This window comes from Melanostigma gelatinosum (genome assembly GCF_949748355.1).
Source record: "Melanostigma gelatinosum genome assembly, chromosome: 23".
Classification (NCBI taxonomy): domain Eukaryota; kingdom Metazoa; phylum Chordata; class Actinopteri; order Perciformes; family Zoarcidae; genus Melanostigma; species Melanostigma gelatinosum.
The window spans coordinates 8168536-8312714 of NC_136656.1; the positions used below are offsets into that span (position 1 = coordinate 8168536).

Consider the following 144179-nt stretch of genomic DNA (forward strand, 5'->3'; position numbering starts at 1 on the left):
CGTGTTGCTGATCATTCCAATCATTTCAGCAGAAATGTAAACCACACATTTGCTGTACATATGGAAGCAAAGGACACTTTGTCCCTCAACCGTTGCCCTCTCAACTCAAACACAGAAAACCTGCAACTGATTGAAGCAGCAGATCGAGTTACAGGTAGTTTACTTCTGAATCCTGTTTCCATGTGCAAGTGTGTGCACTCCAACCAACCTTCTGCACCCTTGCCCCCCACCCCACCCCACCCTGACAAATGTGGAACATGACCCTTTCTGAGAGGCCGACCTGCACACTGAATATAACCGTGGCATAGGCCGAAGGGAGAGAGGTGCGTTTCCAATAAAGACTCTTTGAGTGTGTGTGAAAGAGCACGTATGCATGCGCCGTATCCATGTGAAATTCAATTCTGTATGTCTTTGTGTCTGTGTGTTAACATAGGTCTGCGTGATCACACGTGTTTATTTGTTCATATACGACTGCTTTTAGGCCTGTGTGTGTGTTTGTATGCGTGTGCAAGGGTTCAATAACCATGTGTGCAGCAGGGGGGCTCTGGAGTGTCTCAGCACACAAGGCGCCAAGGACATGGCTTGACAGGTGTGTGTGGAGGACCTAGTGGTCTGCAGAGCAGCAGCACAATGTGCCCATTCAGGCCTGGGAGGAGACAACCGAGATATCGCAGGACCCCTGTGAGGACGGGGGGGGCGGTCAGCTGGGTGCATGTCAACCTTTTTCACTGGGACTACAAAGAAAGACATAACTATAACTGCATGAACACAGTAATGGGCTGTGTGACCCCATGTTGGGTAGCTGTCCACTGGTATGTGACGGATTTAGGTTGTCGACAATCTTTTCTCGAGACGGATTCTGCTGAGATAACTTTGACTACTGAGGCTAAAAATTGGGTTTAATGCGGAAAACGCAGTTCTTAAATCGGTGAATAGCTGAGAATAGCACAGCGGTGACATTATAGAGGCCAAGAGTAAAAACACTTGAAAGAAAAAATGATGAAAGAGTTACATAGTAGACTCTACAATACAGCACAGTCGTTTTTTTAATGAATGTGCCAAATATGTCAAAAAGGAAACAAGCCATGCAATAAAGATATATCTGCCCTTTTCCAAAAACTCAGAAAACCAATTGCCATCATCAGTTATTTTGCAAAAATTAAAAAGTTCAACAAATTTGGTGTTCATTCCCCATTTACAAGGATGAACGAAGTGTCCATTCAAGTGGTAATATTTTGTATTATCTCTAAAATGAATAAATGGCGAGGAGAAAAAAAAGGCAATTTGAGTCATTTAAGTACGGAAGCATGCATGCCCACAGACAATGAATTGTGGTTTAAAATCCAGTCCAATGCACACAGACAAGTACACACACCTACACACACACTCAAGTTTCAGACCATAAGAACTCACACGGCAAATCACTGCGATACACAAGCTAATGGCAGGATGTTACAGAAATGGCCATTGTCTGGAAGAATTGCATGGCTGTGTGGTCCATACGTCCTTAACGCACATCTGACAAGAGCTTTTAAAAAACACACACAATGCCACCGGCACTGCTATCCATGCAGAAAATTGGACAGCCATCCTTCAGCTCAGACATAAATCTGTGGGGTAGCAAACCGTACCGGCGAGCAATATAGTACAGAACGAGTCTCTGGCTGAAACCAAAAAAAGTAATTGAATCGAGGATGAAAGGGTGGGATGAGAGTTGAAGGAAAACATGTCGTATGAATTTGATGCTCTGTGAGAGAAGGCTTTCAGGAAAAATGCGGCAAGGAAGGACAAAGTATGCTCAGAGGAATAAGTGACGAATTAAGAAAAAAAAGAAAATGCTGAAAAATGGGAAATAATCTGAAAAAGTCTAAAAGTTGTGTGCTCTGTGAGGATGCCCTTGATAGAATCCCAACCCCATTCACACCTTTTTCTGTGAGAATTCCTCCTCTACATCCAGTTCCACAACATCCGCAAGATAACCTTAACCTACACACGTTGTCGGCATATACTACACACCAGAGGTCTCCGCAGCAGCGGCCTCTTAGTCCCGAGGCTATCTGCCCACTAAATCACATTTGTAGAGTCATATTAAACATGTAGCCCTGAGGAGACTAAGAGCTCGGCAAAGAATGATAGGCATCTTTCTATCACTGAAAGCCTTCGCCGCATTATTCCATGCTCGTGGCTGCTGACGTGATAGCATAGGGCGACCGGCCGCTTTAATGTTACACGGTGGCGGTGAGAAAACGTGTTCCAATTCTTCTCGGGGCACAGCGAGAGATAAGGGCCGTTCTCATCGGGTCTCACAAAATGTGACTGAACTGAACGGAGGGGGAAGAGAAACAGAAGCCAGAAGCAAATCCCACCTCCAACATCAGACTGTCGCCAAAAATGTCAAATTCAGTCATGTTAACAGGGAACTGCTAGACAAGGAGAAAGGTGGGGGTGAGGGTGGAAGAAGAATCCAGAGACAATCAGAATGGTGAGCAGGAGTGTGCCGTGGTTACCGATGCTCTGTGCTCAGCTGAAAGGGGAATTGCACACACTGATGGAAACCCGGATCTTTGAAGCAGCGAGCACAACAAGAGCAGAGTCATCACCCCACAACTGTCTAATTAATCCCAGTATATAGAGGATTGATGTCCATCGAGATGATTGTGCAGATAAAACGAGTTACGTCAACGCCAGTTCAGTGCAACTAAAAGAACTATTGTTCCCTCTGTGTAGCAAGGTGGAGTTCAATTGGCATGTTGGTTTTGTTCTTCTAGGAATCAGGTCGGGGGAGTCATATTTCAGTTTTTAACTGGGCATAATTCATTCTAGCCATCCAGTGGAGGTAATAGTATAGCGGGGCACCCAAGTCTCACAAACTATATATGGTGGCAGTCAGTATATTCTCTGGTTTCTGTTACTCGGGTCACGTATAGGTCGGTGCTGAGATTTTAGATGAGATTCGGACGTCATGAGATTGGTTCAGCATATTTTGCATGACATTAAAATTGTATGTGGGTAATGGGTACCAAAACAAACTGCCGGTGCATGGTAACAGACACAAGGAGACAGATGGCTGCCGGAGTGGGGTTCCTTATGCATGACGAATTGTCGCATCTGCTGGTGCGACTGTGCAAAAAACAAAAAAGCCAGGGGAAGTTTTCAAGAAAGCAGGAGGAAGCGTCAGCTGAAAACAAGCAATCAAAAAGCCAGGCTGTCGTCCATTTCCAGAAGTCACTGATCTTTTGTGTAGTCCAGAGTCATGTGCAGTGGCAGAGATGGGCAGGAATCCTGCAGGGACCTCAGGGCAATCAAGGTGGCAGTCACTCTCCCAACACCCAGGTGAGGTGACATTCTGCCAAATAAAGGCTGAAGATTACTGGAAACAGCACCCTGAAATGGGCAGAACACCTTCGGGGAAAGCTATAGAGAGAACTCAAAAGATATAGCCACGAGCTTTGCCACATTGTGTTATCCAAATTACAAAAATCCACACCAACCGTTGGCAAAAAGTTTGTCAGATGGCAAAACAGATCATAGAAACCATCCGACCTCTATCAAGGTGAAGTGCTTGTGTGGCCTCTTTCCAGACCTGCCTTAGTTCCTTTACTGTTCCTAATCAGATGAGAAGGATGGTTTGATGTACATGCTTTCATTGTATTAAAAAGAAAAGAGAAAAAAGGGGGCCATGCATGGAGTCCCCCATATTTGCCTGCAGTGCAGCGATAGAGAAGGTTACATATCTCTCTCTCTCTCTCTCTCTCTCTCTCTCTGAGTGTACAGATACAGAGAAAAATCGATGCACAAAAAGCACTTCATTCCTGCTCACTTTCATCCTTTATTGCCAGTATAATTAAAAGTGGCTTCGAACGGACTTTCCAATCCAAAATCTCCCCGTCAGCTGGAGATTGGCCTGCTCAAAGTCATGGGGGCTAAAATTGAGGGGGAAAAGGACTGTTATGACATCACATATATATGCAGCACTAATTTTGATTGTATGGAAGGTCGGGTTATTGACTTCTCTTTGGATTTTGATATTTCAGGGAGTCATATTTAATTGTTGTACCATCCTAATGTCATCCCCCCCCACATCAAACACTGGGAAAGTGTGACGGCAGCAATTGGCACAGGAACCAAAGTTTCTGAAGCCTCTTTTATACAAGTTGTTGGTCCCATTTATTGCCCATTTTTACCAAAGCATTACGAAGAGTATGAATCATTTGTACACACTCTTTCCAAACACAGCAGCGTCCTACATTGATAACACCAGCTGAGAGATAGAAATTAGCAAATTACCTGTGTCATGGCTGCATCCAAGCCACTGGACCAATTATTTCTGCTCTGCTGCAATTTTAAAGGCCTCTCCAGCTGTGTTTGACACAAAGCTGGCTTAGGGAGGCTTACTAGTGACCAAAAACATAAACAATATTACAGGAGCCTAACCTCTCACAGTGCTCATGAGTGACAACAGAACTTCTGCTTTTGGGTTGGAGCCGCCAAAAGCAGTGGGATGTGTTTCTACTGATTTCGACACCTCTTTTGGGAGAGACTGAACTGATAAGAAAAAAGAGAAACAAAGCAATCTTTGTCGTCTATACCAATCAATACAAGGCTGTTCATTAGTTGAGACTGTATGGCACACAGAATTAACAGAAAAAGGACAGATCAATGAGTCAAGAAAGAGGAACCACAGAGGCAGAGGCGTAATGAAACGGGATTACAGATGGCTGCTTAACTGCAGCATTCCACTGATGACTTCCGAGGCAATAACCACACATACCTTATTAATCATTGTGGGCAGAAATTCCATAAAGGGTGGACCGAAGATGACCCGAGAGAGCTCATTGTCTGGTGGCATGCTGTGGGTTCATATTTTCCACGTGGAACGAGCATGCTACTGTGTTCCCCATGTCAGCCTGACTTTTAGCTACATTTATTATGTATGAGAGAGTAAAGGGGCTCCATGAGATTATAAAAGCTTAACATTTGGATGAGATTAATCTCGCTATCAATCTTTGCACGCATACAGTAGTGAACCAATTATAATGTGGCAGTCGATGAACAAATAACACTGCGAATGTATGTTCCGAGCTGCTTGAGAATCTTAAAAACACATCATATGGAAGCAGAATTATTCATGCGCCATCCACCATAAGAGCATTTATATTATGTTAAGTGCCCGAGCAAGGTGCAGGCTCACTGTGGACAACAGGATGGGAGGGTGGACGAGCTGACATCTCAACTCCCACTGTCTGTCGTTCTGGCTTCCCAATGATGTATGGATGTTATATGGCACGCCTCTCCCAGCATAACCAGTCAATACTACCACGCTGAGGAATTCTATAGCGAGACCGTGACCCTTGTTATGGAATGACAAAAATCCATCAGCTCAATCCTTGAAGGCCTTGAACCACGGTGACGTCCCTGCGCAGGCAGACGGGAGGAAAAGGACCCCCGTTTCCAGCTCCTCGCCTGGGGGTGGGGGTGGGCACTGTTCCTGCCTGCACACCAGCGCAGTTATCTGCTGCTTATTATTTGGCTGAATGAGCTGCAGCGGGGCTCACGGGGCTCGCTTCTGACATAATGATTGATTACAGTCTTGTGGCTCCCCTCTAAGAAGTCCCACAGTTGCCACCATTGTGCCGTGGCGTCTCAGCATCACAGGCAAGACCAATGTACGAGCGGACGGCGAGGAGTGGGGGGTAGCTGGTCTTTTCCAGTGACAGCGTAACTGCTACCCAGTCCTCCAGCTGTCACGACTGATGGGGGTCATCAACCTACTTGTCATCAGGTGCCTAGTTAACAACTGCTTTTCTAACTAACAAGCTTAAATGGGAACATTTCCAAAGCCAAATTGCTAGAAATGTGACAAAATAACAATCCATTAGGAATTGTAGGTGTCACATGAACCATACATGATGCACAGCCTTATGAAGACACCATCCAGCCTCACCTGTGAATGTGGAATACAGATGCATGCAGGTGTGACAGCGGTATGAAAACAACACAGAACAGACTCTGTCAAAAGCAAAACGTTTCCAAACATGAAAAGTCATCCTGTCAGCACTTTTCAAACGCCAGCTTTCAGGCAGTCAATTAGGTTCAAGGTGAGACAAAAATGTGTTGTCATATAAACGGTTTTGCTCCACTGGGGCGGTGCATCAATTCAGTCATCTTCATTCCAGAGGTGACAAAGGGCTGGCAGGGGGAAGTTTATATTTGCGTGTGGATACACATTTCCGCTGTCATTATACCAACCAGAGATGAGGCGGGATAGAAGGCGTACAAAGCGCACTGATTTAGAATGCTCATAAAGACGGGAACAAACAAGGGACTGAGTCCTGAGGAGGCCGACGGCCTTGCCAGATCCAACCCCCCCCCCCCCCCACTCCCACACTACCACACTCCTAAATCCAATCCTATCGATTAGGAAAATCTATTTGGTCTAAGTCACAAGCACAGAGGGAGACGCAGAAATGCTGCAATACATTCTGGAGTCACAAGTGGAATCAGCCTCTGATTCAACCTGGTTTACTGCACGGCAAATATGCCTTCTCTTAATTAAGAAAAAGAGTAAATGACCTCAGGCAATAGAAACAAATCCTTCATTGTGGAACTACCCACCTGTAGGAAAATATTTGAAATTTCCGCCTGCAAAAAATGCTTCTATCCTTTAAATTGTGTTAAGTATGAATGGGGAAATGGTATTTTTATCTAAAAAGGTTCAGCGGGATATTGTAATCAACATTTCTGCGAGGCATTTGCGCTTTGTGTTCCATTACGAGCTCATTTGAAAGGGAAGGCTGAAAGTATGGCAGAATGAAGAAATACTGCAATGGATTTTTTATCCAAACATAACAGCAGCACGATCAAACTTGATGTTTTTTATCAGTCTGTCCGTATGTTTCCAAGATGTCAAGCTACTGAGGGGCATAGATGGATTATCGGGGGGGGGGGGGGCAAATTGACTAGAAAGATGTAACAGGACTACTAAAAGACGCTGAAACGACAACAATGAGTCAAAAAACACCATAAAGAGACAAATTAACCACGAAATGACACAATTTTTTGTCTCTTTCGGTGAGGGGGGTCATGGATCTTCGTACCATGCAGGAAGGGTGGGCGGGGGGGGCCTTCATGTCTGTGCCCAGGGGCCCCATTGTCTTTTAACCCGAAAATGCTGAGGAGCTACAGTTCTTTATGGAATCTAAGTTATCCAGCAAATCATTTTCACAGAACTGTTTTAGAGACATCCAGGAATAAATATTCATTATCTATACCTCATTTTGATTACTTTAACTGGCATTATCCGATTATAATGAGTCTCTTTTGTACTGCTTTACTATAAGTTGAAGGTAAAATTTTCTATAACTAGTGTAAGACTGTGGGTGCTTAGCTCATATGCGCAAATCTGCACCAGATATTTGCAGATACAGCATCATGTAAACAAGGAAGCTTCATTTCTCTTCGCCGGCCAATTAGTGGTCAGATCAGGAGGTCCCAATGGTTTAGAGAGGACGTAAATACTAACCGTCATTTCCATTCATTTGTATGCGGCTGCAGGTGCACTACCTTATTATGTATTCAAGCCCAAACCTGCCTCCCAAACAGGCCATAAATTAACGTCTTTTAGAGCTTCGGTCTCAGAGGAAGCATTGCGTCTTTGTTTGAATCCTCTTGACTGGTCCAAAGTTCACGAGGAAAAACAACCACCCAGAACAACGGGAAAGCAATCAATTGTGTTGCAAAAAAACTTAGCGTCATACTGTAAAATGCACAAAGACAAATGTATCAGATTTTACAGCGTAGTAAAGGGGTTGATGTACTGCGACTCAGTCAGGCTTTGTCAGTTTGATAGCTTTTGGGCACCTTTTAACACCACCAACAGGGTCGTAAGAGTGGCTTGGATTGCTTTAAATGCCAAGTTGACATTTTTGGGTCCATATCTGCACTCCAGCAGATAATGTATCCTTTTTCACTGGTAGACATTCATTCGCCTAGGGCCAGTTTAACCTTAGTGAGGCTACGGTTAACAACCCTATACAACGAACTTCTCTCTTTGCTTAGAATGTCAAGCTGATTTCATCAAGTGAGGGGGGCAACTCATTCAGTCACTGTCCTCATCACTGGTCAGACATGCTGCAGTAGGCCTCATCTTGTAAGAATCACTGCTGCGATACAAAGATGGCATCTCCATCTCCATTCATAAAATGCACAGCTGCACAAGCTAGTTAATGCTTTGCGCTCACGTCCCCTTGGCATGGAGACTTTGTCGAGTGTCAACATGCGCCTGCTAAGTGTTTTGACCCCCCTGGGGACAACTTAACTACGTGTCAAATTAAGGGTGGAGGGGTCGCTTGTAGATAGCAAAACCTGTCGTCTAAAGCGTGAGCTTTTTTTTTTAAGCACACTGTCACTGGTTGATGGTAATGTCGACACTTGAGCTTGACAATGTACCAGCCTTGCAGGCCTTCAGTAAAACTGAATTCATAGATAAAAATGACGTGCGAGGGGGGCTTCAAAACACAGATGGCGGCTGAGTGTGTTCTGTGAAAGTAACCCCAAATGACTTTACCAAAGATCTCATCTCCTACCTCGACTTGTGTGTTGTGTGTACCGTTTTCTTTTGACTTTTACGTCTGAAATGCTACCAAACATTGGGGTTCACTCTTCAAAGAGCGATACAGAATCAAGAAACTATTTGTCCGTTCTCTCCATCAAGCACCAGCGGAGGTCTCCATCTAAACTGTAACCTCCACTTCCTGCAGGGGGTTGTGAAAGCTTGTGTCAAAAACCTTTGTGTCCGAGCTCTTTATGAGACGGGACAGCTGGAAGTGTTGAGAGGTGTGGACCTCGAGGACCTTTCCTCCGCCGTGTGTTTTCTTTTCTTATTTTCAGCTTTTGCCTTTCTTCTTTTGTGACATTCCTGCCAGAGATAGGGTCCCATGAGAGCAACCTGTCTCCCTCCGAACAGCACGATAACTCTGGTCTTTTGGACCTTAGAAAAACCAAAGGGCCTCACTGTAGCAGTGGGTGAGATCTGGCTCACAGGAATGTTAATACAGTACAGAAGGTACCTTATATATTTTTGCCACAGGACTAAGCATTATGTTTAAAAACACATCAAATGTATACATAAATTCGAGAAAGAACATATAAACTAAGTTTTTAATCACCTGTCTATGGGGTTACACTGGAGATGTAACCGGAGTTCTTACTTATTTCAGTGCTAATCCTCTGGTTGACAAGAAAGACAACAGGAACTTAGCTTTGGTCTCTTCGCCGTTCTTGAGGAGTTGAAGGAGAAATTCGCCAACCAATGAACTGTACACACACTGGACTCCTACGTTCACAGCTATAATATTACTGCTGACTTCATACTCACTGTCACACACAGCGTGCTCTCTCTCTCGACCGGACACTCACTAATGTTACGCCAAGGCTTGCAATACGGCAGAAACCCTGACAGATTATGCCAGGCCAACAGTCAGCCGACAACCTCACAGCTAAACCAATTGATGCGGTGGAGGCTAAAGTGGCTGCATGTGTTGCAACATTGTGGCTGTTAACTCTCCCGGGCGACTGTGGGTACTCCCTGTTTTGACGGATTTAACCTCTTCTGTGCATCAATTTATGGTCGCAGGGTGACAAAAAGTTAACGTCGCTTTGCTGTAGTGGTATCGGGTGCGGTTGTATTGGTGTCGTGCTGCGAGTGAGAGTATGAGTACATGAGTACACTGCATCGGGGCCCAATACCGATACTGGTATCGGTGCATCCCTAATTTAAAAATAACAGGGGGAAAAATCGTCATCTGCCTTCTAAAAATAACCTCCACTCTGGGTAACAATTAATTAAAAAGGAACATGTAACTGTTAGAAAATCCTGATTATTAAGGCCACCCATGGCCGTCAGCATCATGCTCGAGCACCCGAGCATCGGCCGAAACAGTGACTATCATATTTAGAATAATGTTAGCATCTTTATTTGGACCATTGGCTCCATGATACCAACTATCAGTGTTGTTGTACTCCAGATCGGTCTTTACTGGGTCTTTTCTTAGTCTCAGACAAAAAGGACTCCAGTCAAGATCAACTGTCACGAAATTGTCTGTACATTGTTATATGTATTTGATAAAATCGTTACTGTGATGGGATGTAAAACCGTCCTGCTTAAAATGCAACCAATAACTTGATTCATTTGAATTGTTTGTTACTGTTTACAGCTGTCACTCATAACTCCCTAAACCAGTTCAAAAAAGTGTTGAAGTGTTGACCCACAGTGTGAACAAGGATGGATTCTGACCTGCAAGTCTGCCAAACACAGGCATGACATCACGCCATCAAAGAAGTCGAGGGCTGTAACTACGGATAATTTTACTGACATCCATTAACAGTGGCGGCTGGTGGAAAATGTTCTAGGTAGGGCCATCTTATCAACATCCCAGTATGATTTCATGCAAAAAAAATGTAAGTATCAAACACGCATTATTACTTGGCAGTTAAATATTTAACATGTATTCCAACACGAAAACAATCAGTAAATAACACTTATATAATATAACATGTTCATTTATTGAGATGCCCCTATGGACCTTGTTATAGGAGGTAAAGATCAGGAGAAGTAAACATGAAGTGTAATTATGAACACTGATGTTAAATTAAGCTATGATGAGTTTTCACTGTTAATTTAACATCTCTATTACATGTTGATGCCTCCATGACCAAGTTAAGCAGATGAGACTGAGGACAGCTATGTAGAAGAAAAGATGTTCACTTTGTCTAATATGTAGCTTGACAGAGTTCTCATGTGTGTCCTGGTGTTCTCATGTTTCCTTACCTCCTCATCCCTCACTCCCGTAACTGTCCGTGCTGGATCCGTCCCCGTTGTTTTAAAAAGCTAAATACGTTATTAACATGACGTCATCCAGCTAGCCAAACCTGTCTGGTGTACAGCTAGTACAGAAGCTTTGCATGTACTGCTTCCCTTTCCCGCGAGTCTGCTGTCTGATTGTGAGGTCAGGCTGATCTGATATCAGCTCTTTGGCTGCAGAATCTCCTCAAAGTTCTCCTCTCAAACGGGTCTTGGAGGAGGAGTGCTCGCGCTGGCGCGGGCGCCTGTAGAGACTTCTCCTGACGAGAACGCGCAGCGAGGGGGGCCTGATCGTTCTGGCCCAAGCTGAATCTATTTGAGGGCGCTGATTGGCTAAATTGTATGTCACTCATTTATATCTTGAATCAGCAATTGGCTAAACTGCTTCATAGACCCGTCTCTTTTGGGCCAAAACGATCAGGCCCCCCAAGCTGCGCGTTCTCAGAGTGTCGTGCACACAGGCGGAGAGGACGAGCAGGAAAAGCATATATTTTGCGCAGATATCATATTTTACACACATTACTGGGTACATTCCATAGTTCAAAAACACAAATATTGACAATTTGTATAATTTATTATTATATATATATATATATATTTTGTGTGGCTCATGGTGGGGCCATGCCCCATGGCCCTCTATTGACCAGCCGCCACTGTCCATTAAACATCAGGAAAAAAAAAGAAAAATTCCAAGGAGACATTCAAATGTCTCGTCTGATCAATATTCCAAAACCCAAAGATATCCAGCTTACATTTCAGAGGCTGGGAGCTGTTCAGGGATTTTCAAAATACTTGCCGGGTCATTTTCTATTGAATGGACAAATCGATTAACCAAATAATCTTCTCCACTAAAGAAAAAACATGCCATTGCACTGGCTTCAATTGAAGTGAATGGGAGAAGGAGTGACCCCACATTACGGTAGGTAAAACCATGGAGACCATCAACTTTGATTGTCGCAAATTGATCACAATTCCAGCAAAAGTGTAATTCCTAACTACAAAAACAAGGGTTTGAGTGTAAAGCTTCTGTGGTCCGTACCTCTGCCGACTCTTTCTGACTTTGATAAATAAAAACACCAATGAATAATCTCCCTCATTGCTGCTGACGTCCATCGGAATATGAAAAGTAAATCTCATCCAATCCAGTCTTGAAACCCGAGATTGATTGAAATATGAACATCTGAAATGATGTGCAGGATGACATTGAGCATCATATTCAATCTACAGTGGAACACCAGATCACTACAGACAGAGCAGTTCGATGGACATGAAGGTATTCATTCCCTCAGCAATTCTTCTATCCTGCTCTTCAGACCAGGGTCGATTCGTATTTTGGCATGGTAGAACAGTGAAGGTCTCACTAAAAGGAAATTCAGCGTCTTTACAAGGCGACGAGTTTAAAGCAACGTTTAATTAATTTAAAAATAAAAGGATCCAATTCATCACATCTACCTTTAATTTGTAGCACAAAGGATGTTGACAACAGATAGGAAATGTGTGTGTGTGACAGAATGTTGTTTCAAACGCTAATCTTTGAAGAATGCTTTTTTTTAAATTGACACACCAGTAAAAGCCCTCGCCGCACACAATATGAGCCACGAAGCTGCACTTCACATCAAGCTAACCTAATGAAGAAATTGAAGAGTCCATGTCTCTCTCACACAAAGAAAAAGGCAAAAATCAAATCACATAAATGGAAAACTCTCTTATAAGGCCTCTAATAATTCATCGTCAGGTGTTTTTTGAAGGTTAAAGGCTCTAACCATTTCTGTGAATGAAAAGAATATACATTTTCAGTTGTAATAAGCGTTTAGAGAAACATCTAACAGCATTGCCTGACATATGAAATATAGTGGAAACACTCAAATACATTGGATCAGTGTGTATCCTGCCAGTTTCCATTTTCAGCACCCCGCTATCTCAATGCGTTCCTTCATACCCGAGATAACCAATTCAATCAATACGTAGCACAGTGTCTCATATTCAGACCACTATCTCTTTACAATGGACTGCAACATAACCACAGCTTCGAGTAAGGCAAGGGAACGATTATTCTATTTTCATACAGCGCCGTCCCGTCAGGCATCACACCAGATGCTAAGTTCATCTGCCGTTATATTAAATAGAACCGAGATTGTATTCCACAAGGAGCAGCATTCAGCCGAATCAAAACGGACGAGACACGCGGAAAACAAAGTGTGCAGGTTGACATCACCGTTCAGTCAGAAAGCATGAAATGTCCCCTTGAGTTTCCCCTGGTGAAAGGAAGTCAAGATTTTTAGTGTTGGTATGGAGGAAACCGTGTGTGTGTGTGTGTGTGTCTGTCATCTGCTTGAGGGGGGGCACTTCTACCAATGCAGATTATATGACAGATGGTGCTGCTGTCCAGGACATAATGAATGTAATTGTCAAAATGAGGATACAACCAGCAATAATGTCAATGATATTCTGAAATATAGGAGGGAAATACATTCAGGCAGTTCGTCACCCATCTGAATCACAAGAAGCCAAACCCTGGTCGGAAAAAAACAGACAGATCCCCTTCCAAGTCAACAGGATTATTCAGGATGAAATTCAACAATTGAACCATTTTCCAAAACATTGATTTGGGAAATGAAAAGGTATGATATTGCAGCGATGACAAAACGTGCGATCTGATTCCAAGTGATGGGCTTTTCCACTTTGATTCTGATGTTGAAAGACAGCACGCTGTCCTTACATCAAAGCAGCCTGCACTTCTATCAGACACGGGGCAGCATCCGCTCACTCTTCCCTCTTTTCACAACGCATATTAAAGAATATTTATTGTGCAGTATTACAAAAAAATTGGAATACTTTTGAAAGGTGTATATATATATATATATATATGTGGAAATTCTACATAGTCTGTATCTACATTCCAATATCTTGCCTTTTTCACCTATATATGAAAATTGCAAATGCTCACACCACCGCATACATCCTCACACCTCAGTACATTTTGAACAAACAAGAACACAGGCCTGCATTTGGTGGTCTCTTGATTTTGTGAAAGACATACACTGTATGCTTCAGTCAGCTCCCGTCTTCGCCTCAGCCCATTCACATACGGGCTACACATTTCATTTAAAGTGCAACAACAACAACAACAAAAAAAGGAGACGCTGCTCAAATTCAACAGTATGACTTTATAATGCATAAACTTCATTCATGGGTATGCATCCAAAATGGAACTTCTTTGCAAAGCCATTGTCAGATCAGAGCACATTGTTTTTAAGCACCATGTGAGCGGTTGCAAAGGACCTTTACTCAACAATTCACCGGATACATTCGATCTTAATCCCACCGTCGAACAGAACGGATTAATTAGTCCAACAGGAAATAGAATTTTTCATATTGGCTATCAATATGTTGGCGCCTTTGATCGGCGCCGATTACACCTGAACGCATCGACAGCCCCAGTTAAAGTAATTAAGAGTGGAGTGCATGCCAAGGCTGACATTACTGAGCTCATCAACACTGCTGCAGGGGTTCATTAGCATCGCCCACAGCTGAATCTGCAGATAATTACATGTGCGCACAAAACATGCACATGCATTTTGTCGCGGAAAGTCACACACTTACCGCGGATTTAGAAATGAATGGTGAAAAGGAGGGATAGCTCACGTCCTTCCATGCAAAGCGTTAGCGGGCATTGCTCTCGCAGCTGTCTTTAAGGCGTTGGGTACCGTCCTTACGCACTGTTTGTGAGGACCGGACTTGATGAAAGGGGGTCGAGGAGAGAGAACAACGAATCCAAATAGTTGCCTCCAGTCGCTCCGTTCAATATCCTCGTAAAGCCGCCTTGGTTAAGTCTGCCTTTGAGTCGTGGTGATGTCGCGGGGGAAACAGCAGCGTCCTCGTGTTGTATCCACGGTACTGTCCCTTACATCCCTTTATGGCACAAGGCGTCCTTCTGTGCGGGGGGCTACATCACGTCCCATGAAGCTGAACGGTGGAACGCCATCAGCCTTCACGCACACAAAACACACGCATAAAGAGTACCCAGAGGAATTTGAGAGGGTGTCCGGGGGGGGGGGGGTAGTTTGAGAAAAGCTCCGCAAAGGGAAAAATAGTCTAAGTTGTTTGGTTCCAAAACCTGAGCTCTGAGACTATGACAAACCAATTGTGCGCACTGGCTGCCAGTGATTCTGTGTGGAGACGGAGGGTTTGGAGAGCCAGTGAAAGGTGAGAGGAAAAACTCGGATGTGGATTGCCGCTCTCCCCGTATACTCGGGCTCCACCTAGCAGCAAACACTGGATAGCATGCTCCAAACCAAAGCCTTACCTACAGTCTATCTCTTGCCTGCGGCTGGCAAGGAGAGCTAAGTTACATTACATTCCGTCTGTGCGCCTGTGGTTGCAATATTTATGCCAAATATACTGCCTCTCTCTCTCAAAAGATTCGATGCCTCTTGAAAATGCAACCAGAATAAGAACCAACAGTTCAATAAAGGACGGGTAGACTGCTTGATGACTAAACATGCTAAAATGCCACACATGTTTTTTGGTGGGACAAGTTTATCATTTCATAAACTGCATTCTGTGGGTAATGCGTTTGCCTGCATGTATGTGCCAGTATTTAGTTTCTACAATATGTCCTCAAAGAAGAGTTCATGGTCCTTTTTCTTGCCGTTATTCAAGTTGAAAGTTGAAGCTCCGTCTTCTTATTCTGCCACCACTAGAATTCCAGCTGTTCATTCTAAAGTACATGTAAAAAAAAAAAAATATGAAATATGTAAGAAATGAAAAACAAAAACATGTTTCCGATGACCTTTGAACACTGCACATCTCCAGCTGGAGGCAGACAGCATTCAAACCTCTCAATCATCCGATCGTCAATTAATCACTTTCATAATCCTAATTACAATCAAACAACAACAAGTAATCATGCAATCACTCACCCAGTGCTCCACTAATGAGCCCATGCGAACACAGACCTGGTAAAGCACATTGTTTGCACTTGTTTCCTGTCTCAGGAAAACCTTGAACCTCTGAACGTCCTGATGAAAAATAACTGGCTGCCTGCGTTTGAAGAGATTCAGCGCTATCTCTCCCTGGCAGTGCTTTTCCATGCCCCCCCCCCCCCCCCCCCCCGATGCAAATGGATTCTCCAGGTAGAGCACTGACCAAAGCTGGCTGCCATTACACTTGCATAAACCAGGTAGCTTCAAAGGCAAACCTCAATATACAGCTGCCATCTCAAATATACAAGAACTACAAACAAACCGACTCCACATCAGCAGTATGACTGGTGGTGATGCCAACAGACTCGTGAGACACCAGTGAGATTGGGATCGGTTCCTTTTTGTCTTCTGAATAACACACTCCTCGTGACAACACCCTGAAAAGGTTTGAGCGTCCTCCATCAAAATGGAAAAGCATTTCAAAAACATGGAAATGAGGGCAAGTTAGACCCTAATAGATCTTGTTTTACTGCAGAAGAAAAGACGGCAGTAGTCCCTGAACTGCATGAGTATAGCGGCTTCCTTTTTTTTAAATGGAAAAGGAAATTAATAAAGAATAAATGGTATTATTATTCAATACTTGTCAGTAAAACAAAGAAAAACCTCTGATCAGACAACAGTTTAATGGCAATGGATATCTTACTGTGAGAAATAAAAATAAAATAAATAAAATGTGTCCATTAGCAGCAATAAAAACACATTTTTCTATTATTACCATCTACCATCTCCCATCTAGCATTAACAGTAAGTGGATCCTCAGAGATAACATTACTGCTGTCAGATAATGAGCTTTCAATTCAAACAAAGCATCCTTCCAGGACTTAAAAAAAGATGTATTCAATTGCATCTGCCTCCTCTAAACTGCAACATTTGAATGGGTTCAATTGTAGAGGTGAAGTGTTTAACCTAAATCAAATTCAACACCCACACAACACGTTCATTATGATGCAAACGTGATGAAAACGACGCCTACTCGCGGAACAGAGCAACACAATGTTGCACCATGGGCAGATTTACACCTTTAAATCTGCCACGTTTTTTATGAAGAGATAATCACACGACTGCTTGCACAACGTCTTTCCTACTTTGGGTCACAGTTCTCATCAGCAGCTCTTTTTTTTTTTTGTGAAATGTACTCAACTTTATCAGCACCGATCGGCCCGAGAGGCAAAGTTCGCAACTAGCTAGAGAACATGCAGTGTAGAATTTGTATCTCAGTAAAATCAGTCTGTATAATAGCAGCATGCTGCAACGGTCGTGAGAGCAGTTCAGACAACAAGCAGTTTCTGAGCCAAGTCATTTGCATAAACAACAAACTCATCTCAATGTCTATTTCCTTGTAAACACTTCAGTTCTTGGAAATATGTAAAATTCTGTGCGTAACATGCTAATGCTACATTTCCAGCTGCCAACAATGGATTTACTAAACACAGAGAGTTAAGCACCTGAGACACAGTCATAATTGAACGCCATAAAGTGATGCACATGCACCATAAAACCCCTGTACAGCGACTCACCATGCGGTTGTAAGAAACTCCTGCCAAATATAAAGCTGTTGAGGAAAATCCCTTTGTTGAGGAAAGGGATACATCTAGTTGGCTGCATTTCCAGAACTAAAGAAGTAACAATAAATCGATGTACTCAACTTCCCGGACAAAGATCCAGACTTGATAATTCAATTCATAATTTTGCACAGATCGGGGACCGTGCCTTGTTCTTATTTCTTTCAACAGTTGGTCAAACAGAGAAATTGCTTCATGGGCCAGTAGAAAGAGGAAGAATGAACACAGCCACCTCAGCATACACGTACATGTGAGAACATTTTTGACTTTGTTATGGTGAAAACAAATGAGTATTTCAACCAATATTTTTGGTACAACATCTCCTGACATCTTGCACAATTAAACTTAATTTCGGAGATGTTTCTTAAGGTGTTAAAATAGTTGACTTCAGTGCGTGCACGCACATGACACCCCACAGTCAGTGGGCACGACGTGCCTGCCTACATCCAACATTACATCAGCTGCGATGAACTTCACCGAGCAACACCTACGGATCTTTCTGGCCTTAATTCTTCAACAAGGGAATATTCCATTTTACAGCAAAAAAAGCTTGAATTGAATTCAATTCAATAAGGGACGAGATACAGCAAAAAAACATTTACATTTTTTATGAAGTTGATTTTAGAATCAGTTACTGATTACGTCTTACTAAAATGGCTCAAAACAAGAAGATGGTCGAGCCGGCGCGAGTCGGTTAACGCAGTGCATTCCAACGTGCTGGTCGTGATTGACGTGTGTGGGAGTGGACGTATTCGCCTCTTTTTGGATCAAGGTAAAAGTTTCTCGTTTAAATCGCATTCATATGATGACTAAGACATATTGGAGGCAGCCCTAATAGAATTTGTTTTTATAATTTAATCAGTGACAACAATTTCCCTTTCGATTAGTTTGTGTCCTAATGAATAGCGCGATAATGATTTTGACACAAACTTAAAAAAGAAAAAGAGTATTCAACGTGGTGAAATTAAAAGCTGGATCGATAACTCCCTCTCCTCGAGCTAGAGCGTCTGCTGCGAGTGTGTGTGTGGGAGAGCTGGGCCAGATACACACACCTACTGTCATGGAGGCAAAGGTCGTGTGTGTGTGTGTGTGTGTGCGTCTCCTTGTGTGCGTGGAACACAGGAAAGAAAATACTAATTTCTGCTGGGTGTGTTCATTATTTAACTTTCTTTAAACTTGAAAAATCGCTGCAGCAAAAAAACAAAAAAAAAACAGCACATATACAGAGACACCACACAAGGCACAACACTGGAGCTTTGTGCTAAAAAGGGTCTTCCTTCGACCCACATTGCAGTGGTTCAGAACAGTCTGCTCGTTGCGCTCAGTTTTTTTTTTTGCACAACATGGAAAATGTACAAACTTGTTCAAAAGTTTATTTCTAAAAGTTCAGTTCATTCATGTTATTTAAAGGTGGAGATATGTTTGGGAGAGTAGAGATCAAACATGCAGCTATTCAAACAGACACAAAGAAGGATACGTGTCCTTTCTACTTCTCCGGTTTGAGAGTTCTCATGGGTGGGATGGATTTCCACAGAGTTCGCTTTGAAATTAGATCACTGGAAAGCTGAAAAGATGGCGGCGTTTCTGAGATTTTGACATGTTATCCAGATTGGTTTTGGCCCGAGACAAAGACGACCACACATTCGACTATTTTCAATCATCAGTAAACTCTAGACGGATTTAAGATACATTCATTCCCTTTAGAGAGCCTGGAGTCCAGAGAAGGAACTACCATCAAATATGGGGATGCAAAAATTGGTCAATTCAGTTCATGAGACTCATGTTTTCGGCAATTGCTCAGACTGTAATTATGAAAAGGACTTTATCCAACTTTTGAAGGCTACAGATAGTTAAATGAAATGATCAATATAACTCTCAGGTTACTTAAGGAGGAGGAAGTGGGAGGCAATTCGCTTCACGACCGGAGGCAGAGGAACCCGCTAACCCGGTTCTCTACAAAGTTGAAATATATGCCTACCAGCTCCTCGAAAGCTCACTAATTAACACAGTGTGTCTCATCTGTATGGAGACAAAAATATGAAAATGTCAGTCCAGTGCCGAACAGTGAGGGTGCCAGGAAACAGCACAGACATGAGAGTATTGAGCGGATGGAAACAGTAACATTAGTCAATGTTAAATGAAATCAATAAATTAGATACGTGTTAATTAATTTGCTTATTTTTTAACCTTAGAGAGAGCCATACTAGCGGTTTCTCCCGGCTTCCAGCCTTTTATAAGCGTTAGCTAAGCTAGATTAATTGTATTTAAGCTCCAGCTAACATATTCAACAACCATACACAGTGGAATCAATTTATTTTCATAAACTCTCGGGGTAAAACTGAATAATGAGTGCATTTCCTAGAATGCTGGAGGACTTCAACTACAACTTAACTCGAGCTTCAGTGTGTTTTGTTAGCTCGCTAATGTCAGCTGCCACTGTACAAAGCTAAGCCTCTTCTACACAATTACATGCATGTGTTAGCAACTTGAATTTATGAAGTTATGGGCAACTTTCTGTGCTTCTGCAGTAATTACAGCCACAGAAGCCAGCTGTTTCAAGGTCTAAAAAATGGACTGGAAGCGAATATTACCTTGCCAGAACTACACATCAGACCAATTTAGCAATTAGCGTCAGCACACTCGAGCTTTCGGGGGGTAAAACGGCCGGATGTTTTCCTCAGGAGAACAGAATATTGGACTTACATTTTCGGTGACCAGAAATATGACTCCAAAACAAATGCTGATGTTGCTCCGCGTCTGCTGGATGTGTGCCGAGAAAAACACATTACATTGCCAAAGGGCCTTTTTCACAGCAGATATTTTGACACGTCATTGCAGGAAAGGCACAGGTGTTACGATTAACATGAACGACGGCTCTGTTCCATTCAGGTGTTCCATTGAGAGTGGCAGTGAGCCAACACGCGCAATACCAGGGCCCTGGAATCAACGCAGCTAAATTGAATTGAGCCATTAATAATTCCATGATTTACACCTGTGCTTTCTCTGCTGTGACAAGTCAAGCTGTGTTCTGTGAAAAAAGGGCTACTTAGACCCACAGACTGTCCTGAATTTCAACACGCTGGTTTTTAGAGCCCCATGACGATATTACCAGTCTGCACGTCTCAAGTGTGATCTCAAAATATTAAATGATGAGAATATATATTAGGATACTAATATACGAGCACTGTACGCCAAAACCACCAGACACAGGAAAAGCTCCTTTCCGCTGGCTGTCACTCTCATGAATAATTAATCAGACAAACTGCACCTCCATATTACCACTGTTCTGCACGAATATCCCAAATATATTGTCATTGCTCTTATGTTCATATGTATTATTCGATATATATTTTACATAGGAGTCAAATGTTAAATGTTTATGCTTAGTTTCTCAGTTCTACTTTGTTGTCTTTCATGTCCTTGTTTTATATGTTCTTATTTATTTGTATATTCTGTATGCATACACATACATGGCCAATAAAGCTGATTCTGATACTCTATTAAACATACCAACAAGTAAAGCTATTTTAATTCACATTCTTTGTTCGGTGTCTCCTATATGTTGTGACTTGGCAAATAAATCTACAAATCGAGAGCATGTACACAATAGACAGTTTCCGTCTTGTCAAGAAGTAAATATAAAGGGTTTCAACATGCTGTAGTGTCCTTAAACTTTCATCGTTCCAGTATAGTTGTCCTATGCCCCATTTCCCATCGCGAACAGCCACAGATCACATCAAGGTCTCCAATCGCATGAAGAAAATGGGATGAGAGAAGAGGCTAAATCTGTCTCTTATCTTTCTCAAAGTGTCTCACATCAGGATGACTCCTTTCGGCTAATTAGAAGATAACGCCGTGCTGTTTCATTGTTAAATGTTAGATCCAGGTGTGCTCACTGCTGAACGTTGACGAGAGGACGACCAACTGTTGACGTTATCAGTTGTCATAAAATAAAAAGTAAAATATATGTATAATAAAAAGTGTCTCTCTTTATCGGGTACACCAATGAGCAAGACACGTTTAATGCACATCATCACTTTCACACAGTTGGCTTTAAATTTCATTACGACTAAAAGCAGGAGTAGTTCTGAAACATGTACTGTGTGTATATACCGCAGGGAACTCACCAGACACTCAGATCTCCGTTCAAATATTCAGAAATGTATCTGTTTCTTGGTACAACTGTATGACATTTACTTTGAAATATTTACTAATTAGTACAGTAAAAATGTCTGATTTTCAGTCTGTGTGGAGTCCAGAATACATATACATCAGTCATTGTATGGACATATTTTCATAGCACCTTAAACATTTCAGAAATTAGCTGTTTGTACTTCATAATATATCTTAATTGGTACAGTTAACATATTTGATTTGTGTTTGGATGTGGTCAGAAATGTCCTGAACACATATATATCAGTAAGTCAGATATTATTAATTTCATTATCTTCCCAGCAACCCTCAAATGAAAGAATAAAGACACAATTTAGTTCACAATTTTCCCTTCATGTTTTATACCTAATGTTAATATAATTCATTTAATCTTATTTCCACAAATGCAATTTGTATACGCTTCGTTGACATCCTATTTTGAAAACCGGATGTTGTTTCACGTTAATCTTTCCGCTAACTTTGCAAAGTCCTTCGCTCGCTCCCGAACTGTGCCGTTTGAATGCGTTTACCGTGAATTTCAGCATATAGGCGCACTCAAATTTAAGTGTCTGCTGACTTGACCGCAGTGTTTATACACAAATGATGAGCATGAACACAACACAAGTAGCCGACATGTGTCTCACCACCTCAGGCGCACAGACATTGATTGAACAGCTGACTGTTACATGGTGCAGGTGCTGTGAGTTCGGTGTGTCCGTACAGCCCTAAAGTCAACTGGCTGGCTAAATAACAATAACAATACATTTTATTTATTTAAAAGGCACTCAAAGACACTTTACATGGTAAACACAGAAACACTAAAAGCATTTATAATAAGAACAAAATCTATGATTGCTTAGGTCTGGTTCCATTTACCATGTGACAAAATCATGTGGAACTCCTGAAAGTTGCTTCCTGCTTGTCGATATTTTTTTCCACCTCTTTTGAATTTGTATCGCCTAATCGCCATCATTATATAATCATTTTAAATTGTCCTAAACTAAGGACCCGTCTTTGTTCGGCCGATAAAAAGAAATGTGGGAAACAGGTTTACACATCCTTCTTGTTTTAATTTGCAGCTCGCTGAACATATATTTTGTTGCAGACGGATAGAAAAGTCTTTGAGGAAACAGAATGCATCTTCAAAAAACAGCAGTAAGTGTAATTAAATGACCTGCGGCGTTTTGCCAAAGTCTGGCTTTGCAATTTATCTTTGACAAAAACAGATGCTATAGATATGCGAGTCGAATGTAATCATCAATGCAGTTCTAAATGTCTTTATAATAGATCCAAGAGAGGCACAACAACTGCCTTATTATGCAGATGAACAAAAATATGATATTTTCTTCCTCAGCAATGACAACACTTACATTTAAAAAATGAGTTGACATTTCATTCATCAGATTTTTTTTTTTCCAACCTTTGCAAACGCTGTTATTATTTATCCTCACTGCTGCTGCTCACCTCACCCTGTTGTGACTCAGTGTGCAATTAATAAGCAATTGGCTTCGTGGGACATTCAGCGCTTCAGGGCCCTAATTGTGACTGTCAGATATATACGGAGGTCAGGTGACTGCTTCTAAAAGCTCTTTCAAGTGCATGATACAGGTTGTCATTTTTCTTCTTGTGATGTTACAGAAACTTGAAAAGAAGATGGAGGCAAAAAGAAACGGCTCATAATAAGCTACCATGACAGGTTAACAATCAACGACCTAGCAAGCAATCGCACGCATTGACACCAATTGACCCCAATCACAATTACTCACAACACACTTCTATTCAGTCTGAAATGCATTTATGAGACAATTTTTCTTTTTTTTTCTCCCCCCACTTGCTTTCACTCATCAATGAAGCATTGTGTGCTGTCGCGTTGAGGAGAGGATACCTTTTTCCATTGTATGTTGGGCTCTTTCATTTGAACATTTGTGGAAAAAACAAGGCAAACAAATATTCTAGGAGGCTTTCCATGTGCTATCCAGGACCTTTGTCCCGCAAACCCAGCTCTCATACTCGTACTATATATCGGAGAGTTCAGCTCTGCATTATGGCCAAACACCAGAGGAAACTGAAGGTTACCACTTCAGCAGTTATCGCAAAATGTGGACAATGGATTTTATTTTCATGTCCGAATGGGCATGAAATGGGCCGCAGCGAAAAACAATTTCTATTTTATATTTATAGAGCATTCTCTCTCTCTCTCTCTCTCGCCCTATTGTATGAAAAATACTAATCATAACATCTTTTGGGATGTTACACTTCCAAAGGCTATTTGAATGCGGATGGTAGTCATGGACGACATCTCACAGTGGCCGCCACATATCAGGTAAATTGGTGTATTCTCTGACACAAAATACACCAATTGACCTATTCGGCTTCCGCTTTAACTCGGCTGAATTGGTCCATTTAAAAAGGTTAATGAAATGAACAAATGAAATGAAAACCTCCACCTAAGAATGAGCAGATTTGCATCCAGTTACCACAGATCTGGTGTCACTAAGCGGTCTCAAACAATGCCTATTGCTGAGGGCTCGTGATAGGCAGGCATAAAAATACAAACCGCTGAGGCTGCCTATAGCACCGAGCGGAGATCTTTTTTCTTCCTCTCTTTCTTGTTCCAATCTCTTGTCTCTTTTACCGTTTGGCTGAGTCAGACCTCCCACACAAAAGTGGCTTGTTGTCAAAGTAAGAGGGGAGTTTTAGGGTGGATAAGAGGGAGGTAGAAGTAAAGATAGAAATGGTGAAGGGATTTAGTCAGTGTCAGCTCTCTGAAAGCAGCTTGAATCCCTTTCTCCCTTGTTGGAATGACTTCTTACACAGTGGCCTGCCTTGCTCCCCTCTGGGCGTCTTGATCCATGAAAGCTGAAAGTTATTCAGGGTCACATCGGGCAGATCAACAGCTCGGTGGCATCGACCTGACCAACCAATACCTGCGACACAGACCTTCTCTTTTGCTTTACAGTGATGGGAACAACAATGCAAATATAATCAGAGCTTTGCTATTTTGGTGCTATTGGATCTGAGTCATGTCTTAACAGGCAACAGCCTCTATCCCAGTGGGCATTTGATACATTTCATTTCGAGAAACATCTCATATCAAATTTGATAAACATGGCGCATTGCCGCCTGAAATGGAGAGCATAATCCTGTAAACAGGACACAGGCAGATAGTTCTGGTTCTATCAGGATGCTGTGTCCTTTTCCAAGGTGCTTCCTGGGCCTAAAAATACTCTCCGTTCCTCTTGGAATCAAAATCACACCACATATTGCTTATTGCACTTGAATGCGGTATCTTACTTGTACAGTATTACAGTGTTTGGTGTGTGGTCTATAGATAAACTAAATATGTAAATGAGTATGTGATCGGAATGCACCACACGAAGCTTGCCCGACCCATGGGCCTGATTCACCAAAAGATGGTGTTAATCAGACGCTGATTGAATCTGAATCACAACACCAGTTTGTGTCAATTCTGCCAAGAATGGATACCCTGCAGCAATGTTTGTAATCGGCCAACAGTGACGAATTCAGGTCTGCTTTCTTACTTATTTGCCCTTCATGACTCCAGTATGTCTAAAAAGAATGAAAGCTGTATTATTCTTCCTTTATAATCGGGCTATATTTAAGATACAGACTATAATATTTTGCTCAAGGGTGTATAAACAGTGCACTACTCCATCCGTGACACTTATGGGCTACTCAGGCCAAGTGTCCTCAAATGCTATCTTTTCAAGGACTTAATTCAGTTTCCTTTGACAAAACAGCAAAGGTTTTGTCATTTTGTCTTACAAACCTACGTGTTAAAAAGTTATCCTTGAAGGTTAACTTTAATGAAATGGTCGGTTTTATCAGCTTGAAACCGCTGCATGAGCGCAGGGGCTGAGCGGCGGACGCAAAGCCAACCGGTGGGGCATGCACACGTGCACTCACGTTCACTAACGAACACGCACGGCCAGTTTGCTGCTATATCAATGCTCTAAATATTGCACAGAGTACCTTTTAAGTGCACACTGCTGACGACAATATTTCATCTAGGGCCCCTGGGTGCCTTGGGCCGTGGGGAAGTAAGCCATTTGGTAAACCAGCAGTCTTGGTGATGTACAAGTTAGATGTTCATATGTTTTATTACTGCTCGTGCTTAAACTGAGCTGTGCACTTTAAAAGACACTGATGTGCATTCGGTAGAAAGCAGAGATGGAGAGACTGTGAGAAATGGAGATAGACCTCACAACACACCGTGATATTTACTATCCTTCAGGAACTACATATGGAAAATAATCTGCCCTGAATATTAATTCAATTTGATCACAAACATCCAATATCCACGTCAGTTAAAAAATTCCACTTTGGGACAAGCATTGACGAATGAATCCTGGCCTTGTTCAGCACTGGAGCTGGCAAACAGGCCCAACGTCTCAGGCTCGTGGGCCACCAGCAAGCGGCGCTTCTGTCCCAGCTCAACGCTCTCTGTGCTCCGCTATCGCGGAAAATGTCCATAGAGGATCGAGTTACACTACGCCCCATCTTTAAGCCCCAGTCAGCGGCAGTGCGCCGTTAGCCGCAGGACAGCAGAGGATAGGATACCGGCGGCCGCGACGGGAAACGCTCCACACTCATGTAAGTGGTTCTTTTCTGACATGTTTCGCGCGATGAAATGTGATTGAAGATTTTTTTTTTGTTCTTTTTAAATACAACAACTTCGGCAAGAGTCGTTTTGCAAAAAGCTACAATGTCGCTAATGAGAGGGGGAATATTCTGAGACGCCTGTTGTCGCGGTGGTTTGCTAAAACAAGAAAGACGGGATTAAAATAGCTTTCAGTGTTTCTTTTCAAGATGGAACCATATCCCGCCCCTGTAAGTAACCACCGTGGGAGTTGTTTTTGCAAACCCAATAACCAGCAATACTGTGCAACTTCTTCACCGTCTCCCTCTCGGAAGCCTGTTGCTTTGCTCCCTGGAGGAGATGAGGAGGAGGAGGAGGAGGAGGAGTTGAGAAAAGCGGATTGTCCCGAACGCTTTTGCGACTTTATTCAAAAATACCAGCAATACCTGACTGTATTTACACATACTATCTATCGAAGCAAGCGCTTTATTAAGATGAATACATGTTAAATGAGTATACGTTCTCGGCCGACGTTTCCTATTGTTTTGGAGAAGAGCTGCACGATAACGTGACAACGCCGTTATTGGCTATTTGTGTCCACGGCGAAGCTCACGCGTGACTTCACCAACGACTATTTTCGGAGGATAAATGCCACCGTCAAGCTCCCGTTGTTGTTATTTTGGTTGAAGTCCACCGTGTAACAGGAGCGAATTAGTTCCGTAGGCCTTCTGTGAATCATTACAAGCAACTGGATATGTGCAACCTAAAGAGTGAATCACTCCTGTTAAGAATATGAACCATATACCTCCAATACATTTGAAAGGACAATGTGTTAGAGGTCCCTGAAAGCAACACCTGTAATTATTAAAGCCATATTACTGTAATAGCATCAGAAAACATATAAACCCACTTACATAGACAGACCGCTAAAGCCCAAGACCACAATTGAAGCATTAACCTGAATTATTCAAAACTGAGTTTATTTTGGACACCAGTACATCCTATTAATTCATAGTTGTTGGATAAATAACATACACAGTGGCCACAAACCAGCGCTGTGGTGATCCTGTTGTACTGTAGCTATTCTATATATGGCTTTTAATTGTCTTACCAATCTCCTTTAATCGCGTAATGTCTCACAGAGTCATGTCATGCTTGTAACAAAGCCACTACTCGTCGAGTGTGACGTTCCTAAGATGGGAGTTGATGGCCATGACAAAAACACCTTCACACGTTGCCATTTGTCTTCAAAGGTGCGATGCTTCACTGATTCTTCTCTGATTCAAGCATGTGACAAATGGCAACATGTTTATGTGTATCGTCTACTGAACTGTCGCACAGTGTATAAATCAGATGTATGACGTTACGGCGGGTCATGAAAGAATGAGGACCTTCAATATATCTTGTATATATTTTGAGCCTAATAGCACAAAAGATAAAAGTCCATATAAACTTTGATTGTCGGAAGAAAATAAATCTAAATCGTAATCGTTGCTGCACTGCTATCATGCACGTAGGGTCTTAAAAGACTGCTGACTTGTCGTGCATACTACTACTGCCAAAGTGCACTGAATGAATGTAAATTACAAATTGATGATCCACCAATAATAAGAGCATTCGTCAAATATACGGAAACGAACAACCTGCAGTAGATGTGTGCTTACACAGACAGGCTACACCATTGCGCTGTGGACTGAGTAAATAGCCTACAGTTCTTCAGCACAATGGGTTACTCTGTGATGTTATGATGAAGCATTTTTTAAGAGATAAATATGGCCCTGATGGAATGGAAATAAATCCATTTTCTCTTTCATGTCGACTTTTTCGAGTAGAGGTGTCTAAGAGGCTGGTTCAGAGGAGAATGAGCGCTCCGGCTCTTACTTCTTGTTTGGATCAAGTGTGTTGTGGAAGACACTTTGAGAGAGCGCGTTAGAGCTTTGAATGCATTGATTACTGTCGGTCTGAAATAATAATTCCAACAAATATCCCCAAAAAGGTTTCTAAAGTGCATTATCCATGCGAAAACAAAGTGTTGTTCTTTGCAGGCCTTGAAAAAGGGGTACGTTTGAAATTGCTGTTGATGGGGAGAAACCGCGTTCAACTGGAGTTCAAAAAATGATAGAAACAATGGGTAAGTAATCACTTTTTTTATACCAAATGCTCAACTTATTTACGATTCATCGCAACCATAATAAACAAGACAAACGGGAAATATTGCCTCCACACACCAACTGTGCCTTTTTAAATTTGAATCTTAATTTCTTAGACAAGTGGTTTTTCTTGGAGAAGCGTTTCGTTTTGTCAATCGGGTGTCCGTCTTTGCTGGCTCGGCATCCGTGTTTTGGCTTCTGCTGTGAGTTTCTCTCAACCAGAGTTAAGAGGCACTGGATTCAGTTCAAGGCGTGGGGGGACCGCCAATGCTGCCATATCGGATTATGTTGCCACATACTTGATTGTTTGTTTGTCCCCATAGAGCTGCAAGTGTCCCAACTGTCAAACATGGAGCCAAACTGGTGCTTGCCAGCTTCTTTTGTTTAAAGCTGCAATCAGTGGTCACTCTCAAGACTGGCATGTTGACCATATACTTACTGTATGTCCAACCAAAAGAGTACGGATGACTGTGCCGTCACATAGGGCTGGGCAATAATTCAACATGATAATGATCATGATATTTTGAATTATGTCATCTAAATTGATAATAATAAGCACACACTAACTCAAATTTCTCAGAAAGTCTGATAAAATTCACTCCAATACACTTGTTTCCGTAATCTGATTACTATGTATTTGTCTGCATGCATATAAACACTCAGTGTATAGCTGGAAATATTATTTTTTTCTCTATAATTTCACTCAAAACAGTTATGTTCATGATGTACTCTTCATTATGCGAACTGAGGTGGGGGCAATGACAATGATACAGGACAAGTGGAGAGCAGAAGAAGAAGAAAACTCGCTGAGACCCCAGTGTTATTGGCTTGTTTACATCCTTCGTTCGAACAACAAAGCTTCTAGGTGCAAAAAGTGCTTTGGACCTTGTGCCCTATAAGATGTTAGTCACCGTTGGTGGGCTTCGGAAATTGCTTTATTTTTGTCCAGATGACGTTGGGCCGGCCCGTCCACACTAACAAGCCACTCTGGAGTTGCTCCATTGTGGGGCTTATGCTGGGTCCAGCAAGCAATCGGTGGAGGGGTCTGGTTCTTTCTTCTTTTACTGCCGATACCCATTCAATGCTCCTGTGAAACCCACCATTGACCCTCAAGGCAAAAAAAAAAGGAAACATTTCCATGCTGAAGACATACGTGATGCTATGCGATTTCTTCCTTCCACCTTGCTTATTTACATGTCATTGTAAACATAAAGACATATCTTAAAAGGTATAGGAATATGGTTTATCTTATTCTAAACAAATGAAATTTAAATGAATACATGTGCCTATGTCCAAACACCCCTCGCCGTCTCACTATCTCTGCCCATGAACTGATAAAGCCTCTGTCCTCATCACCTCTATCTCCACCACGCCTGCTTCTCCCCGCCGCGTCCACTCCTTCGATCCGGCCGGTGCCGTCACTGAAATAATGCGACGGCTTGCAGATACACAGCGTGCCTTGCAGGCGGTGGAGCGTCTCCAGGCCAAGCTGAAGGAGCGGGGGGAGGTGCCCACCGAGGAGAAGCTCAGCCTGCTCAAATCAGTGCTCCAGAGCCCCCTCTTCCACCAGATCCTGGCCTTGCAGAAGTCTGTCCAGCATCTCAGAGACCAGGTAAACTGAAAACGATGTCACGGTATGCACTTTGTGTCCAGCCATTCATAATAATGCAATAAGCACGACCACAGGTCTATTTCATCTGTTACAAGTTTTAACAAACAATGCCGTATTCATTGTTTTAAGCCTCACCGGGCCTTCGAGACTGTGAACACGTTCAATTAGAATGACAATGCTGCATACAAATGAGTGATGCCGGGTTCCCAGGGTTCCAAGGCCCCGTGGAAGGTTACAAGGTTATGATCATTTAGAGTTCTGCGTCGTCAGTATACGAGTATAAACGGCCAAAATGCCAGATGGCAGCGTCATACTTTGTTAGCACAGAAGAGTAACATAAACAGAAGTGGTCATGTTTAATGAGGAATAAGAGCTTGTCCATCTATTTTTTATTATCATGATGTTGGATGAGCTGGGGCTGAGGCAGGGGTAATATAAAGTGACAGGCATAGCTCTTGTGTTAGTGTCGACAAGTGCTGGAGTCTTGCGCACAATGTAAACAAACTTAAACCGTCGCATTACCTGTAGTATATGTAATATTTCCTACGCCCTCCACAGTTGCCAGTGCCTTTATCTCGTCCCGTTCCCTGGGTGACCTCACTGATTCCGTTTTTAAATCCCCCCCCCCCATCCCCAATAGTGTTGCTGCTGTGGCCAAATTGCTGTCAGGGTTCACACGAGCCAGAAATAATATGGGTGCACGAGCAGAGATACTTGGTCTAAGCCAGGAACTCTTTTTTCAAGCTGATTCTCTCCATGGAGAATAGCACATTTGAGTGGAGGGAAAGAGCTCTTAAGTCACAGTGGAAAGGGGCCAGGGTAAGCGTTTCAGAAATACAGACGAAAATATTCCAGCTATGCAGTGGGAGGCAGGGATGCTCGAGCTTTTTTTTTTTTTACCCCTTGTGGAATTTAGATTATAAAGGCCGTACTGGCATTTTCGTGTGTGCTGGTGATTCAGCTTATTTCAAAAGAGGTGCATTCCGCCTACTGTATGTGCGCGCGTGTGTGAGTCTGTGTTTGCTGATGCATGCGTTTGTTTCACTAAGCAACATTTATCAAGCAGCCATTCATCACAAATTCCCCTCAGATTTTGAAATGGACCGATTCCATGTTGTAAAAAAACGATAAAGAGACACATGTCAGAATCTGCAACAAGCCGGCGTTATGTTTTTATAGAGCTTCCAAACCCAACTGCACTTGTTTGTCCCCTTTAAGCAGAACCAATTTGGAGAGAGGGTGTGTTTTGTTGTGAGACAAGAGCCACACACACACACACACACTCTGTCCGTCTTCTGGCTCTGCTAGTTAGGCCTTGCACAGCCCATGTCGCTATGGCGACCAGGCCCCGCTCTCCAATGAGAAAGAGGCCACTGTATGAAGTGGGGCAGAAACAATTTCTCAAATGTGCAAGAACCAAACTGGAACTTTAATCCTCTTAGCCAGGCCCCAGCTAACAAAGCTCGCGCATGAGGACAGCAGCAACTTAGCAGCATGCTATGCTGCGTTAGCTCGACCCACAGGGTTGCGTTTGCAGTCGCAGCACTGATGTGTCCTGTCCAATGCAGTTTGGACAGGACAGGGACTGCAGGGACTGTCTTTAAAGGAGGCATAACTTACAGTACACGCTCCCCAAGCTGAAAGTTGTGCAGTCAACGTCCCAAAATGCAAATGCAGAAGGACAGCTTTAGCTCGGCGATGCCATATGCCAAATGGAGTGTTTATGAAATGATTGCTGTGTGCTATATCCGTCCTTTTAAATCCAGTTCAGATGGCCACGAACATTATGCCCTTTGGCTCATGCAATTGGAAAAACCCGGTTTTATGTAGTTGTCTCGTTCATGTCATTCATCTGTCATACAAGTAAAGTCATTGCAGTAATTAAAAGCAAAGCCTAGTAAGGCATCCAGATGGCCAGCGATGCTCCCCCCCCCCCCACCATGATAGAAATATTGTATTTGGAGCCTACTAGTCATTGTTGGAACATCAGCTAAGAGCCATTATACCCTGAAGGATTAGGCTGCCATAGATCCAGCGAATCATTGTGGGATAACAAACTATCCGTCATCCCAGTGGTTTAGACACCCGGACTTCAGCGTTTTGGTGTCTCAAATTAAACTTGCTGAATGTTTACGTCCACAGGAGGAATACATCATGATGATATTTGGTGGACTTTTAATTGTCTTTGGCTGGCAGCCAGTAATTGCCGCTCTCTGCAGGTGCATTTTTGCTGAAATTCAACAGACAACATCACATTTATATTTAGTTATTTAGTAGAAAATGCATATTAGAACAATAAGTCAGTGACACATCTGCAATTTTCTTTTTCCAGGAGAGTGTCCCAGTATCGAGTGGGAGTGACCTCAGCGATCATGATGCAGCAGTCAAACCCAACGGCGGCCATGTTGCCATCTCAGACGTATCAGCTTCTACACTCATCAATGGCAAGGCCTCGTGTGAAGAATTCGAACAGCTTATTAACGACATGGCGCAGGTATGGACGACTGTAAAGCCAAAGCAATCGTTGTGCAGTTCATTTTAACACACACACAAAAGTCAGCACCTCATCTGTAAGCAGGTCGATTTTCATGATTAGCTCTTTCTTCACTCAAACCAAATATCCGAAGACAGTCAAAGAGGAGTACAGGCTGCACACTGCGTTCTTTTCTCTTGAGGCACTTCAAATAGACTTCTAAAGGCAGCTTTGATGCTTCAGTGAATCAGCACAGAGCAAAATTGTATGGATACTGTATGTGTATATATATACGTATGTGTGTGTGTGTGTGTGTGTGTGTACGACCCAGGGGCGCTGCGTGACTCAAGTGGACCTACAAAAGCCAGAATCAGGAGGTCTGGGCTTCAGCGTGGTGGGCCTAAAGAGCGAGACCCGAGGAGAGCTCGGCATCTTCATCCAGGAAATTCAACCAGGAAGTGTGGCTGACTGGTACGTGAGACCCAACATTCCATTCTTCAAAGATTAAAATCGTATCCTGACAAAGTCAACATTCCAGAAAATGTTTCAGCATTTTTGGCCATTTGTTGAAGAATTAAGGATTTGAGACGTCGGGGACTGATACAGATGTTCTGGAATATTTCAAATTGGCCTATTTTACTAGAAATGAAAATTAAGTTTTTACAACTTTTTTTAAATTATTTTGTGCGAAGTGTGTGGCTTTGAGATGTTTTCTTCAAATTGAAACCTTTCATTACATTAATGTTACTCAAATAAGAACATAATATAAAATAATTAGATATCAGAGGCTTTGGCACCATTTAGCGTACCATACCCCTCTCTCTCTCCCTCACTGCGACACTCCATGCTACCCCCCCCCCCCCCCACAGTGATGGGAAGCTCAAAGAAGCTGACCAGATCCTCGCCATCAACGGCCAGCTCCTGGACCAGAGAGTGACCCACCAGCAGGCTATAGGAATCCTGCAGAGTGCGCCAGAGAGGGTGCAGCTCGCTGTGGCTAGAGGACCAATACCTCAGCTGGTCAGTCCTGCGGTGTCCCGCACGCCCTCGGCTGCCAGTACACTGTCAGCCAGCTCCAGTGCGGTAAAGATACACTCTCACACTCATGTAGAAAAACTTGTATTTGCACGCCCCCAACTTTTTTCGCTTTATTGATTCTTGTCTTTTGCTCCACCTAGTGGCAGCACGTGGAAACGATTGAGCTGGTCAACGATGGCACTGGACTCGGCTTCGGTATTGTGGGAGGAAGGACCACTGGGGTTATTGTGAAAACCATCCTTCCTGGAGGCATAGCTGATCAGGTGATTGCATGAATGCCTCCCGACTTTCTTTGGGAATTTGCTTTCAGAGTGTTGCGCCTTGTTAATAGTTGTTTATACAGTGTTTTCCATAAAATGGCTTTTTTTTGTTGTATTTTATGACACTTTCAATGTTCCAGAGAGATGGCTCTTGTCAGTTAGGTATAATGAGAATTGCAAGCAAGCACATAATTAACTGTCACTCTTTGTCTTTTGTTTGGTAGCGATAGTGTCATTATGGGTTCTATTGAAGACTAAGTCAGAAAACATACTTTTTTTTCGACTGCAGGATGGCCGCCTGCGCAGTGGGGACCACATCCTGAGGATCGGAGACACTGACCTGCACGGCATGGGCAGCGAACAGGTGGCCCAGGTCCTCAGGCAGTGTGGTGACAGGGTGAAGCTGGTGGTTACCAGGGGTCCTGTGGACGAGAGCCCCTCTGTCTCTGCCGTCATGCCCGCGGTGCTCCCCACTGTCAACGAACAGGTAAGAACCAAAAAAGACAGCAGAAAATCCATTCAAATTCTGACAATGTGGAAAATGTGTCACGTTGAAATTGGTTGAAATATTTGGAGTATCAGTATAGCAAGCGGTCAGAAAGCAGTTTCTCTGTAACAAATAGCCAAGATGATGATTCAGAGCTTCAGTTCAGGTCTGTCATCTCCAGTTCTATCCGTTCCGACCACGACGGCCCTGAATGAATGGAATTGAAGAAATAGCAGGTTGCCTGTGACTCACACTCACCGCAGAGCAGATGTCACTTTACTTTTTTTCAAAAGCAGCAATTTCATGGCTACTCAGTGCTCAACCCGATTTAAACATGAATAAAATGTAGTGACTCACTACAGGACTGACATCATACCCTTTGTATTGCACATATTAGCTGTGATTTTATGATTATATGAGAACAGGTTCAGAGCGCTGGAAAAAAAAGGTATTTTGCGGCCCACGTGGTGCAGTCGGATGCCGTGATTTGCTTTTCTGCTGTTGTCAAATATATCATCCTTTACTTTCATTTTTCACAGGGCTATGAGGAAGAGGAGGACGAAGCATTTGATGTGAGTCTTACCAAGAACACCCAGGGACTGGGGATCACTATTGCTGGCTATGTTGGAGATAGAAATGCAGGTGAGAAATGGCGGCCTTCCCCTTTTCAGAGTAGATGACCGTTTCAATTACAGTGTCATATTGAAGCTTAATTGCTTCCGCGCTTCACTAAATGCTCGTATAAGTTGCAATGATGAATTCATTCTCGCCTATAATCACTGGATCAAGCGTGGAATATGAAAGCGGTTGCTGGTTGTGATGAACCCGGTATCAGCATCCAGGTCTACAGAGCGTTTGTTTAACAGCCGATTGTTTTGAGTGAATCGCAGACTTCATATTTTCACTTTTATAAAATGTAGCAAGAAGCTACAACACAATGGGACCACAGACAGCCTGTTATTAAAGCTGTGATATTTATTGAATCAAATTGACGATTGAATGGCCTTGCATTATTAAAAGTCTTTGTTTTTCCAAGGTTAGCTCAAGTGCACTGGGTTCATCACATCATCTTTTGACGAGTTGTGTACTGTGATATTTAAAGATGCTCACTAGCCCTGACTTTGAACATCAAATGAAACATCTGTTTGCTTTTTCTCCCTGGCTCTTAATGTCATGATTCATGGTTATGGTCTTCCATCTCTTTAATTTGTTCTGTTCTTGGTCTGACTCCTCAGAGCCCTCTGGCATTTTTGTTAAGAGCATAACAAAAGACAGTGCCGTAGATCAAGATGGCCGTATTCATGTTGGAGACCAGATAATAGCTGTAAGTATCAATTCTGCTCTTTGTAGCTCTTGCAGTCTGTTTGCTGTTGCATGAGGCAACAAATGCAGTGAATGTTTAATATAATCTATTATAGTAATCACATTTAATCAATGGAGGGGAATTCTGAGATGACTAATTCACAATTAACTGATTCATAAAAGTGTTTTTTTCCCCCTGTGACTGAATATAAGACTTGAATTAGCACACTGAGCAATTCAGTTTTTCATTTCATTACTTCAGGACATTAACAACGAAGTGTAATTTCTTGCATCATTTGAAACACGAGTTTGATGTTGCCCTTTGTTTTCTAAAGTTCTCACAGACTCTTGTTTGCAGTGGTGTATTGGTGTTCATGTGTGCCTGATTGAGTTCTGTTCTTAAGCGTAAACGTTAATGTGCTTTGGGAACTTAAGAACGGAATAAAACACCTAATTGACTGACAGTTTTTACCCGTCTTAAATGATCAAAATAAATTAAGTTAATGGCTAAAGTAGATGGGAATAGTCATGTGCAGCACTCTGTTTCTACCCCTGCTGGTATTTATAATCACTTTGATTTATGTTGTTTCAGTTCCACTTCCATCAAACAAGAATATAAATGTCGATTCACACTCACAATGTCAGCACAAGCTGTTCAGGCTCCTGTTTAATCCATGGGCTCACAAATGATCGACCCCTGCAGGTGGATTGCGTAAACATCCAGGGATACACCAATCAGCAGGCAGTGGAAGTGCTCAGACACACAGGCCAGACAGTCCACCTTAAGCTGATCCGGCGGGGCTTCAGGCCTGAGGAGATCCCCCCTAATGTGGCCCCCGTTGTCACCGTCCCGCTCCCTTCCACCATCATCCCCACCACCACTGTCGTCATGATGGAGCTGGAGCTGGAGAGGAAGAACGCCGAGGAGGCTGCTCAAGGTAGGAAGGATGAAGTGAGAGAAATTTAATGAGGACAGACGAAAAACCCCATTCCCAGTTGCTCATCACCCTGTCAAAAAGAAGTTGTCATTTGATATGCAAATGTGTCTCAGACAGGTGGTTTTATGATGCAGTAACGAGTGACTCCAAATGGAAATTTCCATCACTTTTATCAATATAGTTGAAATACAGAAACAGAATATTTTCCTGCCGCATATAAAACCACACTGACTTGAGTTGCACTGAAAGGGAGTCCAAATTGATGTCAACATTGTGATTTATTATAGAACCAGAAAAGTGGCCTTCTACTGAATATGCAGCAGGTGTCTTCATTCTTTGACAGAAGTATATATTTATTAATATTTTTGATTGAATATTTGACACTGAACTGATTACGTTTTGCCTGTTAGAGGACTCCTCTTAATAATAGCAATATAATGAGTATGCCCACATCATTGGCCATCTTCCCTTCCTAAGAAAGTGAAATGCACTCATTAGTAATTATCACTGACAAAGGCTGAGAGGACAAAACTGTTCTCTCAGACATGTCAACACATAATCAAACAATTCCTGTCAGATCCTACCCGTCTCATTCGCTATTATACTGCACAGGCTGAACTGACCCAACAACCACATTTCTAAAGAAAGAACACAAAGCTTTCCATCATGTTTCGACCCTGAACTATATCCAATAATAAATCAGCATGTGATGCCCAACGTTTGACAGGGTATCCACACAGCTAAGACATTGACAATTGAGTTACAACTGAGGTCTGCATGTGTGTGCTAGTATCTATCATGTACTTCTTTTTTTAAATGGCTTTTTTTCCCCTCGCATTTCTTTACGATGTTGCCATTAAACAAGACAGACAAGAGAGTAAACATAAAGATTCTCATCCCCAGTCCTGACAGGACCTCCAGGCCACTACAGAAGCAGGAAAAGCAACTTGCATGAGTTGTGCCAATAGTGATAGATGGAGCTTGAAAGTGATTTGATCTGGCAACAGGAAGTTCAAGCCCAAAAAACCTGCAGAAGTACTAGCAGCCAGAAGCCGACAAGACCGAGAGGGTCAGGATTGTCTTGGCTGCTGTGAAACCAGCACTTTTGAGTATTACAGATAATAAAAAGGACATCAGTGCATATATGATGCTATGTCCCTGGAGCTCCCTTGTTATAAACACAGAATAGTTTGGTGAGTAAGAACATATTTGAGCTAATTTACTGGGCATGGTATCACAAGTTTGATGAAACTTGGGATGGGTCATTTAAATGGTTGGGATTAACGAAATAAATGAATGACACTTAAATTATTGTCAACTCAGTGTTAAGGTTGTTGAGCTCCTTCTTGCGTACCATGAGCTAGCATTCGTTTTTATGTTCGCACTTAAACGGTGCCGGTGAACGGTGTAAACCGTGGCTTTCTCGGGCGCATGGGTAGTCATTTCATGGGCGCCCACTTTGGTGCCCTGTGGAACTCCAAAGACATAAACCGTGGCAATGAGTTCTAAAAAAACAACGTACCAGGGTCATGAAACAGATGTTTGAAGTACTGGAACGTTTAGAGTCAGCCATTATGGATAACATCAGCAAGAGCACGTAACCCTTCTTCAGACCAATAAGGAAATGAGTTAGGTGGGTGATCGTCATTACAAAAAGAGTCGGAGATGCTCAAACTATTTTGGAAGAATAAAGTAGTATCAAATATAAAGACAGTATTTCAAATATGCTTTTTGGGTGTGTGTGTGTTGTTAGTGGAAAGTAGACGTTTTTTTTTTCAAGTGGCTGTCTCTACTGTCATGTGTCTGTGTCGCTTGCCCACTTCCGTCTGTCTCACTATTCATTGTGTGTTTACAGTCGCCGCAGATGAAAAGCCGCCGCAGACAAAGAGTGAAGGATCTGATGTCAGCCCAGCCGCGGATCAGCTTCCAGAAGACAAACATGGTAGGGGCTCGGAGGCAGGGATTCTTCTTTAAGTACGCCAGCAGAGATACTGGGCACACATCCGACAGATAAGGGTTACGGTCGTCAGGAACACACTGACTAGCAAAACACACGGTGAGGTAATCCCGAGATGAAAAGTTTTTGTTTCAGAAGGTCTGATCTTGAAGTCAACATCAGTACTTTGCAAATTGTTTGAAATGTATTTCGCTTTGCTGGCTGTTGAATTGCTTATGGCAAACTTGCCTTTGATGTTGTTTTCTGTATTCATACTTTTGTCTTGTTATCCAAGGGATGGAGCGAACACCCTTTGACGAGGAGGATCTAATGATGAAGTGGCAAGAAATTCTGGGTCCAAGTAATGAAGTTGTAGTAAGTTTCTTTTCTCTCATCCATCAAATATGAACTTGGTTTCAGGGCATTTGCTTCATAATGGTAAACAGCTCAAAACTGGCATCTTAAAAAGAAGCATGACCTTAGTCGGCAAACAAAATGAATTGAGTCATTAATACAATTTGTTTCACATGCTGGCTGAAATGTGATTCCTTGTTTCCATGACAGGTGGCACAGGTGGAGAAGTTTAGCGAGAACAGTGGGCTGGGCATCAGTCTAGAAGCCAACAGTGGGCATCATTACATCCGCTCCGTTCTACCTGAGGGACCCGTTGGTCGCTGTGGCAAGCTGTTCAGTGGAGATGAACTGCTTGAGGTGTGCAGCCCCCGAAATGAAAGAGAGCATTTCATTGTCAACAGTGTAGACCTTTTCATATTGCATTTGCCATTTTTTTTGCCATGAACACGTGTACGTTACTTTGATATAATACAAATACACATACCTGAGCTAAAAGGTGGCCATTGCTACAAACCATTGCTACTGAACCAAGTTTTGAATGAAGCTAATATTAGCCTCTCTTTTGTAGGTCAATGGTTTATCCCTGATCGGTGAAACCCACAAGGAAGTAGTCAGAATCTTGAAGGAGCTTCCACTTTGCGTAAATATGACATGCTGTAGGCCCGCCCCTCACCTGCAGACTGACATGGATGCTGTCCAACCAGAATCAGAGACTTTGTCAACAACATCAAAATTAAAGGTACTGCGTTTGCACTGCTGAACTAGAGCAAATTTACGCCTATGTATTATTTTTTTAAATGCACATTTTTTAAATTTCATCATGCATCATTACATAGAATTTGTCAAGTATTGTTAAGAAAGAAACGTTGAGCAAGTGACTGAATGAGCTCATGGCTATGATCATGCGGGGTATTGCAGCAGATGATGCTTATCAGTAGGTACGGAAACTCCCTGCGTCCTCCCGAAATGCAGTAATGTGAAATCATGAAAAATGTTTCCCCGCCTCTGCATATTAACAAGGGAATATGATTGAGGAGCAATACTCCTGCAGTCCTCCGTTATAACCCATCAACTGTTATTAGCTTAGCCGATGTGTCAATCGCTCCATCGGCTTTCCATATTGTCAACGATGATGGATAAAGACGTAACAATACACAGGGGAGGCTGAAAGTTTATTAAGACCAATTCTAGTGAAACCTCAGCAGCAGCAGCAGCAGCCAGCAACATTTGCTGGAGATATGAGACATCAAAAGCGGCTTCCCTTTGGGGACGGGGTTTTCATCTTTCCAGCTTTATCTGTGATAATGTACTACTAAGGCCCTGGCATCCCAAAGATGTTTCCCTTTTATCTGCTGCCAGTAACCTGAGCCAGAGACACAACTAGAGGGTAGCGGTCTGTGGGGTTGGGAGTTAAAGTGACGACGGCATGCTGTTACAAAAGAGATTTGGGGATTTTGCTCTGCAGAAACAAATAGACCAGAGCAGCGGACCGGTTGCTGAAGACTCAGAGGTGAATGTAGCGGCAGCGGCGCGGGATAATGTGACAGCGGAGACGATAGGATCTTCTTTGGCCATGTGGGAATTGGAGATCCAGAACATCGAGCTTGAAAAGGGAGAAGGGGGATTGGGATTCAGCATTCTGGACTACCAGGTGGGAAATCTTCCTGGGATTTATAGTTGTAACACCAACGTATTGGCACTTTTATAGATGTTGTGTTTGTCACGATTTTACAACAAAGTATTTGGACGTGTATATATGCTGTTGTATTTATTCCCATCATAAACATATGGAGCAGTACATTCTGTCTCAAGGAAAGCGATGCGTAACGTTTAAATGCATCCTCTTATGACATTTTTTAATATTTTGGAGTATTGTTTTTTTTTTCATCCATATTTAAATGCTTCTTCTGACAGTCATGCAAGTATCTCCACAGAAAGAAAGAACATACTGTATTATGTTTTATATTACCTTACTTATTTCGGCCTTTGTATTCCTTGTGGAAGTTATATCACAAAACAAATAAATTAAATTCCCTGTAATAAAGGCTACGATAGTTTACCTTTTGACATCTTGTTCTTTTTACCGGGACTTGCCATAGGACCCACTGGACCCCGCCAAGACGGTGATCGTGATTCGCTCTCTGGTTCCCAGCGGTGTGGCCGAACAGGATGGCAGACTGTTGCCAGGAGACCGACTCATGTATGTTAACACCACCAACCTAGAGAACGCCAACCTGGAGGACGCTGTCCAGGCCCTGAAGGGAGCCAACCTCGGCAAGGTCCAGATAGGAGTTGCCAAGCCGCTGCCTGTAAGCATTAAACATAGTATTTTGTATTTGTATGCCTATCTGTTGGGGTTACTTCAAGTTTTATACATATTGCGTTTTTGTCGTTTTGGTAAAGTCGGGGATTCTTCACCGTGTGGATGCGAGGATGTGAGTCAGGTTGTCTCGATATCATGTGACTCACGATCTAGTCGTGAGGGTTCAGCTTACGAGGGCATGAATTTTTCATCCAGGCAAAAAAGAGTGGAGGTTGGCTGCACGGTGTAGCATTCCACCCGCTGCTCATTCGGAGGAGGCGACCAGCCTGAAATGCTCTGCACCCTTTGTTTCATATGTTATGTTATTGAATTTTCCAAGAGCACATACCCTCTTGTACACTTTAACACACTCGGGCATCTGTCAAAATACGGGGTCGGTCCAACGGCATTGTTCATCGCTCCAGGCCCCTGTACTCTCGCTCTCTTTATGTACTATAAAACTGCATTTTTCCAGCTGTAGAGCTACATTTCTCCTGTATTGAGTCTGCGGTTGGAATACACAGTGAGACATCTGGGCTGCCAAGGTTAGCTTGAATAAGAGCTGTAGGAAGCTTATATGTGGAATAATCCAACTCTCCTGCCAGGATGTGGAATGTACCTCTGAGGGGTGTTTTGGGGTATTGCCTCTCAAAATTGAGTCTGACAGTGTGCATTCTTGGTTTTCTTATATCTACCCAGGCTGCATGCTTTACAAAATCAATATCAGGCACTAACAGTAAATTAAACACACTTTCTTTTAAGAAGTAATTCAAAGAGAGTCACGAATTATTATGCCGTTATGAGCTATTTCTCTGTTTGAACACTTGTGCACCAAGATCAATATTAAACTCCAGAATAAGTGTCTACAAATCTGAGTAACGTCCAACATCTAACACCATTTTCATTTCATACTCATTGATTTGTACTTGATTTGGTCACGAAAACAAATAAAATCAAAAATCGAATTACAATGAAGCTTGGAGACACTGAAAGAATTTCTCCACTTTCCTAGGGAATATGTGGATATTCCCACTCTCCACACCCATATGGTGAGCAGGGAATTACTTCATCATCCACCATCCATTCATTTGACTTCATAAATATTTGGGTTGAAGAAGGAGAGGAAGAAGGACTGACTGAGGGCATCGTTTACCGAGCAGAGCCTGCATTGGTTCGTTAGCTTTTGGGAAAACATGTGATATTTGCTTCTTCTGCCTAATTTTACCAAGAGAGGTCCTGTTTGTTTGTAGTCATGCATGGAGTTATCTTATATCAGCATTATCCTGACAAATAGATGAAGGGATTAATTAAGGGATACATGTTGTATTTTGTAGCTGGAGAAGTTGTCTGTGCTTAGATAGTCCACCAAATTGATCAATATTTAAGGCCCGTCGAGTGTCCCCGTTGGTTACGCGACTTCCGTTCGTTATCACAGATCGACACCTGCGAAGCGGACCTGTCTGACGAAAAGGCGTTAGAGCTTACTTACTCTGGGACAGAGGACGACACTTTCCAGGCATCCATGATTGCCCTTCATGGTAGCAGCTGCAGCGCAGACCTGGATTACCTGCACTCGTCCACGCCCAAGGTAAGCAGCGCAGGAAATCCACAGCTGAAACCGAAAGCACAGCTAGCGAGAGTCAAAATGCCAGGAGAAGTGCTCATTTTCTCTTTGGTAAGACAGAAACAACATTATTTGTTGTTATATGGGGGTTGTAGCCGTGGCTGCTTTTGTTGTTCTGGCTGCCCAAGAGCAGCAGCGACTCCCCAAATGGATATGAAAGCATTAAGGAGAATAAACAAAGAAGAGCAAGGGGCACACAAACTGTTTTCCAAACAAAGTCACAGCTGACCTTATTTGTTGGGCCTTCCGAAGACATTTCGACTATAATAGGGCAGCATAGAGGGACAGACATGGGCCAGGACAACGTGGGGCATTTTATAGTGCTGGGGGATTTCACAAAACCGGTTTAAAATGTCCCCGTTGTATGAGGTCAGACAGCTCAGTCTTCTTGTGAAGATGAACCGTTTCTTCCCCTAAAGCTCGAGAGAGAGAGAGGCAACTGGTCTGTTGATACATTTTAGAGGAATGACAGTGACAGTAAACGGTGGGACCAGCTTTTTATTCAGACTTGCTTGACAGTGTCTCAGGTGATATTTTCTGAGGAATGTGAATGATTTCTTCTTTCAGGTCCACACCTATAAAGGTCAACTGTTTGTTAAAGATCAAATGAGTGAGTCCACCAAGACACTGTCATTAAACCAGTGATGGCGATAGATTACAGCTGTGCTACTTGGAACTACTTTGAAGAGAGTCAGCCATGTGCTCGTGCATTGGTTGTTCTGTTCAAGGCTGTAGAAACATACATCTGAAGTCTACTAAAAGGCACTCTCGTGTCATTTCTCCCTATAAGACTGTGCCCTTTTGAAACAACCAATTAGATACATTTCCCAGACCAAACCAGACCAATAATATAATTCCACACTATGAAATATTTAAATTTTTAAAGAAATTTGTAAAAAAAAAAGTCATGGATTTAATGGCATCTTAAGCTTTATCTGGGTATGCCTTGAGTGTGAAAGTGAAAGTTTAATGTTTGCATAGACACTATACTATAATACAGTGGTTCCTAACTTAAACATACACGAATAAAACTCTTGCCTGTAAATGTCTTTTCTATTTTCATAATTGCTGTACAGGAATAGCTGAATACCTTTAGTTGTGACAGACCAGTTCACCCCAGATCTATAGCACCACCTTATTAAAATCCTATTTCTTGTTCTACTCTACTTTTCTCCTGTCTGCTTTATTAAGCCCCACTTGTACTGCGTATTTGCATATTTTACCTTTTTCTTTTCTAAAGATTTATACGTCTCTTCTGGCTCCCAAAGGGAAGTGGTGGCTGAGATTCATCACGACTCAATCTGGTTCTAATATAGTCTTAAATGCTGTTCCAATAAAACTACATTTTGGTGCACGGCAAGCTGAAGACCACCAGTAATTCCCTCTGCTCTCTATTGGCCACTGATGGCTTTTCTACGGCTCATTACAAGGAGGGCGGGATGGCGAATGAGCAAGATGAATTCCCCCTGTTGGGCAATTGTCTAACTATCACAGCGGAACGTTCATTCAGCTGCTCTGCTTTGTTTTACCCTAGCTGACAGCTCGCCTGGACTTGTTGGATGAGCGTCCCTGCTTTGCAGCGCCGGACGACACACAAGCGTTCTCCCCGGAGAAGTCGGCCTCTTTCGCTCCGCCGAGCCCGAGAGGTCATAACCCGACTTTTAACGCCATATTGAGCAGTTCTGATCAGTTCCTGGCACAGCACTCGACCCAAGAAGAACCAGCGGAGAGCTCAAACTCATACGGCCCGTTTGCTGAAATAGGGACAAGATCGTCTGTCCCTGATGAACCCGTGGAGTCTCTTCACTATCAGAAGGAGCCAACCATGTCTTTTGAAGATTTCGGAGACATAAAGCTCTTGATGAAGGTAAAATAATCGTCTCATAACAAACTATAGATCTGGAGGAGTTCATGTATAATAAGCTTGTAGGGAATAATAAGATGAGCATTTCTTTGAAATATCATTTCTCTCTCCCAGTCAGACGTGAGGCTCCTTTCAAACATTAGACACGCAAACTGCTCAGCTTGTTTGTTTGCAGCTCATTCCCACAGCCAATCAGCTGCCACCTACCTTTTCCTCTAGAGACCCCCCCCCCCCCCCCCCCCTGCTTTGTTTGGAATCCGGCCTAACATTTTAATTTACTTTCATGAATAACCGTGTTGAATTATCACTCTCAAGGGCGAGGAGACCGGTGTGAAAGAATCAGCAGAAGCCGGTGACAAGGAAGCACTGACCTCGGGGAGCAATTTTGAAAGGACGATCACAGTTGTCATGGGCAACTCCAGCCTAGGTTTGTGCTCATTTTCTTCACATTCTTTTGATTTGTTCTATGATGTATTTTTCCCACCTCATCCTTCACAGAAGTGTAAATGAGTTTGCTGGTCTTGAAAGGCTCATTTGGCCTTTACTTTTGCCTCTTATTTTTTTGAATGCCAGATTTGAAGCAAAATAACAAAAACGATTTTTTTTTTTTCCAGCCTGAAAGGGTAATTTCATTGCTATCCAGTGTATTTCCATTTCAAAAACCTACCCATGGGGCTGCTACCGGCTCAGAGAATACGAAGTTTATTAAGGTGTTATGAAGACACCGTCTCATTTTGCTTTTTAGTATTACGGTTTCTACTTCATGCTGAATTCAAAATGTCCACGTAATACTTTTGGGTTTTGTATTTCGAATCTTTTTACTGTGTGGAACCAAATTCCACTCCTAAATAAAACACATGATGTTATTTCTTATGATATTTTCAAAAGAATCCCTTTACACCGTGCAAGGGAGTTCGAAGGTTTGAGATAGTCTCAGACTAGTGCCACACTCTGAAGTCACTCCACTGAGAATAAATCATATTCGTGAATATTATGACTGTTTCTAGGATCATTTGGTGAGATAAGAGGAAGATTTCATGTTTCTGAATTGATAACAATATTGTGAATCAGATTAATTTTAAGTACGGGGACCTTTTTTTTAATCTATAATAACAATTAGTCCTGAGATGTCTATTGGTGGCATTGTGGTTTTAACAGAGCTCATTTATCAGCGATTGTCCTTCAATGTTAAATCTTTAAACTCTTTATCATAATTATAATCCAAATCCAAATGTATTAAGTGTGTAACCCGTTTCTTATAACATACCTCAAAGGGATGACCGTGAGCGCCATGAAAGACGGTTTGGGAATGCTGATCCGCAGTATAATCCACGGTGGATCCATTAGCCGTGACGGGCGCCTGGGTGCCGGTGATCTCATCCTGGCCATCAACGGAGAGCCCACAGCCAGCATGACCAACGCTCAGGCTCGCGCCATGCTTAGACGACACTCTCTCATTGGACCAGACCTGGGGTGAGAGACTATGATTAGAAAGCAGTGGGCCACACATGTTCACACACATCCCGTATTATTGAAAGGAAGTAGATGATTGTCGATAAAACTGTGATTTAAATGATTTAAAGACCATTACCTTTTTAGTTTGATTGTCACTGACCCCTAAATTCTGCTGTCATTGTTTTCTGATTCACAGTACACTGCACAAAGCATTCCTCTTCACAATGCAGTTGTTTAACACCCTTGCTACAGGGATACAATATTGTTGTACCAGTTTGTATTAGCAATTAGAAATCTGAGAAAGAAAAAAACAAATCGTACTTAGTATTCTGTGCCAACTTTTAGTGCCTGCGTTTTAAATTTTCTGCACTGCCAACATAATTCGGTTGGTCGTGAACGAGCAAGGTCTTGTGAAATTGGTCTTTTGAAAAATGAATGCTTGTGAGATATTTAGTGTTTGTATAGCTCTAGAAACTGGTAGAGCTGCCCAGTATTTTTCCCAAACAGGTATACCTCAAGGTCCAACCTCAATTACATCAGTGTTGCTGAAAGGGGACATGAAATACTTACCTTTCAGTGCTTGTGCACATACATCTGGGCATCTGGATTGCCTACCAACCCACAAACTGTGAAATAAGACAAAAACCAACAGTTTTATTGTCGGCTGCCTCGATCAGAAAACATATAATTCAAAAAAACTATTATGTTTTGGCTCCCCTTCCTGTGGTAATTGCAGGCTCATTTGAATATCTCCACCAACGGCTTGAGAAATACGTTTGCAAGCCACTCGGGGCAGCCTGGGCTTAAAGAGACAGGCACTAGCACGAAGTGTTTCAGACATAGGGTGAATACAGGGAGATTCAGATGAACAGTATGACAACATTAAAGCATGTAAACATGTTCTAGTAGAAACCCAAAATACAAGTATGAACCTGATGATGTCCCCTTTAATTGCAAGCCTTTCAAACAACACATGATGTAATTAAAGCAGATGATATTGTAGTTGAATGTGCACACAGCAAAGGTCAGATTTTGCATTAAGTTTCCACAAGAAAATTGGGATGTGTTGTTTCACAAGTTCTGCGTGCTGAACTGAACTTGACGGTTTGTTCGCCCCGGTGCATAAAAGCCAACTCTTCACATTCTAGATCTGCTTGTGCACCTGAGGACGATCTGTGCCCGTTTTATGTGTGAGTATTTTTTTTTCTCGGCAAGAAGCTGCCATCTCCGGTTTCCTTCCTCTCATCGTCTCCATCTGCCGACAGGCTTCATTGCAGTCTGTTAAAGAGCTTTATCCAGACGCAGAATTGGACAGTCGGCTGTGTGTCAAAACAATGAGAACAGCAAAGTGTAATTGATGAAGATGTGGTTCTGAATGTCATTCCGATTGGCTGATTCACATTTTGATTATGCTGACCACTATTAACCAACATTGACTCAAAATCACACATATATGTAAAACACATTTAGTCAAAATAATATCTGGATAAATCTTGATCGACTGCACCACTTACCGACTCAACTTGCTGCATAACATAGCAAAATCATTTTTTATATCTGTGACTAACATGTTCAGTCATCACCTGGATGTTTTCTCTCTTAACACTTAACACTCTTTAACTCACTGCTTTTCGATTCACCGTTGGCATTTAAGCTCCGCCGCTGTCTCTCGCTGCGTGCTGTGACGCCGTCTCTAAAGTGACTCATCACATTTCATTATTTCACTGGGATTGGTTTTCCTCTCTGTCTGCATGCCATCATGTTAGAAAGATCTGCCAGCTTCACTTTAGATGTGTTTAAACGTGCCCTTCAGAATAAACTTCACTCTGAATTGTTTGGAAATGGGACTTTAAATGGGAGTCAGATCTTGTCAGCTCTCTTTTGGTTAATTTCTTAACACAAATTAGTAATCTGCCCATGAATCCATGATGGATATGCCTTTCTGATTTGATACATGTTCATTACACAGAAGGTGATAGAAGACTTGATTTGCTCAGACATTTATGAAGGTAAACATCTGCTTTGAAGTAAGTTTCTGAATGTAAATAAGCAGATTTTAAATAAGCTCTTTTGTTCAGTGAAAGAGGGGGAGTTTGAGTGCTTTAATACCGGTTTACACTTGAATGCCAGCTCTTCTCTGTTTTAGGTCAAATTACCACAATGCTTTAGTGAACAGAGGCATAATTGCCACTAAGGAAGGTGATGGAAAGTCGTTTTCTTTAAGAAATGTTCAACTCATTTGTGTGTATGTGTGTGTGTGTGTGTGTGTGTGTGTGTGTGTGTGTGTGTGTGTGTTCAGCATTACATATGTTCCAGCAGAGTATCTGGAGGAGTACAAGGCCAGCCGAGAGCCGGCTAAAGAGGATCTCTTCTGTGAAACGGCTCCAGTCCCAGGAGCAGATCCAAAGTATGTCCTCATGTTGGACCTCAGTAACTTGTGTTCTGCGATTACACTTTGAAACAGGTCACCTCTAGAATGTGCCCTGTTGAGGTTCCTCGTGAACAAACCACTTATGTTTCCATTCAGTGACCAAAGCACATTGGGCTCCAAACAGTGTGTACGCACAAACAACGTGCATACCAACATTTGACACACAAATCCAGGATCATCAATATTTTCCGACCTGAATTTGTTTGTACTCTGTTTGTATCCGAGCGTTATTTCCTTTTTTCCAAAAACAATGCAAAGACGGTGCAATGTTTTCATGCATGTTTGCTCGCTAAGCTAATTGCTACACAGCACTACTGCTGTTTTGGTCCCTCAAGCTTTCTTTCGAATTTTTACCAAACTTTTTCCTTCCATTTTTGTCGGCCTAGAGACATTCCGAGCCTCCCTGAACGGGAAGATGGCGAGGGAGAGGAGAGTGCCGCTTATAGCAACTGGAACCAACCTAGGAAGTGAGTACCCACTCTATTTACGCATCTCATCTAATTTTGTGAATATGCCGAAGACAGACATGTTTTGCAGAGCTTTATATGAAAGAACGATTGCTCGAGTTTGAAGCATTGACACACAAAAATAAACTAAAAATCTTATTTTCTGTCCAGCATACAAGAAAAAGTTCACGGCAGAGTTTTGAAGAGCAAAAATGTTTAAAAATTCTAGCCTGCGTACCTTCCTCAGAGTGGAGCTCTTCCGAGCGCCAGGCAAGTCCTTGGGTATCAGTATTGTCGGGGGCAGAGGGATGGGCAGCCGGCTGAGCAATGGAGAGGTGATGCGGGGCATTTTTATCAAGCACATCCTGGAGGACAGTCCTGCTGGACAGAACGGGACCCTGAAGACCGGAGACAGAATCGTAGAGGTAAAGGAAAATTTCAGTCAATGAATCAGAAAGCTTTCCTTTCGGACAAATTACTTCCCATGGTATTTGAGTGATGTGCAGTCATTTGAGAGAACCAAAAAACCTTGAGGAGGGTTTGAAATCCTGGAAAAAAAAAACTCATATTGTTCCCTAAAATTTGTGTCAGGTGGATGGAGCAGATCTAAGAGATGCTAGTCACGAGGAGGCAGTGGAGGCCATACGCAGGGCAGGCAACCCTGTGTCCTTCTTGGTCCAGAGTATTATCCACAGGCCCAGGGTAAGTCTCGATAATAGCGTCAACACCAATCGACAGTCAATAATCTAAAGGTCGCAATTTCCTTTTCCATCTGCACGTATTCCGCAAAGCCCATTTAGGGCACTTTCAAAAACCACAATGTAAAAAGACACAACCCCTGTAGTTCCCGTTTTGCGTTTGATTGTTAAATGCCATCTTTTATATATGTTCTCTGTGTGACATATTCAATATATTAGCAAGTTTTGGTCTCTAATTGCGACACTCATTGAAAGCATATCAACATCGTTTGCTGTTTGAAAGTGCCCTCAGGCTTTTAAAGCGTGACTAAGTAGTTTCCCGCTGGGTCTCTAATTGGTTTGTCTCCAGTGTCAGATCTCTCACCGTCAATCACTTGCATTGTCATCGATGAGATATTCCCACTTGCTTTCCTAAACATTCTGGTCAGTCATTAAAGCCTTGTAGCAACTCACAATGTAATGTAGCACACGGAGAGGAAAGACATGAAGAGGGGGAAGAAGTCATGTTAAAAAGGAGAATCAGACTCAACGGTGGGGACTCGAAAAATATCTTGAAGCAGATATTGTCAATATTCTTTCTACTAACAACAACAACAACAGGCAGCTGTACGCTAAATGTCCAGCACCAAACAGCAGACAAAGTTAGCAACGAGCTGGTAACAACAGTATTTAACTATTAACTAAGCAGCCAGATATTTCCCCCAGGAGCTAAAAGGAGAGCGAATATTGGATTATTTTGTCGGAATTTTAGCAATAATTCTATAAAGCTCACACATTTACATGATAACACAGCAGGTTTTGTTACCTTTGGACAGGGCAAAGCTAACGTTAGCTGTATTTCCAGTCTTTGTGATAAGCTAAGCTAACCGTCTGCCGGCTAGCTTAGCTTATTTAGGATACATGAGAATGGAATTGAATCTAATATGCAGCAAGAAAACAAAAGAGCGTATCGCCTTATGTTCACTGTTCAAACTTCATTTTTTAACGACAGTGACGACATTATGAGTTTACCTCAAACCTGCATCGATATGATCCTCCGCACTGCTTTCTCAGCCCTGGTCAATATACAACCGAGCCGTAGAGAAACACACCACCTCTTTCACATGCATGCCACATCGCACATGTCAGGTAATCTGTCTCCCTCAGCTCTATCCATCACAGTTAATCTTTGTTGCATTATCTCTCCTGCCTCCGCTTTCGTTCCATCCCTCCTCAAACTGTTCGCAGAGTCTTTCTTTTTAACTGCATCTTTGACTTTGATACACACGTACTGTGTGTATTGACGGCAATGAAGACAAAGTAGAATTGGCGGTTCCTTCTGGGAGGAAAAAAAAAAGAACCGCGGGAGACGCAGACATCCTATTTAGTTTTCCATCACCGAGTTACTAAACTATAACAATGACACGGCCCACAATTTAGTTTTTCATCAAAAGGCTGAGCAAATGTTGAAATCTTGTCACGGCAATAACACGTTTTTTTTTTTTTTTAGAAAACCTCTGTGCTGAAAGCGTGTAATGTTGACATTCAATACACTTTCAGACTAGATTCTTAACGCAACCTCACCATGGGGGTCATTGAACTTGCATCTCTATATTTTATAAAGGAACTCATCAAGTAAACAATAGAAAAAGCAAATCAGGAAATCATTTGTACCCGTGTCAAAATGTGCTCGAGACTGTTTCAACCCGACAAATATAGGAAGAAGACATCTTTTCAATTGACTATAAAGTCACCGACATTGAGTTGCAGCTCCACTAAAATGCACAATGATGGCCTGGACAGTTTAAAAATATATATTATTTTGATTGGACGATACCTCTAAAGCGCTGTAGGCAGGTCAGTGATGCCGTTTTTTAAAATGCAGCCACTGGGGTCCACCAAGAGAGTGTAATAGCACATCCATGCTGTCTCCCTTTAAGTTTCAAATCCTTCTCTTGTAAGCAGTGAATAATCTCAACGTAGCCTGGAGGAATCTTTGAAACATTTTCAGATTTTTTTTTGATGTGGAGGAATGGCTGTCCTCAAGGAAGCCGCTTGCTTTAATGGTTACTCATTTAAATAAAACCCGAGGTGCCTCTGTCCTCCAACCCCCCCCCCCCCCCCCCTCTTTTTTTTCCTCCCGAGTGGCCTCCGATTCAATTTTGTCACAAAGGCTCAGCCGTCATATGAAATATTCGTCATGTTGTCAGCTTGTTGGTCCTGTGTGTTGCTCTTAGAGGCCGCCGCTGCCCTTTCTGCAGCTAAATAGCCACCGCGGGTCAAGCCTTTGCTGCACTAATCAAACCTACTTAGCGCCTGCCCTCCCTCAGGTTAGAAAGCTTCCCCATGTCTACGTCTGCCTGCTTGTGTATGTTTGAGTATATCTTTCACTTGACTTGTACTGCTTTTGACTTGTTAAAATGGTGTTAACAATGAGCTGCATGACATGAGAGAAGAAACATGTGTTTGTGTGGAGTCTAGGGTTAAAACATTAAAAGGAATTCAGTTTCAGTCTGCATGCAGGTTTACCACCCCGGGGCATTTCATTCATTGTCATGATAGCCATAAGTTGGAACACATTTCATGTTAATTGCTCCAAATGCCAAACCTTTTATTTTCCTTTATGGTAAACCATATGGAAGCCCTGAGAGGCAAGTGAGAAAACTATTTCTGGGGATCTGAAGTCTGATCGAAATAGCTTGCTCTCCTGTGTTTATGTCTTAAGAACAGGTGAACAAAAGGCCTGTTTTATTTCTCCATGCACTCTAAACACAAGAAAACAGGAATGCTGTTAGTCCTATTGACATGGGATGGTGGTGCACTTCAGCCTCTACAGCGCAAAGAAAATTGAATGCCTGTCAAGACATTTATTTCCACCATTTTAACTGAAACGAAAAACAACAAAAAATTGGGAACTCAAAAAGACGATCCTGGCAAAACCCCTTTTTTCTCCTATTCTTAATGACTATAAACACGGGAGTAAACTATTTAGAATCACTTGGATCACTTGTTTTTTCTTACTTGCATTTCTGTATAAACCTGTGCTGCCAGACATAACAATTACTATCCTAAACTTTATGTGTGTGTGTGTGTGTGTGTGTGTGTGTGTATTCCTATTTTGAATCGATACCTTTCCCTCATCTGTTAGCGTATGTTGCCTTATGTCGACCTCTCCTCCTGGTGCTTTGCTGCGTCCTTCTCTTGCATCAAACACAAAGTGAAATCCCAGTCGAAGCTTTTACTGTTCGTGAATCTTATTTTTCTCCTGTACCCAGCTTTTCAAGGTCCAATTCTTTCGTCAATTATCCCTCAAGCATTCTCCCGAGTGTCTCACTGCCGGTGTAAAGAAGACAACTTGATAAGACAGTGTAATGTGAAGAACTGTAAACTGCAATATCGTTGTTTTTTAAATGCCAGACTTTTTTGGCGAAGTCCTTGAAACTCAATCATTGCAGAGAAATGTTCACGCTTGGACAGTCATGTGGAGTTGCATAAGCTCTTTCACTCAACGCATCAATATGTTGGCCTGGTTGTGTGTGTGCTTGTACGAGCGATTACGGTTTTGCCAAGACTTTTTTTTTTCCTTTTCGTTTCGAAATAAGTTCATGTTTTTCTTCAGTAATATAATTTCTAAACAGATGGTTTTTCGTGATACAGCATATGGTCCAGATTTTATTCATTCAGAACACTTTTGACTTTGTATGAACTCATTAATATTGATGAGATTTAAACACGATTCTGTGTCCTCCGCTGTACGGCGTTATGAATATGCTCTCCATCATACCTGACCCAAATGAATTTGCTTATCGTGAGCGATGTAGAGATTTACCTTCGTGTCTGTCTTATACGCCGCAGTCATCGGTAACAGACTCCAGTGAGGAGAGAGCAGCGAAGACGAGGGACAACAAGGACAAGGTTGGTGTTTTCAATTACCCTCCACTGACAACTTGAATCAGTGTTTTGTATTTGTCCTTGTTCCACTTGTCAACTTTGGGAAAAGTGTTGCTCACCACACTCGGAATCAGGTTTGATCACATCAACGGCACTTGGCGTTCAACTTTTCACCAAGAACTCAATATGTCTGTCCTACGTCTGTCAATAGATGTCGGTATCTGTCAGAAACGTGCTGTCTTCTAAAGTTGATGCCCTTTGTCTCTTCTCCGTAGGAGGGTTACAGTCACAGTAGACTTTTCCTCCGCCTCTCCCCATCTAACCCTTTCACTCCTACCCCGTTTAAGGTTTGTGGGTCTCCGTGTTGTGCTTTCCACTTTCCCTTTCTGTGTATGCTCGTGCAGATATGTCGATTCTGACACGCTGTACCCGCATACACTCCTACATGTCCTAACATCTCTCGCCGTCTGATGTCCTTTGTGCATTCTTTTGTGAAATCAGAACCTTTTTGTCTTTTGCATTTTATTACTTCTTTATAAAAGACAACAGAATTGACACTCACCTCAATAAAAAGACAAAGCTTTTTTTTTAGCTTGACACTTGTTTGACCACAGATTTTATGTTCAAACAACAAGTGATCAAGTCTGATTTGTTGTTCTCGTTTTTCAGGTAAGTGAACATATGATTGGTGAATATTTGATTTTTAGTACCGTACTAATTTGATGATAAGTAATTACATCAGTAATAATTAAGTCATTAAATGTCGCATTTTTGACTTAGTAAGCACAATTATACGATAAATAAAGCTATTTTCCAATTAACCAAATTCTGATTTGAGCCTCTGGCATCTATTTGGAACCATATCCCATCATTCATTTTCAGCCTAAAGCTAATATCCTGCTGAGAGCGATGAAGCTGTTTCTGTAAACCAAGCAAATGACTTCTATTGATTCCATCACCGGGCGCTCATGTCGCCTTCCTATTTCTGTAAACCTCAGATCAAGCTGATTCAAACTTAAAGAACAAAGACACAACCTTCTTCTCTCTCTTTGCCGTTCACGAATAAACCGCTTTTCAACTGCACCTGTGGCGCGACAGCCTGTGAAGCGTGACGCGGCGAAGGCATCTCCCAGCAGCCCCGTCCTCTTCCTGCCAGTGGTGCCCCGTGTGGGAGAGAATGATACAGACACGCTGACAGAGATTCCTGGCAGACCTGCTGAGGCAGAGGAGGAGAATGAGGAGGAGGAGGTGGAGGACGAGTTTGGATACAATTGGAGTGAGTTCAGTTTCTGTTTTCTCGGGGTTAAATTATATATTCAGTTTGGAACAACAGTGAAAACATTTATTGTGTTACATTTTTGTCATTGGTCTATTTAATTTCACACTGGTCTCTTATAAGTAAATCCTGCTTTGCATGGCTTCTTGGTGGGAATGTGACTTGTGAGGAAGGTGTGGGTATATATATATATATATATATATACTGTATATGTATACTCCTGGAAGTTCTACCGAAATAGTATCCATTAATGTAGACCGAAAGCATTTAAATATACAGTACTTACGTTATGCATGCGTTATCGCCTAGCTGCCACTAGAGGTCCTCCAAGGTACATTGTGTTTCTCGCCTGCTCGTGAATTCATCCAGAGTCTGCAATAAAAACAGCACAGACTCGCTCGCTTGAGGTGGTCGTACCTCAGCAAAACCTGAAGGACTCATTAGCATCTTGCAGCCACTCGAATGTCAACTGTAGGATGAAGTCTCCGCTTCAAGGAGAACGGGTCACACAGTCGGTCCCATTCAACTCAGGCAGCCAGCACAAAGGACAGACTTCCAGCCTCTGAACACCTGGGACTGTGGCGAATGAGTGTGCGTGAAAGTGTGCTCCCATCCTGCGGGGATAAGATTGATGAGGTTGGGCCCGGGGAGGTGAGTTGTGGAGATTAGTACAGGACTGATGGTCCAACAGTGGCAGGGAGCCCGGAACAACAGGATCCCATTGGTCTGAACAGGGGCTATCTAACACACCAGAGACAGGGGAGAGAAAGAAGGGGGGACTGGAGTGAGAAATGGAGGGATAACAATGCAGACAAGATTGAGACAAAGAGATAGAAACTCAGCAGTCTGACATTTAAAACTTTCACCATTCACATTTTGTGCCGTTGCACAAAACCCAATCTCCCCCAATCCAAACACATGGCCCTCTTTCTGAGCAACAAGACAGAAACTGATGTGGAAGTTCAGGCTCGAAACAATTCTGGCGCTTTTCAGCAGCGTTGTCAGCTCACATCTGTCTTGCTAAGACTTCACCCACCTCTTTCAGAGAACATAATCCAGCGCTACGGCAGCCTCCCGGGTGCCCTACACACCATCGAGCTGGAGAAAGGCAAGACGGGCCTGGGCCTCAGCCTGGCGGGGAACAGGGACCGCTCTCGCATGAGCGTGTTCGTGGTGGGAATCGACCCCAGCGGGGCGGCCGGCAGGGACGGACGTATGGCAGTTGGTGACGAGCTGCTGGAGGTAAGAAGTGTATTGATTGCGGTTCTCAACTCAAGTGGGTGTGTCAACAAAGTTTGCAGGACATGTGACCCTCTTTAAGATATATAATCTATAACATACATACATTTCTGATGTAGTGCTTTGTATCACACATTTGCTCTTGGAGAACAAGTGTCTATAATTCTGTTTTTGTATCCTGTCAGATCAATGGGCAAGTCCTTTATGGCCACAGTCACCAGAATGCGTCCTCCATAATCAAAAGCTCTCCATCCCAAGTCAAAATCATCTTTGTCAGGTATTCAAACCCACTTTCTTCCTATTAAAGCCTCTATGAATACACTTCCATGGCAACAGCAACTACATGTCATTGTCAGACAGCTTGTGATGAAAACTGAGCTGAAAATATTCAAGTCTATTGTAATTTTATTCAAAATTCAATAGAGGGAGCTATTGTAACTCGACAGACGGATGCAACTGAAGGTGGAGAACAGAGTGTTCCTCATGCACATGTCAAAAAAGAAGAAGCGTATATATTTGCTTCAACCGTGTTTTCCTCCAGTAATTCATGAAACGTTATTACAGTACATATGTCAAATTTATATATATAAATGTTTGAAAGCCTTAAATCAAGGTGACATTTATATATGAAAGCAATGATTTACTCCCTGCTTTGATAGCTTCTGGAACAACGAAAAATTAATTCAGAAAAAGTATTGTATGTGTTCCTGTTGAAATAAAACAGTGAATGCTCATTTATTGTACACTAACTGCAAAAACAGCACATTATAAAGATTAGTATGGCAGTATTGCAGCTGACACAACAGCACAGAGTCAGCCACATTTGACCCTTGACCCTTGAAGAGTCCTCTCCCAAAATCAGTCGACTTAACCTTCTACTTAAGCTCACATCCCTTTCCTGACCCCTGGAAACAGACACTGTGATCGGCCCACGTAAATCACGGCTCCGCTGTCACAAAGCCGAGGAGCCGCGATTTACGCGAGTTTATGACTCTTTGGAACAGGAACGCGGAGGCGCTGAACCAGATGGCTGTGGGACCCGTGAGAGAACCCGAGGGAGACACAGTGGAGCCCCACACTGAGGTAACACTGCACTCACTCACACACACACACACGCACAAAACACCGCAAAGGACAAAGATTATGGAGATGTTAGGGAGTGAAGTTCCATCTGCGTAACATGCAATGAAAGTCTCACACAAACCATTATAATTGCTTTTGCTCTACCCTTTGTGGAATTTACTTTTTGCGCCAGAGTTGTTTTCATGTATGTTTGCCCCTAAAAGTCTCTTTGTGTGGTCCTGGAGTTCCCATTCTCCCAAGCCTCTGTGTAACTCCCGGGACAATCAAAAGCCACACACTCAGTACTGTACTCCCACCAGCCAGCAGACACAAACACCACTCTATCAACTACTGCCTGTCTCCTCACAGCTAGAAGCGACTGCTGCTAATGGTGATGCCGATACTTCTAAATATGTGCATCACGGCATAAAGCTGAAGGTGAGATACACTGGACCCCCCGTGTACACATCACACACACACACACACACACACACACACAAAAAACACACACACCCACACACACACACACGGCAACCCTGGTCTTTTGAAAAACCAAAATAAAGACAATAATAGAGAGGAAGCAATGCGATAATGAGGGAGGATGTACACAAAAAAGGTCAATGGGGTGTGACAAAGAAAGAGGGGGGGGGGGGAGCATACAGGAGCAGCCAAGTCTGACAAGCTGCCAGCCAAGAGCAAAGATTGTCAAATAAAAGGGTGAAAATAAAAAACAACACATGAATGGGAGAAGAGCTGTTCCAATAGGACATAAAAGTTCAGTTCACCCAAAAAAATAGAAAGGGGAAGATCATTTGACCCCTTGTGGTGTCTACTTACTCCTCATGCGGATCTTTTTACAGTTTTATTTGCCACGCACCACCAATAACAAGTGTCACCGGGGATATCGCAAAAATCATACCTGAAAACATCTGCCCGAAGTGGTAATTTGGAAAACGTGTTTTGTTGTGATCCCAGTTAACCGGCCCTTTAAAAAGAAACCTCCCAGGTCACAACCCTGCTCCTCCGATCTACTTCACAACTTAGTGTTTTGCTCGGGATCCCATGGAGTACTTTTTTGAATTATGCAAACCGTGAATGAACAAGAACACCTGACCTGAAAGTGTGTTTTCGGGGGCCGGATTTAGTTGGTAACGTTGGTATTGTCAGTGGTAAGAGAAGTAATCAAAATCTTTGATGGGAGCCCCAGTTTGGGACTGTCCATATATGGTATGTCAGGCGACAGGGAGTGACTCAGCAGCATCTGGGCAGCTCATTGATGCGAACACACAAAAAGGCCCCGCTGGGAACATGCGATTAGAAGTGTGAAGGATGTAAGGGGAAGCTGTGACTAATTCTCTTTCTGGAGATAATTGTCATCAGTCATGCTTGTTTTGGTTAGCTTGGTGCAGCTCTATTATGTAACACACGCTACAGCCATGTGTCAGTCTGCATGCTGTGTTCATATGTACCGTACTAAATGCTGTATGTTAAAGAATCCCTTTTTACGCACGACTGTTTTTCCCCCAATAGGAGGACGGCGGAATCGGCGTCACATTTGTGGAGGGAAAAACCGACAGTGAAGTTGAGATTCAGAGTATATGTGAAGTGAAAGGAGACGCAGGCAAAGTATGTCGTACATACTGCAGCTAACGGTGAGTCGGTACATTGTACAGTTTATTTCGAATCAAAACTGTGATCTGCTTCATACAGGAGGGCTGCGTAAAACCAGGGGACAAAGTCTTCGCTGTGAATGGTGAATCAGTGCCAGGCTACACTTTGGAAAAGGTAGTGTGGCTGGAGATAAACTGTAATCATCATGTTGTAGTTCCTGTAAAGGCGAGCATTCTACAAATCTGTTGTGTCCGTAAGAATTACCTAAAACAACAACAGTCATGATGTACAGATCAAGCCTGATTAGTAATTCCACTGTGTTTTCAGTCAATTATCTACTGAGAAAAGCCAAAGGTCCAGTGAAGCTAACCTTCTATATGCGACCCTCTCTTCCGTCTCCTTCCTCCAGTCAACCTGCCAGGACACGGATAGCTCGGATGAGGTCATTGCCAGCCAACCCAGCATGCCTAGCGTCACCACGAGTACCCCGAGTCAACCGCAGGCGGAAGCAGTCGCGAGTGAGTCCGCATTAAGACGTTTGACTTCTTACTCGAGAAGGTAAACAATGGATCAATCGGCTTACTATGTGCTTCCTCCGTTGTAGGTCAGAGTCGCTCCTCCACCCCTTCCACTCTGGCCTGTGACCCGACGACCTGTCCCATCATCCCCGGCTGCGAGACCACCATCGACATCTCCAAGGGCTGCACGGGCCTGGGCCTAAGCATTGTGGGAGGCTGCGACACCCTGCTGGTAGGTGACAAAAAATATGAAAGACAGGTAATGTTAATGTTATTTGAAGGTATATCACTTCACCAAAAACATTCCTTGAGTTAAGTATGACTTCATTTTTTACATTTGATTCAACAACACAAAAAGGTGAATGATATATTTGCACTTTTTAACTATCCTTTTGAAATATACTGTGAATTTGTAAAAACTTTACGTGACTGTACTTTTGAGTGACCACCCACCACGCCACCCACTTAGAATCTTTGGTGGCGGTATAACCCAGATTCAAAATAGCCACGGCGGCTCAGGAATGCAGGAAATTATGTTGTCACAGCCTTCCTCCTCGTCCTCCTCCTGCCGTCCTCTCCTCAACCCATCTATTCTGTCTGCTCAGTCAGGCTTGGGGGGGGGGGGGGGGGGGGGAAGCAGCTCTTTGTCTGGCCTCGGCCACAGCAGACAATATCCAGCCCTGGAATGTAACCTCTGAACCCCAAATGACACACACACTGGAACGCAGAGAAAACACACTCGGAGTCAGGAACATACACATTCAGAATGACAATTCTAAATAATGACCTCTCTCTCTACCCACATGGTCTTCATATAATTACTTTCCCCATTATTTGCTGTCCTGTGTGCCTTCGCATTTCCCCCAAATAAATCATGACTGCTCTCACTTTGCCTCCAACTGTTTCTGTTCACCGTCTTCTCCTATTCTGTACTCATTTGCTCCCTTTTTTTCTCCCCTCTCACTCCAGGGGGCCATCATTATCCATGAAGTTTATGAAGAGGGAGCCGCCTCAAAAGATGGCAGGCTCTGGGCAGGAGACCAGATCCTGGAGGTGCTGTGCCGTATAATGAGCATCACACATGACCTAGATTTTAAAAAAAAAGAAGCTTGAACACATTTCAATAACTTGAGACGCGGTGGCCTGAGGGTCTGTAACATGAAAGCTAGGGTTCCCAAGTACAGTCAAGGATCAAATAATGTGATACGTTTGTTGATATACATCTCAAATATATACGAAAGCTGCAACAGAAAGGATCAAGCTAAACTATTTATTGTTTGTGAGACAAGTACTGAAGAATAAATTGATTCTGAGTAAAGACTCGGGGGGGGAATACCAGCTGGTATGAGTGTATGTATTACATGGAGAGACCAGCTAAGTGTCCCAGCTCAACTTGGATTTGCCCTCCATTTCACCTCGTGCTTTGTCACAGAGGGAGGGCAGGGGTGGAGCTCAGGAGTTTTGTTATGGCAGCTCGATGAGTCGACCTTTATTGAAAAGCACACATGCATGCACACGCACACACGTAGACACACACTTGATTGATTTAATTGCCCTCTGATATTCATCTCTGCCCTCAAGCCAAGCTGTTGTGTTTAGAAAACAGGGTCAGAGAGGAAAAGAGTGGTTTCCCAGTCCTCAGCAATGCCATTTGCTGCTGTGGGAAAAAAGAAAATAGTTTGCAAATGGGGTATTTCCCCCCCCCCCCCTTTAATGTGGTCAAATAAGATGGACATAAATCCTTAAACTGAACACTCAAGATTTTCCCAGACTTCTGTGGGAAGGCTGCTTCCCTTAAATCCAATCCAAGTGTTGTAACGCTGTCGTATTATGATCCAGCGTTCCGATAGCTCAGCAGTTTGGGTGGCTAAAGCAGAAATGGAACCACAGCAGTTTAAGGAAAATTCTGTTTTAGCATTCAATTGGGCTGTTAGTACTTTTTTATAGCCCTCTGCTGCCTTCGCATTATATCAGGAATAGAAGAAAAGGCCGTTGCTGTAAATATGAGCAATAGTTTCTGTTGCCCTTATAAAAAGAGGCCAATGGTTGCTACAATACCGTCCTCCCTTTTCTCTCGTCACAGGTGAACGGCATCGACCTGCGTGACGCCACTCACGACGAAGCCATCAACGTGCTGCGGCAGACCCCGCAGAGAGTCCGGCTGGCGGTCTACAGGGACGAGGCCCAGTACAAGGAGGAAGACCTGTGGGACTCGTTCACTGTGGAGCTCCACAAGAGGCCTGGCCAGGGCTTGGGCCTGAGCATTGTGGGAAGGAGGTGAGAGAGACGTATTATTAGATATAGCACCAAACTACTGACAGTACTAGAATGCTGGTCATTTTGATATGATATTGCATTTGGCTCGTCTCTTGAATCAAAGTCGGAACAGCCAGACGACAACTCTAAATAGTATATATGTATAGAATGGTATTGGTGATATAATGAACATACTTAGCTAGTAATCTGAGAGTGAACATAGTTTGATATTAACTGTGCAAACCTTCTTTTTTAATGCAGATCACGGGATCAGAGGTAATTGCTGTCACTGTTTAGAAAGTGTGTAGTGTAGAGACAGATCTTGTACACACACACACAAACACAGCAGGATTTTTAGATCTACCAATACGTGATGAACCATGATGTTTTTAAATCCTATTTCATGGTTGAAAAACAGATATATGCCTGGCTGGATTGCTGACATGTTAAATAAACATCACAGAAATGTGTCAGCAGAATAAGTGTGTGTTTTCCCTGCATCACTTCAAACTTTAAATACCTCTTATGATCCCTCTGATGAGGACAGGCAAAGCTTCTTATTAGCCCCGGGATCAGTTTCAGTGGCTGTAGTGGGGATCATGACACCGAACTCCACTGAGGCTTCTATTCTCGCAGTAGCATTCACGGATTAAAGCACATGAGGGAAAAGGCCTGCTGGTCCACATGCTGACGGTTCTTTACCGACAGGTGTGTGGAGTGTGGTGATAGATCTCACCTCTGGGAAAACCCTGAGGAATGGCTTACACAGACCACACATGCATATGCACTGCTGGTTACGTGTGTGTGTGTGTGTACTGCTGGTTTTATTCTGGATTTGTCAAAGTGCAGGGTAAAAAGGGGGTCACGGGTTGGACAGCAGTAGTTGTAAATCTTCGCCAATGATGGTTTTGCTACACAAGGGGAAAAACAACTAAAACGCTCAACAGGATGGAAAAGGCAACAACGTGAAAAACCCTCAGCTAAAATGGAAAAGTGCAAGCTAGCAGTTAGTGGTGAGGACTTGTGACAGCCAACAGTCTCTGGCACTCAGGATTAAACGATCAGGCCGCCTTGCTTCACAGCTTCTCGGCGTTTGTTAGTTTTACCCACGTGGAGATTTGCACTTTAGATATGCAAAGTCAACAGTAGCGATGTGCTTTTGGGAGCGGAAAAAAAATGACACGCTATTTTATCTTCCCTGCAGTTAACTTCGTGTCCCAGAGGTCAGTGCTCAGAGCAAGCAAATATGTTGTGACGATGTTCGTCTTTGGCTTCAGACTAACAAGAACACACTATATTTTCCTGAGACAAAACCAAACTGGTTTGTCAAAGGCTTTGCAGCTTAGATTCGGGTAACGTATCACTGCGAAGCAGGATTCTTAGAACTACCAATGCACGTATAAGAAACGTTAAAAAACGACGCTTTGTCATTAAATAATATGCGATAGCTTCTCACTTTTTGTGCCCGACTGCAACGTGTCCACAGTAAGCATTATGCAGGATTCAAGATGGAAAACTAATTTATCGAGGTCACAGTTGGGGGGTGAACACACTCTTTGCTGTTAAATATTCCATCTCACCAGCAATCTGCTCCTTCCCAAGGAGCATAAGCCACATTTGTGCAAAGGTCCATAGGAAAAAAAATGTGCTGGATCAATAGTGTATGATCCATTACATGCTCAAAGAGAGTCAGCAGTGCGATACAGTTGCGGTCAACTGGAAGAGAAAAACACGACTCTTACAGCACATGTTCTCTCACTGTCATGTCTGCCTTTCAACCTTTCCTCCCAGGAATGACACAGGAGTGTTTGTGTCCGATATTGTGAAAGGAGGTTTGGTGGACACCGACGGCCGCCTGATGCAGGGCGACCAGATCATCTCCGTCAACGGTGAGGATGTCAGGTCGACCACCCAGGAGGCCGTAGCTGCACTACTCAAGGTACACCCCGTCGCACTGGCCCTCAGAGGGAAGCATACTCAGTGAATGACAACCACCTGCTTTAACACTGCGTTGGATAACTGTCGTCAAAATACTGTGCCTTGTGTTATAGTGCTGTGTGGGGCCTATAAACCTGGATGTCGGGAGGTTCAAGGCAGGCCCCTTCCACTCAGAAAGAAGGCTGTCTCAAAGCAGTCAGGTACTGTATTTGCACTGCTTTCAAGGACAATATTTGATTTGTTGAACAGAAATGGCTCAGACAAAACAAAAGAAGCAACAGCGCTGAACATCTGTGTTTCAGATGAGTGAAACAGGCAGCACCAAGGTGGCCTCTCTGTCATGTTCTGACTCTGGGAACCTTCCCGGTGACCATGACAAACTGAGTCGGAGTCCGGATTGTAAGTCTCCTCAAAAGGTCCTATTAATTATGTAAATGTATGTAAAGGCCTCCTCACATGTTTGCTTTTCCTCACAGCTCCAGAGCATCAGGACACCAGAACAGTCGAGTTCATTAAAGGTCCCAGTGATTCTCTGGGTATCAGCATAGCGGGGGGCGTGGGCAGCCCCCTGGGTGATATCCCCATCTTTATCGCCATGATGAACCCCGTCGGCCTGGCTGCTCAGACACAGAAGCTCAAGGTACGCCATTTGCGCCTCCCTCTCGGTAACCTTTATCCGGCTTCCAGCGGAACACAAAACGAAAGAATTTGCATGCCAGTCATTGTCGTGTGGGATTTCATGTGAATCTTAATGACGTAGAGCGATCTCATTCCCACTCACTTTACTCAGTCTGTGACTCCTAAAGGTCAAGAGCTACAGACCTTTGCGGTGAACGTCGCAGTTAAATGACAGAGGAACTGACAATTGCAGCTCTGTGTGACACAGACCGGAGGAGGATAATAAATCTCCCACTCCTGCATTCGGATCATGAAGCCTACAGAAGGGCTCATTGAAATGAATGGGGGGGGGGGGGGGATATTGAATAGTATATTCACGCTGCTTTATCCTCTCAGCCAGAATGAGAGACGAGAACGCGACATAATGAAATTACTCAGCCGAACACAAGAGTAGTTTTGCTTTTGTGTGGCGTGGTGAATTCAATTTTCAAATAGCATTCGACTTTTGTGAAGTCACAGCACTCATTTACACTTTTTAAAATGGCACTTCTGTGCTGATACACATGCATTCTGGATTTAGGGAACAAGGGAAACATTTGAATTTCCTTTTATTTCAGAAAAAAGGTCACCGAGCCAACGTTTGTTCGATTTTCATTGTTGTTATCATTGTTTCCAACCCCAAACACTGACGTTCCTGCTTCACCGTTCAATGTGCAAAGCTGTTTTTCTCCCACGTGTCCTTCTAAATTGGACTGAACTCTCACTTTTCCAGATTGGGGACCGCATTGTCAGTATCTGTGGAACCTCTGCTGAAGGCATGACCCACTCACAGGCTGTCACTCTGCTCAAGAACGCCACGGGCACAATACAGCTGCAGGTGTCAAAGCACACACACACACACACACACACACACACACACACACTTCTCTGTTGTAATGAGATAAACCTGCAGACACAGTTAGATAACCTGTAGGTGAGCATGTCATTTATTCCTCACTATATCTGTGTTCAAGTTCTCACCTGAAAAGAACAGTCGAAGGCTACCAGCGGAGGACTTTGAAGTACCATAAAACTCGTCTCCCTCATCCAGCACTACCACCATGCTATCAGTCTTAGTGTCGCAAGTCTACCATTCCATAAAAGTGTGTGTGTGTTTGTTTGCACCTGTAGGTGGTAGCGGGCGGTGACACCACTGTGACGGGTCCCTCTCAGGAGCAGGCAGCTGGAGGTCTCACGCCCAGCTGCATCTTCCAGGATGACCCCGGGTATGAACTGTTTATTACACACAAAGAACATTTTACTGTGTTGTAACATCCGTCTTACCACTATAATGTCAGTCAGTCTAAGTAACAGCATTCAAATTATTGTTTGTTTCCCCTTTCTTTTTGCTGAAGGGAATGTAGTCAGTATATTCCCTAACTGTCTCCGTCTTTCCATCAGCCCACCTCAGTATAAGACCATCAATCTGGAAAGAGGACCAGACGGACTGGGTTTCAGTATAGTCGGAGGGTACGGCAGCCCCCATGGAGACTTGCCGATCTATGTTAAAACTGTTTTTGGAAAGGTACGTCGCACAAATATCTGTTTTATATTTAGCAAGATTGACAAATTGTGTGTTATTAATAAGCAAAAAACTCAACTCGCATGCGTGTGCGCTTAGGGGGCAGCAGCGGAGGACGGCCGCCTGAAGCGAGGCGACCAAATAATGGCCGTGAACGGGCAGACTCTGGAGGGCGTCACTCATGAAGAAGCCGTTGGCATCCTGAAAAGGACCAAAGGAACCGTCACGCTCACTGTGCTATCATAGACACACATATGCAATAACCCATAAACACACACACACACACACTATCCTCACAACTGTTTTTACACTTCTTGTCAAACCCAATGTTAATCTACATCTATAGAGAATGAAACTTACTCAAACTGGCAAATATTTCACGACTGGCAGATTCTGCTAAAATCACCAGATGTTCATCAACGTACACTGAAATAGGAACAACATCTTCTGATAATCATGAAGGAGCTTAATGTAGCTTTGAACACTGTGAGCTACGTAAGCCTACAGCCAGGAGACTTATGTACAGCATGTCTCATAATACAATTGCTTTTATCACTGAAACAGTCACCCAAAATAGTATGAAAGTTAGATGCATGAAATCATAAATAGTTTGCCATACAGTGGTTTGATTCATTGTATGAATCTCAAAGAGGTTGTAAATAGTATAGTAATTACAGTCCAACTCCGTAGCTCTGGATTGAAGTATTCACTGAACATTAGTGGCTCAAGTATTTTGCTGTTTCCTGTATAGAAATGAATGGCTTGTGAGATCATTATTTTACAACAGAGAGTAGACTAGAGCAGAATCTGAATAGAGGAGAGGCCAATTTTCATCTACTTATAAGGGTCACCTCCCACTAAATTTAGAGCATGAAACAGCATGAAAAAGCCCATGAGGTAATTAACAGATAAGCAGAATTTAGCTAATGGCTGTATTAGCTGATAACAGCATTATTTGTCTTTTGCATTGCACTGCTGTTGGCAACTCATCGTGCTGATTTCCCTGAAAGGCCGACGCTGCTGTAACTGGTGTTAATCAACTTGTTTTAGAAAAAGTAGCCAATAGAGCATTTTTAGGTGCTCATGGCTCGAAGTCTGGATGTTGTAAATACACAGAAAGATGTGAAATCCTTAAAACTAAGAAGCGTGGTTTGAGTGCACATTTGACAAGATGAGGAATTGTGCTACTGAAATATAGTGCTGCTAAAGCCGATATATAAGGTATTATCTCAGTATTTAGATTTTTTTTTAAAGTATTAATTAATGTTCCCTTCATGAAAGTGCAAAGAAAATGCTATCTAGGCTTAAGTGGACGTGTTTAATTCGTCAAATGACGATATAATGGACCTGAGCTCATTTTGACCTTTTTGTTCACCCAAAACAAAGTCATCTGGTGTGTAGCTCCTGAAGTCAGTTGGCTTGTGTGGTCTAGTTTATGAGAAGGTTGTCTGTTCTCTGTCTTATCACCTTATGTTATGTGTCTCTAGCACCGTCAATGTGACAGTGTCGAATATTATTCACACTGAATTAAATAAAAGTGACCTTTGGAGTCAATCAATGTGTTCCACTTTTTCACCCTTACACAACTAAATCCACAAAGAAAAACAAGCTGTTAAATCTCAGCAGAGTGACGACAAACTTAAATCGGAAAAAACAAACTTCTTAAATAAATAATAGTTGCGCATCGTGAAACGCAGGGCAACTTTTCGAGCGCACCAGCTGTTACTCAATCAACTGCTCCTTACCGAATGCTTTGGGTTATTGTACAGCATACATGTGGACTTGCTTGAATAGACTTTGTGTTGTCACTTCAGACTTAATAAAGCCTGGCTGGAGAGAGTTCCCCATTAAAATATGGCATCCCATTTGTCTGTACACTGCCAAGCACAGCTGCTTCATAGCCAGCCTGCCAGGTGGTTTTTTGTCCTATGCATGAAGTCCTTGTCTTAAGTCGGTTTACAGCAAACATGGGGGCCACCAATTAATCACACAGGGTCACAGAAGACCTTTGAAGCCCTGTGTCTAATGAGGTCTGTGGTTTGTTCAGATTCAGTGGGCTCTTTAAAAGTCAAAATACACATGCTCAACAGTTGGGTGACTCCTTCACCCCGAGGTCAATGCTCGACACAGCTACCTGCAGCTGCTGCTAGCTAAACCACAAGCCAGCTACCGCCTGCACTCAACAGCTGAGCTCTCCTCTAACACCTGTTGTTTTAATGGCCCCTGTGGCTTTTGAGGTTACCCGGCCTCCCTCCAGGTTCAGGAGACACTGGTTGGTTTACACACAAGTCTGCACAAGCCTTTTAGATGTGAGATCGGATGTTGCCGCTGCGTCATGCTCGGCTTGAATGTGGGCGGACGGTGTTAAGTTCCACGTCAATGGCGCCAAAGCTAAATCTCTTTGAAAGACTGCATTATCAAGATGTCAATCAGGCCTCTATGTACATTTTCATGGGATTTTACCACGAACAAGACTTCTTTGTTGATCTTATAAACGAAAGTTATAACAAAGACACTTTTTTTCCCTCTCCGGCTCCATGCAAAATGCCGACTCCACAACTAAAGCGTCTGACCCCGCAGCTTTAGTTGCAGCCTGTGAGATAAGTTTGTCGCTGCCCGTTCAAACATTTTAAAAGTCATACTCATACATCATGATTCATGCTAGCTCCACACTGGGCTATATAGAGGTTACGCAAGCAGAAACCTAGTTGATGATTGGGCCATGGTGACTCAGCAAACATGCCAAATGGGACGCCATCAAGCCGGTTAAAAGGGCTTTTGCTTGAGTCTTAAACTGACACGAATGGACCTGACAGAAAAATTCCCGAAGTGACTGTAGTTTTGATCCCGTCGCGTTATGACTTGACAATAATTGTAACAATGCTAGCAGCATTGCCTCGGGATGGCAATGTCTGTCAGTTGGTCAACCGCTTTGGTCTAGACTTAAATATCTCAACCACTATCGGATGGATTGCTGTGTATCTCGTACAGCTATTCATGATCAACGGCGCGTGAAGAACTCTGACGTTTTGTCCAACTAAAACTGCAAACATTGTAAACATCTACATGCTAGCCTCACCACTGTGAGCTCGTTGCCATACTTGCATGAACATTTAGCTGTGCCTCTAAGCACATGCTCACAGAGCCACCAGCATGGCTGTAGATTTTACTCTCGTCAGTCTCAGAGGAAAGTTGACACATGACGGTATGAGGAAAGTGAGCATTTTGTTGAATTTGTTTTTCCAACTAAGTGTTCAAATCTTTTTGCCATCCCTCAAACCTGCCCTGACAAGAACACATGCAACTTTGAGCACACATGCTTGGTTAAACAACAACATTCACCTCCTGACTACCCGATCCGCCTTGTGGACTCTTCAAAGTCACGGAAAAGAGTCAGGCCATAATCAGACATCTCCTTTACACGGTGAGAGACTTTTTGTCTTGGAGACCGGGAGGTCTTTAAAGGGTCACCTTTCCGAGCCTGCCCTTGCATAAACAAACAAGCAAACATAATTAAATTTCCACTGTGGCATTGGCGGAAAATTGCTGCTTGATGAACACACTAAGACAACACTTTCCCTTCACCAGCTTTGAAGGAAAGACGTACACGGTAAAAAAAAAAAAAAGGTTTCTGAGGCAATCATTTGACCTTGTCACTCTGTTGCCTCAAGTCTTTACTTAATTCGCTGTCAAATAGATGAGCACATGACAGGCGCACACAGTCCTCTGCATTGTTTGAGTCAGCATCTACGAGTTGCTCTTTCACAGTCCCTCCTCTCAAGACAGAGGTGTAACTGCTTGACTAATTGGGTGGAGATTGTTGGCGGCGACAGCTGAACATTTCTGTCTTCAATAGATGTATTGAAAAACGGCTTGTTTTTATAAGACTAGTATGACAACAACCTCATGGACGCAGTCATGTGTGACTAAACTTTACTGGAGTAGGATTTATGATAACCACGCACAATGTGTGTAAACATGAAGGGAAATGGTTCCTCGGACTGATAAACAAGACTTACAACTCACACTAAGTATGACGAATTGTTGAAAAAAACAAAACTTTTGCATGTCAAATTGTATCCAGCCCTGCTTGTATTCATTTCTTTACTCTCGTTTGACATATCTCACTCTGGTGTCTTGTTTCCAAAACAAACAAAAATATAGATATAACTCCTTCATTTCGACGCTGACAATTCTGTTTTCTGAGTAAACAGCCCAGATACAAACAGAAACACACACTTCCCTTCTTCTCCATATCTTAAACTTATGCCAGAGTCATTACTTTGCAAGCAGGTCGCTGAATGTTATCAGGATTTACATTGTCCCCCATCACGAGGACAGCGACAGCTCAGCACACACTCCTGTGTTCTTGTTGAAATCGAGCTGGGAGTTAACCAAAGATGACATCATGCCAGATCGGATTTCCGCCTCACCTTCGGCGTGTTTGCACAACGTTGACTGTGAGGGCTGAGGCTGGTGTTTGCACAGACAACAGAGCACATGTTCGATGAGGGAACGCCAAACACTGACATTAAATGTTTGGTGTTTAGCCCCTTAACTGCAGTTATTACATGTTAGCAATTCAAACAGTCTCCTCCGCTCAGACTCTTGACATCACGGCACACGAGACAGTTTTAAATGACCCATCTCAGTAAACTACACTGTCTCTGATAACAGGAAGAGGCCTCACCATAAGGCCACCGCTCGTCTTAAACACACCTCAGGCCGATGTGTTTCCCTTCGTATGTTTGCATTTCTGTTACAGCTTCAAATGACATCGCCGCGGCTGAGGCCTGATAAGGCAGAGTGTGTAATCATCCGTTTATGAGCTGTGGGTAAAGTAATGCGGTGACACATCCCTTTGAAATGTTGGCAGAACCCGGGGTGGAAGAATCACCTTTGTTTGCGCATGAGAGCTGCACATGTCTGACCTTGTGGAAGGAGGCAGGGCTGTGGAACCAGCTTTCATGGACAGAAAACCTGCATAGAGCAAGGACAGCATGAAATCAAACGATGCAGGCCAAGTCTGGTTCCGTCATCTCAATACAAATACCTCGTTTAACTGAACATTTTATGAGAACATAGTCCGTAACTCTCGTCTGTAATCTAACAAGAATGTGAACTTGCGCTCATTTGAGCGCCTTGCCCGCTAACTTTTGCAATGCGGCTGGACAAAGGTTCCAGTCAGGGCTAAAAGGTGGATGTGGCCTTAGTTTAGCATATTAGCATGCTTACATATTAGCATTCAGCCATGAACATCAGTCCCAAAATACAGTGTGAATCCATCAAACAGATGTTGAAAGATTTCACTTGAGAAGTGAATGTTGGAGCGGTTTGTGGTGCGACATGCAAAGTCAGGGGATCACTTCGGTTATTCGGATTCATCCTCTGGATACATATATGAAAGCTGTGCCACTAGTGGGGCTAAAAAAACACAGTACTGTAACGTAACCAAAGGTTTTGCAAACACTGCAATGTGCTTGTTCCACATGTCGTAGTGGTCTGTGTTATTGACTGCCATCTCTCATTGCTGGTGTAAAAACAAAGCCATCCGATTGATTTTTAAGCTTGGATGGAGAAATGAGCCAGTGATGAAAGCCCATTTACGCCTCTGGCCCTCGCTGTTATTTGAGCCCATTTTCGGTCTTCGCTCAGCAAACCGGCCTGCGCTATTAAATTGAAGCAAGTGCCAAATGAAATGCCGTGTCATGAATAACCTTTTTCTAAGAGTGGTACTTGCTCAGGCTTCGACTTGGATGTCTAACTTTTGATTCACGCCGAGCTCCCCTTTTTTTTATTCTGAGGATGACATTTTTAGAGCCTGTTATCAATCCTACATTTACGACCCAGGCTTTAACCCCTATTTAAGACTGGGCTACAATTGTTGTGAATTGTAATGTGTGGTGTTGGAGCGGGAGACATACTTCATCTGGAGCTTTAAAATGACAAGCCTGTTGTCCCAGAGAGCTTTCTGCAGTCTTTGATCTGGCATCTTATCAAGTCGCTACTTGCATCACACAACCATTATCTCACCTTAACCTAGAATTGTTGTTATTCTGTAACAAAGGCTTGATGAAGTCTTAAAATTCCACCTAAAATTACACCCATGAACAGTAAAAGACGGTCTGTACCAAACAGTCACGTTCCCACAGTTGAAGGGAGCCCTGAACGTGCTTATTTTAAAGTTGTGACATTTCATTTAAAAGACGATTAGTTGTGGAGCTCAATGAAGGTCTATATTCCAAAGGTGACTTTAAGCAATGTTTTCCTGTTTTAAAAATCGAACAGCAGCTATAAATGAACCTGTTCTGTGGCCACTGCTGTGTCAGTACTTAAGGTGCTGCACTTTAAATCCAGCTACCCTGCTCCCTCTGCTTGCTTTATGAAGACCTCCAGTCTAAACGAGACCACAACATGCTGAACGCCTCAGCAGTGCTTTAAAACCATGTTTACATGCCCCTGACCAGGTAACGTGGTCCACGTCTGTTTGTGCTGTTAAAGTGTTTGCACATCTGGAGATCCCAGATGCCTGATAGTTCTGTTGGCTTTTTACTTCCCGAGTGGATTCCAGGCTTTAAAACAGGTGTAACCATGTCCTCTAGTCATTCTAAAATCAGGCAAGGAGGGAACAGAAACTTGTTTCCCCTGCAAGCGCTTTTTATCTGCAGTACTCTGCGGCCATCACGTCAATGCAAATTGAAAAAGACGAAAAAGAAGCACCCGTGGGTGACTCTTAGACTGGATTCAATTGATGGCGATCTGAAACGCATCTGGTTGACTGTCACATTAGTAATCAAGGAAGAAATGCAACTGGGTGACAATGTTGCCTGTTGTCAAAAGACGAAGCAACACATGCCTGAGTCTGGCTTATTCTGCAAATGCACCTCAGGGGAATCAATTCATGCAGAGTCGGGAGGGGCAATGGTTGGAATTTTAAAACACCTATCACACCTACACAAAGCCAAACACAAGATCAAACGCAACGCATATTGTGCTTATACAGGATCATACACGTACAGCTATTTTGCAATGTCGAAATTGTCTAAATATAAAAGATAATCCTTTCAGCAACAATGCATACCACTTCTGCTTATTATGAAGCACTCTGTGTTTGATTAAGAGCAAATCCACTCAGCGTATGCCTGAGAGAATGTCAAAAGCAAAAGAGATCACACAAGTGTCAGCAGCCAACACAGGAATCCATCACATGGAAGCTGTGGGGTATTTAAGGCAAAACTTTCCATCAAACTTGCACGGACATGTTTGCGAGGAGCCAAACTGATTGATGCGCTCCCGATATGTTGCTGTGTTCATTTAGTTTCCTACGGGCAAATTTAAAAACCACAGAGGCGTCAGCGTCCATTATCGTGGATGACAAAATCGGATGAATATCGCTTAATTGCTACCTTGCTCGGAGAATATACTTAATGACTTGTCGGACAAACAGACACCGACAAACATCGGTTTGTCGATAAGCAGCCAACAGATGTGGCTGCAGGGCCTCACTGGCACATTACATCATTAGCGGACACTCGCACATGACTTGACAGGTTTCATTTCCCCGGGTCTGAACGGCACACATTTCTTGAAAATGTACACCCTGTTGTGTCTGCATTGTCACGGGTATGCTTTTATTTTCTATCCTTTACAAGAACAGTGTACCAGTTTCAACAGAACGCATCGTGTTCTGAAGAAAAGTGGAACAAGATGAACGAGGTCCCATCCATAGAGTAACCAGCCTGCATGTAAAGGAATGAGCATTTAGTCATGTGAACAGAATCTGTAAAGCTAATTTTCAAGTAAATGCAAACGCCCTTTATATTTCAAACCATTAAATTCCAATTAGCATTCAAAACATGCCTTTCATTCAGCTGCTTTGACTGTCGTTAGAAATTTGCAGCAAGTTGACAAATGCACGTAATTAACTAAATGTGAGAAATGTTTTGTTCTCCAAGTTAAGCTCGTTTAGCAAAGAAACGCTTCAGTGCAACGACAAAATATCAGATGTATAAAACTTGAAGACAAACATATCGTGCTTCAAAATGTGATAGTCTGTAGACATAACAAAAGAGACCTTGCAGCCCTGCATCTGATCTCTCATTGTGTGAAGTGGGCTGTAGTGGAATCCCTGCTATGTTGCATTGCCTGCCGAGATCCAGAAATTCCCCGTGAATTCCATTTACATAGACTTCATAATAAGAGTCGTGTCATATATTTATTTTCTCAAGCTAATTTAGCGATATAATGACGCGTCCAATGCCTTGTAAGCTTTTAAGAACAATCCAGAAAGGAACATACAGCTGCATTGCACGGCTTGCTAAATGATGAAATCAGCTTTTATTTTGTAGAATTGTAGCTTGAGCGTGCAGGTTCATTCTTGACCTGTGGCAACATACATCTGTGATAGAACATTCCAAAGTTCACTAGCTGGCTTTTCGAGGGATTTCGACCGTACCGCTGTCCTTACTTTGATTCCAAGTGGGAACCTTTGTTGTCATTCCCCTGTTTTACCCATGTTTCCAGTCTATCAGCTGCCAAAATGCCACAAACAAACCTAATAAATGAATACAAAAAAGGAGGGAGTACCCAACATTCAGTGACAAAACTCCCCACCTTTGAACAGTTGTTACAATCTACCCCCTGTATATGTGGACCTAAGTAGTACAGAAACTGAAACGCTAGTAAGTTAACCTAAAGTTAAGAATATTTGATCACAGAAAAATTGAGCCGTTTGTAATTGGAAGTCAAATTTCCCATTTGTTTCTCTTTGTTGTCATCAGTAATTATTTGCCGGATCTCTGTAAGTTGATAATCCAGAAAAAAAACATCGAACTTTTTCCATTTCAGTGTAAATAGATGAGGAAATGTCCCTGAAAGCCATTAAGACAATTCACAACTGAAAGAGTTGAGTTTCAAAGGCCAGGAAATGTACCATGCACTTCCAGCACTTTTACCCGATCATTTGTCTTCATTAGTCTCAAATACAACCTCCTCACCTATGTGGTCGCAGCACTCAGAGAAGCTGCATGTGTGTGTGAGAGTGTGTGTGTGTGTGAGAGTGTGTGTGGGGGGGGACATCAAGCCATCTAACTACATGAGCAGACGAGCCGTCAGTGAGTGCTGCCCCAGTGATTCAAATGATGATCTGTGCAGAGGCAATCATTAACTGCCAGCGGCCCGAATACTATCGGGTCAGTTTGCAGTCTGCAGTCATACAGTGTGCTTTAACACTGCTGTCCCCATGGCTGGCCTGCGCTGTGCTACTGACCCTGCATCTGAGGGTCTTTCTCAAACGCAAAAGCACATCATAAAAATATCTTTATCACGGGAGACAGTAGATGAACGATGTCACTGTATTACACTGCTGTAGCCCCTCCCAGACAGCAGCGAGTCCTATCAGTAACAGCCTGCTAAGAGGCTTTACACCCCCCCCCCCAGCACAAAGAGCTGTCTGTTTGGCCAAAGAGGCATCCCAGGAGTCAGCCGAGACAGGTGGCTATCCCCACAGGGTATGTATGTGGGGGCTGGAGTAATCAGAGACAAGTCAAGACAAAAGCGTGGTGCTTTTTCAGCGTGTGGGTTTCCTACTGTTGAATGTTTGGGTTAAATGTTTGGTGGACAGCAACACCACAGCAAAGAAAGACAAATATGTAAAGTGGTTTTTTTTTTTGCCCATCTCAAGTGTCTACAACCTGCAGCCTGCACACATGAAAACAAAAGCATGACGTCGTTCTGAACGCTTTCGATTAAGGACTGTTCAAGAACAATTTGTGGGGTGGGGTTTGCGGTTTTTTTTTGTGCATTCCCCTGCAAAATGTAGCCAGCTAACAGCTAACAGAACCGCACACACAGCTGGCTGCATTGGTGTCGCTCAGCTGCTGCTCCTTAGGCCAGAGACAGTTATTCCGTGTCTTTTATTGATTTTTTCTGAGTCAAGAGGATGGTCCAAATAAATAATAACACAGAGAGGCCATGCTTTAAAAAATAAATCCAACATAAGGTTCTGCCCACTCCCCACCCTGATTCTTCCACAAAGTCCTGAACATAAAGAAACGTGTTTATGAACATTTCCAAATCAATGCTTTGATTGATTGTCAAATATGGATTTGTTGAAGAGATTGTAAATTAAATATCATATGGTTGACAAACGCGAGGAAACTCTTTCCAACTGTTCCGCCACATCTACACCCCGACTCGAAATCTACTTTTCTTTTGCATGCTAGCTTTTAAGGTAGATGGGGCCTGACGGTAATCCAAACCCTCCAAAAACACTTCCGCGGTGGAGACCATACAAACCCTGCTCAAGCAGTACAGGTTTTCATTGAAGCTCTGGGTTTGAATGAGGAGGCTTTAAGAGGGTGCCAAGGAAACCTCGCCAGTTTTGCTTCCCGATCCCTGCAGATCTTTGGCGGTCCCTTACCTCTCAAACCAAAGCACTTGTGCGAGATCTTTCCGGGTCCTGTTACACTAGTTGTGAGATGCAGAGGAGGGTATTAGTCGCAAGGTTTTGAGGTTTGAACTTGGATGGCCCTGGGAATCAGTGCTACCAGGAAGAAAAAAAAGAGGATTTTACTTGGGGTCAACGTCAGAACTGAACGGTGAATCCCAATTTGTGCCACATTTTTCCACATCAGGGACGACGGGACTGACAAGAATGGCTTTGTCAGCGCGGAGTCAAACTGTCTTTGCTGAAACAGATATCATGGTGATCAGAAGAGTGAGAATGAGCAGAAATCGTAAACACAAATAGCACAAATAGCAACCAAAATCCAGAGCAAAGCTAAGAATGGGTCTTGATAAGCCACAAAAGGATTATAAAACAATAGTGGGTGCGAAAAAAAATGGCAAAACCCTTTTTCAAGGATATTACAAAATAGATTTCCGAAGAGGACATCAGACAACAGCACTGCCTACTACAACACTGTCATGAGATGACCATGGGAGTGGGAGGGGGAGTGCACTATTTGTTCTTTCCCAAGAGGATCACATCTCTTTCCCAGGAAGGATGACAGTTTATGAGAGGGTGCAGACAGACAGAGCGATTGGGGAAAATGGAACCCCACAGTGACAAGACAGCTGTGACACGATTGTGTACAGTAGTGAAGATAGAAGAGCAAAATTGAAAGAAAGAAAGGCAGAAAAGAACAGACTGAAGGCAAGACTTGAAGCGCTTGCGGCAACAGATGCAGAATTACTTTGGCGTAAACACAACAAACGTGATCGATGGACAGCTGCTTTTGTCCCCCTACTGGCATTCTTTCACTTAAAATCGATTGTAATGCCTTTATGTTGCTGGGAGGCTTTCCTCGCGCACATGCCGTTAAAACCAGCGTGGAAATAATCAATGTGAGACTATTTCAAAGGGCTGTTTGTGTGCGTTTTTGATTGCATGCCTGTCTTGTTCCATAACTCATCAAACACAACACTAACCCACAGACAAAAAGTGCAGCACAGCTGAAATAATCACATACACTGTAGCTTCCGTAAAGCCTCAAAGCAACCATGATAACATGTATTTCTTTTTCATGACTCACAACTTGGCTATCAAAGAGCGAAGCAGAAGTTCAAAAGCTGTGGCCGGGTCGGGTCAGTGGCTTCTGTAGAAGTCCCTTTGATTCCTAATATAGTCATGGAAAGGCTTCCTGGCCCGGATAGAAAGAGAAGGGAGTGAAAAAAGGGGGGATCAAACGGGATAGAGCTTTGTTTTGTTCTCTCCTCTCTGTCCGTTGAAGGTTCCTGGCTGATGTAGGCTGCTGTTTAACCTCAGCCAGCTCAACAGGCACGGCCCGCGGTGGTGGTGTGGTTGGGGGGGGGGGGGGGGGGGGGGGGGAGAAAGGCACCCAATGCAGATAGCCATCGCACACAGCCAGGGAGGGAGAGGGTTAAAAGCTACTTTTATGATTGGTCCGACTGTACATGAATCATCATCAGTTTTACAGATTCACTCCGGTGCCCTTTACCTGCACTGTTCAGCTCATGCAAAATGTGATATCTTAAAACTCTGCCGGCTGGAAGGAGAAATCCACTGAAGGAGAAATCCACTGATCTTCAGCACACAGGTTACACTGTGACGAATGATGACTAATTGGCCAATCCTTAGTTCATAGCAAAAATGGGAGCACATCATAACAGGCGGTAAATATTAGCGGTGGTCACATTGCATAACTGGTTCCACCAGTTTGTGCTTTCAATAGAAAATAATTTCACAACCAGCCACTGCTTGCGGCTGCATCACAGCATTATTAATTCATTGTATGATGAATAAAGTATGAATTATGATGAATTAATCGTTTTTAATGATTCAAGGCCAACTTGTTTTGTCCTTCTTTCTGATGTCAGCATTGGGTTGTTCGAGATATTTGTAAATCAGTGACTTTTTGTGTCCTAAATTCTGAGGGTTCGCTTCTTTCAAACTTGTGACTCATTCAGCATCGCAGATTCAAAAGCAATCAACTACCGCATACAAACAGGAAGTCATGACTGCTCAAAAGAACAGTTTTAGGAATGTAGGTATGACTTTGATTTTACATACATCTACATGTGTTTCAGAGTTAATTAGTTCGTTCGATAGTGTTTATTCAGTTTAGGATAACGAGGTATATCAAACTATGGTAACCTAACCAACTGTATTTGGTGATTTAGCGTAATGTCATTGCCATGTTGTTTTCCCTTGGCAGTCACTGGCTGGAAATGTTTTGCGTGTACTAATCTTAGTAAACACTTCATTTATAACTCAATTAAGTTTGAAGCTGCTGCAGCTTTCTGAGAGACTATGTTCTCACATCGCACAGTGTAGCATCATCCCAAACAACATAAAGTAGCCAATAATGTCGAGTAAATCCTCAGGGGTTATGAATTAAAACGCAGCGCTGGAATATAAACAAATAAAAGGTTCACTGAGTACAACAATTAAGAATCCACGAGAGGAAAAATGTCCCAGAAAAGAAGTCTCGTGGGGTGATTTGTCATCTTTATAGCTGGAACTACATCTGATAAATCATCAAGAACTCTTTGTGTATATGTTGATTAAAAATAACCCCCCCGAGTTATGAATGGAATGCAGTCCGACCAGCTTGTTCCCAGGCTTGCCACTTTCTATATTTGGGTTGCTCAGATGTTTTCTGCGTCATGTTTACAGAAGGTTTCTAAATCTCAGCCGGGCTAATTTATGAGAGCAGAGTGAATGTTTAATATTTGCACTGACGTTAACAGCGTTGCCTCTCTTCTTCTGCTGCTGCTGCTGCTGTTGGGAAACGGTGGCTCCCAGGAGTTGAACAAGGCTCCCGAGACGGAGCTTGGCAGAAGGCCAGCTGAGAGCTCCGTCAAGACTCTTTCCCCCCCAAAAAGGGACGTTTCCCTAACGTATAGGGTAGATATATATGTCTGCCACTGATGTAATAATCTAATCAGAATGGGGTATGCGCTTGGTTTGAAGTTGACGCTATCACCGCGTCAGCAGTGCGGAAAATCTCATGTGAAGCACAACATTGGGGGCTGTGGCTAACCTTGACATTCATTAAGCATTTTGCCCAAGACGAAACAAGATATTCACGCTATGCGACGGGCCTTATTAAGTTTTCCACGGCTTCATAAATCTCCCGACGTGGAGCTCCTCGTGTCTGGGAATGTAATAAGGCCGACATAGTGGATCTAAATGTGCTACATCCATTTACAGGCATTAGCATGTCAGGATAGCATGCAGGGCCATCGCAAATATTCCTTCTTAAGGCAACCTTGTTATACACAAGACGAGCACTCTCTTTCATACAGCTGTGCTGTTTATATAGAGCTGTTGGAACACCAACAGAGCCGTGAACCAAACCAGAGGCCCAAAGAAAAGGAAAGCTCCTGAAACCAGAATAAAGTAACTTGACAATTGTGAATATTTACTTGTTATCTGTGGCTTCCTGTCTGCGGGGTCGCCTGCGTCTCTGGTTCTTTTCATCCCCCCCCCCCCCCTCCCCTCCCCTCCCGCCCAAAACCAACTCCAGTAACCCATATCCTGTATCCTCATTTGGTAGCATGGTGACAGTCTCCCAGATACCAGGCGGTATTGGTTTCCCTTCATCTTGTGGCACAGGCTCAACCCGTGTCTCATTTGTTAATGGATCCCTGCTGGAAGCTGCCGTCTCGACTGTGCTCAAGCAAAGTAACGGAGGACGAACTAAGAGAATGAAAAAAAAAAAAAATCAGTATTTTTGCTCTGGGTTGCCAAACTCAGGGCACTGCAGCTGATTTCACCTTTGTTTGCTTTCCACAAAGCCTGGGTGTCATTCACCCACAGAATAGAGCGACTACCATTGCCCACAGAAGAATTTGACAAAACAGAGTACCTTTCCTGGACTATAATGTAAAAATACAATGGTTCTTCGGTCTTCTTTCTAAATGGGACAATTCAATGGTAATATGCAAAACAAAGAGGTCATTTTCTCAAATGCGATTGGACGATTTGTTGTAAGACGGCACTCGTCTTCACCACAAAGGCAGCGTGTCAAATGGTTCTCCCTTTTATGTAAGAAATGCACACTTAGGACAGAAGAAGGCCCAAGAGGCAACTTCTGTTGAAGTGTAGTGTACCATGTAGCTCGGAGGGATTCTGACTCAGAGCTGTTATAACATAAACCTGCAGAACCTGTTCTGTGTCCAATTATGTCAATGCCACAAGCTCAAGTCTCAACATTTCCCCGCCCCTGAGGGATATTAACTGTTAACTAACGATCATGACACGGTTACATTTGTGAAGACATGAAATTTAGGGAAGTTGAGAGAATTTTTGATGTTTTGAATTGAATTGCTGACAAGGAGGTCATGCTGCCATTCACAAGGCTCTTTGGTTTAGTGGGCCTCAGTGTGGTTCAGCTAGACGGGGAGCTTAAGCCTGCCAAAGCCTCTAGGAGGCAGAGATAAGGAAAGGCAGCATAAAACCAAATAAAGCTGCTTTGCACTTGGTGTGAGGCCAAGTTACAAGTGCGCTTAATGTGCCTGGATAAAGTGATTATATCTGTCTGGAACTAACGAACACTAAACGTGTCCTTTGAGTCCAATCTTGTTATTTTCCAACACGGCAGCATTTTCAAAGCAAAGTCCTGCCGTCGGATCCCGGTCTGAGAAAGCACTGAAGTCCTGTGTCCCATGGCCACTCGTTCAGCTGCAAGCCAAAAGAGACCAAGCTTCTCATCTTCCCTGTAATGACTTCCCCTGTATAGTCTGTCTGGAACTTCAATTATCACATGAAAGATAAGAAGCTATCGTGAGCTGCATTAAAAAAAAAAAAAAAATAATACAGCAGACCATCACATATTCTGCAGGGCTGGCAATTTAATTCGGTCTCCCTTTTGATTGGAGTTGTTTTCATATTAAGTTCAGCCAAAGCGTGGCGCTCATAAGAGTTTTAGGAACGCGATTCCTCGTCTATTGTAACACTTGGTGTGCCATCCTGAGTGGGATTCCTCTGCTAGTAGCTTGGGACGTTTAAAGGGTAGGCAACCATTTGCCAAATTCAGACTCATCCTGGTTTTGTGTTTTAGTAAAGGAAAGTGACATGTAGGGGCAGAGTTAATATATAAGGGTGTTCACATGTTCACTTCCCATCTCATTAAGGTTCCATAACGGGGTCAGGGAACTGGTTTTTTTTTCCGAACAAATTGAGAATAACACAAGTTACTGTGTACGAGTTGTTTTTTTTTTGCATTAAAGACATACACAATGTGAGCAGGAGAAAAAAAAAATCACAATATATTATTTCATTTCCACAACAAAATGAACAGCAACCCATAAAAACAAACATGTTTTTTTTCCGACAAATGCAGGCAGTGTAAAATACAAATGACAAAAAAAAACCACAACATTTAAAGCTAAAACAACACACCTGCTTTTGACAGAGAACTAAAATGTGCCCACAAAGCAAACTCGTGTTCCACACGTCCAGCGTCAACAAATCTCCCATCGGGCATGAACAGGGTTTTGCCTCAGGCCGAAATGAGCGAGAAGACAATCAAATTGCTTTGGTTTTCAGTCAAGCGTCTGTGCTTTAAACGTGCTACTAATCTCTCGAGTGCACATGGACGTTCTACTGTTGCAGACTGTGATCGAGCTTAGGAACTTCCATCATCTCAAAACATTGAAGCACAAATAGCTACAAGCTGAACATCTATAGTAGGCGGAGCTCACAATTTGGCATGGAAGCAAACTGCACTTGCTTTAACACTTAAACGTACCACTTTTAAATCGTTAACTCTACTTGCGTCACTCGGCGTGAAACGTCCAATTTTACAAGTGGCTGCTAAATCCTAATCGACTCCTTCACTTCGATCAGATGATTGGGGCTGACATTAGAAAAAGAAGATGATGTTCAGCTTATGCTGCTACTCTTATCCCCCCCCCCCCCCCCGTCTTCATTAGTTTTACTCTCATCTGTGAAGCTAAACTGCTGAGGTATTGGATAACTCAATAAATACAATCTTTTAATCCTAACAGAGCACCTTTTTTACTCAATTGACCTGCGTGATAAAATATTAAGACTTGAACTGTTTAGATGTTTTCACTTGTGGTGTGACTTCAAGTGGCAATGGTTTGACGAAAGTGTTCAAACCACCGCATAAGGACGTTTGTTTCAAAAAAAGCCACTGGAAAATATTCTGACAGCGGTGTTAATTTGTGAAGAACACATTTTTAAATCTGTCCTCCCATATCTCAGTCGTCTCTGTAACCACTGTGTTAAGCTCATTATCCAAAGCAGTAGTATTCATCCGATTCCGCCCTGAGTTTCAGTGGCGATTTGCTGAAAGTATCCCCATCAATGACCGTTTTATCGACAAAACAGTCGAGATCTGCCGGTGAGGGGTCGTCCGAGAGGTCCTCCGCTAGAGTGTCCAAGTAACTACCCACAGACAGAGTATCGAGCCCGTCACTGTTGCCGTCGTTCAAGCTGTTGAAGCTGCCCCGCAGCGAGGTGCCGTCCTGGCTGTCCGACAGGCTGTACAAGCTGCCCGTCAGGCTGCCCTCTTGGCTGGCCACGCCCCCTTTGTCTTCCATCATCCAACGGATGGACTCGATGCCCTCGTTGATGGACATCAGCTGCTGCATCAGCTTCACGTCGATGGCTCGCAGATGTGCCTGCGAGTTGGAGAAAAGCATCCCGGTCAGGTTCGTGGTACTAAATCGAGCATTTCGGGTACAAGTTCAACATTTTGAGAAGTTCATTTAGGAGACATGGGTTTCATCAGCAGATTGAACCTCAGCTTTTAAATCAACATGGATGCGAGAGCTGAAAGTGCTTAGAAAAAAAAAATATATTGGAAATATGAATATCTACATTCATGTGACATGAAGGAAAAGCTCCGGATCAGCTACTTAATGAACATGGTGGCGAGACTTCTTTCTCAACAATTGTTAGCATTCTTATACCCTCACATGGGCAGAACACTGTGCTATTATGTTTAGACTATCAGGCTTTGTTGTGAACAAAGAGACTTAACTATGTGGCACCGGAAAGACGACATACTACTGCTGCAGGAAACCGTCTGGCTCCAGGATTCTGAATGATAATCCTACTTTACACAGTATGGCCATTGACGTAACTCCATGCCATGACAGGCCGTGCCATTGACTGGGGAGGGAAGTGGACAGCATATAGGGTCAATCAAAGGGATTCCTGTTGTCGCTGGGTGACTAACACTCTGTGACAGCCTCCTACATTGAAAATGCATTGAGGCAGATGAAGGTAAACAGGGCTGGTACAGTGCTCCAGACAGCTGCCTCGATACAACAGACCTTCTTTGGAGTGGATTGACGACCAGGCTTCATTTGACTCATACTGCTGCCGGTGTGTTTGTTTTGTGAGAATAACCAACCGCTTCACACACACACACACACACACACAGAAGACCAGCAGATGGAGTCGCTATTTAAGACCAAGCAGCGATCTGGTGTTAATAAGGTGGCACCGGAGGGTCAGTAACACAAGATGAGTTTTGGGCAACACAATTAGCGCTGCATAATTGTGTCTCTGCTGGATAGGAACACATGTTTCATTTGTCATATGAAACTAATAAGAGCTGATCCATAACCTTTTTCTGAACTGCAAATTTCAGAGTTCATTTGGTCCTTTGATGGGCCCCTCAAGTGTTGTAAAATGTAGCTAAACACGATGATGTTGCAAAAAGTGTGCGTGCGTGTGTGTGTGTCTGCCAGACGTGTGCATACCAAAACAGAGCAGTCTGATCGGATTAGAGATGAAGTTGTGACGGTAGCCGCAAAAATGAACAATGAGCTGTCTGACAATAAGAGAGAGAGAGAGCACTAAGGGCATGACACGCAATTCAGTTTTAAAAGTCAATGGGTGTTTGTCTTCTTCACGTATCAACACAATTACAAGATGACATGACAGTCACGGTTGAATTAAACCCAAGGGCGGTTCCATTTAAAAATACTGTTGTAGGTCCCAACGTCTCCGTCTCCGTAATGTCAGCTTATCAACACAAAGTCTCTGGGCGATTGGTCTGTCTGCTGGCCTTGATACAGCTCTCATACGGCACTCAACCGGGCCATCTGCTCAGGAATCCTCCTAATACCTTTCATGACCTGACTTAAAATGATGGGGGGGGGGGGGGGGGTTCGCTGGGACTTTGGGAATCTTCAAAGACAGCCATCAGTGGAACTTTGCATGCAACAACCACATGTTGACATGTAGACCTGCTTTGCATATTTGAGCCATGCAGGCTCAGCTGCCAAACAAATGCGATGCATTAGAGAGAGAGAGAGAGAGAGAGACACACAGAGAGAGAGAGAGAGAGAGAGAGAGAGAGAGAGAGAGAGCAATCTTTGTTTGACTTGCCTGACATTAAGCCATGCATAATTGGCTGGTTTAATAACAGTCAAGTGTATTTCCTGCTGCCATCAGCCGAATTGGAACGTTTGTGGACGAATAAACTGCTCGGACGAATGTAAGGTTAAGCATTAGTGACCTAGTTAATAACAAGTATGTACACTTTTAACGAACATAGAAGTTACACTGGAGCATCTCTATTTCTCAGCTTTGTCGCATATGCCAGATGTTGTTTTTAGCATATGGCTATTCATCAACTGGCACTTCCCGCACTGTAACAATCCCCGAACAGCTCGTTTAAACATACAAGAACAAAAGAGACGCTTACCATTTCTTGTTTTAGGAACAGCATTTTGCTCTCCAGTCTTTTCAAGTCCGCATTGTTGGCATACAGTTTGCGGTTCACTAAATGCGGCGCTGCAGACTTCTCGTGCACGTCGGGATGCTTTCCTGCAGCAAGAGAACGAACGAGGCTATCCGGGACCTTAAGACCCAACTTTGTCTCTATATCCTTCAAATCAGGCAGGACGTTTTTATCCTCGTCCATTGCGGACTGTCCGAAATGTCACACGTTGACACTTTTTTTGAAGTGGCGCAAGCGGACGTGTGAAGCGCAGCGCTGTGAGTGGTGAGGAGAGACGCGCGCGAGCTACATCCAAAGAAGAGTTGATCCAAAGTTGCACCAGGCGCTTCACTTTGCGCGACTTTACCCGACCCGGTGACAGAACCAAGTGTGGGGCCACTTCACAGTGAGTCCACCGCACCGCCGTGACGCAGACAGACCTCCCATTGAAGCGGCGGACCAGTAATGAGACAGTTTAACGACAACGTGCTCTGTGTAGACCCTCCCACAAAGGAGCTTCCGCTCACACCAGACAGGTGAAGTGACACAGGGGCGTTATAAAAAAATATCTATCTTTTTTCAGCTGTTACAAATTAAGAGTTGTGAGTCCAACCGTGAGGCAAAAGGCGAGACTTACTCGTCTCAATTATATGGGATAAGCACATTTTACTTTCTATTCTGCGTTTCTGCAAAGACTTTCAAATGCGTAATGAACGCAGGGAAACAAAGCGAAGCACAATCATGAATGAAAAGCAACTGAAATACATGTGGACAAACAAATCATTTCAATAATTTGCCACAGAATAGCGTTAATGACCATTTTGCATCGATTTAGTTGGGAAAAAAAAGACAAAAAGAGATGCATATGGTGCGAGCACACAATTCAGAAAGGTCTTATAACAACTTTATAGACACTTTTCTTTCAAATCTTTCGTTGATTACATTTTAGCTGGTCATTTAGATCAATACATCATTTAAATACAACCCCCTCTCACCTCAAAGCATATCTCTCTTACCAACAATGTGGAGAGCTTTACAATTTGAACTCTTGCGTCCCCTTGTGGGCGTTGTGGATCCATCACATGGGCAGTGTATATTAATAATTCCTCACACTTCACCTCTATAATGGTCTAGGGACAACAAACATGGTGGAACTTGTCGTTGTACATGTTTTCATTCATTTGTATTTCTCCATTCCTCCACGAAATAGCAAATCAGAATCGACATTCTTTACGTCTGATCACCTTTTTATTTAGTGCAACATCAAAATCTAAACTACAGGAGGCAGCATTGGTGATCCTGAAAAGTCATTTACAGTAAAAGCCCTGACAGCACCACCTGCTGGCATCACCATAACACTTCAGTTATCCATGTTCTCTTCATTTGAACACAAAGATCGCACCATTGCAAAGAGTACTTCGAAAGCACTGCATATATCTAAACCTTCCAATCACAAAAATGCATCTTCAATGAGTGCTTCATATCTGTAGTATTTTTAACAAAACAAAAAAAAAGAAATGCAACTACACCAGCTGTGCTATAGGGCCAAAATATATTGTTGTAGCATTCAAGAATCGATATGCTTTCCAGTGAGAACACAGCCGTGCTTCAAACCACTGCATTGCTGTGTCACTGCGAAAGAGAAGAGAGAGGCTCATGTTGAAACAACGATCTCAGACCACAGATTGGCTTTTGGCATCGTCGTAGCGCTGGTAGTGATCTCCAAGCAGAGGCTGGTGGCCCTCCATCTTGCGAGACCTGGCACGCACGGCACACGTGGTGGCAGCGAAAACGACGGCGACGAGCACGAGGGCAGCGACGATGGCCATGGTGATGATTTCAGTCATGGTGAAAGCTTGAGCTGGAGAGGTAGAAGAGGAGGATTGTTACCTTCATTTAAAAAAAAGGCAAGATTGAAAGCAGACCCACGAGAATGTGCCAAGTGCTAGAAATCATCCGAAAAGGAATACCTGGCCATTCAGCTTCGTACGAGTAACCAAGGTTTTCGGGGGCAGTCAAAAACATCTCGGCGTTAGTCACGGGGGGCCAGAAAGGCACCATGTTGTAGCCTCTGTTGTGACCGATGGGGGCATTTTCTTCGGGATACAGAGTTGAATCTGTCAAGAAATACTTGAAGTTAGCCTATAAGATCACCATGTCATACATAAAGCAGTAAAATATGCAGGTTTTATGAAGTAAACATCTAAAACAAGTGTTTTTGAAAAAACAAACAAACCTGGACTGTGTCTTCTCAACCATTCATCAAATATGGCGTCGGTGTAGGTGTGCAGCAGGACGAAGATGGGGTCATTGGGGGAGAGGTGAGTCTGTCCTCCTGTCCCATTCAGGAACAGGTGGGCCAGGTTGTGGAGGCTCCTCACCACAGGGTCATAGTTCCCCTGGGGGGTGCTGTAGCCTGCCAAAACAACAGGAAAAGTCATGCAAATGCAGAAACGCCGCATGTCAATGTGACAGAAAAATGTCTTCGTAATTTGCTCACCTTCAATTGTGTTTCGGAAGCTTTCGGAGGAGGTGGAGTAATAGGGCGGTGTGTCGAAAGCGTTAACCTGCAGACAGTCTGCCACATCCTGGGGCTCTGGGAGACGCTGGACCATCGGCCTGTTGACATTCCCTGCTGGGTTCCTTCTGATGGGAGACGTCTCAGAGCCTGGCAGGAGACAGGAACCAGTATTAGATACAGGACATCAATTTCTCTGCACTATCACCATAAAGGGGGATCACTCTAACACTATGCCCATTTGCCACGGTGAAGACAGTCTTACTGTTGCAGATGGTTCCCAGTGTGTCGTAGTCTTCGACGCTCTCACATATGACCCTCCACTGGGAGAAGAGGGAGTTGGTGCTGAGGGAATTCATGTCAAAGCTGCTCCGGGCTCCCATCAGGTCATCTGTGCAGATGTCACATGTGCTTCCACCGATGGCAAAGTTCCAGTAGGGCAGGGCGAAGGAGGGGTCTTGCAGCATGTCCTGGTTGTACATGAATGGAAGCATGGCTGAGTTAGTTTGTGAATGTGAAGCTCAAGGCTGAGGCTTTATTGTATTACGTTGCTGACAATGTATTTCCACCTCCTTAATGTGTCAATGTATCTTTAGAGTCTCATTTGGTCATGGAGTCAATGCACAGAATGAATTGGTTGTCATTTTTCACACGCACTGAGATTTCTTTTAAGACAGTCAATGAAAATATCTGTTCAGAATGCATGAATACATCTGAATGTTGGTTCTTTAAAAGCCTTTGGGGAAAGACTGTTTTTAGTCAATGTTTTAACAGAGTTATTCTCTTTTGTTCATTGTTTGTCCACGCATTGTTAAGTGTCAATATTGTTTCACCTTTTAACTTTAATCTTACATTGTGTTTAGGTTTATTGTGTAACATCTGCCTCTTGGGACTACAGATGAAAAATAGCCTTTTGGCTAACTGGCACATTTGCAGAAATGTTTTTATTAATGTTCAAATAAACCAATAAAAAAAAAAAATAAAAAAAAAAAAAAATAAGACAAGGGGGTGAACTCGGAAATTAGACGGTGACGTATCGGTAATTCCATCACATTGTGTATGCAATTACGTCAACATTACTCCAATTGTCACCCCTCTTTATACAGGATCTCACCTGCATGTCTCGCTCCAGCTGCAAAAGGTGGAACCTGTGCCAGGTGACAAAACCAGGCCCCTCGTGGGAGAAGTCCACTCCCCCGAAACTGGCCTGTCCAGCACCCAGGAACGTCTTGCTGACCGAGAAGTAGTGGGTCCACACGAAGTAATTGTAGATGGTGATGTTCTCGAACTGCACGGTGTTCCCGTCGGGCCCGAAGATCTCCGAATAGCGCCGCGTGGCGATCACCAGGTCGGGCTGCACCGTGCGCTTGGCCTGGTCCAGCGCGTTCACGAACGCACGCTTCTCGTCCGCGCTGAGCTGCATCACGTTTCGTCTTACTGGGGGATTATGGAAGAGGGAAAGTGAATTAACTCAGCCAGTCATGCGTTAATTGGAGATCAGTTTTAATGACTGAGACAAGAAGTACAAAAATGCGCGTAAGGGGCAGTTTTGATCATTTTTTCAATCAAATGCCCTTTTCTAACTTTCAGGGCTGTAACTATTTCAAATACATTTAGCTTTAATCATTGTGAATAATTTAGGTAAAATAATCTGTCTTTGTCCTTTAAAATGGTTAAAACGACATTAAATGAGCCAAAATCCGTTCATTTTGCCCGGTGTGGTGTCTCAAAGGAGTGCTGAAGTGCCACTGAGCAACAACACAGAATTATACCACCTCCAGCTTTACTAGCTGTGTTCTCTCTTAACTTCAGTCAAAGTACGACACAGCATTATTATATGAATATTTCCTCTGGCTTTGCGCACTTACCAACAGAAACTCGCTGGTCACAGACGGGCCCCGTCCATCCGTGTCTGCAGCGGCCGCAGTTATAACCGCTGAAGTTCCCGTTGCACTGACAGGTGCGGTTGAAGAAACGGACCGGCCATCGTTCCCGATCGTCCCGTCCGTCGTGCGGGTACTGAGGACCGTGCGGGTGCGCGTCCGCCGAGATGGACACGCACTGCCCGCGCCCCGCGCTGGAGCCGCACGGGTCGTCGCCGAGTCCGGAGGGCGATGGACAGCACTGTCCACTCCTGAGTCCTTCGGGTGTCACACACTCTCTGGGGAACTGCGCGCTCACAAGCACCGCGCCCACAAGCACCAAACAGCAGCACTGCCACATTTCTCCAACAACGGTGGTCAGATTTTACGCACGGCTGACTTGGAGTCAGTTTTACCGACTGATGATTTACCTGTAATTATGCACTTAAACGAAGCTTTTATCCAAAGTGAATGTGACTCACTTCACCACAACAGGAATGCTTTTCTCCGTTAACCGTCTGTGTGTATAAAACGTCCCCTTCAATGCGCCCAGGCTGTGCTTCTACTTCTCCCCCCCCCCAAACCGGTGAACTGTGAACCTTAAATACCAGATTAGCGCATGACGAGATTTTCCCCCGCGTGATGCCATCACACAACATCATATTTCCTCCTGGGCATGGAGGGAGGAAGTGTGATCCCTGATGAACAGGATTTATTGTTCAAAAAACTCACTGCACTTCTAAAGTTGCCAGAATGAGTCCAACATTAAATGAGGGAAGAAGTCTGATTCATTACGAAATTGTTTGATTAAAACATAAATTATGATGAATGAGCAATACGTGTACATGGACTAAGCTTTCAGCACGACTTCATGAGCACCATATTGAAATTAATTTGTTATGAAGTGGTTGTGTTTTACAAAATGTAGCCGTATGGGCACACAAATGTTCGTGGAATTCAAATAATAAACTTGGTGCTGCAAGCAAGCTACAATATGGTTCTTGTTTATCATGTTTTACTCTTTCTCTTGGACATTTTCACTTCTGTCATTTACTGAAAACCAAATAGAAAAGCAATAAATAACCATGAATGTGTTATTTTAATACAGATTGTCCCTTCAACCACAACGATAAAATGTCAGGATACAATCTTGAACAGCCTCAGAGGTGCATGCGTTTGCTCGGGTGATTATATTTCAGGTCATTTGACTTCTCAAGAAGGCCTCTCTCTTTCTCTGCACCACCTCCTTCTTTCACCCCCCCCCCCCCCCCCCAAGGCTGCTGCTCGTGCCAGCATGTGAGAGACGTGAAGGCATTTACTCCACAAAAGACACCTTGTAATGCGTAACTCTTTCTATATGTTTCAAATCAAAGTGAAACAGATGCAGCTTACAATGAAAATATGTTTCATAAATCCGATTTAAAAACAGCTTTTTAAAGAATTTCTTTTTGTAGGGGGAATATTTGTAATATTTGCGAAAGCAGGCACATTTTTAAAAAGGCATCAAACATCCCCAAACATTAAAGGGGTACTCGATAGATTTGTTATGACACTTCTTTTAAGTTGGAAGACTTAAGGTTAAAGAATTAGGCATTTTAGATGCAGCAGAGGCAGACACATCCGGACTTTTAGTCCCTAGTATCGGACAACTCCAGCAATGGCTCCTCCACTCCCCAGGATGCAAATCAATAGCGTCTACTGGACGGTGGAGACGGGAAAAACACCCAGCTTTCATTTCATCTGACCGTTGTACGAGTTGGTTGACACAAGGCATCCATGTTTGTTTGGTATTCAGACACTTTCAGTGTAGGACATGTCAGAGTCAATTTAAACACTCTAGCCAAGATGGGAACCGGCAATTACTCCAACATGACATGAATTCAGTGTTATACCCTTCATGCCTTGCAAATGCCCATATCTTTCAAACTCCACTTACCCAATTTGAAATGATGTTATCTATTTTTCGCCTTCTAAACCAAGGCTGAGAAGATGACATCATCAGGGTTATTTCTGTATACATTTACTCTTGACGAGTAAACTGATTTACTCGTCAGGAATATGACAGGTGATGGTTATCGATGAACCATCAGTCAAATAATGTGAACATTTCAGGTGAAAGCAAGTATGAAAACATGTGTGTCTTACCACTCTCCGCTCCCTCTAACATGTGGGTTTTGCTTACCTGACTGTGCATTCATTTGAATTCTCCCCCTGATGGCCCCTCCGGCGTGTGCACCGTTTGTTTATTTGCTTCAGTGTTCTGCAGGTTAAGGAGTCGGTCTGAAAACAAAAACCGTTGATTCGTTTAAATGAGCTGATGGCACGAGGGGCAAAATTGCAAATTTCTTTTGGCATTCAGCACATTTTTTCACAAAGAGGGAAAATGATTGGCTGTTATTGTTGACAAAACCTACAGCTAACCCCAGGGAGTTAGAATCTGGGGCAAGATCAGCGAGGCCGCTTCTTTCTAAAACCTCTAAAGTCTCACACTCTTCCCATCATTCACTGTAAACGTATGGGTCGCAGAGAGGACACTGGATGGTGTGAACCTCAAGGGGATCAACACCCACTAATTAGCAAACCAATGCTTCACAATTTCATCAAATGATGGTGATGGAGAGGGAAAACATAACAATGTCGATGCTTACACTTCAAAACAAAGACTTTCAGTCACGAGTGAAGCAGGCGATAACCAGGAATCCTATTGGATGTCAGTAAATGTTGAATCCAAACAGTGTTAGAAAATAACTAAGTCCTCAAGTACAGTACTTGATTACAATGTATCTATTTTACATAAACAAAAACATACAAAAAGACACAATGCAGAGTTAGAGATTAAACCAAAGGTTCCCATCCTTTTTGGGCTGGTTGGGGCCATGTTTCAAATGTTTATGAGCGATTAAAAGTTTCACCAAAGAGTGATTTGATTTCTCAGATGGTTTGATTTAAATAACTGGTCAACGCTCAAAGAGCCAAAAGTATCCAATATTTCAGCAAACATCAGTAATGATGGAATGAATACACATTTATGAAGCAGAACTTTGCTTTTTCCGTATTTTCTCACAACTCCCTCCATTTATCTTGTGACCGAGCCCTATGGTCGGTGTCCACTGGACAAAAACAACCTTAGTGTACAATAAGGGGAATAAATTCCTTCAGTAAAAGGCTTCAAAGACAGTGATGAAGTATTAATCTAATAAAAAACACACACAAAGAGTACTCTCTCCGCCCCTGGTAAAAAATATATGTAACGTTTTGTCCTGGAAAGATGTGATGAACCCGATGCGGTCAGGATTAATAATAATATGTAAACTTGAAACCCAAATCATTCATATTTAAATGTCCCCTCAGGCAAAAATCATCATAACAAAACAGCACTTTTGTAGGAGGAGGGGAGTCTTTTCCCAATGTGATCTGACACAATGAAAGGCAACGATTCTGAACCCAGTCACATGCGTTTCACCTTGGTTATCATGATTCCGGTTGCACGTATCATTTCATAATTGGGGCGCGACGGCGAGGATTACACAAAGCTAGCGCTAAGCTCATTCTCATGAAGTGCGCTTGAACAATACAGCCACATTCCTTATCCATGTGCAGTTCCCATGTTCCCCTTCAGAACTAGCAGGAGACTCATTAGTCATGTTATTCTTTTAAAAACGTCACGATGAACACTGTAATAGTTCAAACGATCAATTATTTTGACCTTGGAGTCTAAAGCTGGCCATGATTTGTCATCATCCTCATGGACTTGTGGGTATTTAATAATTCAAAAAGCGATTGACCTGAAAATGCACTGCAGTGTTTTTACAGTCACATTTGAGTCGAGAAGCCATCTATTTACTGATCAAGTCTGGAGGAAGTTTAATTTGTCAACTATCTTTAAATGTGTGCATGCTACATCAGTTCAACAGTGATACACAACTGTAATTCAAAGGTACCGGATCATGTCATGTAGTAATCTGATGTATTTGATGGAGATGAACACACCAACTGTAACCATGTAGAATACAACATATTGGTTTCCAAATCTACTGCATTACACAGCCCCTCTTGTTTGTCTCGTGACCGGCTCTCATCCGACCGCCATTTCATCTCCACTCACCATGTCTGTGTGTGAATCAACCTTGGGCAGGATAGAGGATCATGTGAGAAGATGTGACTCAGGCTTAATGGTAATCCTTGCCTTTGGTAAAAATGGCACAGTGGGAGTCATTGGAAGGGAGCCACATGAGCGGTTCATAAGTCTGTATCCCCCCTCTCCCCTAAGACAATGCCTGCAACTGCTTGTCATTCTCTTTCACTTTCCCTTTACAGGCTGTCTTCATGCCCCTGCTTTTCCCCATGTTCATTTGCTTCCTCTGTAAATGATGGGAGACTATCTGAAAGAATAAGTCCCATGTGAACACACTGTTACAGCTCAAGGCCTCTATGGTCAAATCAGTGAGAGTCCAGACATTCCCAGCAGTGCTTGGTTGCTTTTCACCAACCTTTGTCTTTTCAACACCGACCAAGATAGTATCCCAACGTTAACCAACAACTCATTTCAACCCAAACCATGCTCTTTTCCGAACCCATCCTAAAGTGTTTGTGCCTAAACCAACAAAAAGTAACCATAGCGATTATCAGATGATAAAACCGAAATCTTTTTCCATCTGCTACCGCTATGCAAATATTAGGAGTTGGGGTAAGTCGCCAGGTTTGTTTCCGGCACAATATGTCCCACTTTTCCCCCTCAGCCAAGTGGAAAAACATATTTCTGATATCTTACTTTTTCCTCCCACAAAAATGCGCCTTTGTCCTTGCATCCTGCACACAGCATATTTAGTGCTTCATTTCTCCAACTGTATGCATCCCCAAATTTGCATTCACCAGCAACTGGAACTGCCAAATGGAACTGTGGGCCCAAAAACAATGTTAGAGTCTTGTTTTGTTTTCCCTGCTTGGTATCTCAAATGACATACCAAAACTAATGCAAAGACCAACAATGTGAAATAAAGGCACTCCAGGTCTGTTCACCCACAGTGACGACATTTCCTACATACATTTGCGGTGGTCATGACCTTAAATTTGTGCCGAGGAGAAAATCAATTTGGATCCTTGAACGGAAAACAAACTCCATTAAGTTTCACACGACGTCTGCTGCCGAAAATAAAAATAAGCCGGGGAATAAGGGAATGCATTTCTATTGCAAATAGTACAGGCCTACGTGCTGGGAAAGACAGCAGAGACTTGTCAACAATACAACAATTAATTATCACAATGCGATAAGCATGTCAACAGTCACCAAAGCTTGAATTCCAACACAATTGAGTTGTCCTCGGGAGCGTGGCAGCAGTAGTGATAAATGTGTCAGAATACAACTCGTTTCACTGCAATTTATACAAATTCAGAACAGGTACTGAATAAACAATGAGTGAAACCTCAAAAAGTTTTGTTTTTTTTGTGAAGAAAACAGCCTTCAACATTGTTGAACATTGATCTCTTCCCTGTAGGTGTAATACAGTTTGAAAACCAGCAGAGGACAGTGACATCTTATGTAAAGATCCGTGCTCAGACAAGCATCCATACTGTGTTTACAGAAGTTCTGGGTGGGAATCCATCCACTGTCCACATATTGTCCGTTATGGACACAAAATTACAAATTGTTCTGCCAACATTTTAGCTATAAATAACCTGGATGATGTTAACTCCTGGATGAAGTTATGTGGCTTTCAATACCTTTCTTAACTTGTCGATCTTAATGTCGCAACCCCAAGTTCACAGGCAATATGATGCAAGTAAACTCGTTACAATGAATGTGCTTCCACTACAAGCTAGTTTGGAACTTTTAGGCGCCGTCCTTCATTCACATCAGTTTTACAGAAATACAGAATAAGCATTTCATGTGTGAGTCAGAGAGGACTTCATTTGGTCGGCCAACAAGCTTCTCAGAATGTAGTGCCAGCTCGAGGTAGACCGACACGCTGATGAATCGCTGGAGTTAGCACCTCAAATGAAGGCCTCCGCGAATATCGGTATACTGTCTACTTAGCACAAGCACCGGCATCTTAAATCTGCTGCTTTCCAACACCAAAGCACTTCAGGTGATTTACAAGGCAACAATTTAAACAGCAGAGGTGCCGTGACGGGGCATCGGCAATAAAATACGGAGATCTACCGCCCAGACTGCTGCTACCACTTGATTGCTTTTTAACAGTCATTAGTCTTGCGGGAGCCTCTTGAAAGGTCATCATCTTTCGGTCAATCCGTCGCTCGACTTCACAGAGTGTTCCACTGACGTATGAAAATAAGGGAGGATATTGACAGGTACTGTAAATGGGAGAGGTGAGGGTAATTCAGCGGGAGCCGGCTGTGTCACAGATCATCGCAGACAGCAGCGGTAATTAGTGAGGAACACGAGTCTTGCTCCAGGATGTACCAGGGAAACAGCTGGGTCGGTTGGTTGTGCCAGCCTCAGCCAATTAAAATGCTGCACAGAAGTAAATGACGCCAGGCAGAGGTTAAGATGGAGCCTGCTCATCATCAATGGAAGTCTGGAGTCAAATTTGATGCATAAACGGCAATGTAGTTCATCACGATTTTGTTATCCACTTGGCACGGTTTATTTTCACACGGAAGCATTTCAAGCTATCGTGGGAACGCTCACTCGGCTCATTGGATAGATGCGTCTTGGGTGGGAGTGAGGAAGTAAACACAGAGTAAACACGTGCTATTTTCCCCAAATATCAAGAAGGCAACGTGTTTTGCTCCTCTTTCAGGACAGATCTCGAATTAACCTCCAGCTAGCCGCTAGCAAACGTTGAATTCACTCGTCGGCATTCAACTATGCAAAGCGCAAATGCTAAAGTCAGCCATTTAGCTCAAACTTCCAGAGTACGCCTTATAGGTGGGTCACATCGGATCACCACCCTGCCACTTCATCTATAAAGGTACGTGACCTTTATCGATGAAAACAAGCTTGTTAGGCCAATCCAATGAATGGAACACCTGACAAATCAAAATATATCAACGCAAGAATTCTGCTAACATATTACCCGACCATATTTAGCTGCTGAATACTTTTCTCAGCTCATGCACCGAGTTGCGCAACATACTGCCTTCACCTTGTTCCACCTGTCGTAAATACGGGTCTTGCTGATACCGTCATTAGTCGTCAGCTTATATGTTGCTTCCTAAGCTACCTAAAGCCCACAGTCTCCATGGACAGAGGTATTGAAAGAAAGATTCAGCAGATCAAAGACCTTGGACAAAGCTTCATAAATTCCCAGCTCTGGATTCCACGAAGACCCCTTTAGACAAATGGCAATCACGATGTTCTTTGAAAGAACATTTCACAGGTTTGTCAAAAGAGGAATATTTCTTATGATGTACAGTAGAGTGCTGCATATGTGGAGTACAGAGCAATTCACCTCACTCTGTGGGCGGATGAGAGTCGGGCACTGATGTGGCAAGTCTTACAGAGACGGAGGAAACATTGCCTTTCAGGGTGAGGCATGCAGGAACAATATAATAAATCAGAAATGAGCTCGTCTCTCCTGGTGATTATTGTCAGAGTTGAGGACTGCTCATCTCTATAAAAATGTCACACTCCCTTTGTGCCGTGTCACGTTTTGGGGGGGGGGGGGGGGGTGATAAAAGTTCCGTGACCGATGCCAGCTTTTCACAAACCCAGAATAGATTGGCAACATGTTAATTTGTGCCCACAAGTATGTGAACAAGCTTCCTCTCGTCGGTATGTGCTGGAGTTTTCCTGAAGGAAATGAATTCAGCAGAACGTCTTTAATACAGACCCCGCATTGATCTGTTGCTGCACCGCCTTTGGTTTGGTAGAAACTTTGAGAACAATCTAACCTCCAAACACAACAGAAATGCAAAGCTTCCCTGCGTTAATGATGTCGCGATGGAGTTTCTGAACACATAACACTCATTAAATTCCTGAACAAACTCTCAAAGGTGACGTAGATTAGTTCGGCAAGACTTCCTCCTGATGAGACCGAAGGAAAACACATGCATGAAGTTATAGAGCCGACGCAAGACGAGGGCAAAACAGTGCCGATCAAGCTTGGTATCGTTTGGTCACTTGTGGAATTGGCCAAGGTAATCATAACAACAACTTTTTTTATACAGCACCTTTTAAAACAAAGTGCTTTGACAGACAAATTTGCAAAAACAACAATAGCAGAAAGCTCAGTGAAACAGTTGGATACCTTAAAAATAAACTAAGAAATAAAAGAAAAAAAATAATAAAAAAATCTCGAAGGAAGCATTTGGGAACGCTTTACTCTCCCCTACTTTTAAAACTATCCAGGAAATATGCATGGACCTCACTTCTTGCACATCACAAATCTGCCTTGCTGCACATTTCTTCCTTCTCCAACACTCCCAGATGTGATGAGGTGCTGGCAAACACCAGTCACCTGCCACAGCCTCCCTGCACCTCGCTCGGGTGACGAGTCATTTATTAGCACTCCATTATGCCGTGTAGCCAAATGTATTTCATTTGTTATGTGTGCCGGGGTGACAAAGGTGGAAATGTTCTTGCTAATTTAATGCCTATTGAGAAAGAAAATTGGATCTACTTCAGGGAGCCGCGATGAGTATCGTGACGCCCAGGCTGCCAATTTCTGCCCAAGATTAATTCAAATGAAAATTTCCGTGGGACCTGCGACAGTCGCCCGGCTCCTGTACATATTTCTTCATCATTGGAATCACAGCCAGCCTCTGGAGGAGGAAGGGGTTTCTCGGACGTTTCAGGGAACCAGCAGGGATTTGCTGAGGTTTGCACTGGGGACGGTTTGATTGTGCTTGGGGGAAGAAAAAAAACAAAAAAAACATGCACACACTTGAAATGCTGGAACACGATGAGAGAAAGAGAATATCTCACTTCTGCAAGCATGTGACATGAAGGACTTACAGTACAGCTGTGGCAGAATGAAGGACAATGAAAGGCAAGTCCACAGCAGCTGGGGACACTACCAACATATCAAGACGATCGCCAACGACAAAAACATCGTGTTTTGCTGAACTCATGCATAACCAACAGGCAGTAACATGAATAGATCCTGCATTGCTGAATATGCTGGCACAGCATGAGCAAAACACAAGTAACAGCAACAAGCCATTACACTTTACAATGCAAGGCAGGTGTGCTCCTTCCATTCGACTGGGTGCTCTCCTCCAGTTGTATCAGATAATCAATTCAAACAGCAGCACGACAAAACAAAAAGATGTTGCACCGCAGGGGGCTTCAGTTTACCGCATTTCTCTTTTTGGTCAGTTTTATGTGTTTTGGAAAACAGGCCTTCATCAGTTCAACATAACGAACATGGTGCCAATTGAACTTTTGTTATAGTACGGCTGTAATATCCAAGTTTGTAAGTGGGGATTAAGACTGAAAACAGATCTGCATTATAACAGAGCAGGGGGTTATGAGAATAGAAAAAGGGTGAATAAATGAACTATTAAGTGGCTGTTCAGACAAATTCAACCTGAGGTGTAATACTCCGATTGACTTTGAAAATGTAGCAGAAAGGCATTGTTACAAACTACAGATGTGAGGTTTCATGTCATTTAATATTAACTACTGCGTTGCCTTATGGGAAATGTAGGCTCCAGCATTCTTTTGGAGCTTGATTCACGTAGGGACTAAATGTTAGGCCTGTACTGCATACATTTTGACCCCGTCTGTCTCTCCCAAGTCCTCTAACATTATGGAAATGTAACACTTAATTGCTGGCAAATAACAAGCGCCAACACAATTGCTGGTTCTAGCTTCTCAAATATGAAGATTTGCCGTTTATTTGTGGCTGATTTGGTGATGTCAGTGTGCACCGAGCAGGTGACAACCTGATGGCATCCAAACAGCTGCAGTTTAACGATACTTCCTGTCTTATTAAAATGTTTTTTATTATCACATTCTTATTTTTATAGGTGTGGGCATTATTATTTCAGTGTTGCAGTCACCAAAGTAATTGCTGAGATGAGGGAGCATCGTTAAAATTAGGTCAGATGGGGCACCCCTTGGACACATTGGTGAATAATTTGACAGTTTTTGCTTTCATCTTTTCTATCAAATCAGACTCTTTTTGCAGCGTTCTGAGATTCAAGCAATGAACTTGCTGAGTACAGATAGGAATCATGGGCAAAAATATTCAAGTTGTGATAATTCAGAATCACCCTAAAAAGCAGTCTTCTGATCATTTGTTGTGTGTTCATTGATAAGCAGTTGTATCACACCACAGAGAACATTCAAGCAATTCACAAGGAAAAATAAGTCGAGCACGATCCTTTTTTTCATCCATTCTGTAATCCTTCGTCAAAAGATCGAGCTACTTTCTCACCTTCCTCGGTAGACGAGAGCTTAAGTACCGTCACTGGATGGATTTGGGGCGAGACCTGAGCTGCCTGCTAAGTCTGGTAATGTTTTTTTCTCTTTTTAGTTGGTCAAAGCAAAGTGTTCATAAGTTAAATGCAGGTTTCTGTGGGAATTAAGGGCTCTTTTAAAAGTGACTGAAGAAGCAAGAGTACACACACACACACACACTCACGTCAGACAGAGACACACACACAGAGACACAGAGGAAGACAAAGACAGACAGAGAGAGTCTCCTCAGAGGAAACTGAACCAAATATTAATGAAACAAGAGAGCAGTAACAGGAATACAAACAAAGAAATGCAGACCGTTGCAAAAAACACTTACAACGTAACAACTGGGATTCCTACAACTAATTAAGGACCTACACAGCACATACATTTGTCATTGTTTCCTTTTTCCTTAACACACAAAGATAATGCGAACACAGCAAGAAGCTGAAGTAAAGATGTCATTTTTGTGTGTTGAGGGAAACTTACAGATTCAGATTGTTTTTTAATCTTTGCTGTGGAAGTATCTGTTGCTACCAGTCGACGTATGGTGCACCCTAAGTTTCCCAATGCTTCCGTTTATTGTCAGGACTCATTGCTTTGGTTAAGAACAAGCTGCTTGGAATCTTGGGTATGAATACGGAGATATTGGAGGTTCTGAATAGCAAGTAGGTGGATGAACCCACATTAAATCCTGAAAACCCAACTAACCCCAAAAGTCCTCATCTTATGAGACATTGTTCATTGTGATCTGAGAAATTCTCAAGAGCTTGTGCTCTTGATTCGTGAAATTATTTGCGAGAGTATCAAACTGAACCAGAGACTTGACCCAGCACTCAAGGTCTAGTTGGAGAACCACTGCACTGAACAATTCAGTTTTTATTTTCTGCACAGAGAAAAATGATCTCAACAGCAGGTCATTCTCGTCTCACAAGAACTGCAGGCTGCAGGTGAATAATATCTCATATCCATTGCTGAGGAAAACAATTCCTTTATTTCCCATATGGAAACTTTTTTTTGTTTTTTATTGGGCTCTCGATGAGAAAAATATATTTCACATTCTATTTTGACTGATAATGACAATATCAAACTTGAAGAGGAAATGTAAAGACAACTCAGGAGGCCGGTATCCAAACCCGTGTACGAGACACAAAACTGGCACGAAGGGTAGGGGCAGTCATTTGTCGAGCGGGATCCTCTATTTATCTACATCATGGTTCAAAGGGAAATACTGTAGCCTGCCTCAGTCACTCAGGCATCAGCCAGAGCAACCTTGATGCTGAATCGAAGCAACAAGGAGATCTTCTGGGAGGGCGGCAGACTAAACCGACCCTGACACCGGAGCAACTTTTTAAAAGAGACCGTTCACTGCCTTCAACAATGATCATTCTACATGTTCCTTTCAGAGAAATGTTTCGGCACATACAAAAGTATGTCACTGCTGTGTGGTGCACACGGAGGAAAGTCGGTACGTGTCAACATACGCAAGTGGTGACGCACAAAAACAGACTTGCAGGCACACCCGCTGCCATTTTAGTAAGAGACACAATACCCTGTTCTGCTATTTGGACCGCTTATATAACAACCGTCGTGAATTATGTAATGCACCCCATTATTAATTTTTAAATGCATCTCTCTTTGAAGCAACTATAATTGGACATTCATACGTTTTGTGCCTCGCCTCTGAGGTGTCGACGCTCTATGAGTTCAGTGGAAGCGAAACAAGAGTCTCCAAAGCAGAGCGACGCATTTTCTCTCATTGCTATGTGGCTCAGCAGCACAGGCTGGATCTCTCCGATTAAAACTAAAGTAGAAGAGGTTCCATCCTGTCATAGGGACTGAAAGTGTGACAGGCTGCTCTTTCCCCCCCAGCAGTCAGAGAAAAGTTTCGCAGACAAAAAATCTTGCAGCAGAGAAAGCAGACTTAGGTGTGTTGACTTCGTGACAGCTGTCACGGAGCTTTGACAGCTGTTGTTAAGCTTTGCGTATTTTGGTAGCGCTACATTGAAGGCTTTAGCGCCACGGAGCAGGTGTGCTAATTTACGCAACACTGAGGTTCAGCCAATAATCCTCCCCTGATGCTAGCTGCTGTGCTTTGTCATCACGGTGCCGGCACATGCGTTTAGGTTGCTCAAAATGTTTGGCAAAGACTCATTCAATGCTGCATCCTTATTTAATGTATGCAGCAGTGAGATATTGTCAACAGTACCCCTAGTTACAGCAAAGAACACTCCATTAGGTATTTCAATGAAAATATATGTTCTACAATCTACATAATATTAAAAGGAGTAACAAAGAGAGGTAATAGCTGAACAGCTCCCTAGTTTTAACAACAGTTTGATCATAAAATGTAAATGTTTCTTTTATATGGCCTTGACAAAAAAGTAGACATGTACTGTAGCTCCGACAATGAGACTGCCTGTATGAAAGACATACAGGACATAATAACAGGGCACAATGTCACGGGGGACTCAAAGACACCACTTCACCGACCAAAGTTTGCTGAAAACCAATTAAAACAGACTCAAAGCATGTATTGAAAATGTTTGCAACGGCAAGTTTAAGCAAGTTATAGAATACATCCAAAACCATGTGGCTGTTGAAATTCAGGTCTTGGTCCATGTGACTACACCAAGGTTTCTGGCTTGGTTCGTGGTTTTTATCACTGCTGATTGAAGTTGAACGCTGAATTTTAATTGTTCCTCCTTGGCTCCAGAAACAGCTAATTGTTATCAAAAAAAGTTCTGGCACATCCAATCGTTGATTTGTTAAATGTTAGTCAGTGCTAGTACTCGACTCTCGTCCTCTGGTGATATGGTTGTGTAAATGTGTGTGTCATCTTCAGAATTATGGTAATTGATCTGTTTTTTTTTCATAATCTGAGCCACTGGAAGTATGTAGATGTTAAACAGAAGCGGCCTCAGAATGGAGCCTTGGGGAACAAAGCATGTCATATTTATTCGCTCCAATGTGTAATTACCTACAGACCATGTCCTTTAATTCGGATTAAAACCAGTTTAGTACTGTACCAGAAGGTCAACCGAGTTTTCCCAGTCAGTCTGGTAAAGTATTGTGGTCAACCGTGTCGAATGCAGCACTGAGATCTAAGAATACTAAGACTGAAATTCTGCCACCGTTTGTTTTTAAGTGAATGCCATTGAAGACAAGACAGCAGTCTCAGTGCTTCGGTGTGGAAACAGATCGAAACACCTGATTGGAAGACATCAAAACAGATGTTTAGTGACAAAAAACATGTCTGAGGTTGAAAAGCAGCCTTTGTTGTGATGTTACTTAAAAATGAGAGGTTTGATAAGGGCCTATAATTGTTCATTAGTGATGTGTCGAGATTGATTTTTTTAAGAGTGACTTGATCACTACAGTTTTCAGGGCCTGTGGGAAGACAACTGACAGCAGAGACATGTTTACAATTTGTAAATGATCTGAGGCCAAGCAATTTGAAACACTTGAGCTGGTAGAATATCAAGGCAGCAGGAGGAGGATTTCAGCTGTTGTATAATGTCCTCCAGATTTTTATGGAGATTGGATAAGATTGTGTCATGGTGTTTGAATTGATTTTAGGTGGACACAGGGTCAACACATATTCATATTTCAGAGGCAGATGCATTAGTGTTGTTTTTTGCGCTGTATTAGAGAACATGGCTTGCACTTCCCCGTTCCAAATTATACATTATTATACAATTCATTAATAACGATTCTTACCAGGTGGCATTTCTTGCTGGAGATCTGTTCTTACCAGAGACAGCCATCACCGTATTGGGTGCAATATCATCAATAACACTTGTAATTTTAGAAGGAAAATTATCGTCAAGCTCATTGACAAGAGATGGTGGGGGTGTTGGAGAGAAAGACAATACATTTTTCACTGGTGTTTTCAGCAGCACACCTTTTTGTGATTACCTAAACGACATGACAAAAAAACTCACATTTAAAGTAATATTTAGACAGGCCGACATCAAAGTAATCCAAGTTCAAAGTGAGACATTTAGGCTCCTAATTTTAAGTCAACAGCAGGCTTGCATATCTGACCTCAGTGGTATTTGTTATAACACACACACTCAAAAAAGTGGCAAACCAAAAGGAGGGTCATTCATAAACAGCCCTCGGGTACAATTTTAGACTATTGATTATACAATCCTATCTCACAGTGCACGATGACATTGCTGGTTTCCCCACAGGGATCATACAAGTTTCATCAGCATTGGCACAAAGAGAAGAAAATGCATTTTTCATCATTGTTCGGCATTCATCATTCATGGTAATCATGTGAAGTCAGAAGCCTTATAATACAAACATGAGTCCAGTGGCTCTCACTGGCTGCTCAGCATTCCAGGAGGTGCTCTATGATTAACTGTTCTCCCAAAAGTGCCGTCTGCGTGTAAGTAACTGGAGAAACATTTTAAAAGGAGGAAGCCAGGCTTTCTCCTCACACAGACTGACAGTGAGGGAAGAGTCCTTTATCATACCATTGATCAGAAATGTGCCCGTTATTGTGAGATGCCCTTAGGCCTAATTAAATATTAAACCTTTTATTGGCGCCCACTAAGGTATTTGTAAATACATTTCATGGCAGGGAAAGCATCAAGGATTCCAAATTCCCCTCCTGACACAAAGTTGCGGTTATTGCTGCCCAACCCAACCCCGCCACCCCCACCCAAACCATTTAGGTGCATTTAGAATGATGAAAGAGGCAGGAAATTGCTGGCGATGGCTTCCAGGGGAATGGACAGTATATACATCTCAGTCTATCTGTGAGAAATGATATGTTCCCCTGACTTATATGAGGTTATAAAATGAGATCATAAAGCAAAGCTATGTATAAGGTTGCCTCACAGTTTACAGTCATTGTATTTCCGATCGTCAGATGAAAAGAAGTCCATTTTTTAAATGAAGCTGGAAAAAAAAAATACTGCCAGTTTAGCGACTGCACAAATTGCACATTGTTTTACTGCCTCTTGTCCGATGGTAATCACAATGGTGAGCAGAACGCGTGGCGAACTGCAGGACTCTTGAGGGCACGGTCAGTCATAAACAACAGGTGACAGTACATTCGGAATGTCTGTCCTGGCAAAGCGTCTTAATTGATGGTCCTGCCCGACGTGAACGGATAAATCAGGAAGCCCATCGTCAATGGAAGCGTCACCTATCAAGTCACAACCCCAGCCGAAGTAAATGGAGGGGAGCGTGCGGTATAAAACACATATTGGCCTTCACTTGCTTGGTGTATCCATTATTCAACAGGCATAAATTATACTGCCTCAGCGTCACTGCCGAGCCCGGCTGTCCCTTTTCGTTAACGGGCAGGCAGCTGAAGTGAGTCAGCTGGAGCATTGTCAGAACACACTGTGTGAAGTTCACGTGACCATACAGCAGATGGAGCCCCTTGTATTCATGCTTCATGGCTTCATCTGCAGCCCGAACCACGCTTTCCCAGGAAACATTACATCAGTGATTTATTTTCCCCCTCCAGCTCTGTGTCATCACCATTACATGCCATTTATGTCATTAAGGTTGCCGTGTGTTTGTGTCCCTCATTGTGTGCGCGCGCTCTCTGCTTTAGGTTTCTACTCAGTGAGAGACACAAGGGGCGCACAAAATAGCAAAAGACTGCCGTGAAAAATGTTACTTTCAAAAGATCATAGGAAGCACTGCAACACATGTGAGTCATGCTAGGTTGCATGTCAATTAAATGCATTTGTCAACCCCAATTTATACTGTATTTGTCCATCAGATCCCTTTGGGTTAGCAAGTATTGTCATGACTGTTTGACCCATGACACATTATATAATTTTACTGATGCACCAGCAGTTTTGGGAGAGTTAATTCGGATTCATGTTGCATTGAAAGCCCACATACTTTATCACTGTGCAGTTTATGTAATCTTTGTAGGTTAACAAAGTTGTTAATTGTCTTTCTCACTCTGTATTTAATTATAAGTTAGTTCAGAGCTAGAATAATTGTTTTCCATGAGACATTTCCAGAATTTTGTTCAGACACAGTGCATCCATCTATTATCAATTTGAAATCCTAAACCCTCGCCATGAAGAGCAGGAATTGACCCACACTGTACTGCAATAGTGACAGCGCACTGGTACTTCGATGTTTGTCAGCCTGAGGAGCACCATGGGACATGAGCACAATGGGAGATGACATTTAAGAAAAAAGAAAAAAAGAGGAAGTAGTAGAAGAAGAAGCAGTGTGGAAAGCTTCTGGCTTGGGCGCCGAGGCGTGGATGGCACTTTTCAGCGCTGATTACTGCCACAGCCGAGGAAACTGAAAGGGAACCCGTTGGCATTTTGAACTTTCTTTAACAAAGCCTGGACAGAGTGAGCTCGCAGCTTGTCACATGCTTGGGAAATGTTGTGGCTGCTTCCACACACACACACACACACACACACACACACACACACACACACACACACACACACACACACACACACACACACACACACACACACACACACACACACACACACACACACACACACACACACACACACCCCAACTCTCTCCATCTTAAATATCCTTACTTACAATGTGCACAAGAATTCCCTTTCACATTCATGCACACCCACACACAAACATTTGCACAGCAGTAGAGCCAGGCCAGATTGCTGGGGCTGAAGACACGTGGTGGAATCATCAATCACAAAAGACTCCCTCTGGCCAAATCAAGTTTGTCCTGGTGTGACCAGAACCCAATGCCAGTCAAGCAGAGACAGACCCTTGCTGGTCGGCGTGCTCAAGGGGCATGCACGGGCCTTTCCACGACATCCGGAGGCATTTCAATCAAGTGGTAGATTGATGGACGGACGATGATTAGGACAAGGCTGTGACTTCGTGAGGCCATTTGGGACACAGCCTACACTGCTGACAGATTCCTCTGTTCTCCAATCCACCCTACAGCGAGATGAAAAACAGCTGGAGGGATGGCGAGCTCATTGTTCAAATTACATCTGCTCTCTGCAAACTCCGATTCTGAAGGAAGACTGGCTTTCTGCCTCAATATCTCCCATGGTAGAGTTATGGAGCTTGATTAAAATGACCTTGAGCAGTTATGAAAGGGCTTCCTGTAACAAAAGGAGGCCGAATCATGTGGCTGGCCCTTAACGTAAAGCCATTGAATATTATTACGTCCAGGTTAAATCATTAAAAATAGAAGCAGGAGTTTCCAATGGCCTTTAGAATATTTCACCAATTCAATCTACAGTCACATACCTTAAGCAACAAAGCAGCTCCATCTTTGCTTCATTTAAATACAGACAAATGTAGCTCATACACAGCAGATACTGCTGCTTTCCACAAAAACTGCAGGGAAGTTGAAACAGTCCCATGCTGTTTCCATGTTACCAATTCCTCTCTGCATTCAGGTATTTGTCAAGGTCAACTATTTCATTGGCGTGGAGGAGAAATCTGTGCTGTAACCACGTTTGAGCAGCAGGATTCAGGGGAAATGAGAAAGCTGAAGTGCAGCTCACAAGTGTAATTGGTCTCCTGGCATCTTCACACGGGGCTTGATGAACATGCCTTTGAAGAATTCCGGGCACATTTTCCCCACGGAACAAAGACGGAGCAAATAATGACGATCAGAAATGTCTGTTATTGACAGACAAGGTGTTCGAATGTCTCGGACATCCGCCTTTCATGTGAATTGATAGATACGCTCAGTCCCTTTAAAAGGTGCAGTTATCTTCAAAAAGCCAGACAGGATTAAAAAGAAAATGATTATTTGGGGCGAGCCAGAGTAACATTAATATTAAGGCTCTGTCAAGCAAGGACAGAGAGCCTTTAATGCCCGTCTATACTGAGACGGTCTGGATTCTTGAAATATACACAAATGAGTGTTGTTTGACAGACTGCAGTGGTTTGGCTACTCTATGACATAACTAATAATTAATTTATTGCTTTTACCAGTGAATTCTTGACAGGGTCACTGGAGGATAAGGGGTCTACCACGGCATGTACTCACGAAGAGAAAAGGTCCAAACCAGAAAATATGAAAACTTTGGTTGTTTGTTCAAACACTTAAGATGACGTGTATGTTTAAGGTGAGTGTCTAGTCAACTCGTCTGATGTGCAAGTCATGAAATGAGGAGAAGCATGCGAGACAAATAAGACAAAGCAGCTTTCAACATAACCGTTCTTGCATTTGAAATGATGCCACCCAAAATGGAATCACTTGGTGGATTTTGTCCTCAACTGAAATCAAGAATTCTCTCCTAAACATGAAATAGTTATAAAGTATCCTGATCTACAAAGAAAATCTGAGTCATGTAGCAACTTTTTTTTAAAGATGCATCCAATCAGGGAAGCCTGGAGGAGAGCATTGTTTCAGCATCACAGGGTCACACAGCTACACACATTTGCACTTAGGAGGTGCCTGATTCAACTACGGTGCTCCAATGATGGACACTGTGCAGCTCCGCTGGAGCAGTTCGGGAGTTGAGTATTTCGCTCGATAGTGTTTTTACTTTTGAGGTGTCAGCAATCGATTTCCTCCATCCAGAGGTATAGAAACCACTTAAAACTGTTTAATCCGGTCATCAAATGATGGTTTCAGTCAACTGTGGCACAGACTGGTCATATATCTTTGCATATTGGTTCCAGATTCAGTTCAACTTCTATTCTATTGTTAATTAATATATAATTCTATTGTCTTGTCTTGGTTCATAAATTGTTTACTGAACTAAATATCATCTGATACCATGGGTGGTAGATTCCCTACGCAAACTGGCAGTGATCAGAGCAGCAATAATTAACTGATATGTAAGCCTCCTGTTATAAGTTTTTTTTTTTTTAATGAAATGGACTCGGAGAGTATCAATGGATTCTGCTTCACACAGAAAATCCACCCGAAAGTAGAATTCAATCTGCTCAATCAATCGATATGACATAAAATTAATTGAGGTCAAACTAACTAATCTGTGTTATTGTCACAAACGCACCTCCACATAAAAGACTGGGTAATGTTCTTGTCTTCACAAAGCCATGTTTTTTTTTTGTTATCGTCAATGGAACACCTGCAAGATTTGCCTCAGTCGTTTCCTATAGCAGGACGAGGAAATCTGTATTTGTATTCATGTTCAAGCTCAAACAAGACAATAATATGCAAATTCTGTTCTGGGGTGGATATTACATTTGAGTCACAATGTAATACAACTATGCTATTAAAATGTTGCTTTTTAAATGAATTGCACATTGAAGAAAGAAGCATTTGTAGAGCCATGTCAGCAAATCATGCGAGTCATTTGGAGAAAGAGATGCTAAAACCAAATCAACCTCGTCGACTTCAACATTTACGGTGCTTTGCCAAAACAGGTCTATGCCGTAAATGCACTGTTGACGTCATACCACGTTACCTTCAGCCTACAACAGAAGCAGCTTATGATTTTGTTATTTTTAAATGCACAGATAGGGGAAAAATATCCCCCTTTGTGGCATAGAAGGTAAAGATCAATCACTATTGCCTCTCATGATTGCTTCCCCCACTTAGGTCTATGCATCATCAAATGAACCCCGACCGAGTGAGGGTTCTATCAGGACTTATGACCATTTTCTGATAAATGAACGAGAATAAATAATTTTCACAGAGTCCAGTTAATATGGCTACAGCTTCCCCCAATTGAACCAATCGCATGGTTTGTTTACCATGCATAGACAGCGTAGAGAGAGATGTGAGAGAGATGACAGCATGGAGTCCATGAACCTGCTACTCGCTGGCTACAGGCTGCGTCTGGGGCTGTATTTCCATGGTTTAACCAAACTAGCACTCCACACCTGGACCAGGTTTTGGTCTACTGACAGCTGTGAGTCAGCTTTCTCCGCTCTGAACAATATTAAAACCGTTCAGGTTCACCAATGAGCACCTACACATGGATAAGAATGGCGCCAACTCCGTTCAAGCTAGGTTTCAAACTGGCAGGGCAGTCACAGGCCCATTTTATCTCTCGGACAGGAAGTAGAACTAGAATAACTGCCTCGTGTTGAGTGCTTCCGTCAGCCAGACAAGATATCGCGTTCACAAGAATGGGACAAACGGATTTGCGGACGTACAGAAAGACAAGACGGACCGACAGACAACCCCAAACAATAAGGCCGCCACGGGCGCGGAGGCATACAAATGTTTCGTCTTGTTTTCTTTTACCTGATATGCAAGCCATGAGTTGTTATAAAGATAGCCATTTGTTTTACGCACAAGTTCAATGTGTCTTACTTTGACAATGTACAATAGCTATTGTTGAAAAGACATGGAAATACATGTTGTCGATTATATTTGATAGACATTGGAGAGGCTATAGGATTCAATTGAGACATGAGATTCTTGCTGGGAGGACATTTTAGTAACTGGACAGCTTTGAATAACCCTGTTTTCAAAAACGCCTCATGGAAAGCTGATCATTTTCAGCAACAAAACATGCCAAGGGTGGAACTTGATGACATTAAAGCCCATTTACTGTAAGTAAAAGTTTCAAAATCTTCACCTTCTTTCAAAACACTTTGAATCATATCAAGGCAGAAAACGAGGTTAACTCGCTCACAGCATATATCCTTGGGATTACAAGTGTTTTTCCTCTGCATGCATATTCAAAGAGAATGGGGAAGAAAAAGGGTAAACAATTAAAGAGACACGGCATCTGAATCTGGAGCACTACACTGTTGGTAGAGGGGAATTAATGTTATGCCACATGATATTCTTGTGTAGTACACTACAGTCACATACTAAATGCAAAATAGAGATGAGCCCATGCTGGGATTCACATTGCACCAAGCACCCTTAAAGAATTCCTTGTCCTTCACCCCTTGAGGATACAGCTAACATTAAGTTAAAGGATGAACAATCACAATTACGTCACAATTAATGAACCTTTTATTTCTTGGCGGAGTCAGCACAAGTGCTTCATCTTGTATTACTTTCTCTTTGCCTTCAATATTTTTCTAAATTAAAGTGAGGCTAAGCTGATTATGTCATGACAAACTGCCGCTCCTGGCTGCAGGTCATTAGCTTCACTGTCTAGGAGGTGACAAGTGGGGTGTAAAAGTTTTTTTGTTATTCAAAGTTCAACAGATGACTTAATTTGTTGCCTTGGAGAGCAAATTAATGAGATAATGTCATCACCACAGAGCAATCGGCTGAGCAAATTGATATTAAATAATTTGCTACAAAAATCCTCTGATGCCCTCAGCAGTCTTGGGCTTGTATTCATCATTACCACTGTAACATTATCTGTATTGCTAAAATATGAAGCTGCAGTGATTTGAACACATTCCTCAATTTGCCAGACTTCCCTGACATTACTGGTTTTAATCTCAGTAGGATCCCAGGTGAAAAAAAATCACCACGTTAATTAAACTCTGCATACCTGCCTTAATTATCAACACCTGTGTGACCTATGCCAAGTCAGCAAGCAACATATATAGTACAAGCTAATACAAGTACAAATGTGTCACAGGTGGAAAGGAAAATGTGTAACCAGCCGCTTGCAATATGGTGAGTTTCTATAAATATGCATGTCTGTAAAGTATCCTGTTCCCCAGCATGTGTCGATGGCCATATGGGCAGGAAGAGAGGGGGTTCTGCTTATCACATAAAATGTGTCCAAAAAGAGAAGAAAAAAAAACGAGAGAAGTGAATGAATCATTACATTCTGTTCTTTGTTGGTGCAAATGATGGCAGCACATTTGAAGTCACTTAGGAATTGGTAATTCCCAAATGGAGGACTGTTTGAGTTGATGTTTAACTGTTCAAACATAAGTCTGAACAACGAAGATGAAGAGGGAGCAAATATCAGCAAACCGCAAATAAAAAGGAATCCTCCTACAGCTATTAATGTCTTTCTTATTCATTTTCAAGAAACCCCTATCGTGTTTAACATAGCTGGCACAGTCGAGATGTTTTTTTAAAATAGTGGCAATCCAGTTGCAACACCACCTGCAAGAGGAATGTACTTCTCCAGTGGCCTCGACTTAAATAAAATGTCTTCTCAGACATACAAAGGGAAAGCATTTTGGGCGGCCTTGCTGCTCTACACACTTTATCATATCCCCTTAAATATTTCATGGGGTCAATATTTAGCTTTTGTTTTATGGTCAACAATGCATCAGCATATCAAACAATATTTTAGTCGAACGTGATCTATCCAACGCCATTTCCAGCTTGAAACACTGTCAGTTCTTGGGTAGCTTTTATGCCTGAGATCAAAGCATTGCCAGAAAGCATTGCCAGACTTCTGTTTTTACCCAACTGCATAAAAGATCAAGGCATGTAATGAGGCAACCTGAAAGGTGATGGTTCAGAAGATGAAAGTATTGCACTGCTTTGGTTATGTCAAAGAGATGTGTACTGTTGTGAAATTCAACCATCACATGCTTCCATTGTGATCGTACATGCAATTATAATGAATTGTATAATTTGCACTTGATCTCTGGTCACATTCAATACGTTGCGTAATATCCATGTATGCTATCTGATATGGAATATCCTGTATGTAAAACAAAAAAAACTTTCAGCACCTGTAAAATGATATTAAATGCATGACGAGCTAAATTGTATTAGTGCAAAGTCATTAACATTTGCTGAGTGCAGTTTACAACTCCCACTCAGGTTACATTCTCAACAATGCCAACTGAACTGTTCAGGTATGGAGGCCCAAAGTGTCCAATATTAAATAAATAGGAAACAAATAAACTAGAATGCATTGTGTCAAATACATTTATGAATCAATACATTGTGAAACAAGCAAAACTCAAACGCATTGCATTATTGATATTTTCACAATATTAAGTTCATTTTTATTTCATTATAGATTTCAAAATGTAATTGACAAAACCATTCAAACACTCATTATTATTATTATTTCATGTCCCATATTATTTCACATGTGTCTTATTTATTTCATTCAGTTTTTATTTTTTTATTGCATTTCACTTTTTATGTTATTAGCATATATCCTCCCGTCCCATAAAAGCCCAGCCGGCTCACTAATTGTCAATTCCTAGATGCTATATCCGGTTGGCTTGAATGACCACAAGGGAAAGCTTTCCTTTTTTCAAAATAACAAAATAACAGTAGCTTTGTGAAAAAACACGTTTTGGAAACGGTCATTTGAATTAAGAATTAAAAAACTGATAAAATCGAATAGTCTTGATAAAACCGTAAGAATAACTTAAATTCTGTTGAATGATATTAATATATTCATATTAATGAGCAGAGTTGAAAAGATAATTGAAGTATTTCCCCAGTTAGTTCATAGGCAAACATTAAACAATGTATTCCTGTGAGTATTTATTTCACAATCTCTTGTTCATTTATTCAACATTGAATACTTTGGGGTTCCACAGTCAAGTAGGTGTATAACATGAACGCATTAAAGACAGAGATGAATTAAAACAATAGTCAGAGAGCTTCTTGAATTTGAGTCATAGAGTATGACCCAGACAACAATCAACTTATCTAGTTATTATCATTGACCCCTGTAAGAAAGAAAGGGCATTGCAATCATGCAGGCACCACACAGTGATTTAATCACAGTGTTTCATCAATACTGTGAACTATAGAAAAACTGAACTGAATCTATTGGTCATATCGTCAGTCACGCTGAGCCAGCTCGCCCCCGGGGGGGACATTAGTGCTTCATTTTCACTTAACCCTCTTTGGCTGGGTTCTTGAGGTGTGATCGGACATGCAAGTGTTCTGTTAAGCACCATCAATCTGTCAGTCACATGCCAGAAATGCCGAAAGGATTGGGAAACTGTCTTGTTAGCTATTGATCGCCACATAAGTCCTCGACATAATTCAGTCAAAATTTAAAAAAACAGATGTCTTGTCTGCCGTTTTTAACATCTTTGCGGTTTCCTCTCGGAAAATTATCATTATTTGTCTATTATCATTCTTGGAATGATGTTGATCATAACGAACAGAAGTGTCGTTGTGAAATGGTGTAAGTGAAATGCTGATTTTATGATGAAAACAAAACAAAGCAACAAAAAGTACATTGACAGACATGTCTACGGTCCTTCTCACAGATATGTCTACGGTCCTTCTCACATATATCTTATAGCTGAAGAAGAGGTCATTCAGTGGTTAACTTGACCTCCTCTCAGTGTTTGTTAACAATGAAATTACTCAATTATTCATGTGGTTTCAAACACTGCGGGGTTCTAATTTGACTCCAATAATGCTCACACCCTTATGACTAATTCTGTGAAGGGCGCAGCACAAAAACTCAAAAAATACATTACTGTCAAGAGTCGGCGCATCCACACTGCTTTCTCCAGCTTGTTGGAAAATAGCAGCTTAATTGAGGAGGGCCATCTGGAGCAGGCATTACAGCTAAGACCATACCAACAACAACAGACTATACCAATCTCATCTGACGCACAAGGTTGTCTCGTAAAAAGACTGAAAGACATTTACTTCATTGCTATTATCACCCGTTTCATGTGGTATATTGCTAAAATTATATTTGTTCTATTGACTATTACATGTTTTAGATTAGATCACAAAATGGGCAGTGATGGCATCTGTAATGTTATTTCCTCTATCATTCATCATCTTTGTACAAGCAGAGATGATAGATGACTCCTATAGGTCAGGCAAGATGATTGGCTACTAATTTAGCTTAATGGTATCCATTGCATCTCTATCACAATGATACGAATCGTCAAATAATGGCATTAAAGATGCAATGAAAAAGACAGGAAAAATGTGTCAAAAGAATGAGCTCTGGCACATGTGATCATCAGGGAAACGATGTTCCAAACAAAAACACCACAGCACTTGTGTGTACCGACAGGCTTTTCAGCTTTTTCTTTGAACTTTGTACATTTGAGTCTATTTATTCCCTGCACATTTTCTCACCATTTCCTTTTCCAGCACAACATTATTCAAAGAAAACTTCAACTCTTGATGCAAACTTGTAAGGTATTTGGCACAAATGCAGGGGTTCAGCGAGCTATCCACGAAATGAAGGACAAAGAGGATGTGCATCGATATACCAGGAGAGATCACAGCTGGACAAGAATGTTTGGGATTCCTCGGCTGACTTCATCTTTCACCTCCTTCTGTTTGGCTCTCCCCATTCTATTGATGCACAGTAATAGCAGTGCTATTTTTTTAAATTGTGTGTAAATGACTGTGTAGGCCATCAGTGATCATAGCATTGCTATATGAAACACAGTCACTCCTGGAGATTACAAATGAGAAATTCAGCTTTGTGAACCGACAGTGAAACACTTTAAACTGTTATTTGATGAGACAATGCGATTGTGGTTTTAATATCTCTGACTGATGACACCTAATGCTACTGTTGACAGCCTTGTCTTGGCTGTTAAAACGCTGCTTTTGCTCATGCTAGCTTCACGGAGTGACTGGGTGAGATGCCTCACAGCCTCAATCACTAGAGGTTTCAATGAATCATCATGTGAAATGTGTTACAGTAAGCTGTAGTGTTGGTAGGTATTATTATGACGTCTTCAGATGGAGCCATGCTTTTTCCCTCCGTTTTCTGACTTCATGCTAGCTAAGCGGCTTCTGGCTAGAACACATGTTCACCATACAGACATGAGCGCAACATCAGTATTCTCATCAAGTCTCAAAAAAGAAAGTGAAACCTATTTCTTAAACCGTGGAAATGTTCCATATATTTTTACTCAATGAACACGCATTTGTAGATTTAAGTCAAACATGGTGATATAGTGTTGAATTTTTTTCAGCTATACTCAAATTCGTTTAACAATTAATGACACTTGCCCCATGGGCCAGAAAGCCTACATAGAGGCATGCAAAAAGGGAATATTAAAATAAGTCTGCTGCCTCAATCCGTAGTCTCCTCTGTTGTCTATTTTCGCCCCATTTCTGTCAAGGGAAAAATAGAGAGCGCTGTGATATGTCAACATTTTCTTCTCATTTGGCAAATAAACAGAGTCAGTAAACATGCTTCTCCTTCCTCTTCAGCGGCTTTGAAGATTTGCCACTTCTCTCCAGTACATTAACATTGCACTTTAAACCATGCTTTTACATATTAGATGTGCCTCAAATTCAAATACCAAGCGATAATAAGAATCGAGGACCCTTTTTCCCCCACATTTGGGTAACTCGTGCAAAAGCGTAACCTGAAAACAATATATATATATATATATATATATATATATATATAAAAAAAAAAAAGACTCCTTACCATTATTCGCAACGCAAGTTATGATGATAACAATGAGACAAAGAAAAAGCCAGGGGAAAAGCAGAATGGTGAATAACAATGCAGCGATAATGTTATGATTCTTGGCAGGTACAATGAAAGGGTGAAGGAAGACTGAACATTATGCCAAGCTAAATTCACAAGTATAAATCTGTTGGTTCTCAATATTGTAATTAGGTCTCGTTGATGGGTATTAGAGGTTATGATTAAAAGTGGGGATCTTTTTATCCACCGTAAACTGACATTTCATGCGTGCTTTCAGCTGCTGTTGGGGTTTCAAAACCTGAATTCTCTTGCAGCTTCAAAGCAGATAGAGAGCAAAGCTTTTCACCCTTGAGTGCCAACTTTTTGATAAGCACAAAGAGACATCTGAACCACTTGTCAGTCAGCTATCGTAGCAGCAGCGCCAGAAGACAGGCAGGCCAACAAAACAAACAACCAACACTCCTCCATCTAACCTATCTTGGAATAAATGGACAAAAGCAGCGAGGAAGCAATAACCAAACTGCTAAACCTCCTCCGCTCAAAGCGGCACACCAGCCAATTCAGCATCAAAACACCCAAATGGTATTGCGCATGTGAAGGCTTGGCCCAGCGAAGTGTAAATAAGCATTTCCTCGCTCAGCACTGGGTGTATAACATGGTGTCAGGTAGCCACAATCAATGTAGAGAGGCAGAGGGAGCAATCAGCCAACCTTCGCCTGGTGAGATGGAGGGCCACCGCCGCACACACAAACAACCAATCACCACAGGACAGTGATTGATGTCTCATCCTGCTTTGAAATCTATCATCCCGACCAAGTGGCTGTCGAAACGTCGCCTGACAGACTGTTAAACACAGCTTAATATGCATCACCCTGGCAAATAGTTCATCAATTCTTTATTATGTGGGCCCGGGTTGTGTAAGCCATTGTCCAAACCTGTATTTAATACACGAAGTGCTTTGGCGTCCAGAGTGAGACGTAAGTAATGCTGCATTCCATTTAGTTTAATCATCATGAGAAATATTTACTGCATTATTCAACAACAAGAAAAGAAAATTAGATTTTGCACCTTGATGCTAAAAACCACAAGGTGTACCGAAAATGAAAGGACAAAATAATCTGACAAAACTAGCGTCATATGTATTTTTACTAAATGGTCATCATTCAGTCCACAAATTAATTTGCGTGTGGACAAATTTAGCGGAGTGGACAAACAAAAAAGGAGATAGACGGTACGTGGCGACATAGGCCTACACCAGTATCTCTGGCCTCAACACTTCATGAGCAGAATTCCAAGTATAACTCTGCTTTGCGAGCGTGGTGAGGCAACAGTTTGGTTTATTCTTAGATCTGTGAAATCACATTGCATCTTGCCAGTGTCATTCATGCTACATCACCCTTTAAAGTTGACTGAGAGACTGCGAATAATACAGGAAGGCACTGTCTTCTTGCCAGGATTGTTAAAGTCCCCGTGGGATTTCTTAGCAGCTTGCTCAGTTTCACAAAGAACTATTTTGCTGCAAATAAGTACGTTGGAACCCGCATCGAGTTCGCTGCCATAATTATTTAATGCACTTTGGCATTCTGCAGACCCTTGCAGACCACCTCCTGCACAAACTGTGACTTACGGAAGGTATATCGCTGCCAAAAGGGTATGAATGATGAATGCCAATGCGACATAAGTCACATTCGTTACAAAGCGAGTAAAATCACCCAAGGGGCAAGCTGCATCACTTCGTTCTTCCACCCACATGGAGCTTTCTGTTTATCATCCACCATCTTGACAAGTTGTTCCTCATCACCGCACATAAGTGTCCTCCTCGACCGCTTGTCCCCCCCCCCTCCCTCCGTTGGCTGGGGAAGTCACAGAAAAGGGGGAGGAGAGGTGCCTTCACGGCGAAGGTTATTTTTCTTCCCTGATCCTCGTCTGATAAGTGCGTTTGCTCCTTTGTGTCTGGGGCTAGGTGGAACATAGAACGAATTCAGAGGGGCGGCTGATAAGGAAAGCATATGTTGAACATTTTTTCTTACATGCAGGGTTACAGACCAAAGGCAATTTGGCCACAGGAAAGGCCGATAAAAAGGGTGCAGAGCATTAATGCAGATGTAATCCGAGCACTGCAGACAATACCAAAGCTATTCAGTGAAATTATCTCTTTGCTTGGATTCCAGTTCGTGGTGAAATTGATAGCATCTTTCTTTGATAGCAGTCTCATTGCTTTTTATGGTACTGTAGTCCATGAACTACATTGCCAATCCTGGCACAATTTTGTTTGCTGCTATACGAGAGATAATAACATCTAGTCATGTAATGGACACATCAAGGAGCGCAAATCTATATAGTTGATATGCTGAAATGCCGCAAATCACAAAGGATGACAATCATCCCTTTTCAAGTGCAGTGTCTGTGACAGGTGTGGAGTGGACACTAATTTAGCATTTCAAAGCCTTTCCACTCTTCGCATCCGACTTTATACCTGTAATCGCCTCTCGCAAATATATTTTTAGCCTCTTGGATTCTGCCGCCCCCACTGGCTGCTTCCCCTGGGAAATAACCATTCCCAGTGCTGACATCTACGGTGTGTTCTCTATAGATCAAACAAGCCCGGACCTGAATTGCCAAGGCCCCGAGGGTCCATGCTGCCAAACACATGAACTGTCTTTGTTAATGCCTGCTGGTCAACTATCAATAACTTCGGAAGGGGTTTTACTCCTCGAGGACATGCCACATCGAAAAGCATTACATACTGGGTAAAGTGACAAGTTAGAAAGAAAGCTAAACTTGATCCGCAAGTAAGATTGTGAGAAGCTTGAAATCACACGCCTCACGGGTCAAATTTAGGCTTCCTCCCTCAGTTTTGAAGCTTCCCGTCTTCTTCCTTCCCACTCTCATCCTTTAAAAACCCCAATTAGGAGAAAAGTATTTGTGTGTGGGCTTCCACTCAGTTCAAACAAAGCCCTAATGATAGAGCATCACTGGCATTGTGAATAAAGCAGCATTTGGCAGAGGGGTAAAGCATTGGCCTGGATTCTGAGGAAAAGCGTGTTCCACTTTTCTCTCCACTTTTTCACTGGTCTCACAGTACTTTGTGTTTGTTGCTCCAATATCAGAGATCAGCACATTTGTTTCATGTGGAAATCATTAATTAAATCCTGTCATGCTAAATTTAACATAGAAACTTGTTTTTTGAGGAGGGGGGAGGGGCCGAATGGTGTCGTTTCTCACTGTAGGAAACCGTCACAGAGAGAAAACAAAAATAGACATATTTAATTCTCTTTTCCAGCAGCTATTCCAACAAGGGATTTCTTCAACATTGGTCCATCAAGGACGCCATCTCAAGATGTAGAAATGAGGGGAATATGTTTCCGCTTTCATTCAGAAGTTAGAGGCAACTTCTACTTGTTCATCCCAGTTGCTGTAGGTTTCCCATGAGCAACTCAACACAAACGTGTTTGTGTCAATACAAATTGGCACGAACAGAACATCCCAAGTCAGACCTTAACAGACCAATTATCTGCTCTATTTTGTCACTTCTTGATTCTGGGAGTGAAATCTCCTTCAGAGGTGAGTCGTCAGTCAGACTGTTGTTGAACAATTTAGTGTAAATGAAGAGCGTCTGAGGTTTCACTGCCAGAGTTCAAGTTCAAGTTCAAGTTCAAAGTTCACTTTATTGTCAAAGTTTCCACATGTGTTATGCATACAGAAAATTCGAAATGCCGTTTCTCGCAGTCCCACAGTGTAATATAGACATGAACATATACATAAAATAGAATAAAGTTAAGAACATAAGGGCCTAGATAAAGGATTAAACAAGTAGCAGCGGAGAATAAAAAGTGACTGGTGCTGATAAAAAGTGACTGGTGCTGATAAAAAGTGACTGGTGCTGGATGAGGGAAGGGGTGTGAGGGGGAGTAGATGTCCTGGTATGTTCCATTTGAGGCAGTGGGGAAAGGTGGGTGAGGGGGAGGGTAGAGAGGTCAGGGGAGAGATGGCAGGGGGGGAGAGAGGGGGAGCGAGAGGAGAGAGGGAGGGAGAGAGTTCAGCATCCTGACCGCCTGGTGGAAGAAGCTGTTCCTCAGCCGGGTAGAGCTCGAACGGAGACTGCGGAACCTTCTCCCTGAAGGCAGGAGGCTGAAGAGGCAGTTGGTGGGGTGGGTGGGGTCACCCGCAATGCCGAGTGCTTTGCGGGTGAGGCGGGTGTTGTAAATGTCCTGTAGTGTAGGGAGTGAGACTCCGATGATCCTCTGGGCAGAGTTCACAATGCGCTGCAGGCTCTTGCGGTTGGAGGCGGTGCAGCTTCCGAACCACAGCGTGATGCAGCTGCTGAGGATGCTCTCAGTGGCGCCTCGGTAGAATGAGAGCATGATGGGGGGGGGGGCTCCTGCTCGCTTGAGCTTCCTGATGAAGTACAGGCGTTGCTGGGCCTTCTTTGCCAGTGCAGTGGTGTTGCTGTTCCAGGTGAGGTCATCTGTGATTGTCACACCGAGGAATTTGGTGCTGCTCACCTGTTCCACAGCAGCACCATTGATGGTCAGAGGGAGGGGGGGTTGGGAGTGGGTTCTCCTGAAGTCAACAACAATCTCCTTTGTTTTCCCCACATTGAGGAAGAGATTGTTATTTTGGCACCAACGGACCAGCTGGTTCACTTCCTTCCTGTAGTTAGTCTCATCGTTGTGGCTGATGAGACCTACCACGGTAGTGTCGTCAGCGAACTTCACGATGTGGTTGGAGCTGTAGTTGGGTTTACAGTCATGGGTCAGCAGGGTGAAGAGAAGGGGGCTGAGCACACAACCTTGGGGGGCCCCCGTACTCAGTGTTAGTGTGTTCGAAGTGTTGTTGTTGACCCGAACAGCTTGTGGTCTCTCTGTGAGGAAGTCCAACAACCAGTTGCAGAGAGAGGGGCTGAGGCCCAGGTCTGTAAGTTTACACACAAGCTGCTGGGGGATGATTGTATTGAATGCTGAGCTGAAATCTATGAACAGCATTCTGACGTAGGAGTTCTTAGTGTCCAGGTGTGTGAGGGCTGGGTGTAGAGCGGAGGAGATTGCATCCTCTGTGGACCGTTTAGTTCGGTAAGCAAACTGAAACGGGTCCAGGGAGGGAGGAAGGGTGGATTTGATCTGCTTCATGACCAGCCTTTCGAAACACTTCATGATGGTAGAAGTCAATGCGACGGGGCGGTAGTCGTTGAAGCAGGCTGGAGATGACTTCTTCGGCACAGGAATGATGGTGGTTTCCTTGAAGCACGTGGGAACAACAGCCTGGCTCAGGGAGGTGTTAAAGATGTCGGTGAGGACATCCGTGAGCTCCTCTGCGCAGTCCCTCAGCACACGACCAGGAATGTTGTCAGGTCCCGCAGCCTTGCGGGTATTAATCCTCAGCAGTGTGCTCCTCACACTGGCTGGGGACAGGCACAGAGCCTGGTCGTCGGTGGGGGGGGTGGTTTTCTGCGCAGGTGTGTTGTTCTGTGCTTCGAAGCGTGCAAAGAAGCCATTGAGGTTGTTAAGCAGGGAGGTGTGACTGTCACAGGTCTGTGGCGGTAGTTTGTAGTCCGTTATGGTCCTAATGCCCTGCCACAGGCTCCGTGAGTCCCTGCTGTCTTTGAAATGTCCTGTGATTTTCCTGGTGTACAGTCGTTTAGCTTTCCTGATGCCACGGCACAGGTCAGCCCTGGCTGCTCCCAGCCCAGCTGGGTCTCCAGCTCTGAAGGCGGTGTCGCGAGCCTTGAGCAGTGTGCGGACCTCCCCTGTCAGCCATGGCTTCTGGTTGGCTCGGATGGTGATGGCTCTGGTGGTAGTTACATCATCAATGCACTTGGTGATGTAACCTGTGACTGTCTCTGTGTATTCTTGAATGTTAATGTGATGGTTGTAGGTGGCTGCCTGCTTGAACATGTCCCAGTCTGTGGTACCAAAGCAGTCCTGAAGTGCAGCTGTACTGTCCTCTGGCCACACCCGTACCTGTTTTGAAACCGGTTTGGTAACCTTTACCCTTGCTCTGTAGGCCGGTTTCAGCAAGACCGTGAGGTGGTCGGAGAGGCCAATGTGGGGGAGGGGGGACGCCTTGTACGCTCCCTTGATCGATGTGTAGACTAGGTCTAATTTGTTGTTTTCCCTGGTTGGAAAATCAACATGCTGGTATATTTTAGGCAGAACAGTTTTTAGGTTAGCATGGTTGAAGTCTCCAGCAACGATGAGAATGCCGTCTGGGTGTGCTGTCTGTTGCTCACTGATGGCTCTGTAAAGTTCACTGAGTGCCTCCTCTCTGTCCGTGTTGTTGGGGCTCGGAGGTATATAAACAGCCACCAGTAGAATGGCTGAAAACTCCCTCGGCAGGTAAAAAGGACGGCACTTTAAAACCATAAACTCCACCAGCGGGGAACAGTGTTGGTTAACAACAATAGCGTCTCGACACCAAGCATCACTGATGTAAACACACACACCGCCGCCGCGGGACTTTCCCACGCTAACTATGTCTCTGTCTGCTCGGTAGCATGTTAGCTTGTCCAGTTGAATAGCGGAGTCCGGGATGTTGTGGTGGAGCCATGTTTCCGTGAACACGTAAACACAGCAGTCCCTCACCTCACGCTTGGTTCTGAGTAGCCGTATATTGTCCATCTTGTTGTCCAGTGAACGGACATTTGCCATGAGTAATGTTGGAATTGCCGGCTTGTGTGGGCTAGCCGCTAGCCTAGCCCGGATACCTCCACGTTTTCCCCGCTTTTGCTTCCTTTCGCACCGCTTGCGCGGTCTCCTTACCGGGTGGGGGTTGACACAATGGGGGGAGCAGAGAAGTCCAGAGAAGTCCAGAGAAGAGTGAAGAGAAGCCAGTGTTTGCATTATAATCATTTCATGGAGCTACACAGCTTTATTCCACTTAGCCATTCTGATCTCTCAGCGGACTCACAATGTTTCCCCATGGGTTTAATTATCTGTAAGTGTTGAGAAGGGTAGAAAAAGGGCAGTTGTTATGCATTGTGACCAGCATCAACGCGATTTATACCGTCAATGAGACAGAGATAAAGGAGCAATGCTTCATGGTAGGTATGTGGACTATTCCTTCCGAGACCAAATCCAACTTGATTGATTTATGGGGCTTTTAAAATGTAATTTAGAAATACAGTCTTTTGGATGTATGACAAGGCAAACAAGGTTTTTTTTTTACCCTTTCATCAATATTCACAGGCACAAATTGTCAGCGTGGCCTTAATAAAGTTGATAACATTCCTTTTTACTAGCCCATGTGAGCGCCTCGTAAGATTACAATGAAAGATGAAACAGTGTTTGTATAACACCTTTATTATTCATATGTTTCATTCTGAAGTGGCCTCATTAATCTAGGCTAATTATGGCTGGAACACTTTGGAGACTGGATAGCGGAAACATGCTTGGAGAGAGAAACGCTCTCTCAAAGACACTCGAAACAACGACTGAGGCAGTGTAATTTACAGCAAGCTGCCCTAGATAACAGGAGCTTGTTTGTGCTTGTGTATGGATCTTATATACACCGTTTAATTAGCACCCAGTTAACTCTTCGCAGCATTCTAAATGCTTCACAGGAAAAATGTGTCACCTCACGTGCTTATATCAGTCACAATTCTGTCATTTTGACGGCGAGAAAATAACTTTTTTTGACTCACAGCAGTTACATCAGTGACATGAGAGCCCTCGAGATATGATTAAAACATCACAACGAGTGGAATAATTTGCTTCAATATGCTGCATGCAGATCAAGGATGAGTAATGACAAAGAACTAACTGGGAAATGATCCGATCAAGTTCTTGAGTGAGAGAAAAATATGTTTATATTACAATAAATACAGTAAATGAGACATTCAAACAGCTGTCTTTTAGTACTGTGCTCTACGGCAGTGACTGAACCAGGGGTAATTCTATCCCAGGGCTACTTCTGCAGTTTCCATAGGCTAAGAGGAAAGATTGTGTAGGAGCTCACCTTTAAAATTATGCTTTGATTAGAAAACAATACCTGCATATTGATTCAGCTTCAACACCTGCACAGTATGCATTTTGATTGCAACGGCATGGGAAACACTTTTTGAAGTAATGACTAAAAGTTAAGTAATGACTTTTATGACGATTCTGGACGAAAACTTTTGAGATGTCATCAACTAAAACTGGACTAAAAGTAGAAAGCATATAAATGACTACAATGTGACTAAAATGTATCTGTGAAAGGCTTAGACTCAGACTAAATGTAAAAAAAACAACATTGTGCTGGGAAGTAAAAAAACACTTGGGTTCAGACTCCATGAAAGCCTTCCATCCTTTAAGCTGTCAGGGATTCTGAATTGGCCATGGAGGGAAGAATGACGCAGCATGCTTCCACAGGAGTGCAAGGACACTGTAGCTCAAGGTGCAAACAAGTAAAAGGACAAAGGACTTCTTACATCAGTCAAGAGCAGAAACAAATGTGCATGAAAAAAAGACGAGACTTGGTGAGTCATAATGCCTGACTTTTCCTCCTTTGTATTTGGAATGTTTGCTTTTTTTGCAGTAAAGGTCCAAATTGTTATTATTTATAAGGTTTGTTCACATAAACTTAATCATGCTTAATGACAATAAAGCTCAATGCTAAAAGAAATACACTTTTCCCTTTCCAATCGAATAATAATATGAACACTGCACTATAAAGTCACCGTGGCATGCCACCCTTTGTCCCTTACTTGGTATTGAAAGTTGGCAACCTTCGCGGAAATACTTTGTCAAATTAACAGAAAGAGTTGAAAAGTAATTGATAAATAGTTGAACTCCCTAAAAATTGTGAACTAAAGGTGTTGGATAAATGGGTGAAACATGCAGCTCCCGGCACTCCAAGTATTCGCACAAATATAAACTTGAGCAAACCAATACACACACACACACACACAATGATGGGCAGTATACATTTATCTCACAGGGCTAAGGTGGAACATTCGACCATAAAGATTGGGAATCACGGCTCTACAGTCCAGCGTCTGTCTGTGGTAGCCATCACAACACTAAATTCTGAGCTCGTCAAACCATAAATATGATTCGGCGCTATTTGAGCCACAAGGGAATAACAGTACAATGCTGCCCTCCATATTTAAATTTCTCGACTTCTTTAGGTTAAACACACATTGAGGACCACATTGTCAATATCCGCATTCCTATAATTAGACTCGTGGTAATTGTACCAGCCGGAGTTCACCTCAGAGACAATATGCACTTCGCTAACTTCAGTAAAAACATTAAGGTCCCAGCGAGACATGCTGGCAGACTGATACTTGCTCTTTGAAACTAAGTAAGAAAATTGAATCAGGCTGTTTGCACATTAACTATTGCTATCCCGAGCCTTGTGCGTTTACATGGCATATGGTAAGACTAATTACATTATGATACCAATTACGTTCCTAAAAGTCGCGTACAATTGTTTGCCGTCATTTCCACACCAAACTAACATCCAAGGGGCAGGGTGTAGATAATTAGCTTTCACAATGAGATGCGTGCGTATTGAATTACACTGTACTCATCCTGTCTCTTTCTCTGCACCTCTATGTTCAGCCACATTGATTGCAATAACGCAAGCTGGCGACCGGGTGTGCTTCGTAAATAAGCAAAAATCACCCACACGCAGAAAGAAGTTGTGCTTGTGTGTTAATCTACAGAGCGTAAACAGGGTATCGTTTGCTCTCATATCCAAAGTGGAGGGATTTATTATTCTGGTTCTGCTGCATGACACTTCTGGGTTGTGTCCCAGTAGAGAACCTTGCCGAAACTGGGTCGAATGTTTAATCGGCTGTTGAATCAAGAACAGAGCCGGAAAGCCTCACAAGGAGGCTTGATGTTCTTTAAAAGGTATGATGGGAACAGCATAATGATAATTTCATCATACAGTATGGAGTGATGACATTCGAAAGCAGATTGCCTAATGTGAAAATGAACATAAGTACTGCTTGTTAGCCATGTTTTAAATAATCAAATACACATTTAGCAGTGCGATGCATTAGTATGCCCTTTGAGCGCAATGTTGTTAAGCTATCTCAGCATAATACCACTGCAGTGAGCTTTAGTGCTCTTTTGAAATACTGTAATTTCAAGGAAGTTATGGTCACAGTAAATGACCGTTTTTTTGGTGAGTGATTTGCATGTTGCCAGGATTTTCCTGCTTTTGGAGATCAGCACAGAGTGAACTTGATGATAATATTCAAATATATGTGCACATCATTTTAGAATATTCAGTGCAAGTCACCTCCAGATGTAACACCTCCGAGGCTCCATCTCAACAGTGTCATGATGTAAATTGGTCCCCGATGCAGTGTCTCTCTTGCCGTTTTTTTAATGTGATGCATGAGAAGCTTTTTCAAGTACTTTTCCTGTTTTCTGTCTCAAATGTATGAAAACATTCAAGTTTCTAGTTTAAACTGTAGATGGTGGAGTGACGAGTTACTCATAAAACGCAGCAGGGAAAGCATTCATTAGAAAGCAGCTCTGACAGGCTTCAGGATGTTCCAAAAATGTTACAACATGTTGTGATGAGTGTTGCCCCCAGGTTTACTCACAGTGGTGGTGGAAGCAGATTTCCAGAAAGTTAGTTCAGAGGGTGGGTTGATTTGTCTGGTTACACATTAGCTTGTGAATAATGTCTTTGAAGATAACGGGAGGTTAACTGATAATACGTGAAAATAGCTTGCAAAAAAAGAATAAAATACTTGATATTCATGCCATGTCTGATGAGTAACTTGACTAAAATGTTGACATGGAAGAATCAGACTTTATATAAAATGTAAAATGTTTTTCAGAGACTTCCTTTACAATCGGACCTCTTTTTGCGACCAGAGGAGTCGCCCCCTGCTGGTCAGTAGAAATAATGCACATTTTAAGACACTTCCGCATTGGCTTCACTCAGCAGAACCGGCCTGAATAATTACAGCTCAGAAATGATTCACATTGTTTGGCTCACTGTATATATTGGTGAGTTCTTAAGTTATGCTACTGGCAATGCAAACAGGATGAAGTCATAAAATACAGTCAGTTGGTTTAACATTCCTAAGGCAAAGAATTTGCCGTTTGTTGATGATGCATTTCAGTGTATCAATGTATTATCCAGTCCTTATCTTAACAGGGAAAACTGTATTTGGAGCACTAGCTCAGTAGATCGAGCAAATTGCTGCACGGGTCCACAGCACGAAAGCACAACACCACACAGCAGAGGCTGTATCTGATCCTCGAAGTTCTGAGGCAGTACAAGGAGGTTGAGTCACACCGATCAGTCTCTCAGGGGACATTCATCTCATAAGATAATGGTATTGAAAATGTGACATGGTACTACCAGAATTACATTTTCAAAAGAGGGTACTACTTAAATATTGCCATTAAAATAATTCCTGTCTCTTGGGCACTGCTTGTTATGAACTAAATGCCATGATGGCAATGTCATAATTGAAGGAATATACTTAACAGAGTCCCACAAATCTATGCATTACGGATTTTTATGCATTATGGATTTTTATGCATTCAGAGTTGAATCACATTTATTCTCAACATCTTCCCGTATTTTGTACGAGTCTAGAATAACACCAGCATTTTTCAAAAGAATAGTAATTCGGCCGTACACCTTGCGACTCAGTGTGCAGTGTACAATAACAGACAAATTCAGCTGAGAAATCCATACGCTCTCTCGTGTCGAGTGTTGCGTACATTTTCCACATTCACACTTGCAAGTGGAAAGTTGACTTCGGGAATCACACAAGCAAATTTTTGAATTCTCATGCAGCACTGAGTGATTGAAAATAAGAGGATGCACTCTTCACAGGCTTACTTTTATCAATTTCACTTTATATAAAATGTAGACTTAGTCATCGTGACGTCACCCATTGGTTTGTGGCCATCTTGGAATATGGCCGTTTCTATCTTGACTTTTTGCAGCCAGTGAAAGAAGTGAACATAATTGGAATGCGGAGGTGTGACGTAGAGACGCCGTATGTTGAACATCATGCTTTATTGAAGAAGACTTGAAACTAGCGATTGAGACGTCATGTTTACAATGTTTACTGAGGGAATAAATCAAGTGAGGAGCAGGCTCATTTTTTTCAGAGACTTCCTTTACAATCGGACCTCTTTTTGCGACCAGAGGAGTCGCCCCCTGCTGGTCAGTAGAAATAATGCACATTTTAAGACACTTCCGCATTGGCTTCACTCAGCAGAACCGGCCTGAATAATTACAGCTCAGAAATGATTCACATTGTTTGGCTCACTGTATATATTGGTGAGTTCTTAAGTTATGCTACTGGCAATGCAAACAGGATGAAGTCATAAAATACAGTCAGTTGGTTTAACATTCCTAAGGCAAAGAATTTGCCGTTTGTTGATGATGCATTTAAGTGTATCAATATATTTTCTTTTAGAGCTGCCGCAAATGACTTTGTGAGCTGTAAAAAACATAAAATGAACGAGAAGTGTTTAAAGGAAACTGTCCTTGCCAGAGAAACAACAACACGTCTTACTAAACTTGATAGATGCCACAAATTACATTTCTTTTGACTGCAAACAGTGACTGTCCTGCAACAACGCATCTTGGTGGCATCAGCCCCTCAATGGTCATTTCGGGAAACATTTACAAACATTCAAGAATTTTTTATGTTTTGTTCGGATTCGTTTGGCTGAAAAGTTGTGCAGAGCTGCAGAGTCGGTTCACAGATGTAGTCATTTGATTTAATGTTATTTTGATGAAACTTAACACGAGGAACTTGCATTTTGTGTTGATTTTGGCGGTGTTTCAGAGCACCAGATTGCCTTTAGAAAACCTCTCATTTTACTACAGCAGGGTCTGACAGACTAACCCCCTTTTTCTTGTTTGTGGTTCTCCGTTGCAAGGAGGCGAAGCTCTGCTCCTGGCCAGAGGAGGAGCTGAAGCCGGATCTGGGTCTGCCTGCAGCAGGCTGGTTGCTGCTGGATGCTATCCTGCTATCTCGACATGGCAAGGAAATCCTCGAGAGCCCTGTGATTATACAACGGTGCGTGTTGGCGTGTGTATCGAATGGCATCAGCAATATCTTCCTTCTTATTCCTATTTATCTAGTATTCCTTAAAGCAGGTTCTACTGTGTCGGTCATAATCAGTCGTGATTTTATTGTGAAATCATTATATGTATATTCTATGATAGACCTATATTACTCCAGTATTCTTCCACCTGAAACATTATTGGGTTAAGGTGGTGTGTTTGTATATTTACCCATATTGTCAATACTTAAAGTTCTCAAAGGTGTCATTTGTATGTGATTCGCTCGATAACATATTTTATGATGCCGACAGGCAGGTATACATGCAGAGTATGTGAGCTGGTTATTCAGGTTTTAGGAGCAGTGGTACAGTCGGGAGGCTTGTACATATTATGCAGCAGGATAAAGAGATACATTCTGAATTTCCCCAGTGAATTAAATATGCAAGAAGATATTGGGTTTGGGACTTCTCCAGCAAGAAAATTTGAGTTTTGACGTAAAAATTATTCAATCATAAATCATTGGCGAAAAATCATTCACGTCATTTACTACTATCATTAGATAACGCCTAAAAAGACAATATTTGCTGTTAATTCATATTAATTTTATTATTTGCACGTATTCCAGCCTTTGTCTGAGTGTTTAGTTTTTTCTGTGTTGTAATGTTCTTACATTATGAGGCACTGCACAAAAACACTTGCGCTTCGGCGTTATTAATTGCCCAGAAAACCTGATATGGAGAGAGCAGAGAGGAGTACCAGCAGCTAAGAAGTGCCGATGTGCACGAAAAGTCAAGGTATGCGAAAGAGTAAATAGTCCTCGTCCATATCGCTCATGTACGTATTTAAACTGCTTGGCATCATTCGGCCAAAAGGTAATACCTTTGTCTACATTCGGCTAAATATCTAGATAAGTGTGGGCAAGGTTTGATACACCCCAATTGGTGATTAATTACAGAGAGAGAGATACTGAGCACCGTCCAGAGAAGCATCCAGAGCCACAGTCAGAGACAGATAGGAGAGTCAAGTAATTCCAGGAACTGACAAAGCAAACGTATTATCCAGTCCTTATCTTAACAGGGAAAACTGTATTTGGAGCACTAGCTCAGTAGATCGAGCAAATTGCTGCACGGGTCCACAGCACGAAAGCACAACACCACACAGCAGAGGCTGTATCTGATCCTCGAGGTTCTGAGGCAGTACAAGGAGGTTGAGTCACACCGATCAGTCTCTCAGGGGACATTCATCTCATAAGATAATGGTATTGTAAATGTGACATGGTACTACCAGAATTACATTTTCAAAAGAGGGTACTACTTAAATATTGCCATTAAAATAATTCCTGTCTCTTGGGCACTGCTTGTTATGAACTAAATGCCATGATGTCAATGTCATAATTGAAGGAATATACTTAACAGAGTCCCACAAATCTATGCATTATGGATTTGTATGCATTATGGATTTTTATGCATTCAGAGTTGAATCACATTTATTCTCAACATCTTCCCGCATTTTGTACGAGTCTAGAATAACACCAGCATTTTTCAAAAGAATAGTAATTCGGCCGTACACCTTGCGACTCAGTGTGCAGTGTACAATAACAGACTAATTCAGCTGAGAAATCCATACGCTCTCTCGTGTCGAGTGTTGCGTACATTTTCCACATTCACACTTGCAAGTGGAAAGTTGACTTCGGGAATCACACAAGCAAATTTTTGAATTCTCATGCAGCACTGAGTGATCGAAAATAAGAGGATGCACTCTTCACAGGCTTACTTTTATCAATTTCACTTTGGAGACTGAAGTCGTTTTTGACACTTGCTTCCCATAAACAACAGCTGGGGGTAAAAAATTGCATTTTTCCCTGCGTATCACAGAGGCTGATTCGCACAAAGAAAACACGTCTTCACTTGTCAAGCTGCTTTGTGAGCCTTCCAAAGGGGCTGCAGACAAATATACTTCACAATAGGGGAAGACAAATATATAAAAAACCGCTACATAGGGCTTTCACACAACTATTTTCTCTGCCTTTCTCTGATTCATAACCTGTGAGCCCTAACAGCGCAGACCATTTTGTTCGCGCCAGCTCAGATGCACCTTTAATATTTTTGCTCTTTCTCCCCTCGATTGTAAGGCTTCAAATTCTGGCCAGAATGAGAGCGCATGCAACAGCGTGCCATCTCCAAATCACCAACAGGCAAACAGATGGATGGCATGCATCATTACTGTGAGTTAATGGAGCAGTAGTTAAGATTCTGCATATATGCAGACTCCGAGACTCTGTGTCCAAATTGTCTCAGGCTTCGCATTGTGCATGGTCAGCATGTGTGTAAAAATAAGATGCATTTTCAGTCACTGACCAAGGAGGGGAGGTTTATTGTTGGTAGGAGTAGCGGAGGGAACAGACTCTTGCCATAAGCAAAAAGTCCAAAAACATCAAGCGTTGGATTATCTTGGAGAAGGCCACCAGCTGTTCCCGCTTGTCTTTAACAATGAATCAGCCTAATGGCAATTTCCACTCCATCATGGAGCTCAAATTTTCAAAATGTGCTGCCAGACGATTTGATATTTATCGTGGAATTGGCAACTAATGCTAGCTTCTGTTCTGAAATGTACCAGCAGCCAAGACCCTGCATTACTCATGCACACACAGTATGGTAAACTTTGGCCGAGTAATTTTGATCCAGAAAATGAGTAATAGCTCTGCCATTCTTTGCAGCCAGAGGGGCATTTACCTTTGATTTGTTGATCATGTAGAAACTCCAAACTTCAAATCATGCAAGTCTGTGCGAACTTTGCCATAACATTAATATTAGCATCGAAAAAGCATGAATACACAATTTTAGTTAATAAAGCAATCCAAGTTAAGTGGTGTTTCATTTGGAATTAAATTGTCTTAAAGACTGATGGTGTCAGGAGGCGTTAGTCTTCCCTCAACGCACACATTTGGCACATGAGCTATGAATGTATATTATAAAGCCTCATCCTCAGATGACCTTATATTAGCAGATTTCTGCTGTCCGTCACACGTTCCCCCGTCATCTGCATTAGTCATGCGAAGATGGCGACTCCCTCTCATCCTCTCTCTCTCGCCATTTAATCAATGCAGACTTACACCCACAGTCGCCAGAGCAGACGACGAATGATTTGCAAACCATTTTGTTTATGCTGCTGCCGAGGGAAATCTAACTCTCAGGGTTAATGACACGAGGTCAGCCGAGGAGGAAGGATCTCCCTGCTTCTCTGCTGATCAGCACTTTGGGTTGTCCCTCTTCTGGCGATTGATATTAAGTAAGGTGCTGCCGAGGTGAGAGGTTCACTGTAATTGGAGGCAAATTATTTTTGTCAGGAAAGTTACTCCTTTCTCTGATGCATAACCAATGAGCGAGCCGAGAGCTCCACCCAATCAATCAGTACAGAAAGCCAAATCGCTCAAGTTTGTGCCGTCAGGTGATTGGCCATCAAAGATACCCTTCTCAACATGCTTGATATCCGATTTCTAGGGAAGGGAAAGCAGAAAATAGATGTTCTGCTCGTGCCATGTAAGTCAATTAGATAATACATTTTTGCTATTTAACGTAGCTATTGAACTGAAATTTTTCAATTAAGTAGAGCTCATAATACAAAACAAGTTCCGAGGTCACATTGTTCTCACGATAGCGATGATTTTGTCCCACCACCTGCTATAATTGGTGGTAAATTGGTCTACATAATGAGCAGAGAAACAATAATCATCCTCTTGGGCAATCAAATAGGTCAGTTAAAAACTGCTGCGCTGCTCTTTGTGTCAAAGCAAAATGCTGTAAATCTGGAAAAGACTTTTCCTACATTTATTTCAATGGCCTTGTTTTGTTTTTTATTCGAACAAACTAGAGCATTCGTAATCAAAGGAGGCTGTTTGAAGGTCCTGGAAACGTGTACAGTTGAATTAACACTGGGGTGAAACGATATAAAAATCACATTTAGCACAAATTCTGAGATAAACAATCACATTAATTGTTTTGGCGTCTGAATTTATGTGACAAAACCCTCGCCAACCACAAAAGCATTCATGCTTTGGTTTTCTGTGTTACTGCTATACTTTACCAGATGCTGACCCTGCTTTACTTTAATGTAAAAAACACTACGAGACAAGGAGGGGAAAAAGTCAATAATTATAATGGAAAGCCCCTGGGAGATGTTGGAGACCATTAATAATGGGTTCAATTGTCCCACTGGCTACTCTATTGCATGACGTTTGACAGATTATTTTCCCATGTTCAATGAAACAAAACCGCAGCAGTATGAACAGCAATGCTTTTACACAAGGGAAGAAACACCTCAATGCAAGTTGTTCAAGAATGACAATTTTGGTTATAATCTTGCTCATTCTATGAGACAGCTTCAAAGAACTGTCGTTTCTTTTAGAAATAACTATTTCTACAATGTCTGCCCTACTGCTGTGCGTACACCTGGTTTCAATCCAAAATAGATGAATGCAATTAAAGACAACGTCAAAACAAATGTCCACCAGACGGTGTTTTTCCACATAAACACCTAATACTGTACTGCATGCAACTGACAAACAACAACTTTAAAAGAGACCAGAGAAAGCAAAGGCATGGAGAACTTTTGCAAAGGTTGGCTTAAGATCTTTAAGCCCTGAACGGTGAGCAATAGACCCTCGTCTACAGTTTCTACATAACACGGGAAATAAAAAGCAGGTACATCAGCAAGAAAAGGATCAACTCCGTAGAGTCCAGGTGGGAGCGATGGAGAGGAGGGGGCAGATACTAAGAAAAGAGATGGCGGTGGAAACTGTTAATGAATGGCTATTGGAAACTCTGGGCGGACGCTGCATTGGAATGCTTACTCGTTTGTGATTAATGACTACGAGGCTGCTGTAATAGGTACCACTGGGACCTCAGACACCGGCACCTTTTTATAGAATAGCCCCAAAAGAAAAAAGATGAAGTCCCCATTAGAGTGCTTCTTCAAGGCAAAAAACAAAAAGGCCTCTATGTGGCCCAGGGAGATACAGTCATATCATAATGTAGCTTTTCTCCACACAGCAAAAGTGTTTTGTCAAATCAACTGAAAAATGAAACACCTGAATTTTTCATTACTCAGCAACTCTGAGTTGTTGCAAGTGTGGACAGTTGCATTTATCCTGTTTGTTGATGATGTCATGAAAATATTTTTGTAATTATCAATGATGTAGCGACTGTAAGAATAGCACCTAAAATTAAACATATTTGGACTTGTATACTTTTAGGGTGAAAAATGCTTTTAAAGACAAATATTCAAATAATATTCATTGAACTCGGCTGTTGATAAAAGTACTGCATGTTGCAGTAAAATCAGCAAGAGAGTTTTACAGACAGAGTATGTTTGAATGAAGGTAAACGTGAGGAAGGTGTGCATGAACATAGAATTTACTCGATCAGACAAACTCTAAAAGGGTCCTTTCTAAATCGCTAATGAGCATGTTTAAAGCTTCACACACCAATTCAGAAACCAACACTTGTTTGTGCATGACCGCAATGCATGCAGTGGCCAAATAAATTATTCATACGTCTTTTGTTCTACACATTACCGAATCCTCAGAGTAAAGAACAGAGTGCATCTCAGGTTTCTGTTACAATCCATTTGACTTTAAAACAACTTTGACTGTGTGTGTGTGTGTGTGTGTGTGTGAACCCTACACCGCTAGGGCCACAGAGTAACATATCTTAGCAGCTTTATCCAAATAAACATTAATCTTTGCACATTCGGAAAGCACATTTGTGAAACACATAATAAATTCACAAAATGAATCTTACTGTGTTCCGCATGCAGTCAAGGCACAGCAATCCAGAAATTAATTAATCACCCCAACACAATTGCCTTGTTGCCATCTTTCAAGGTTATTTCGAACCAATTACATGGAAGCAAGGTTGGTTAAGAAGAGAATATTTGTTATTGGTAAAACAAATTAACACAGGCTGTTTTGTTGCTTTTGTTTGTTCAAGTGCTGGAACTGGGGCATTTTAGGGTGCATTTTTAAGTTTGTAATACAGTCGGTTAAGATTCCAATTTCGTTTAAATTTGTCTCATCTCCACGGTACTGCCGGTTACTGAATTGTAAATGTCGTTCTTTATCCTTCTGCCTGATGATTTACTTTAGGAAAAAAGAAAACATTTACAGTCAACAAAAAGCAATCTCATCAGTAAAATTAATTTTTGCAGTCAATGCAGCAGGGCCATTCTTACAGCACATATTGAGAAAGGAACTACATTTATACAACACAAGGTATGACACTGTATGTTTCTGTACAATGATTTGATTTATGTGACAATATTCCATGCTGGACACACCAACTACTTTCTTCCTGTGATCAGTGCTGGGCAAGTTACTCACAAAGTGTTACTTTTTACTTCTTGCTTATTTTAAAAGTAACATTACTTCACATACTACTTGGTATGAAAAGCAATTAAGCTGTTAAAAAAAGCTCGCAATAAGCAGGAAAGTCAGTAAATCAGGCTGTGCTGATCTATGAATGAATGTGGTCGACTTCGACAGTATCTACTGTCCACTGTTGCTTTATAATTAATGAAACACTTCTCCATCAGTTCATTAAATCCCTGCAGCATCTGAAGGCAGCAGGACACACATGTTGATAAATCTGCAGCCTCTGAAAAGTGCCAGGCCAGATGTGCTCGGTCTGCCAGGAGGGGCCCTGGGTTTGGTCCTGCCTTTACAGATGACATTACACATTACGATTGGCTGTATGTGGGAGGGACTTACCTGAATCGCTGGGCACCCTCACAACCTGCCCCTACTCTGCGTCTGATTGGCTATACCTCTCCAGGCCTTTGCTGAACACCAACGTTAGCCTAGCTATGATGCTAACCGACGCTACGAACCAGACGGGCGCTGGAAGAGATTTTTTTTGTTGCAATTTTTGTCATGCTCAAGCAGTTTTCCAGATCTCGATATTATAACTAGGTCGATAAACCAACAAAATCAAAACCCATGTTGTACTGAACTGGATATATCCTTTGCTGTATGAATATTTACCACCCTGTCCTCAATGCAACAGCTTTTTACTGTAGAAACAACATGTCTTCTAATTCTATTGTGGGGAGATGGATGGTTGGGAGGCAAAAGATGTTGTAGAGGAAGGCCAATGAAAATAGAATTTTCCTTGAATCGAACATCTTGTCATTTGAAGTTTTCGCCTCCAACAATTTCCTGATATTGATTGTCCCGTTCACGTAATCGGCACATTGGAACGACACTTATGTCCAATGTGTTGAATTGATTCACAAATACGGTTTAACTGAAATTTAAAGATCAGCCTTTGAATGTTTCTCTCAGACCTGACAACAATACATTATCTGGACATAATCAGAGTCACCCAGCTACATCCTCCCTTTCCCAGTTTATTCTATATGCCATAATCCCTCTTTGTCCCCTTTCAACACGGAAAGCAAACCTGCTCACAAGCCTCTTTGAAAAAGTCTCTTTCATGGGGTCTGTACAGGAGAGCATAAAAAGATTTGGCTCCGAGATTAATTGAAGAGGGACCTTTACAAGAAATGAGAGAGGGACAGTGTGATTGTCCCAAACCGTAGCCAGATAATAGTGTCTTGGCTGCAGGGATCCCTCTGGAGGTGTCTCTAAGCCTCAAACAATGGGAGAAAAATAACCTTGCGGTAGCCCATGCTGACACTGGGCCCGCCCAGCACAGATTGGTACTATTGTGCTACACAGGCAATCTTAATTAGTTTTGACGTCACTATCCCACCGATTGAACCAGGTCAGAGCTTTATCTCTTGAGATCACAATTTCTGTAGAGAACTTGCAGTTTGAGCTTTTCAGACCGTGACCATTCAACATGTTTCGGGAATTCTACCTCACTGGTAAATGGGTAAGCTGTATGTAACCCATCTGTCATTCCTAAACTAAATTCACAAATGTGATTGGAAGAATCAATCCAGATTGCAACAGTGTTCCAAAAGTAGTCATATTAAACCATAATGTGTTCAAAGACCAGGATCCAGCTGACCACTTTTAAAATGCAAAACTTGCTATGAGAATTGTGGGGGTGTTAAATTGAATCTGAACTTGCTTGGCCCTCCAGCTTTAACTTTAATAACCACCAGATCACAAAATGTCTTTCTATTTCATTTTCATTTCAACAACTTCTCAAACAGTGTCAACTGATTCCAAGGTGGTTGTGAAAGGAATCAAGGCCGCAAGTCAAGCCGGCATGTGGAGCCACACCTGCGTTATTCCATCTTCACTGAAGCCATCCCTCACCAATCTAAGGTCCTGTCATACATTCTTTATGATGGCCCGATAACCAGGCACGGGATTGTTCAGGAATTCAGCTTGGAGGGGAAGGGGGAGACAAATGCAATGCTGTCAATATATCATGGGAGACAGGGACAGATTTGATGATCGAGGCCTGACTGAGAGAGGTTTAAGCAGCAGCATCAGCAACCTGTTTGTGTCTGCCGTGATCCTGACGGATAAGCAATCTGCCTGCAACATCACCTCAACCCTGACAGAATGTGATTCAGCTTCAACGAGACATGAAAGGATGGCTCTCTCCAAGTAGATTGGGAACAAGCATAAATCAATTCCAAACGCAGTGTTAAAGGAAACTATTTGCTGAGACCTTATTTCCTGAAAATCTGTAAATGCATGTTTTGTTTTTTTGCCTACCGGGCAGCGGGTGTTTCCATATTAACACAACAGGATTTACGTGTTCTTTGTGCAGTAATCACGGCATTCATACGACAGACCACTCTCAAGGTTTGCAGACAGTGTTTCATAAGAACACCATAATATCAGTCATCAGGACAGGGAGGAAGTGTCAACAAAGGTCCCCGAGGACTGCGAGTGCACGCCTTATGAACCCTCTCTGTCACACCCACACAAGTTAGTCCGGCATATTAGCTCTTCCTTTTAGCAAACTAAGGAAGGCATCCGCAGCAGCTGCAGCCTGGCTAATGGCAGCTGTATGCTAATGTCCTCCTCTGAGTCAGCAAACACAGCCAGGTTCATGGCCGGCCGCCACGGCTTTCTATCTCCTGCGTCAGTGTTCCTCTCCAACAAGTCGAGGAAGAATCATCACGGAGGGAGATAGCTGAACCAAAGATGGATTTCACTTTGTTTGAAAGAATTTTTGCACACGCTTGCAGGAGCGTATATGCTGCAAATTGACACGAAGGATTATCCAACTGCAAGCTCTGGAAAGTTTAGAAGGAAATCTGTGTGCTTTTCAGTTTGTAAAGACACTTCTGTAAAGATATCAGCCACTTCACTGTAATTCAAATACAAGCAGCTTAATAGTTATAACAGAATTTTGACAAATACTTGTCACAGCGTTGGGTAACAACTAGACTTGCCAAATCACAGCAGTTTCCTCAATCTTTTTGATGCGTTAATGCTTGATTGATCATTAAGAAATTATGCAACACAAGGGCAGAATTTTCCAGAATAACAGCATTTTTAAAACTGGTCGCCCATAATCACCGCAAAATCAAAGCAAATGGAGAATTTGAGCAATAAAGTAAACAAACAAGACACTTGAATGACAAGTAATGCCATTCCTCCAAATCAAGGTGCTCCGACTTCCTTTTGTTGCTGTTCAACAAAAATGTTCAGTAATGCTGCAACCACCCGGTTAAATTGTAGGACACAAATGAAATGAGAATAAATAGCCTGCAGTTATTTTCTAGCAGATAAAACAAAGTTTTCCTGTATCAAACGAGACTAGAACACAAACTAGAACCGCCGCACAGTTATATGCCTCCACCAACCACTCACAATGCTATTTACATCCATGTGTCCAAAACGTCATCACTTTATCATTTTATCCAATTAGACATTATTTGAAGATAACATGCATGCCCTAGCTGTATGATCTGGGTCACTTGAGAGTTGTTCGTTTACTGTAGACATGAGATCTATAACATTGTCCTGGTGCCTCCATTACCCATAATGAAACACAGCCACCAAAAGTTAAGCTGGAGATTCAGTTTAGCAGAGGGAGGAGGAATGTGTTCTTTATTTTTTTATAAACTTCCCAAATATCATTTATTGAAATTTTAGATTTGTTTTCCAGATAATATAGATGCTGATGCTCTAGAAACAAGATTCAGTTATATTTAAAATATAAATAATTTCCAATGCTGTAAAAATTTTAAAAAGCAATTATTTAATAATACAAAAATAACCGATAGAGTATTAGTACTGAAAAAATCCTAACAATACCCATCCCTAGTTTGTATTCCATGTGTGCAGCCATTAGAGGTGGTCAGCACAAACCTGTAACTCCATCTCATTAAACAGACAGGCACTGCCTCGTGTCACAGACTGTGCTACACCGGCACATTTTCTGTCTAATTACGGAACACAACAATAATCCTCCATTCAAGACCCAACCTTCCCTTTACATCAGCTCTCTACTCAAATTCCCTAACTGATGCATTTCTTCTTCAAACAGCGACAGCTGCCGTGATAAGTTCAACATTATTCATGGCTAAGACCTAATTTCACACAGTATGTGTTGAAATAGACTTTTGGAGCAGAGGAAGAGATAGAGTGGCTCTCACTCGAGGATGAAACGCTGTACCTGCATGTACTGTACTTCATGATCAACGGTCTCATTTTCTATTACGCACTCACCTACTTAACTGTACTTCTTCCACTCGCGTTGTCTGTCTCCGACAACCGCATGCCTACACACACACACCCACACACAGATGCTGCATTTTTCCCCTCATGTTCCTCGTCATATACTTTACACAAATTTAAGAAAACAAGGTGAAACAACTGCAGCATGGCGAGCTCATTAATCAGCAGTCTGCTTGCTACATGCATCTACATGTACACACAGTCACACTGATATGTAAATGCAGACAGATGCTCTTGCATAACATTTGCAAGTCATTCCTTAAAATTAATAACAATGTGAAAATAGAGCTCTCTCTCTCTCCCTTAAAGCAGGTGCACTGACTCCTGTCAGTGGATGCCTGAGATAGTTTAGTGGTAGCATGCTAAGGGAGGGAAAGGTTGCTCTTAATGGCCTCCAGAAGTAACCCATATAGTGAATGAGGAAATGGCATCTTTTTTTTGACCGGTTTCTATTAAAAACACAAGTGCCTTCAGGCTCCCTGGCATTTCTCCGCAGGCTCCGAGCCGTCAGGGAATCCGACCCTTGAGCTCCGTTCCTGTGCTTGACAAGGAGATGACATCATGTCAAAAACAGACGGTGCCAGTGATTTTCTCGAAAAGTTCAGTGGTGGAATCCACAAGACGGCACAGCAATTCCTCACTTTCTCAGGAAGCATGCATGAGGCACAATAATTGCAGATCGGTTTTGGTCCGTTCGGAGGGTTTGCTGTGAGGAAGTTTCCCAAAGAGACGTGCAAAATGGCTGCGGCGGATGTGCTTTAACATGCATTTTCACACTGCACCACTGTGAGTCTTTGTCCTTTATTTCCAATTCCATTTGACAGTGGACTGAAGTCACCCAGTGTCCTGATTCTACATCCCAAATCTGTGTGGGCTCTTGCCATTGTCGCACTTTGTTGTCAAAGCATCCAAACACCCAAATACAGTGACATAATGCGTCTTCAAACAAAAGACTTACTCTTGCCTTGCTTTGATGTATGAATAAACTGATTAGTTCAGCAAGAGATAATGCCATTGCTATTGAGCTCCTTCATGTTTATGCTAATTACAAATCTATAAATCTTTACAAACGGCTTTAGCTAGTGATGGAATTAATCGCGAGCTACTCTGTTGGCTTTTCCCTTCATTCCTCCCCAAGTTTGTTGATGTCTTATGGATTTAACGTTGCTCATGATGGATTTGGTTTGGCGGAGTTTGCAAAAGAGAAATGCAGAAGAGAACTTTGTTTTTGCGGAACTAAATTGAACGCATCTATTTTTCATGATCGCTGACGCCCTGCAGTTGTTTTTGCATGTAAAAGGGGAGCGTTATTCAATCATGAAGCAGCTAAATATAAACAGATTAAATTGTCAGTGTAACCAAGTTTTAAAAAGTCTCTCTTGTGCAATCCTTTCATCTCATTACACAATAGGACTGTAATAAAAAGGGGCACCGCTGACATGTAGAGTTTTGAATAGTATGTGGCCTCCTTCACACACAATCAGTATATTAATAGGTCATGTAACACAGAGTCGTATGAATTAAACTAGTCCATTAAAACAATCACTCAAGTCAACAGGATGAGATGATGTGGCCGATTTACATTTAGAGGAGTGTGGTCATTTTGGAGATTGTCATTTGTGGTGCTGTTGAATTGTAGTGTCATAATTACAGGTCTTTTTATAATGTTCTATGTAAGAGAGGGCAGGCTAGGTAACATGAAACAACTATTTAGTCTGCCATAGCTTAGCTATAGTTGCACCCAATAAACTAGCGAGTGAGTGTACCGTTTTTTCGACTTTTCTGACCTCAAATAACATCTTTTTGGTTCACATAGATCCAGTTTGTCTGGCTCTGCCGCTTTAGTGTGAAGATGCATCAGTCAAAAGGCCACTTCTGTCCATATCCCCCAAAGGCTTTTCAATACAAAAGAGGATCAAATAGCTGCTGTTCATTTGAGAATGGGATGTGCAGTGTATAGGCTTTCCCTCGCTGTCGTAAGTATTTTTCCATGTAGCTCTGACAACTCTCCAGTGACCATCACATTGGCCAATACCCTAAGGGGCCAATGTCTCCAACCGTCTCTCACAGCTATGGTTGTATCGAATGGTAGAGGTAAGGTTTGTCTTAACTGGTCTGTGGTGTGATTTGATGGAAGAACCATGGATGCAGTAAAAGAGACGACACAATGCCTCAAACCGGTGTGATAATTCTAAGTCACTTTAACAGCACTGCTTGTTTTGTACGCAGTAAGACACATTCATGTTTCCTATTTATAATTATGTTTAGTATGACAACGTAAGCATTATCACACCTAAACTTTTTTTTTTTTGCTGTATTTCACAATAAAAGTTGCTGTCCTTGGCCAAACTGAAAGCTCTGCTTCATATTGTTTACAGTAAGTGTAATGTATTTTTAAAGAGTGGCTACACAACACGAGGGCAAGAAAGATGAACATTAACCTGACAAATCACAGAGCACTGTTGCATGAAGGATTAACTGAATCACACAACACAAAATGTCGCATCATTCACACAGTTGCTCTAGTGTGATCATGTTGTCAAATCACAGAAGCAGCCGCTGGGATTACAGCTGATCAGCCAGTCCAAACTTTTCTGAAGATTAGTAACTCATAATAAATCCATATATGCTTAAATAGTTAGAAGTTTACAGCAACGACTGTCCTCTGATCTCCATTTACTCTTGTGCTGAATCCCAAATGGGATTGAATTATCCAGCACCACAAACGGGCTGTTGGATTGCTTTCAGCCTGACAACAGCGGGGAGGACAAACAGGCTGATGGCCTGACGTGTACGAGTGCCGATTCTAAAAGACAAATGAGATCAGGATGGAGGGTGGATGACAGCCCCACTCAGTCAAGGGTTAGAGGCACAGACATTAAGAGCAGACATGAGGTAAGCAAAGGCATAAAAAAAAAGAAGAAGGTGAAAACGCTCATTACGATTTATGTAGATATCCACAAAATCCTGAAGCTAAAATAGCCACATTCTTTATTCTGCTCTAAAACATATTTGGGGTTGTTGGAACATGTTATTAGAGCCATGCTGAGCAGTGTGCACGATTACAATGCAAAGCCTCAAGTGTTCACGCTGAGCAATATTGGCTTAACAATTAGTCATGTCAAAAAATTATCCACGTACACGGCACTGCTTTGCAATTTCGCTTTTGGGTGGGGGGGACAGTCAATTGTTCTTTCTTTCTTTATTCTGCCTTTCTGCAGCAGGGAACATGACAGCCAGAGTGCATAATACCCAAAACTCCTCCTATCCCCTGGCAACAAGCACATTCTGTGCAAGGACATGTCTACATCGTATGACAATGCAGGTTTACAAGCCTCCACTAATGTGTCACTCATTAGCAGGACAGCTGGAAAAAATACCCAACTTTATGTCGGGCATCAGCACAAGTGTCCGTTTCTCTGCCAAAAGCTTTGACTACGCAGGCAGTTTCCACACTTTCTGTAGTGAAAGAGTAAGTCATCGCACCTTTTCGGATACATCTACTTCATGTGCAATTGTAACGAAGACAGTCAGTACACAGAGACTCCCTCTTAAATCATTTGTCCTTGTCAACACGCGAGATGAAAGTCACACACCACATGTCCTGTGTACTGCGAGATGGTTTCGACAGATAGACTGTCAATATTATCACTGGCCGAGTAAAGCTGCCGAGGGCGGCGCACAACTGCAATTTCAGCAGATACTGCATCGCGTTTAATGAAGAGGACATCACGGTCAAAGCATGTTGGGGTTACACATGTCGAGGTATTGATTTGGCATCGAGGGGGAGACATTGAAATGCCTCACCACATACCAGTCGCATGCTGATAAGGTGAAAGATATTTAACATGCCACACTTGCCTTTTCCATTAGTGTCTTGTAAATATATTGTCGCCGCTAAATGGCGGAGGAAGACGAGCCTTGGCGCAGCCTGGAATAGCAATAAACTTTCCATTAACGTGGTCCTCATAAATCCTCTTACTTTAGTCTGCAAAAAAGCAGATATGTGGTGCAATCAATGGTGTAACAGAATTATTCCAACTGTTATATATGTGGCCCATTAGGTTTCGTTTTAAGTCACGATAAAACTGGGCTATTTGCCTCAATTAATCTTGCACCTCTATTACGTCTGCTTAGAGGATTCAGAGTTTGTACCAACAAGTACCAAACATGTCAAATCCTTTAACCTCAAGTCTGCGTTCCTCTAATCATCTCACATATAGCACCTGCTACGTTCTAGGTGTATAAAATGATGGCCTCTTTTTCACCTCTCTGGCCACTGAGAAGTACAGTGAGCCACCTGTGAACAGTAATTTGTCTTGATCATCAGCCTTCTGTAACAGACAAGCTGGATGCAGTCGTGTGGAGCCTGGCACTGGGAAAAACCCAACAGCCAAGTATTATCATGCATTAAGATGGATTGTCAAATGACAGCAGAAACAAAAAGCAACATCTATCTCTTTATGAATAACCTTGCTCGTTTCAAATTGGTGTGGGTTCGGGGGACAGTTTGGATGCATGTGTGTGTGTGTGTGTACCAACAAATAGACACACAAATCTGTCGATAGCCATGAGGATGTTCATGCTTGGCTCCTAATAATAAGAGCTGTTGTCTTGACAAAAGAAGTGGTCACAAGTGGATAAATTCAAGATCCATCCATCTTCATGACAGTCTTTATTGAGCAACAACCCACAGGTTTTCATTTGAGACCCCATTGATTAAGATATGTGCTTTGTCAGGGACTCTCACTATGACAAGGACGGTTATTCATTTTTTTTACATTGAAACTGAGACTTCACTGGAATTTATTGCAATTTTCCATGAATCTAAGCAGACGACAGAGAGAGCTGAAATTTGGCTTTAAAACCTCTTTAAAGACAAATTCCATGTCTACAGAGCGTGTCTTCTACTCAAAGCTATATATTGGTATCGGGGTTGCTT

At 42.6% G+C, this 144179-nt stretch overlaps 3 protein-coding genes across 7 annotated transcripts; 1 reads left to right on the forward strand and 2 right to left on the reverse strand.

Moving 5' to 3' along the window:
• Positions 1-26118: 26118 nt before the first annotated feature.
• Positions 26119-67027, forward strand: mpdz (multiple PDZ domain crumbs cell polarity complex component). 5 transcript variants are annotated; one of them, XM_079295406.1, is made up of 47 exons: positions 26119-26174; positions 28206-28291; positions 29756-29922; positions 32255-32416; positions 32727-32866; positions 33265-33478; positions 33574-33696; positions 33983-34180; positions 34720-34822; positions 35416-35504; positions 36186-36420; positions 38276-38362; positions 38652-38731; positions 38921-39067; positions 39279-39449; positions 40176-40361; positions 40810-41019; positions 42448-42600; positions 44171-44503; positions 44816-44927; positions 45775-45973; positions 47104-47145; positions 48255-48362; positions 48773-48853; positions 49062-49257; positions 49424-49534; positions 53365-53424; positions 53676-53747; positions 54499-54676; positions 55722-55918; positions 56101-56192; positions 56920-56998; positions 57347-57415; positions 58508-58603; positions 58688-58762; positions 58998-59106; positions 59193-59338; positions 60076-60159; positions 61190-61383; positions 63154-63301; positions 63414-63500; positions 63603-63699; positions 63777-63940; positions 64691-64795; positions 65089-65183; positions 65359-65482; positions 65579-67027. In XM_079295406.1, the coding sequence occupies exons 2-47, from the start codon at positions 28276-28278 to the stop codon at positions 65723-65725; spliced, it is 6081 nt and encodes a 2026-aa protein (XP_079151532.1). In that variant the 5' UTR covers positions 26119-26174; positions 28206-28275; the 3' UTR covers positions 65726-67027. The 5 variants fall into 5 exon arrangements, with proteins under 5 accessions (XP_079151532.1, XP_079151533.1, XP_079151534.1 ...); XM_079295407.1 differs by having other exon boundaries at positions 49080-49257; XM_079295408.1 differs by lacking the exon at positions 57347-57415.
• Positions 67028-81196: 14169 nt separating this feature from the next.
• On the reverse strand, positions 81197-85052 carry lurap1l (leucine rich adaptor protein 1 like). The gene is made up of 2 exons (XM_079296042.1): positions 84634-85052; positions 81197-82594 (listed from the first exon to the last, which is right to left on the reverse strand). Exons 1-2 carry the CDS (start codon positions 84850-84852, stop codon positions 82205-82207), a joined length of 609 nt encoding a protein of 202 aa, XP_079152168.1. The 5' UTR covers positions 84853-85052; the 3' UTR covers positions 81197-82204.
• Positions 85053-85530: 478 nt separating this feature from the next.
• Positions 85531-89592, reverse strand: LOC306796298 (5,6-dihydroxyindole-2-carboxylic acid oxidase-like). The gene is made up of 7 exons (XM_079295156.1): positions 89035-89592; positions 88281-88603; positions 87432-87636; positions 87149-87316; positions 86885-87064; positions 86619-86765; positions 85531-86509 (listed from the first exon to the last, which is right to left on the reverse strand). The coding sequence occupies exons 1-7, from the start codon at positions 89387-89389 to the stop codon at positions 86322-86324; spliced, it is 1566 nt and encodes a 521-aa protein (XP_079151282.1). The 5' UTR covers positions 89390-89592; the 3' UTR covers positions 85531-86321.
• Between the last annotated feature and the right edge of the window lie 54587 nt (positions 89593-144179).

Bases quoted from the DNA above. Each gene is read 5' to 3' on its own strand.
- lurap1l (XM_079296042.1), bottom strand. From the start codon at position 84,852: ATGGACGAGGATAAAAACGTCCTGCCTGATTTGAAGGATATAGAGACA. The intron at 82,595-84,633 runs GTAAGCGTCTCT...TCCAACTCGCAG, and splicing joins TGTTCCTAAAACAAGAAATG to GCACATCTGCGAGCCATCGA.
- LOC306796298 (XM_079295156.1), bottom strand. From the start codon at position 89,389: ATGTGGCAGTGCTGCTGTTTGGTGCTTGTGGGCGCGGTGCTTGTGAGC. The intron at 87,065-87,148 runs GTGAGCAAATTA...TTGTTTTGGCAG, and splicing joins CTTCCGAAACACAATTGAAG to GCTACAGCACCCCCCAGGGG. The intron at 86,766-86,884 runs GTTTGTTTGTTT...ATTTCTTGACAG, and splicing joins GTTGAGAAGACACAGTCCAG to ATTCAACTCTGTATCCCGAA.
- mpdz (XM_079295406.1), top strand. The intron at 35,505-36,185 runs GTAAGTATCAAT...CGACCCCTGCAG, and splicing joins TTGGAGACCAGATAATAGCT to GTGGATTGCGTAAACATCCA. The intron at 45,974-47,103 runs GTGAGAGACTAT...TTCACATTCTAG, and splicing joins CTCATTGGACCAGACCTGGG to ATCTGCTTGTGCACCTGAGG.